Consider the following 144179-nt stretch of genomic DNA (forward strand, 5'->3'; position numbering starts at 1 on the left):
CACTGTAATTGACAATAAAACCAAAACACTTGTCAATAAATCACATCAAAGCTGTAGTAAGCAAAAACGCAAAGATGATCTATTACACAGATGATCTATATCTGAATTGATTACTATGGCCAGCCAACAGGTTTCTTATTTCTCCCATACCTGCAGTTGTGTGCGCTACGGTGAGGCAGTAGAGGGCGTCATATCCATGCTAGTCCACCGCTGTCTTGCTCTCGCTACAGCGGAGTTGTCACAAGATACAACACCAACCTATGGTGTCATAAGACACAAGAAAACATAGGTTTTTCATCATGAATACAAGAAAACATCATGAACACTCAACTACCCTGGTCAACACACTATGCATGCTGATTTTTGTGTGAGAAATACTTACAATCCAATATTCGGTAATGCTTTACAATAACTTTCACGAATTAGCCATTATAGGCCACAGTTAAAATACATGTTACTAATGCTTATGAAATGTAATGCTTTCTATGCTTCTAAAAACGTATACATGTTTATAAATGTTTACAAATAATGAAATACTTATTTACTAATAGATTATAAATAGTTTATTAATGCGTAGTCATGAAAGTTGTTATAACATGTTACACTATATTTATTCTTCATTTTTCATATACAATTAGTGTTTATATTTTTGTATTAGTATTAGTATTGAACAATTGATTAAATCTACAATTGATTAAATCCTAGCCTAAATATGTTTGTATCAGTTTCCATGCACAAGATGCCCAAACAATAAAGAGATGCTACCAATTCTAGGAGTCGTAATTACAGTAATTACAGCATGATTCGGCAGAGAGAAAAAGAGAGAGAGAGGGAGAGAGAGAATATACAGAGCATATACCTTTTGGTGTCCTTCAGTCCTTCAGTCGTTACATTTTTTTTTACATCTAGCTTCTAATTGCTATCTGCTATTGAATAACATTGAATAGTGTGCTACTCATACCCAAATCAAGTAGGTAACTGCATAAGTTGTGTTCTCTTTTTTTTAATCACAAAACCCTAAAAGACATGCAAGCAAAATAAAACTGCTATTCCAGTTGTAAACGTTCAAATATTTATTTAATATTCAGTCATATATACTTAAGTACATTTCTTCATACAGTAAGTGTTCTTCAAAATATGTTCAAGTTGCTGTGAAAAGGGTAATTATCTCAGTCGACAGCATGGTCATACAAATCCATATCTGACTTAACCACAATACCCCTTTATATATCTAACACAAAATACAGCCATGGCTGACAACAACTGACGTATTATTATGACACAGAGAAAGGCAGGTGAAATAGGACTGAGTCGTGCCACAGCGTTTACGCGGCCTCAAACATCTTCATCTGCCGTCCATGCCTGCCTTGTCATCAATGTTCTTACGCCAGTCACCAACTGCATCTTTGTCCTGCAAGGGTAGAGTGGGTGTTACAGCAGAGAGATCAGTTCAAGAGAGAATCTAAGCTATTTGTTTAGGTTATTTAAAATTTGAGCTTTAAGGGTTTTGTAAAAAGGAAAGAAAGTACATTCATAGAGTGATATTAGTCAATATGGAGTGATATTAGTCAACAAAATAATATAATATGACTAAAATTATTGACTTCAAATGCAATGTGCTGTACAGTTGTGGCCAGAAGTTTTGAGAATGACACAAATATACATTTTCACAAAGTCTGCTGCCTCAGTTTGTATGATGGCAATTTGCATATACTCCAGAATGTTATGAAGAGTGATCAAATGAATTGCAATTAATTGCAAAGTAACATCATGTCAGTGATTCTCTCGTTAACACAGATGTGAGTGTTGATGAGGACAAGGCTGGAGATCACTCTGTCATGCTGATTGAGTTCGAATAACAGACTGGAATCTTCAAAAGGAGGATGGTGCTTGGAATCATTGTTCTCCTCTGTCAACCGTGGTTACCTGCAAGGAAACAAGTGCTGTCCTCATTGCTTTGCACAAAAAGGGCTTCACAGGCAAGGATATTGCTGCCAGTATGATTGCACCTAAATCAACCATTTATCGGCTCATCAAGAACTTCAAGGAGAGCGGTTAAATTGTTGTGAAGAAGGCTTCAGGGCGCCCAAGAATGTCCAGAAAGCGCCAGGACCGTCTCCTAAAGTTGATTCAGCTGCGGGATCGGGGCACCACCAGTACAGAGCTTGCTCAGGAATGGGAGCAGGCAGGTGTGAGTGCATCTGCACGCACAGTGAGGCGAAGACTTTTGGAGGATGGCCTGGTGTCAAGAAGGGCAGCGAAGAAGCCACTTCTCTCCAGGAAAAACATCAGGGACAGACTGATATTCTGCAAAAGGTACAGGGATTGGACTGCTGAGGACTGGGGTAAAGTCATTTTCTCTGATGAATCCCCTTTCCGATTGTTTGGGGCATCCGGAAAAAAAGCTTGTCCAGAGAAGACAAGGTGAGCGCTACCATCAGTCCTGTGTCATGCCAACAGTAACGCATCCTGAGACCATTCATGTGTGGGGTTGCTTCTCAGCCAAGGGAGTGGGCTCACTCACAATTTTGCCTAAGAACAGAGCCATGAATAAAGAATGGTACCAACACATCCTCTGAGAGCAACTTCTCCCAACCATCCAGGAACAGTTTGGTGACGAACAATGCCTTTTCCAGCATGATGGAGCACCTTGCCGTAAGGCAAAAATGATAACTAAGTGGCTCGGGGAACAAAACATCGATATTTTGGGTCCATGGCCAGGAAACTCCCCAGACCTTAATTCCATTGAGAACTTGTGGTCAATCCTCAAGAGGCGGGTGGACAAACAAAAAAAAACACAAATTCTGACAAACTCCAAGCATTGATTACACTGCAAATATTGACTCTTTGCATCAACTTCATGTAATTGTCAATAAAAGCCTTTGACACTTATGAAATGCTTGTAATTATACTTCAGTATTCCATAGTAACATCTGACAAAAAATATCTAAAGACACTGAAGCAGCAAACTTTGTGGAAATTAATATTTGTAGGCACTGATACATAGCCTCGTGAAGTATCAAATCAAATGTAGTCATATAGCCCTTCTTACATCAGCTGATATCTCAAAGTGCTGTACAGAAACCCAGCTTAAAACCCCAAACAGAAAGCAATGCAGGTGTAGAAGCACGGCAGCTAGGAAAAACTCCCTAGAAAGGTCCTAACCTATGAAGAAACCTAGAGAGGACCAGGCTATGAGTGGAGGCCAGTCCTCTTCTGGCTGTGCCGGGTGGAGATTATAACAGAACATGGCCAAGATGTTCAAATGTTCATAAATGACCAGCAGGGTCACATAATAATAATCACAGTAGTTGTCGAGGGGGCAACAGGTCAGCACCTCAGGAGTAAATGTCAGTTGGCTTTTCATAGCCGATCATTGAGAGTTTCTCTACCGCTCCTGATGTCTCTAGAAGTAGGGGTGCTGGAGCACCCTCTGATACATTTAAATACATTTGCCAAAATTAAAGGAAATTATAGGTTCCTGTCTGTACAAAAATAAATGAAATCATTCAAATGAATGTACCAGAGAGCTTAATTTAGCCACAGAGGATCAATAGCTTCTTTAGCTGTGGATTGTGTGTAATCACAAGCGCATACAGTCAGGACGCCTGCTGCAATTTGGGCAGCACTTGTGGCAAATATCATACAGCTGATTGTTGAGTCGCCACTGTGAACAGTGAGCAGCTAAAATAGCCTGGTCTTTCGCAATATTTCAAAATACAGTCATGGGAAAAACCGTTTGGAAAGCAAACATGCTGTTGTGCAAATGGAATAGACAACAGGTGGAAATTATAGGCAATTAGCAAGACACCCCAATAAAGGAGTGGTTCTGCAGGTGGGGACCACAGACCACTTCTCAGTTCCTATGCTTCCTGGCTGATGTTTTGGTCACTTTTGAATGCTGGCGGTGCTTTCACTCTAGTGGTAGCATGAGACGGAGTCTACAACCCACACAAGTGGCTCAGGTAGTGCAGCTCATCCAGGAAGGCACATCAATGCGAGCTGTGGCAAGAAGGTTTGCTGTGTCTGTCAGCGTAGTGTCCAGAGCATGGAGGCGCTACCAGGAGACAGGCCAGTACATCAGGAGATGTGGAGGAGGCCGTAGGAGGGCAACAACCCAGCAGCAGGACCACTACCTCCGCCTTTGTGCAAGGAAGAGCAGTAGAAGCACTGCCAGAGCCCTGCAAAATGACCTCCAGCAGGAAACCAATGTGCATGTGTCTGCTCAAATGGTCAGAAACAGACTCCATGAGGGTGGTATGAGGGCCCGACGTCCACAGGTGGGGGTTGTGCTTACAGCCCAACACCGTGCAGGACGTTTGGCATTTGCCAGAGAACACCAAGATTGGCAAATTCACCACTGGCGCCCTGTGCTCTTCACAGATGAAAGCAGGTTCACACTGAGCACATGTGACAGACGTGACAGAGTCTGGAGACGCCGTGGAGAACGTTCTGCTGCCTGCAACATCCTCCAGCATGACCGGTTTGGCGGGGGGTCAGTCATGGTGTGGGGTGGCATTTCTTTGGAGGGCCGCACAGCCCTCCATGTGCTCGCCAGAGGTAGCCTGACTGCCATTAGTTACCGAGATGAGATCCTCAGACCCCTTGTGAGACCATATGCTGGTGCGGTTGGCCCTGGGTTCCTCCTAATGCAAGACAATGCTAGACCTCATGTGGCTGTAGTGTGTCAGCAGTTCCTGCAAGAGGAAGGCATTGATGCTATGGGCTGGCCCGCCGTTCCCCAGACCTGAATCCAATTCCGCACATCTGGGATATCATGTCTCGCTCCATCCACCAACGCCACGTTGCACCACAGACTGTCCAGGAGTTGGCGGATGCTTTAGTCCATTTCTGGGAGGAGATCCCTCAGGAGACCATCCGCCACCTCATCAGGAGCATGCCCAGGCGTTGTAGGGAGGTCATACAGGCACGTGGAGGCCACACACACTACTGAGCCTCATTTTGACTTGTTTTAAGGACATTACATCAAAGTTGGATCAGCCTGTAGTGTGGTTTTCCATTTTAATTTTGAGTGTGACTCCAAATCCAGACCTCCATGCGTTGATAAATTGGATTTCCATTGATTCTTTTTGTGTGATTTTGTTGTCAGCACATTCAACTATGTAAAGAAAAAAGTATTTAATAAGATTATTTCTTTCATTCAGATCTAGGATGTGTTGTTTAAGTGTTCCCTTTATTTTTTTGAGCAGTATATATTTAAAACCAAATACTTTTAGACTTTTACTGGGTGACTTTCACTTTTACTTGAGTCATTTTCTATTAAGGTATCTTTACTTTTACTCAAGTTTGACAATTCGGTACTTTTTCCACTACTGATATTTGATCAACTCCCAATATTGAGCGAACAGCATTGTTTTACAAAGTATGTTTGAGGGATAGGTTATTGGCACGAGTGCATCTGCCATCACCGCTGAGCGCACATACAGTGCCTTTCGAAAGCATTCAGACCCTTTGACTTCTTCCACATTTTGTTACATTACAGCCTTATTCTAAAATATATTAAACAAAATACAATCCTCAGCAATCTACACACAATACCCAATAATGACAAAGCGAAAACTGATTTTTTGATTTTTTTAAATGTATTAAAAATAGAAAACAGAAATACCTTATTTACATAAGTATTCAGACCCTTTGCTATGAGACTCAAAATTGGGCTCAGGTGCATCCTGTTTCCATTGATCATCCTTGAGATGTTTCTACAACTTGATTGGAGTCCACCTGTGGTAAATTCAATTGATTGGACATGATGTGGAAAGAAAGGTACACACCTGTCTATATAAGGTCCCACAGTTCACACCCCTTGAAGTTTGCCAAAAGGCACCTAAAGACTCTCAGACCATGAGAAACAAGATTCTCTGGTCAGATGAAACCAAGATTGAACTCTTTGGCCTGAATGCCAAGCGTCACGTTTGGAGTAAATCTGGCACCAACCCAACAGTGAAGCATGGTGGTGGCAGAATCATGCTGTGGGGATATTTTTCAGCGGCAGGGACTGAGAGACTTTTTATAGTCCCATACCCCTTTAAACATTCAACCTCCAGCTGCGTACCCCCTCTAGCACCAGGGTTTACACACTCTCAAATGTTTTTTTTTTGCCATCGTTGTAAGCCTGCCACACACTGTCACGTCCTGACCCTAGTAAGATGTCATTTTCTATAGTAGAGTAGGTCAGGGAGTGACAGGGGGTGTTTTGTGTTTTTCTATGTTTCCTATTTCTATGTTTGTGTTCTAGGTTTTGTATTTCTATGTTGTTGTTTTTTGGGTTGATCTCCAATTGGAGGCAGCTATTTAAGTAGGGGTTTTTCTTCCTGGGTTTTTGTGGGTAGTTGTTTTCTGTTTTGTCAAGTGTACCTGACGGAACTGTTGGCTGTCGTTTTGTTGTTTTGTTTAAGTGTCTTCATTAAAATCAAGTATGAGCACTCTACACGCCAAGCCTCGGTCCCCTTTATACAACCCGCGTTACAGAACTACCCACCATGATTGGATCAAGCGGCGTTCCCAGGCAGAAATGGACACCTGGTCTCATAAGGAGTGGACGGAGAGGAGAAACTGGACTTGGGGACAGGTAATCGAGCGATATCGGAGCCTACCTGGGAAGAACGAGAGGCAGCCCCATTGTTTCGGGGGGGGGCACACGGGTAGTTTGGCTGGGCCAGGGGTGAGGCCTGAGTCAACTCCCCGTGCTTAGTGTGGTGAGCATGTGCCTGCCTCTCGCACTCTCCCTCCAGTGCGCCTCCATAATCCAGTACGTCCTGTGCCTGTTCTTCGCACTCTCCCTCCAGTTCGCATCCATAGCCCAGTACGGCCGGTGCCTGCTTTGAGCACTCGGTCCTCAGTGCGTCTCCCCAGTCCGGTGAGACCGGTTCCAGCTCCACGTACAAAGCCTCCAGTGATAATCGATGGTCCGACGCCTGTAGAGATGATCCATGGCACTAAACCTCTAGTGATGATCCATGGCCCGGAGCCTGTAGGGATGTTCCATGGCACGAAGCCTGCAGAGGTAATCCATGGCCCGGAACCTGTAGAGATAATCCTTGGCAAAAAGCCTGGAGGATTTATAAATGGTCCGGAGCCTGTAGGGATAAACCATGGCACGAAGCCTGTAGGAATAATCCATGGCCCGGCACCTGTAGAGATAATCCATGGTAAGAAGCCTCCAGTGATGATCCAGGGCACGGAACCTGTAGAGATGATCCATGGCATGGAGCCAGCAGCAACGGTCACTAGTCCGGAACCTAGTATGACGCCTCCCAGTCCGGAACCTCCGGCGACGTTTCTCCGTCCGCAGCCTCCAGCGACGCTCCTCAGTCCGGAGCCTCCAGCGACGCTCCCCAGTCCGGAGCCTCCAGCGACGCTCCCCAGTCCGGAGCCTCCAGCGACGCTCCCCAGTCCGGAGCCTCCAGCGACGCTCCCCAGTCAGGAGCCTCCAGCGACGCTCCCCAGTCCGGAGCCTCCAGCGACGCTCCGCAGCCCAGAGTCTTCAACGGCGGTCTGCAGCCCAGAGTCTTCAACGGCGGCCTGCAGCCCAGAGTCTTCAACGGCGGTCTGCAGCCCAGAGTCTTCAACGGCGGCCTGCAGCCCAGAGTCTTCAACGGCGGCCTGCAGCCCAGAGTCTTCAACGGCGGCCTGCAGCCCAGAGTCTTCAACGGCGGCCTGCAGCCCAGAACCTCCAGCGGCGGCCTGCAGCCCAGAACCTCCAGCGGGCGGCCTGCAGCCCAGAACCTCCAGCGGCGGCCTGCAGCCCAGAACCTCCAGCGGGCGGCCTGCAGCCCAGAACCTCCAGCGGGCGGCCTGCAGCCCAGAACCTCCAGCGGCAGCCTGCAGTCCAGAACCTCCAGCAATGATCTACAGTCCGGTTCCTTTGACGATGATCCACGGTCAGGTGGTAATAAAGCAGAAGGATCAGCGGGTGGATCGGGGAGTACGCCCAGAACCAGAGCCGCCTCCTATGCTGGAGGTTAAGGTTATGTGGACTGCATTTGAGCCGCCATAGACAATTATCACCCTTCCTACCCTCCCTTTTGTTTTGTGTTTTTTTTGTTGGTTTGTTGCATTCGGAGTCTGCACCTTTGGGGGGGGTACTGTCACGTCCTGACCCTAGTAAGATGTAATTTTCTATAGTAGAGTAGGTCAGGGCGTGACAGGGGGTGTTTTGTGTTTTTCTATGTTTTCTATTTCTATGTTTGTGTTCTAGGTTTTCTATTTCTATGTTGGTTTTTGTTGGGGTTGATCTCCAATTGGAGGCAGCTGGTCCTTGTTGCCTCTGATTGGAGATCATATTTAAGTAGGGGTTTTTCTTCCTGGGTTTTTGTGGGTAGTTGTTTTCCGCTTTGTCAAGTGTACCTGACGGAACTGTTGGCTGTCGTTTTGTTGTTTTGTTTAAGTGTCTTCATTAAAATCAAGTATGAGCACTCTACACGCCGCGCCTTGGTCCCCTTTATACGACCCGCGTTACATACACACACACTATACAATACATTTATTAAACATTTGTCACAACCCGTCTCATGGGAAGTGACAAAGAGCTCTTATGGGACCAGGGAACAAATAACAAAATAATAATAATCAATCATTTTGCTCTTTATTTAGCCATCTTACATATAAAACCTTGTTTGTTCATCAAAAAATTGTGAATAACTCACCATAGGTTAATGAGAAGGGTATGCTTGAAAGGATGCACATAACTCTGCAATGTTGGGTTGTATTGGAGAGAGTCTCAGTCTTTTTCTACACACAGTCTGTCCCTGTATTTAGTTGTCATGCTAGTGGGGGCCAAGAATCCACTCTCACATAGGTACATGTTTGCAAAGGGCATCAGTGTCTTAACAGAGCAATTTGCCAAGGCAGGATACTCTGAGCGCAGCCCAATCCAAAATCTGGCAGTGGCTTCTGATTAAATTACATTTTCACAGAACCGCTTGTTGCAATTTTGATGAGACTCTCTTGTTCAGATATCAGTAAGTGGACTGGAGGCAGGGCAAGAAAGGGACAACGAATCCAGTTGTTTGAGTCATACGTTTCGAGAAAGTACCTGCGTAATTGCGCACCCAACTCACTCAGGTGCTTCGCTATATCACATTTGACATGGTCCGTAAGCTTGAGTTAATTTGCACAAAAAAAAATCATACAATGATGGAAAGACCTGTGAGTTGTCCTTGTTAATGCAGACAGAGAAGAGCTCCAACTTCTTAATCATAGCCTCAATTTTGTCCCGCACATTGAATATAGTTGCGAAGAGTCCCAGTAATCCTAGATTCAGATCATTCAGGCGAGAAAAAAACATCACCCAGATAGGCCAGTCGTGTGAGAAACTCGTCACCATGCAAGCGGTCAGACAAATGAAAATTACGGTCAGTAAAGAAAACTTTAAGATCATCTCTCAATTCAAGAAACGTGTCAGTACTTTGCCCCTTGAAAACCAGCGCACTTCTGTATGTTGTAAAAGTGTTACATGGTCGCTGCCCATATCATTGCATAGTGCAGAAAATACACAAGTTCAGTGTACCCAAGTGGGGTCAGGAGCAACTGCTTGCACTCACATTACCACTCCACTATGTCTCCCTGTCTCCCTTAATTATTTGTCATGGCTTTTGCACCAATCAGTACAGATACCAGCACATCTTGACCACCAAAGTCCATTTGATGTCACAAAGCTGTCCAGTACCTTAAATATATCCTCTCCTGTTGTCCTGGTTTCCAAAAGAGGATGTCTTCCTTAATGACCCCTTATAAACGTAACTGATATTTATCAGGAGCTGTGCCAGGTCCGCCACATTTGTTGACTCATCCAGCTGTAATGCATAGAATTCATTGGCTTGTATGCGAAGCAGTAATTGTTTCAAGACATCTCCTGCCATGTCACTGATGTGTCGCGAAACAGTGTTGTTTGATGAAGTCATTGTCTGTATAGTTTTTTTGTTGGCCTTTTTCCCCAGCATTGTCCCAGCCCTATCCACAGCAGCAGGAAGAATTAAGTCCTCCTCAATAGCATGGGGCTTGCCTGTCCTAGCCACTCGGTAGCTCACCATATAAGACACTTCTAGGCTGTTCTTATTAATGGAACTATTGCTTTTATACATGTCTTACTACTCAAAAGTCATCTTAATTCTCGCTCAAAAAACTCCTGTGGCTTATTTTTCAAATTGGCATGTTTTGTTTCTAAATGTCTGCACAAGAGTGAAGGATTCATCGAGTTGTGAGATAGTACTTTTGCACATACAACACACTGCGGCTGAGGAAAGGCACTACTCCCAATATAAGTGAACTCCAAATAAATTTAGTTCTCATCATATTTGCACATCTTCGATGGTCCATGGACCCTGTCTGTTGTTCGGTGCTTTCCCAGGTAAGGGGGCAGTAGCTCTTCAGCTGCATCAGATTCACAACTGTCAGTGTCCATGCTAGCTGGGCTAACAACAAATGTAGAATTACTGATGATAGCATTGGATGAATTGAACAACTTGTGTCGTCGACAGGTGTAGGTGTAGTACTGCTGGTTGTAGCAATACTACCAGTAGAGCTGGTATGTGTCTCTATGGATGCGGTCCTTACTTTTTTTAACCATTTATCAATTTTAGAGCAAACGGAATGAGCAGCAGCTACATTTGACTACATACGGACCGCTAGTGGAATTCCATCAAGAGAGTAACGGTTAATGTGATTGGATGTTAATTATTTGACTAGGCTACCTGTATTTGACATTGTGTTGTTATTATGCTGAACACTAGATGGTTTAATTTCATTTTTGCCAGTGAAACAAGGCTACTCAGGCGAGAAAAAAACCTCTATAAATGGACTGTTTGAAAATGTGAAGGAAAAAAATATATATTTAGATTTTTTGGAATGTTTTATTTGACGTACCCTCGACGGTATTTTGCGTACCCCAGTTTGGGAATACTTGGCCTAGGCTATTGGTTGCATACAAGACTAGGTTGTTTCTATTGATCTCAGTTTTTCAGGGTCAGAGTACACTGTCATTACGGTTGTTTCATGGTCAGAGTACCCTGTCATTACGGTTGTTTCATGGTCAGAGTACCCTGTCATTACGGTTGTTTCATGGTCAGAGTACCCTGTCATTATGGTTGTTTCATGGTCAGAGTACCCTGTCATTACGGTTGTTTCAGGGTCAGAGTACCCTGTCATTACGGTTGTTTCAGGGTCAGAGTACCCTGTCATTACGGTTGTTTCAGGGTCAGAGTACCCTGTCATTACAGTTGTTTCAGGGTCAGAGTACCCTGTCATTACAGTTGTTTCAGGGTCAGAGTACCCTGTCATTACGGTTGTTTCATGGTCAGAGTACCCTGTAGTTACGGTTATTTCAGAGTCAGAGGACCCTGTAATTATGGTTATTTGTTTGGTATTAAAAAATATTTTGCAAATGTCTCCCTTCATGTAAAATTATATAGAATTGCATGAAATGCATTTTGCTAAATCATAGAATGTTTTCTGCTTCTGTCTTCTGCGCCACTATACGAAATTCGATGATAGAGACAGGCAAAGCTTTATTATAAAGGTGACCCCCCCAACTCAAAACATCTTACATCTTCCCATGGGTATGCACTGATATCCTTCCATAGTATTATACCAATTCTCTGCTTTGTAGGTTTCCACACAAATACCCACCTCCTCTTTGACTTCCTTCTTCACTTCTTTCAGGTTGGCTCTAAAATCCATAGACACCTTGTGCTTGGAGCCCAGCAGAGCCTGGAGCATAGCATCAGCAGACATATGTACTTTCTTCAGAGCTGGCTTCTTCATGCCTTGGACTCAATCACTTTAATCCTCAATCTGTGAAGAGAGGAAGTCAGGAAAAAGACTAGATCTGCACTCTTAACAAAAGGAACCTTGAACAACTAAAGATTGAAATTAAGAACTGAATGTAATAAAAACAACCCACATGCACTGTGGGGCAACGAAAGTGAATTTCCTGACAGTGTAGATTGAAAATGTAGTTTAAGCATTTGATACTGTACCTACAGTTCCGCCAATGACCCAGGCATGTCCAATGACCCAGGCATGACCAATGACCCAGGCATGTCCAATGCAGCGCAGATCTCATCCATGTAAAAAAAATTCTCTTCCACTGCCTCTATGGCCTCTGCATCTGGCAAGCCCTTAGCAATCTGGAACATCAAGCTCTGGAGAAGGAGAGAGAAGCAGGAATAGTGACACAACTGGATGAAGGTTAACAGTGGAATACACATCACAACACAAAGACTTTCATTATAATGTAATATTATAATATATTGTGCTCAAGATAAAGTTTAATTACAAAAAATTGAATTCAATTTGACTTGTGACAAATTACCTTCAGATGATGCTTGCGACTCGATGCCATTTTTTTCCTAAAAGAGTTGATCAAAAGATGTGTAAATTTCCTAGAAATGTTTACATTTCTGATTTAAAAAAAAATGGGACATGGGGCACTGGAGAGGTAAAGATGAGTTTCCAACCATTAATAAAAAAAGGCAATTTATTGATACTGTATACATGGATATCCAAGATCATGAAGTATACATCATAGAGTGAATGTTATATTTATTTTTCCACATTGAGCATATATAAAATGTCCCATCTTACCCCACTTGCCCCTAATGGGAGGCTATTCCATTGATGAACACCAATATAGTAGTGAAGTTAATATTATTCACACAGGGCAGACAAATATAGTCACTGATATCATCAGAACATATTGGAACTTACTCAGACATCTTGGCCTCTTGTTTGCTTCAGACCCCTTTGGAAAGAAACGACAATAGAACAATGTAATAAACTCAACACAGAGAATATACAATACACTTGCAAATATTTATGCACTCTTGACAACTTTCTTTTCATTTGAATAGCATTTGAATACCAATAGCAATACTTTACCAAACAGAATTGACTTCGATGAATGAGAGGTAACATTGTGCTTCCTCATGTAACAATTAAGAATGTACCGTAAGCACACTCCACAGCTAGCTTGAAATGGCGCCAATGGCGCCATCGAATTGGATCCTTTTCTACAGCACAACTGGTTTGGCGGTCACGTGTGTTTGCGACCAGAGGACCACTAGCTCAAGCCCAGCAAGGGGACAGGGTCGGCACTGTTAGCAGCACACTGACGCCAGTTTCACTCAAGATGGTTAGGATAGTTATTTCCCTGCTGTGTTCAGGGAAAGGAGCTAATTTCTAAAATTGTGTCTAAGGAAGGAGCCAGCTGTCTTCTTGGGATTCTCTTCTGATACTGTCAGTTGTCATCAGCAGGTCAATTATAACCTAACACTTTCTCATGTGCCTTCAAACCGTACTGTAGCACAGGACACCACTGAGACAGCCAAGGACGATTTGAAGGAGCTTCACCCCCAACATACAGAATAATCAATAGATTTACAACCACGCAGCCTTCGCCCCCTAAAAAAAAATGATTGGACAAAATGATGAAGCATGCTACATGTACTTTACAATATTTGTAAGCATCTGCCAGTGACTGAGGATGTGGTCTTGAAGGACAGAGGTGATTAACTGTGATGTATGTGACGACCCAAGACATATTCGCATTCCAAATTAAAACGATTTCAAACTAATCTTTAAAGATCCAACAACAATCAAAATGGAAATGCTAGTAATTATAAACTTACAAAAAATCCTTAAATTTGTAAACAAAACCAAATGTACTTTGGCATGATGCACATGACATAAATACATGACAACTGACAAAATCGAATTAGATGTATGTCCACTGACGTCAAAGGAGACTGACGGGTATAGCTTTCTAAGTGAATTTCTCATGTAGGAGTCTGGTTTCAAAATATCAAGTAGCTGGCAATGTTCCCAAGAATTGGCTACACCTCATTGAACAGCGATGTTCGCCAGAATTTGCCAAGTCTGATTCGGTCACGTCAGTTACAAAATTAGATATATTTAACACTACATTCCAGACAAAAATTGAACTCAAACCAACCTATTAAACAAGATAAACATGTTTTCCCTGCACATTGTTATTTCTTGTGAGATTAATTTTATGACAAGTGAGCAAAGTTGTTAAATAAGTGATAATGCTCGAGAAGCCGGTGTTTGCGCTTTTAACCCATCAGCATTCAGGATTAGACCCAACCGTTGTACAATGCTCTATAATATGGGTGTTTTGACAGGACTATATCCCTCCTCAACATTAAAGGTTTATCACTAGTTTCTTTATCATCAAAGCTTTATCTAAACCAATTTAAACAGTACTTTTGCACACAGAGAGACACCTGGTCTGATCTCACGTGTGCAGCTGATTGCAAGGTTTCCAAACCGAAGGTGGAGTGCTAATCCAGAACAGTAAAGCCAGTGGAGTTGCTGAAATCCTGTGATGCTTAACCAAGCTGAAAACAGGGAGCAGATAAAGAGTCAGGATAGACAGGTGAGAGGTTCTCACCTGTTAAAGAGAGCTGGCGATCGAGCAGTACACACATTTGGGACTGTGACAGGCAACTGAAATGTTATGAGGGTTTTAATGGGATACTGTGATGGGTCAGCAGAACTCTCCGCTCCAGACCAATGGTTCAGCAAGCTGCTGTAACTCTAGCCACAACCCAACCTCCCTGCTGCCTTCATATACATAAGCAACCCTTCAAGATTGTTATTCTAGTTGTATTGCTTATTTATTTAACCGCCTGTCAATTGCAAGATGAGTTACAAACGTACAGTGAAGACCAAGCAGAATCTTTCAGCCTATTTGTTCTTGCGTTGATGCTGGATAATTAGTTCTGGTTTCGGAGGACTCTGCAAGTACTGTCTCCCCTTCTCTGTGGTAGGAGATTATGTAGAGATGTAGGATCTTAGGGTGTAGGATTCCTGCTGTAGGAAAAATCTTGCAGCAAGCAACAGGAAATTTGAAGTATTGTGTGTATTATAATTCATGGACATATTTGTAGGGATTGATACATTTTTCGTAAGGGAAAATCAAGTCTGAAATTTCAAAGTGGGAATTACAAACTTCAGAAGCCCTTTTAAACCTCAAATACACTAGAAGTTTTACATTTCATGCATTACAAGAAAGTTCTCCTGCAACAGGGTGAAGAGTCAGTGGGATGTCTCTATTTTTTTGTTATCATCTTGCTTGTCCTTTGCTGTACCCTGTCCAGTGCAGCTTTCTGCTTCTTTGTGCAGCCCACCCGCAACACACTGGCATACTCAAGGCATGGTGGGATCAGTGTGGTGTAGATTTCCACAAGGTCCTCAGTGGGAAGAATGTTTCTTGCCATCACAGTCAGGAAGGGTAGATGCTTTGAAGCCCTTTTCACTGCCTGGTCAATATGTTGGTTACCACTGAGTTGGTTGTCCAAGTGGAAGCCAAGGTATTTTGTTCCAACTGGAACAGCCTGTCTACCCAGGATCATTGCAGCCTGCTGGGGAGGATTTCTAGAGAAACAAATTCTTAGTTGGACAGAAGTATGTTGTTGTCTGCCGCCCATTCATCCAGTTACTTCACCTCCTCTTCCATTGACGTGTCATTTTCAATGTTTTCTAGCCTTAAAGAACAGGACAAATCAAAGATGACTCTCCGAGTGCACATGTGGAGCAGAAAGAGGTAAGGCGAGACAACCCCACCCTGTGGGACCCCAGATGTTACCTCTGTCCATGAGCTGTACATTCCATTTGCCATCCCCCTCTGTGTTCTCCCTGTTGTGTAGCTGTGAAGCCAGGTGAGTAGCCTTGGACACAGACCCAGACTGGTCAGATGCTGGAGGAGTTTAGCATGGTCGACACGATCAAAAGCTTTTGACATATCCACCAGCAGAACCTGAACCACCGTGGATTGCTTTAAGTCTGTCTCTGTAAGCCAGGTGTGTGTGACTCTGACCAGCACATTTGTTGTGTTGTGTTTAGCCAAGTATGCATACTGGCTTTTGCATTCCTGAAGAGCAACTAGGTAGAAGCTCTTCACAATGAACCTTTCCTGGAATTTGCCCAGACAGGATGGGGGAGAGATTGGTCTCCAGTCACTTTTCTTTGCAGGACTGGGGACCACACTGAAAGTACATAACCCAATAGGTGTTTACTAAGTGTGTGACCACCAGAGATTGCCCCCCCCCAATCCTCCCTGATACATGTGTATATACTGGACTATAAATTGGGCCTTCATATATTATGCTTATGCTGAAATGCCATTTACTTTATGTTCTTATCTTTTATTATTTTTATTGTTTTGCATTGTTGAGAAGGAACCTGCAAGTAAGCATTTTGTTGGACTTTGTATACTACGTGTTCTTTACATACGAATAATAAAACTTGAAACTAAACTGAAACTAGCTAGATCCTCTGCAAATTCCTTTATTAACCGGGGGGGACATCTGGACAAAATGCTTTCTATATAATAAGAATAATTTGGTGGGTGCTTACATTTGTCCTATAGTGTACAAAACATTAAGGACACTTGCTATTTCCATGACACAGACTGACCAGGTGAATCAAGGTGAAATCTATGATCCCTTATTGATGTCACTTGTTAAATCCACTTCAATCAGTGTAGATGAAGGGGAGGAGACAGGTTAAAGAAGGATTTTTAAGACTTCAGACAATTGAGACATGGATTATGTATGTGTGCCATTCAGAGGGTGAATTGGCAAGACAACATATTTAAGTGCCTTAGAAAGAGGTATGTTAGTAGGTGCCAGGCAGACCGGTTTGTGTCAAGAATTACAATGCTGCTGGGTTTTACATTCTCATATCCCGCTGCTGTTTTTTTTGCATATCCCAACACCCCCTTTCACGGCCACTGTGTCTTAAAATAACTTGTTACATTTGTCAGAATATAATATGCATGTAAACTGTGCTACTGGACGAATAAATACATATCCTCAATATACAGTGCTTTCAGAAAGTATTCAGAGCCCTTGACTTTTTCCACATTGCTACCTTATAGCCTTATTCTAAAATTGTTAAATTGTTTTTTCCCCTCGTCAATCTACAGACATTACCCTATAATGATAATGACAAAGCAAAAACACGTTTTTAGAAATGTTTGCAAATGTATGCAAAATTCTTTTGAAATATCTTATTTACATAAGTATTCAGACCCTTTACTCAGTACTTTGTTGAAGCACATTTGGCAGCGATTACAGCCTTGAGTCTTCTTGGGTATGACGCTACAAGCTTGGCACCTGTATTTGGGGAGTTTCTCTCTTTCTTCTCTGCAGATCCTCTCAAGCTCTGTCAGTTTGGATGGGTTGCTGACCAGCTATTTTCAGGTCTCTCCAGAGATGTTCGATCGGGTTCAAGTCCAGGCTCTGGCTGGGCCACTCAAGGACATTCAGAGACTTGTCCCGAAGCCAATCCTGCGTTATCTTGGCTGTGTGTGTAACAGTGTAGGTTCCGTCCCTCTCTTCGCCCCAACCTGGGCTCGAACCAGGGACCCTTGCACACATCAACAACTGACACCCCACGAAGCATCGTTACCCATCACGCCACAAAAGCCACGGCCCTTGCAACGCAAGGGGAAACCCTACTTCAAGTCTCAGAGCGAGTGACGTCACTGATTGAAATGCTATTAGCGCGCACCACCGCTAACTAAATAGCCATTTCACATCGGTTACACTCACCCCCCTTTTGACCTCCTCCTTTTCCGCAGCAACCAATGATCCGGGTCAACAGCATCAATGTAACAGTGTAGGTTCAGTCCCTCTCTTCGCCCCAACCCGGGCTCGAACCAGGGACCCTTGCACACATCAACAACTGACACCCCACGAAGCATCGTTACCCATCACGCCACAAAAGCCACGGCCCTTGCAACGCAAGGGGAAACCCTACTTCAAGTCTCAGAGCGAGTGACGTCACTGATTGAAATGCTATTAGCGCGCACCATCGCTAACTACTAGCCATTTCACATCGGTTACATGTGCTTAGAGTAATTTTCTTGTTGGAAGGTGAACCTTCACCCCATTCTGAGGTCCTGAGCGCTCTGAAGCAGGTTTTCATCAAGGATCTCTCTCTACTTTGCTCATCTTTCCCTCGAACCTGACTAGTCTCCCAGTTCCTGCCGCTGAAAAACATCCCCACAGCATGATGCTGCCACCACCATGCTTCACTGTAGGGATGGTGCTAGGTTTCGTCAAGACGTGACGCTTGGCATTCAGGCCAAAGAGTTCAATCCCTGTTTCATCAGATTAGAGAATCTTGTTTCTCATGGTCTGAGAGTCCTTTAGGAGCCTTTTGGCAAACTCCAAGCGGGCTGTCATGTGCCTCTTACTGAAGAGTGGCTCCCGTCTGGCCACTCTACCATAAAGGCCTGATTGGTGGAGTGCTGCAGAGATGGTTGTCCTTCTAGAAGGTTCTCCCATCTCCACAGAGGAATTCTGGAGCTCTGTCAGAGTGACCATCGGGTTCTTGGTCACCTCCCTGACCAAGGCCCTTCTCCCGCCGATTGCTTAGTTTGGTCGCGCGGCCAGCTCTAGGAAGAGTCTTGGTGGATTCAAACTTCTCCCATTTAAGAATGATGGAAGCGACTGTGTTCTTCGGGACCTTCAATGGTGCAGACATTTTTTGGTACCCTTCCCCAGATCTGTGACTTGACACAATCCTGTCTCGAGCTCTATGGTCAATTCCTTCGACCTCATGGCTTGGTTTTTGCTCTGACATGCACTGTCAACTGTGGGACCTTATATAGACAGGAGTGTGCCTTTCCAAATCATGTCCAATCAAAGGAAACAAGATAAACCTGAGCTAGATTTTGAGTCTCATAACTAAGGGTCTGATTACTTATGTAAATAAGGTATTTCTGTTTTTTTTTATTTGATAAATTTGCACAAAAAAAATCTGTTTTCACTTTGTCATTAAGGGGTATTGTGTGTAGATTGATGAGGGAAAAAATATATTTCATCCATTTTAGAATAAGGCTGTAACATAACAAAATATGGAAAACGTCAAGGGGTCTGAATACTTTCCGAATGCACTGTAAAGACACTTACCACTGAAGCATCAATAAGATTCCATCTGATGTTTAAGTGAGTATTTATCTGTTGAGAGTAGGAAAGTAATAAATTACAGTAAATGCAAATTGTAGACAGGAAACAGTTAACTACAATTTTGAAAACATAAAATTGCTTAGTCAATTTGTTTCAATTGTAAGAAGCGAACAATGAAATAATTTACTTGCTTTTACTTTGTAATACAAAAGGGAAAAATGCAAAATAATGAAGTAACTCACCTTAATTTCAGTGACAATGACAAAGACCTCAAAAAGACTGCAGAAAAAATTGCTGAGCCCAATTGTTGACGTTTTTTTCTTCTCACATTAGCCTGAACTGTTGAATGAATAACTCTTAAAAACAAATATAAAATCTATAAAACAAATCTCATGATTTTACTTAACATTAAGTTTTTTTTATCCAACAGTAACTGAATAATGTTCCAGATAACGTGGTACAACATGACAGAAAGCATTGATTTCAAAACCTCTAGAAACGTGTTACTGTACATGCTGCTCAAATTAGACTAGAAAATCGGAGACGAGTATTAAAGAGATTGAACGGGATTTTAAGGTGATTCATTTTTTTTTTAATTTGGAGGATGTAACGTATCATACAAAATGGGTGACGTTGCATACAATTGTGCACAATTTTCAGGAGCCCGTTTTGACTTTTGAGCACTACTTTCAAAACTACTGTCTGAAATTAATCCAAACCTTTATAACGCATCTTTAACTATAGGAGTGATCTGCATATATGACTTTTGAAAAGAAAGAGATATGGGCAACTCAGCACTCCAGTCTAGAACATTACCAGGGAACCACTATAGTGGTTGCAAGATTTAGCATTTTAGTTCTCTTAGTGTATCAGAATGACAAAATATAAGTAATATAAATTTTGAATGATTTCCTTAAGATCATTTATTTGAAAAGTTTGTCACTGTACAGTAGACTACTCTACTACAGGGAGTAAAGCAGTAATCCAACAGACAGACCATTACACACATCTTCCTAAGACTTTCTTACTCTCTGTTTCTGTTTCCTTCTATTTATTTTGTGTCTTCAAAAGAAACAAAGATGTGTCATATAGTTACAGTACTGGTTGTAATGGGTATCAATCAGTATGTGGTTGACAGTAAGACATTACAGGACAGTAGTCAGTCACATCATACAAACACAGCCCAATGATCTAATTATCTCCCTGAAACATCTTCTTCCTGCCGTCCATACCGGCCTTGTCGTCAATGTTCTTACGCCAGTCACCAACGTCACGCAATTCCTTATCCTGTAATGGTAGAAAGGGTCAGAAGACAATGAAGTGTAGAATATCAAGGCCTAAAGTTCGTTCAACATTGACAATGTCTCCCGATGCGATATCCAACCTAATAGACCCACCTCTTTCTTCTCATCTTTCTTCACTTGTTTCAGGTTGGATCTCAAATCCATGGTCACCTTGTGCTTGGAGCCCAGCAGAGCCTGGAGCATAGCATCAGCAGACATACGCACTTTCTTCAGAGCTGGCTTCTTGAACTTTCCCCTCAGGTCAACTATTTTGATGTTTAGGTCTAAAACCTAGTGGGTGGAATTTTGGAACAGGAAAATCTGTGATTCAGGTGGGCTCAACAGAGGAACTGTATACATATAAAATATATTTATCATATATATATATATATATATATATATATATATATATATAAATATATTTATCATATACTATATATATATATATATATATATATATATATATTGTATATACAGTGCCTTCAGAAAGTATTCACACCCCTTGACTTTTTCAAAATGTTATTTTGTTACAGCCTGAATTTAACATTCATAAACTTTTTTCTACACACCATACCCCATAATGTTAAAGTGGAATTATTTTTTGACATTTTTCAAGTCAATTACAAAATGAAAAGCTAAAATGACTCGAGTCAATAAGTATTCAACCCCTTGGTTATGGCAAGCCTTAACAAGTCACATAATAAGTTGCATGGATTCACTCTGTGTGCAGTAATAGTGTTTAATATGATTTGTGAATGACTACCTCATCTCTATAGCCCACACATACAATTATCTGTAAGGTCCCTCTGTCGAGCAGTGAATTTCAAACACAGATTCAGCCACAAAGACCAGGGAGGTTTTCCAATGCCTCGCAAAGAAGGGCACCTATTCGTAGATGGGTAAAAAAATAAAACAGACATTGAATATCTCTTTGATCCAGGTGATGTTATTAATTAAACTTTGCCAGAGAGGAAGAAAACCGCTCAGGGATTTTAAGGACTGGGCAAATTTTCAGGATAAAAATGGAACGAAATGGCGCTAAGCACAGGCAAAAACCTAGAGGAAAATCTGGTTCAGTCTGCTTTCCACCAGACACTGGGAGATTGATTCACCTTTCAGCAGGACAATAACCTAAAACACAAGGCCAAATCAATACTGGAGATGCTTACCAAGAAGACAGTGAATATTACTGAGTGGTCGAGTTACAGTTTAGACTTAAATCTACATTAAAATCAATGGCAAGACCTGAAAATGGTTGTCGAGCAATGATCAACCAATTTGACAGAGAATGAAGAATTTTGAAAAGAATAATAGGCAAATGTTTCACAATACAGGTGTGGAAAGCTCTTAGAGAATTATCCAGAAAGACTCACAGCTGTCATCACAGCCAAAGGTGATTTTACTCAGCGATGTCTCTGTATTTCATTTTCAATACATTTGCAAAAATGTCTAAAAACATGTTTTCAATTTGTCATGGTGGGGTATTGTGTGTAGATAGGTGAGAATCAAAATCTATTTAATCCATTTTTAATTTAAGCTGTAACACAACAAAATGTGGAATAAGTCTTTCTGAAGGCACTGTATATTTATATTGAAGCATTAAAAAAAAGGAACAGACAAGACAGTTGCTTACCTCATTGCAAACCATGATCACTTTATATTCTAAGTTGTATCTCTCTTCATCAATCACATTAATTTTGTCGTACATCTTCTTGCAAAGCTCCTAATGAAAGAATGCAACAAAGGAAAATGTAACTGTCTTCATATAATACCTATTTTTATGCTTGAACTTAGTACAGCTGAATCGGATAGAAGCACAATTCATACAACACACTGAATCAAGCAGGTATGATATGTTTTCATATTGTCTGTCTTTGAATATCTGAATATCATACCATCAAATCTTCCTTGGAGTGGGACATCTCCAGAGGAGGGCAGTTCTCTGCCATGTATCTCTCCCTCTCTTTAACTTTCTCTAATGCTTCAGCTTCAAGCCAATCCTTAGCAAGTGCCAGCATACAACTCTGGAGACAAATTATGACAGTTGACAGATAATTGACCTATATCTCCCTTTGTTTTACTACTTTTTAAAAGTATGTTATATTGTGATTTTTATACATTATTAAATGTTTTATTCTACGTAAAACATTAAAGGAATGGCTGTGTGGGATTCCTTACCTTCAGAGTGTGCTTACGACTTGAGGACACGTTGCCTTTCTTGCTATTGGACCAAGGAAAGAAAGTCAGATTAAGTACAACTACCTAAACACTTGAAACACAACATGTAGACAATGTATTGGTCTATACTTACTCAGCCATCTTGGCTGTTTTGTGTCTTCACTTCCTAGAAATGCAAAACAATAGTAATCATGAATTATGTACTCATAACAGCCAACATTTTACCAACAATACTGGTATATCCTCAACTATACCAATTACACAACTACACCAGTAAGATTACTGATTCTATTATATAGGATAAGGTACATGGAGAATGCTGGACCGGTCAATACAAAAAAGTAGTCAAAGTCTGAAAAAAGTATATATTTTTTAAGCGCATTGAATGAGAGTACTCTAGGCTATTTCTAATTTGTGTAATTGTGTCTGTCCCTTTTTACAATTATCCCTGTTCTGCCCTACTTCCAACGGGGGCCATGGCATGCAGCTATGATTTACAACGGTCTTCTTACTTGCTTTTGTAATTGAGACAAGTGATAAGAATACATTCCGAATTCCTTAAACTCAGTCGACTCCAAATCTTTGGTCTAGGCTCTGGGTATTATTTCCCTGGAGATGGGGAAGTTATCTTGTGTTGAGGAGATCTAAATTGGGCCCAGATCTAGTCTAAAATGGCTCTGTGTTATTGTAGGCTTGTCTCCGAGAGGTCACAGTAACCCAACACCGCAGCTGGTGGTGCCAGCCCTGCCAGCAGCTCTGCCATTGCCTTCTAGAACATCCCTTAGATGACCAAGACGTTAGGCCTTGTCTCAAAAATAACTGCTGCTGCTCCATCAGGTCAGTTCATTGTACTCACTCACTGTCTCCATTCTCCATGATTAACTACACTGAATATACACTACCGTTCAAAAGTTTGGGGTCACTTGGAAATGTCCTTGTTTTTGAAAGAAAAGCAAATTTCCATTAAAATAACATCAAATTCATCAGAAATACAGTGTAGACATTGATAATGTTGTAAATTACTATTGTAGCTGGAAATGGCTGATTTCTTTATGGAATATCTACATAGGCGTACAGAGGCCCATTATCAGCAACCATCACTCCTGTGTTCCAATGGCACGTTGTGTTAACTAATCCAAGTTTATCATTTAAAAGGATAATTGATCATTGGAAAACCCTTTTGCAATTATGTTAGCACAGCTGAAAACTGTTGTTCTGATTAAAGAAGCAACAAAACTGGCCTTCTTTAGACTAGTTGAGTATCTGGCGCATCGGCATTTGTGGGTTCGATTACATAGCCAGAAACAAAGCAGTTTCTTCTGAAACTCGTCAGTCTATTCTTGTTCTGAGAAATGAAGGCTATTCCATGTGAGAAATTGCCAAGAAGCTGAAGATCTCGTACAACACTGTGTACTACTCCCTTCACAGAACAGCGCAAACTGGCTCTAACCAGAATAGAAAGAGGAGTGGGAGGCCCCGGTGCACTTTCCATTCTGCTTAGAGCAAGTTTGCGCTGTTCTGTGAAGGGAGTAGTACACAGCTTTTCTTTCAAAAACAAGGACACTTCTAAGTGACCCCAAACTTTAGAACGATAGTGTATGTATTATAAAAATGTGTTTAATAGCATCTCTTTTTCTATCCGGGGTGATTATTTTTCAGACTCAAATTCAGATGAGTTTATTGTGCAATAAACCAAAGCCATGAATGTCCAATAATACTGTTTAAAGCAGTACAGTTCTGAAAAACTCTCGTCCTTCATACCTGCAGAAGAGAGGGAACTTCACAGAGCTGAACATTACTTTTAAAATGTTTAATTGAAATAGTATCACTCCAGCTTCAATAAGCTCAACTAAACAGGCATAGATGTATTTACAGTACAGCAACTCTTGTGAGCTGACATGCAGGGATAGAAATTATGGTTGACGATGGCTAGAACTTTTCACACCGGGTTAGTTGAAAATGTACCCAACTAGTCCGCCGGCTAGTGAAATGTTGTCTTTTCAAACATCACATAGCACAGATTTTGGACCGGGTCTCGTAAAAATGTCAGTCTATTGTAGATGTAGAAAATATTACAAATAATTTTTAGTATTTTCTACACTGTAGAATAATAGTGAAGACATCAAAACTATGAAATAACACATATGGAATCATACAGTTACGAAAAAAGTGTTAAACAAATCAAAATATATTTTATATTTGAGATGCTTCAAAGTAGCCACCCTTTGCCTTGATGACAGCTTTGCACACTCTTGGCATTCTCTCAACCAGCTTCATGAGGTAGTCACCTGGAATGCATTTCAATTAACAGGTGTGCCTAGTTGAAAGTTAAATAGTGGAATTTATTTCCTTCTTAATGCATTTGAACCAAACAGTTGTGTTGTGATAAGGTATAGGTGATAGCCTATTTGGTAAAAGACCAAGTCCATATTATGGCAAGAACAGCTCAAATAAGCAAAGAGAAACGACAGTCCATCATTACTTTAAGACATTAAGGTCAGTCAATACTGAACATTTCAAGAACTTTGAAAGTTTCTTCAAGTGCAGTTGCAAAAACCATCAAGCTCTATGATTAAACTAGCTCTCATGAGGACTGCCACAGGAAAGGAAGACCCAGAGTTAGCTTTGCTGCAGAGGATAAGTTCATTAGAGTTAACTGCACCTCAGATTGCATCCCAAATAAATGCTTCACAGAGTTCAAGTAACAGACACATCTCAACATCAACTGTTCAGAGGAGACTGCGTGAATCAGGCATTCATGGTCGAATTGCTGCAAAGAAACCACGACTAAAGGACACCAATAATAATAAGAGACATGCTTGGGCCAAGAAACATGAGCAATGGGCATTAGACCGGTGGAAATCTGTCCTTTGGTCTGATCAGTCCAAATTTGAGATTTTTGCCTTCAACCGCTATGTCTTTGTGAGAGGCAGAGTTGGTTAACGGATGATCTGTGTGGCTCCACCGTGAAGCATGGAGGAGGAGGTGTGATGGTGTGGGTGTGCTTTGCTGGTGACACTTATTTAGAATTCAAGGCACACTTAACCAGCATGGCTACCACAGCATTCTGCAGTGATACACCATCCCATCTGGTTTGCGTTTAGTGGGACTATCATTTGTTTTTCCACAGGACAATGACCCAACACACATCCAGGCTGTGTAAGGGCTATTTGGCCAAGAAGGAGAGTGATGGAGTGCTGCATCAGATGACCTGGCCTCCACAGTCACCCCACCTCAACTTAATTGAGATGGTTTGGGATGAGCTGGACTGCAGAGTGAAGGATAAGCAGACAAGTGCTCAGCATATGTGGGAACTCCTTCCAGACTGTTGGAAAAGCATTCCAAGTGAAGCTGGTTGAGAGAATGCCAAGAGTGTGCAAAGCTGTCATCAAGGCAAAGGGTGGCTACTTTGAAGAATCTAAAATATAACATATATTTTGATATGTTTAACACTTTTTTGGTTACTACATGATTCCATATGTGTTATTCCATAGTTTTGATGTCTTCACTACTTTTATACAATGTAAATAGTCAAAATAAATAAAAACACTTGAATGAGTAGGTGTGTCTGAACTTTTCACTGGTACTGTATGTGTAATATATATATATATATATATATATATATACACACACCACCACAAGACATAAATCTGAAAGCGATTGTCAAATGTTTTCCTTCCTCTCAACACTATATTTTAGACATACATACACAGCCTGTTACAACGTTATAGACATCTCTGATACATCACCTAATTGGCAATCTGGACAAATATATATATATATATATATATATATATATATATATATATATAGATACATATGTCTATAATGTTGTAACAGGTTGTGTAGGTATGTCTAAAATATAGTGTTGAGAGGAAGGAAAACATTTGACAATCGCTTTCAGATTTATGTCTTGTGGTGGTGTACCCTTTCTGCATGTCACATCATCACTCCATTTACATCTATCATTTATCACCCCATAGATAATTACACGGTCTGCTCACTAAAACACATTCAATACACTACTGGTACCTGAGAACATTTTCTTATGCAAATACTACTATTGAAAGTTTACAAATTAAGATACACCGACAAAATAAATCATGAAATACTGTACAAAACAAATAAAATATCTATAAAATGTATTGAAATAAGCCAAGTAATTGAGTAATTGAGTTATGATTTCTAAAACTTTGGTGTCAATATTTTTCTAATTATATATCATTTGAGTCATTTAAACATTAGTGACAGACATTAAATATATTTGAATAAGGATAAGATGTCATATAAAAAGAGCATTACTACATAAAGCAACAATCCAAACACATCAGTTTATGACTACAGGAAAGACATTTAACACTCTTGGACTAGAGCCAACAATAACAACCAAATACAAATGAATAATTAGCTACAGTGCAATACAATTGCAATACACAATACAATTCACATTCATTTCACAAACTAAAATGCATTTCACATGCTAAAATCTTTATAAAAAAATCTTATTTTCCTCAACCAACAGCCAAGTATTGACATTAAATAGGCATATCATTATAATTCTGCAATTTCTCATGAATAATTTAGCGCAAAGACCACAATGCTTCTGTATATCATAGCTAGAAAAATGTAGTTTCTCCGAAAACTAAAACCTGAGTAAAATCTTAATAAATCTTCTCTCCTTCAGATAGTGTCTAACTAGTTAGAAGTACAAAACAGACAGAGAGTGACATACTGTAAGCGTTGGTTCTCACCTCGGGACTAAAGACAGCAGCACAGGCTTGTTAAGGGATCCCCAACTGACTGACTGACTGATCGCAGGCAGCTCAAGTGTTAAGAAGGTATATATTGCATTTTCTGATCCCTCGCTATAATCCTCCATTTCTCTTTATGGAAGCGGATTACAGACCAAACCAATGGGCTGACAAGGTCATGAAATACAGTATGGTGTTTCTCTGTTCCCTCCCCTCCCCCAGCGGCTCTAGTATAAATAACACGTCCTTCAAGATGGTTGTTCTTATTTCATCATCTTTTATTTAGCATATGCCATCACCCATAAGGAGCATGCATGGCCAGTACTCAGAACTTTAAAGGCCACTCACACCAACAGTAATAGAGAATGCTATAATTCACACATTTTCAGAAGGCCAGACGTGCAACTGGCAGCCATGATGTTTATCGTAAAAGGATGCCAAACTATTGAACTGGTCGTACCTCGGAGGCATCATGTGTCTGAGATTTATGCCCGTGGCTTCTGAGGCGCCCAAAGGACCTGATGACAGTTCTGTCACTTTCAGATCTCCCACTGAAAGACAAGTAAGATGGACAAGGATGGTTCATGGATATCTTTTTCCTCTACTAACTCAATGTTTCACTATGGATGGAAGAATGAAACTGGAAACATCTTGAGTGCTACTTGAAACCATCCATCAATGCTACCTAATTACTAACATTTGTAATCAGTTCTCACATATTTAATCAATTAACAGAGCCATGGCCAGGCAGTAGGCCTGCCTCGTGGCTCACCTCACTTACCCCACTTCCCAAGAAGAGTTCTTCTCCTCTTCACTCACACACTCCACAGCTGCACCACCTGACAACATCTTTATATCCAATAAGTGGTTACCCAGACAACGACCAATAGTGCTCTGCTTGTTTCTTAACTACTGTTTACTATCAACTGATACTGTACCTCTAGCAAACCAGAACATACAATTAGCCAAACCTCTACCCACTGGGCACACACTGGTTGAATCAACAATGTTTCAATGAAATTACATTGAACCAATGTGGAATAGACGTTGAATTGACGTCCATGCCCAGTGGGTAAGGTCAGAATGTGCTATTACTGAGGGCTTAATGTGGTCAGGTCACATTATATCTGTCAGTCAGGTTGTAAATCACTGGCTGGCAATTCCTCTAGAGGACTTGTGAATATGATTCTAGAGGGATAGACATTGGTGGCACTTCACTCCATGGCACTTCACTCCATATCACGTGATACCACTGTGCCTATCATACTGCACAGTCTAGTCAGGCTTACATGTACTGTAAGGCAATTGTGTCTATTGTTACAATAGATGTTACATCAGGAATAACAAAAGAAGATAAAAACTGGCAGAAAATATGTTTGTCATATATATTTGAACTAACAAACATAACACATGTTTTAGACTAGAGGTACATTTAGACAAGACAGAGAAAACAGATCTGATCACATAGGTACTTGAAATTGTGGCAAACTGAAAAGCATTTATTAACGCACGCTTCTGTTCCACTCAAAACATTTAATTGTCCTTTCATTTTACCGACACATACACTGGTTCAAATGATACCATAGCGCTCAATAAGAGAAATGTTCAAAAAAGTGAGAGTTTTGTGTTGCTTAGCGGGATCTATACAGGGAAATTATAGACTAAATTAACCCTCGGACTCAAACATCTTCTTCCTCCCGTCCATTCCGGACTTGTCTTCAATGTTCTGACGCCAGTCTCCAACATTACGCAGTTCCTTATCCTGCAATAGCAACATAGTCAAAAGTTCAGGGTTATAAATTCAGTAAATTATAACCTTGAGATATTTGAGTGCTGAAGCCAAACAACATGTCGTCATGTCGGAGTGGAGCAGTTGTATAGCTGTAGATGACCCATGAACCAAATGCTATGAAAATATATCTGACCCTGTTTCAGTGGTTTGGCAACTCTATACAACATCAAATCAAACAGCCTTATAACATGGGTGCGCTCTGCTGAGCTTATCTATGTGTGAACTCATTTCAGTGATGAACCTCAGAGTAGATTAACAAGGCCTCAGGTTGGACAATAATGTCTGCCAATGGCTAATCTCAGACACTCAGAACAAAAATCTTGATTAAGTCCTGGGGGGAGACGTGTTATAAAATGTACTTTGTACTAACGAGACTTGTGAAGTCTCTACCCCTCTAAACGGAAACTCTCAGCCAGTTTTGTACAAGTCTATGGGCCAAATGTCCCCTCCCCTTCTGAAATATGGGAGCACCTGCGAAATTGTGATTTGTCCAAATGATCAGTGATGAAAAATCTGAGTCTCGCAACAAAGTTGTTAGTCGTCTCATCCCAGTCTGTCACCAGATTCTACCACCATTTATGTTACGTGCATCTATCCACGAGAGATTACCCAAAGTGACATCTCTACAATATTCTGTTACCTTACTGAACAGTTACCCACCTCCTCTTTGACCTCCTTCTTTACTTGTTTCAGGTTGGATCTCAGATCCATAGACACCTTGTGCTTGGAGCCCAGCAGAGCCTGGAGCATAGCATCAGCAGACATACGTACTTTCCTCAAAGTTGGCTTCTTGAACTTGCCCTTCAAGTCAATAACTTTAATGTTCAAATCTTCAATCTGACCAATGGAAGAAGAGGAGAACAACATTGATCTAACCGGCACCACATAATTACTCATGGAATGCATTCCAAGTTTTAGTAGGTGTGAGGTAAAGTGAATACAGTATACCTCCTTAGTGGCTTTGTTCACTTTGCTCTCCAGGTCATATCTCTCCTCATCTATCACGTCAATCTTATGATGCAGCTCTTTCAAGAACTCCTGAGGTGATATCAACAAAAATCAAGCATTAATAATAATCATCATTATACTAATAAAATGATTATATACTACCATCACTGCTGCTGCTACTACTACTACTAATCATAATAGTGAACACTTTATTCAATACAGTAACTAATTATGTAATCATCTTATATATGAAGGCATATATTTTACATTGATTTGGGGTTTGACCAAATTTTGATTGTTGAGTGAACTACCACTTTAAATTGTGGGATTATATAGTATTGCCTTGATTGATTGTTTGGTTTACCTGTAACTGTTGAGTACCCCCTGGCAGGGACAGGGGAGGGCAGTTCTCCGCCATCCATCTTATTCTCTCTTGCTCTTTCTCCTTTGCCTCGTCTTCCAGTAAGCCTTTAGCAATGGAGAGCATCAAGCTCTGGGAGACATGAGGCATGCAGGTTACACGTATGAAAAGCCCAACCATACCAGATTTAGGAAATTTCGTGTAAAACATGAACCTTGAGATATTGTATACTTGTGTTCCCCTCTATTCTCCTTGTATTGATAGTTGTTGACAAGTATCAAATTAAGATCAGATATTTGAAAGTGTTTACCTTCAGGTAATGCCTCCGACTCGAAGACATCTTTTTCCTGAAGAGATAAAAGTATGAAAAGGTGAGAGAAAATATCATGTTAATTTTCATGTATTATACATCAACATCCAAAAATATGAGATGTGGTCAATGTATAAGCTACTCACTCCGACATCTTGGCGTTTGTTTGATTTCACACCCTGTAAAAAAAAGGTCATTATTTCATATAAATTTCAAGCTAATTAAAAGAAATACAATTACTGCATTGCCAATCGCCTGTCATGTCAGTTAAATATTTTCTTAACTTCTATGGGCTAGATGGAACGCTAGTGTCCCACCTGCGGGACACAGCCAGTGAAATATCAGGGCGGAAAATTAAAACAACAAAATGTCATAATTCAACTTTCTCAAACATACACTTCTCCTTGATGTAACAACATTGTCCGATTTCAAAAAGGCTTTACAGCGAAAGCAAAACATTAGATTATGTTAGGAGAGTACATACACAAAAATAATCACAGCCATTTTCCAAGCAAGGACATGTGTCAATAAAACCCAAAACACAGCTAAATGAAGCACTAACCTTTGACGATCTTCATCAGATGACACTCCTAGGACATTATGTTACACAATACATGTATGTTTTGTTCGATAAAGTTCATATTTATATCCAAAAACAGCATTTTACATTGGCGCGTGATGTTCAGAAAATGTATTCCCACCAAAACACCGGTGAATGTGCACATCAATTTACAAAAATACTTATCATAAACGTTGACAAAATATATAGCAATTATTTTAACCTCTAGGGGACCCCTTCCCGTTCTTATCCCGTTAACGGGATTGATTTTGACAACAGCCAGTGGAAAATCAGAGCGCCAAATTCAAAACAGCTAAAATCTCATAATTCCATTTTCTCAAACTGTCACGGGTGTCATAAGGATTAGACCAAAACGCAGCAGGAATGTGTATACTCATCTTCTTTATAATAGGCAGAAAGAAGGGAAAAAAAACACACGTATACAAAACAATGACTATAACAGTCTTGTCAGGCACAGAACTAAACAAGAAACAACTACCCACAAAATCCCATCGCGAAACACCCCTCTTAAATAGGACCTTCAATTAGAAGCAACTAGGAGCAGCTGCTTCCAATTGAAGGTCAACCCAACAAACACCACATAGAAATAGACATACTAGAACATAACCCAACAAACCCCTAAACACTAAACAAACACCCTTCTTAAAACAGAACATAGCCCAACAAACCCCGAAACACTCTAAACAAACACACCCCTGCCACGTCCTGACCAAACTACAACAACAAATAACCCCTTATACTGGTCAGGATGTGACACAAACAATCAACTATTTTACACCATTTTAAAGATAAACTTCTCGTAAATCCAACCACATTGTCCGATTTCAAAAAGGCTTTACGGCGAAAGCATAAAATTAGATTATGTTAGGAGAGTACATTGACAAAAATAATCACACAGCCTTTTTCCAAGCAACTAGATGCATCACAAAAACCCAAAACACAGCTAAATGATGCACTAACCTTTGACGATCTTCATCAGATGACACTCCTAGGACATTATGTTACACAATACATGTATGTTTTGCTCGATAAAGTTCATATTTATATCCAAAAACAGCATTTTACTTTGGCGAGTAATGTTGAGAAATGTTTTCCCTCCAACCCTCCGGTGAATGAGCACAATGAGCACACATATTACAGAAATACTCATCAGAAGTGTTATGCACATATAGAAGTGTTATGCACAGGATTATAGATACACTTCTCCTGAATGTAACCGCTTTGTCAGATTTCAAAAAAGGTTCACGGCAAAAGCACAATTTGCAATTATCTGAGTACAGCCCAGAAGACACCAACAAGCAAACAGAAACCCGCCATCTTGGAGTCAATAAAACTAAGAAATGACATTATAAATATTCACTTACCTTTGATTATCTTCATCAGAAGGCACTCCCAGGCACCCCAGCTCCACAATAAATGTTCAATAAAGTTCATATATATGTCCAAATAATCAATTTTGTTCGTGCGTTAGGTTCACTATCCAAATCCACAACGCGCATGCTTACTTAGTCCAGACGAAAAGTCAAAAAAGTTATACTACAGTTTGTAGAAACATGTCAAACAATATATAGAATCAATCTTTAGGTTGTTTTTATCATATATCTTGAATAAAATTCCAACCTGACCTATACGTTCTCTTTAGCAGTGAATATGAACTCAAGTCAAGTCATTGCGCATGACTGAGCCCATGCCTTATAATGGGACACCTACTTCCTTGTGCTGTAATTCCCATCAAATTCACTATAGAATCTTCAAACATCGTTCTAAAGACTGCTGACATCTAGTGGAAGATTTAGGAAGTGCAAAATGAACCCTAAGTCACTGTATACAGTTAAGGCAATCACTTGAAAAAAACTACAACCTCAGATTTTCAACTTCCTGCTTGACTTTTTCTCAGGTTTTTGCCTGCCATATGAGTTCTGTTATACTCACAGACACCATTCAAACAGTTGTAGAAACGTCAGAGTGTTTTCGATCCAAATCTACTAAAAATATGCATATTCTAGTTTCTGGGCCAGCGTAGTAACCTGTTCAGATTGGGTACGTTTTTCATCCGGCCGTGAAAATACTGCCCCCTAGCCCCAACAGGCTTTAGGCTGCAAAACATTTTCAGATTTACAAATTGCAAGTGGGAAACATATTTATTTTTATGTGTACTTTCTGTTATCAGCTGCATGGCTTTGTTTTACAGAATACAACTATGTACATTTATGTGATATATACTGTAACTACAATGGTCAAATGTCCTAACTTTTGACATGTTCTAATGTTGAGTATGTTGATTATCAAACTACCAAATTGTTGATGTATTTTCAATTTATTTTTCAGACGAACATTTATGGAATTTAGGTGGAGATAATTAGATATTATTTTGTTCACCTAATCTAAACAGATGTACCAATTAATCTCTCCAGCAATCTCTCAAGGAGGATCAATCAGAAGTTATGCTGAGTTTAATCACCATGGAAGTTCCTTCTACAGGGCAGTCATGCATAATTGTTCCACTGAGGGGAAACACTATAGCCTACCAACACAAGTGAGGGCTGAGGGGAAACACTATAGTCTCCCAACACAAGTGAGGGCCATTTGGCCCTGGAAAAGCAGCAGGGTCTAAATTAGTCTAAGAATATGAAGGCCAGCTGTTCTCCTTGAGTAGCTCCATAATGGAAGGCTGGGAGATTATCAACAACCTGATACCACCTCTGTTGATGCCCAGCCTACCCTCTAGAATATCCCTGAGATGGCAGAGATGTTACATCATCACATCTGAAATAAGGGCTCACCTGCCTGTAAAAGTCCACTTGATCCAGCACTTCAATAGAGCTTTGACTGTTTAAAGGGGCAATCGGGGATTCAAACATTAATAAAGTGGCCACCCTAACACTGTTTTGGTAAACAGCGGTGGGATGGGGCTGGAGAAATGTAATCACTTTCAAATTCAAAAACAGCTATATATATTTAATTTAAAAGTAAAAAAATGGATGTACCAATCACAGATTGCCCTTTTATGGTTAGAAGACCTGTCAAACACCAAAATAAAAGCCTCTGGATAAATCTGCTGAACCTAAATCTCTTGTAAAAAATGTATTGTAAATTGATAATCCCAGTGCTTTCATAAAGGATGAGATGTGGCTTTGAATCTTTATCTTTGGCAGATGGTACCATGGACACTGACTATCCTCAGTAAAAAAAATCACAGTGTTAAATTGAACACCTTCTTAGTCATTATACGTGGCCCACCAAAATAGTGTTAAACTAACACTTTTGAAAGTGTTGATAAACTAACACCTCAAGAGTTTAGGGTCCCTAACACTATGGGTATTGCAAATTCCAACTTAAATGAACACTTTATTACAGTTGATGCTTTCTCAGTGTTAGGGAATTAGCACCTGTGGTGTTACAGTAACTGGTTTTTGAGTGTTGTTTTAACACTGTAGGCAGGGTGTAAAGTCTTATTTGCATATGTGTTTCCCAGGGTGCCTTTCGAGTGAATTTTAGAGGTACCACCCATGACTATGTTTGCTAGTGACATTTCTGTTAAATCTCTGATTGAAAAGCAGGTAGAAGGGGTACTTGTTATCATATTTCCTAACAAGCTTTGTTCCAGATTGATTGTTAGAAATAGTTGTAATATCTCTGTCTGCATGCACATTGATTAATTTATCTTAAACTATATCAAAGGTAAATTACTTACATTTTCTAAACCAATCTAATCTGTAAAGGGTTGGATTTATTGCACCCGTTACTGAGATGGTTATTCCAGTTTACATGGTTTAGGTAGTGTTGTTTGTCAAGTCGTTCACCATAGCAATCATTCTGAATGCAGGTTGTGAGTGATAAAATATTCAAATTGTTGGATTTCCTCCATCTGGCTGGATTCTGATAGGAATTACTAATCACTTCACAAACCAGTGTATTGTGACTTGCAGGTCTGATGTGCAAGGATTTTCATACCACAATGTCGAGGATAACTAGGCCATAACTAAAGGCCTTATGAAATGTATAATATATGGTCATAAAGGGTTTACTTTAAATGTAAACACATTCACTTAGGAGGTCATTTCAGGGCTAAATGTTATTGAATGCAACTACCATGTCTCTGTCACTTACAAACACAGTCATGGGTAGGTATTGCTTACATTTAATTGAAATCAGTAGTTTATGTGTTGGGGGGCTAGGGTCAGCCTGTTATATCTGGAGTATTTCTCCTGTCTTATTCGGTGTCCTGTGTGAACTTAAGTATGCTCTCTCTAATTCTTTCTTTCTTTCACTCTCTCGGAGGACCTGAGCCCTAGGACCATGCCTCAGGACTACTTGGCCTGATGACTCCTTGCTGTCCCCAGTCCACCTGGCCGTGCTGCTGCTCCAGCTTCAATTGTTCTGCCTGCGGCTATGGAACCCTGACCTGTTCACCGGACGTGCTACCTGTCCCAGACCTGCTGTTTTCAACTCTCTAGAGACAGCAGGAGCGGTAGAGATACTCTGAATGATCGGCTATGAAAATCCAACTGACATTTACTCCTGAGGTGCTGACCTTTTGCACCCTCGACAACCACTGTGATTATTATTATTTGACCCTGCTGGTCATCTATGAACATTTGAACATCTTGGCCATGTTCTGTTATAATCTCCACCCGGCACAACCAGAAGAGGACTGGCCACCCCTCATAGCCTGGTTTCTCTCTAGGTTTCTTCCTAGGTTCTGGCCTTTCTAGGGAGTTTTTCCTCGCCACCGTGCTTCTACACCTGCATTGCCTGCTGTTTGGGGTTTTAGGCTGGGTTTCTGTACAGCACTTTGAGATATCAGCTGATTTAAGAAGGGCTTTATAAATACATTTGATTTGAAAGGCATGCTGGAAAATATGCAAACATGGCTTTACACCCTACAGTGTTAAAACAACCCCCTCCCCCAAATACTGTAACACTACATGTGTTATTCCCTAACATGGAGAAAGTATAACAGCATCGACTCTAATAAATGGTGTTAGGGAACCAATTGTTAGTTTTACACTATTTTGGTGGGTCACATATCATTTATAAGTGTTACATTTAACACTGTGGGTATTAAATTCTGATCTAAAATTTGATGTGTAATGCCACACTTCATTAAACATTGATATAAAATGCAGGATTACCTTCAACACACAAAGAAAGACACGTTTAGAATGTGACAATCACTTCATCACATTACCCTTGCAGGACGAAGGTAACAACTGATATTACCTCAGTGATAACCTGGTATAATCCTCTATGATCTACTTTATTATCCAATTTGGCAACCTGCGTTAGCTTCTTTATGCCTTCCCATCTCCACAACCAACATAACATCCTCCGTGTTTGAGATTATATTCCAGCCAAATCCTCATCTGTGTTATATAGTGAAAAATTGTTTGCGTTGACACCAAGATAATCACTGGGGGTATCGCATTTCACATCCATCAGTTAAAGGTGTCTAGTAATGTCAAACAGCCCACATAAACAGCATCTAGGTCTAGAACAACCTAGATTGTCCTCGTGTAATGTAGAAAGTGCTGGATAATGTCTCCTTCACAAATGTTTGCATTGTACTTCCATAAAAACCTACACTAATCATCAACGGATTGACAATATCTCATTGAAACTGCATGAAACCAGGCAAAATGCTTTAATAGGCAACACCCACCACAGAAACCACCACATCCAAACAAAGAAGCAATAAGTCCCAAAGCCTTAAAATAGAACCCGTACATAAACCGGCACAAACTCACTTGAAACCAGATGGACCACTGAATAAATCCAAACAATTCACCAGTAGCACAGAGCAGTCAAGCTAGAGACGGCTTAAAGAAGAGCAGTTCTCACCTAGGAGCTGAGCAGGAAGAGGAGCGTGACAGATTTTGGAGGAGGGATGGGTGAGACCGGCTAGTGGCTACGGCAGCAGATGGAATCATAAGATGGTATATATTGCAATTCCCAATGGCCAAGGAAATCCCATCTTTCTGTTTATGGAAGTAGATTCATCCACAGACCAATAGGCAAGCACCTGAAATACTATATCTGACTCCCACCTCCTCCGTTATAAATAACCTTACTCTGATGATATTGTGATTGTTAAGTGATAATTCCTTTAGACAACAGCCTTATTTAGTACAGAAGAAAGTGGTGGTCTGATGCTTCCTTTCTGATTAGTTGTGGGTAGCTTGGTTTACTGCTGCGAGTCAGATAGTCACTTTAGCTTCAGAAAGTGTGAAGAATTGAGAGACAGGGCTAGGGTTGTTAGTGCGTTTGATAGGGAGATGACCATTCAGAAAGAGTTCAACAGAGAAGTGGCAGTGTGATACCACCACCACCAGTTTGAGCAGGCTGAAGAAAAGAAGGAGGGAATGCTCAGTGATGAAAGTTAAGGAGACAGCAGGTGTGAGAATGGTCCAGGGAATTTGTTTTGGCTGCACAGTGAAGACTATTCAGGAAGCTGTACATGAAATGACCAATAGACTTGTATAATTAACCAGAAGTAACAACAGCACAGTACAAACTACTTTAGAGAAAGTGAGCAGTTAATGGTGATGTGTTAGAGGAGAATCAATATATACCAGCATCATGCTTGGGCATTTCTTCCAGAACATACCAGGTTGAAGTGGCGGTCACCATAGCACTGAGAAAAAGTGTTTATACTAAACAGAAGAACGTTTGTTTTAGTAATAATATATGTAATATCTGCCATTGAATATGAATGTTTAATTTAGTGCCATATTCAGTATGGTATGATGTTAGCTGAAGAGCTGTTTCTTCCAGACAGCCGGACTACATTGAATCTAACACTGTGTTACAATGGGCAAAGGGTTGGAATGATATCAAATGCCCGATCGCATGTAAAAAGGCTCTTTGCAGACGTCACATCACTAATGGGTTGGACAGGTGGGTAAGTGAATACAGCAGCCTCAACATGCAGCCTGGGAATGGGGAGATGGGAGGGGAGGAGAGAGGCAAACTGTGGAGATATGTAGCACTTAAGGACCAGTGAGAGCCAGAAGAGGGGCAAGGCGATGGAATAAAGGAAGGGAAAGCTGAAGTCGTGCAGGTCATAGAAGTCATGGAGGCTGGTGACAGACAGGCCACAGCAGCAGAGAGTGTGTTAGCCCTGTGTGTGGGATAAGGCTAATAATACTGTGATGGGGTCAGGGTCAGCAAGCCCCCCCCTCACCCTCTGCAGGAATGTCTGATGTCGTCAAGATGCAATTTCTTCACGAATGTGAATGTTTAAAGCTGATTATTTTAAAACTGGTGCCTGGCTCCTTATTCTGCAGAGGGTATTTTGTGTGTGTGTCTCCTCTTCAGAGAGAAGAATAATAGTTTCCTGATGCTCGACCTCAAACCTTGAAGCCCGCATTTTCCTATGATTCTCTAACCTTTCCGCCCTCCCCGAGTGTGCACTTGTTCACATCACGAATGATATTGATGGGGGGAATCCAAGATTAGCCTTGTGTAAATTCACTAGACATCAAACGGAAGGAAACGGACAGAAATGGGGATGGACTACCTGAACCTGAACTGATAAGAAACAAGTCTTTGATTAAAAAAACGTTTTGCAACATTTGCTATGGTATACACTAATGAATAGAACCCTGAGAACACTAAGACTCAACTTTGTTTACGTTTCTACACAGAATAATCCGGTCAAACAATATACATATGGCAATGATGTAACGTCTTTTTTTAATATGTACACCTACCAAAAACTCGACACAGGAAATGCATTGCTTCACATATTCTGGTTTCATATACAGTTCAGTCAGAACATTCTGGGCCATTATACAGTTCACCTGAGAACAAGTTGTAAAACCAAACCAAAGTTGAGAGACGATCCAAAGACACCATCACAAGGGTCAAATAAACCTTATATAACCGTTTATTTTTAAATATAGTATATTCACCTTGAAAATGTTAAAACATCCGTCTATGGCCTAAATTGTATGGCGTGCAGTATTGCACAAAATGTTGAATCATCACATCTAGGGTTGCAAAATTCCCAGGTTTTCCAGAAATCCCAGTTGGTAGATTCCAGGAATCAGGTGGAAATACACAGACAATCCTGAATCCTCCGACCAGGATTTCTGGAACACCTGGGAATTTTGGGAAAGTTAGGGTCATTCTGTAACCCTGATCACATCCACATTTCGCATAGTACATAAGACTGTGCACCCACTGACCACCAAAACATGTTACAGCAATAACCAATTCACATAACTGTATTCTTTCATAAAATCCTTACCTCATGTATTCCAATTAAAAACATTGAGAGCATCAATAGGCAACATTTTAAAGTAGAAAAATGTTTATCAACGCTCAACAACTGCATACAAAGTGTGCAAGTGTCACTGTACAGTCGCACAAGACAAATTCAAGCAAAGGCACCATACTCATATAGTGAAGCTTCCATTCCACCCATACTGGTCACAGAACAACAAAAATGTACTACAACCACTGCTGACAAAAATAAGCAACTCTAATATTAAATCTGTCAGATAAAAGAATAGTGGTTTATGATCATAACCATACTACAATAACATTGGATCAGTGGCATTTTATGAATATGATAAATTACTGTAGCAAGACATTTCTTTTTTTTTTTTTACAGAAATGTAACTATTTTCTAAATCATATGAGCCTCTACACAACTCCCTGGAGAGAAAGTTTTGCTTTCCAATGTTATGTTAATTTGAGTTGATTTTGCAATTCAGACAGTTCTAAAGTGGGCAACATTCAACCCTTGTGTTGAGGTAGAGAATGCTAACATTTAGCCTGTTGTGGCTGAAGCAAAGTAATGAAACCCTAATCCTAGACGTAGTCACTACTGGTCTATGACTACTTCCAAGATAAGTAAAATAATGGAAATATTACTTTTGAACAAACTGTCCCTTTAAGGGAATAATATTGGGACCAAATTAACTGAATCGAACACTAGAGCACAAAGTCTTCAAAACAATAATTTTACAAAGACATTTCCATACCACAGAACAATGATAATAAAAAAGTTGTGTTTAAATTCATGTCAGCTTACTAATATCCATCAAACTGTGCATTTCTGGAGAACCTTTTTAGGTAGTGCAATAGAATTTCTCGCAGTACAACATTGAATCACCATTCAGTCTGATTTATAATATACTAATACTGACATTCCAGAGAGATAGATACTGACCATCCATTTTCATTGCATACACAACAGCTGAAATTACAAAGCCACAGTTTCCAAGAAGTACCACAGCAAATGTTTACAACGGTGAGTTAAAGTGATAGGGAACGTCATGTAAGTTAGTTTTCCTCATAGAGGACGATCTATGATAATTCATTGTCTTCCACCTGGTCTTCTGAACCATAATGGAAAATGTCTGAGGAGGATACCACATTGTCATGTCTGTCTGTGGCAGGAGGGTCACAGACCAATTGAGGTGTGAGGGAGGGATTTACAACAACAAATCGGCAACCATGTGCAAAGTCCCCTGCATGTCGCTGATATAGTACAGTAATGATCTGCTCCTGTGATTGGCCGATGTAGATCCAAGAGAGCAGTGACGTCCTCCATTATTCACACAGAGCTTTCAGATTAGATCAGCAGTGTTTGCAGCTATATTGGAATGACATCATCATTAGTTCTCCTGAGAACTCCCATTCAAATTCCCCTGAAATAAAAACACAGCCACAATAAAACCAGCGTGGCAAAGGGCTTATTCAGCCTGAAGTCACAGTCTAGAATGAAACATTTTCCATATCTAGCAGATGTAAAGAGTAAAACATCTAATCGCTTATGGAGAAACATCAAAGTCAAATTCACGGGCTCAGAAGAGGACAAATACATCAACTTGCATTTACATTTTCACAAGCATTTTGATGCGTCGCAAGTACAGTGAGCTTCAAAAGTATTGGGACTGACATGTTGTTTTGGCTCTGTACTCCAGCACTTTGGATTTGAAATGATACAATGACTGAGGTTAAAGTGCTGACTGTCAGCTTTAATTTTAGGGTATTTTCATCCATATCTGGTGAACTGTTAAGAAAGTACAGCACTTTTTGCACATACCAAAAGTATTGGGACAAATTCACTTATATTTGTATTAAACTGGTCAAAAGTTTAGTATTTGGTCCCATATTCCTAGCACGCAAAGATTACATCAAGCTTGTGAGACTACAAACTTGTTGAAGGCATTTGCTGTTTGTTCTGGTGGTGTTTCAGATAATTTTGTGCCCAATAGAAATTAATGGTAAATAACATATAGTGTCATTTTGGAGTCACTTTTATTGTAAATAAAATATGCTTCTAAACACTTCTACAATGGTTCACCAGATATGGATGAAAATACCCTAAAATTAAAGCTGACAGTCTGCACTTTAACCTCCAAAGTGCTGGAGTACAGAGCCAAAACAACAACAAATGTCAGTCCAAATATGTTTGAAGCTCACTGTTAGTGGCAACATCTCCATATCCAGTTGACTATGACAGAAAGTAAAGCTGCCTTTCAAAAATTGTCCATAGAAAAATATCCATTGAATGCCACGGTTAGATTAGAAAAATAAAGAGGGCCAAACTACAGGGAGAGTGGAGTGGAGGGGGAGGAGCCAGGTCAGGTCCAGGCCACTTTCCTTGAGATGGCCTGCTTGAAGCACTCTGGGTCCACGTTGCCTCCAGGCCGCAGAGCTCTCTCCAGGCTCACCAGGACATTCTGGTGACACTCCCTGATGTTAACAGGGTACTTGGCCCTCAGCAGCTCGTAGGCCGAGATCAGCCGCATATTCTGCTTCACCATGAGGTACTGGATGATACAGGTCGGAGCCAGGGAGTACCCGTCACGGCAGTGGACCAGCACTCGTTTCCTTTTTTCCGTGGAAGCCTCGATGCACTCGTTGATGTCCTCGAAGCAGTGCTGCTTCAGGGCGGGGCTTCCCTCGCCCAGCGCGTCTGGGACATCGCAGATGTCCACCTTGAGGCGGGACCAGCTGTGGCGGGCGCCTCGGGAGCAGGTGCAAGGGATAAGGCTGAGGCTTGGGCCGGGGTCCCCCGGCATGCTGCTCATGTCGATGATGCTGTCAATGTTGTTGCGACACAGCGTGCGCCCGTTGTACGCTGCGTTCAGGTTGCCCACGAAGATGTAGTCCGTCACCTTGGAGATGACGGGCTCAGAGTACTGGAAGTGTTCCGGGACGTTCAGTTTGGGTGTGTCTGGGGTGTCTGGTGGACCCGTCCTACCCACTGCCCCCACCCCGGCCGGACCTGTGGCAGCCCTCATGCTGTAGTTACGCAGCTTCTTGGAGCCGGAGCGGGAGGGGGGGTTGGAGTCGGACTCTGAGCTGCTGTTCCAGGGAGGGGAAAATAGGGAGAAGCGGCTGGAGGACTTGCTCTTGGTGAGGTTCTCCACGGGGCTGGATAGGCCAGAGCTGGAGGCCGTGGTGGAACCAGAGGCACAAAACAACGAGGCCCTCTCCAGGGAGCCTGTGCTGCTGGCTGCTCCTGCACTGTGGGCCTGCTCCATCTGCAGGGAGACACAAACGACATCAAACACACACACAAAGCATACTGAAGTAGGGCACCATACCAAAAGATAGGACACCGATATTTTCTAAGAAATTCATTTTGGGATGCCAGCAATACATTCAAATACTAGTAACAATCAGGGGCTGGAACCGAAAAGGTATTTTTTTGGGGGGAGGAACAGAACCAGAACCGACAACGAATGTGATCTAAACTGTTCTGGAACAGAGCCATTATTTTAAAAAGCATGGCAACCGGTTAACGTTATTTTACATTCCGGACATTTTTTCCCAGTCCCACAAAAAAAAACAATAAAGCACCTATGCAGAGCCCTCACTGTCAACTCAGAAACTAATTCCAGTGTCTGCCTGCCAGCAGGAAATCTTTGTCAGTGTGTGTGTGTGTTGGCTACCTGCCCCTCCCCCCCGAGCAGGCTACTTACTGTTGCTACTGACGTTACAGGCATCATTCAGAAATTAGGGAGAGATTTTACACTGAACAATAACATAAAACGCAACAATTTCAAAGATTTTACTGAGTTACAGTACATAAGGAAATCAGTCAATTTAAATAAATTCATTAGGCCCTAATCTAAGGATTTCACATGACTGGAATACAGGCACTCTGCCACCATGGGGCACTCTGTTCACAACGTTGTCATCAGCAAACCGCTCGCCAACACGATGCTATATAGACGCTGTCTGCCATCTTCCCAGTACAGTTGAAACCGGAATTTATCTGTGAAGAGCACACTTCTTTAGTGTGCCAGTGGCCATTGAGGGTGAGCATTTGCCCACTGAATTCGGTTATGACGCCCAACTGCAGTCTTGTCAAGAACTTGGTGAGGACAGCGAGCACACAGATGAGTTTCCCTAAGACGGTTTCAGACCGTTTGTGCAGAAATTATTTGGTTGTGCAAACCCACAGTTTCATCAGCTGCCCGGATGGCTGGTTTCAGATGATCCTGCAGGTGAAGAAGCCTGATGTGGCGGTCCACGGCTGGCATGGTTACACGTGGGTTGTGAGGCCGGTTGGACGTACTGACAAATTCTCTAAAACGACATTATGGTAGAGAAATGAACATTTTATTCTCTGGCAACAGCTCTGGTGGACCTTCCTGCAGTCAGCATGCCAATTACACACTCCCTTAAAACTTGAGACATCTGAGGCATTGTGTTGTGTGACAAAACAGCACATTTTAGAGTGGTCTTTTAATGTCCCCAGCACAAGGTGCACCTGTGTAATGATCGTGCTGTTTAATCCGCTTCTTGATATGCCACACCTGTCAGGTGGATGGACTACCTTGGCAAAGGAGAAATGCTCACTAACATGGATGTAAACAAATTTGTGCACAAAATTTGATAGAAATAAGCGCTGTGTGTATGGAACATTTCTGGGACCTTTTATTTCAGCCCATGAAACATGGGACCAACACTTTTCATGTTGGATTTATATTTTTGTTTAGTGTAATTAGAGAACAATGGATTACCTTTCTTAACGCTAGTTAAGGACAATATAGATTTCATGTTTCACATTGGATTTATTAGCTACAAAAAGGTAAGACGTGTTTTTATTTTAATTCTGGTGCCGCTCTGCACACAGAAGCTTGTTAGCTACAGTGCATTCGGGAAGTATTCAGACCCCTTGACTTTTTCCATCTTGTTACATTACAGCTTTACTCTAAAATGTATTAAATAATAGTTTTTCCTCATCAATCTACACACAATACCCCATAAATACAAAGCGAAACAGGTTTGTGGAAATGATTGTAAATGTATTACAAATAAAAAACAGAAATAACTTATTTAAAAATTGTAAGACCCTTTGCTATGACACTCAAAATTGAGCTCAGGTCCATCCTGTTTCTACTGATCATCCTTGAGGTGTTTCTACAACTTGGAGTCCACCTGTGGTAAATTCAATTGATTTGATACAATTTGGAAAGGCACACCTGTGAATATAAGGTCCATCAGTTGACAGTGCATGTCAGAGCAAAAACCAAGCCATGAGGTTGAAGGAATTGTCCGTAGAGCTCCGAGACAGGATTGTGTCGAGGCACAGATCTGGGGAAGGGTACCAAAAAATGTCCCCAAGAACACAGTGGCCTCCATCATTCTTAAATGGAAGAAGTTTGGAACCACCAAGACTCTTCTTAGAGCTGGCCGCCAAACTGTGCAATCGGGGGAGAAGGGCCTTGGTCAGGGAGGTGACCAACAACCCGATGGTCACTAACAGAGCTCTAGAGTTCCTCTGTGGAGATGGTTGTCCTTCTGGAAGGTTCTCTCATCTCTGCAGCACTCCACCAATCAGGCCTTTATCGTATAGTCGCCAGACAGAAGCCACTCCTCAGTAAAAGGCAGGACAGTCCGCTTGGAGTTTGTCAAAAGGCAACGAAATGACTCAAGATGCTCTGGTCCCAGATGGAACTCTTTGGCCTGAATGCCAAGCTTCACGTCTGGAGGAAACTTTGCACTCTCCCTACAGTGAAGCATGGTGGTGGCAGCATCATGCTGTGGGGGTGTTTTTCAGTGGCAGGAACTGGGAGACTAGTCATGATCGAGGGAAAGATGAACAGAGCAAAGTACAGAGAGATCCTTGATGAAAACCTGCCCCAGAGTGCTCAGGACCTCAGATTTTGCTTTGTCATTATGGTGTATTGTGTGTAGATTGATAAAGGGGGGGAAAAATGTTTACTTATTTTTAGAATAAGGCTGTAACGTAACAAAATGTGGAAAAAGTCAAGGGGTCTGAATACTTTCCCGAATGCACTATAGCTAGCTTTTTAGCTTGCTCTGGTCTAGCTCTCAAAAAACTCATAATCAAGGGCTAGCTCTGGTCCAACGTTAGTTAAGCCAACTCTATGAAGTTCAAAGACATTCCAATGTCAGTCACATGTCACACCCTTCGCTACATTTGTCTGTCCAATGCATGTACATAGCTTGCCAGCTCCATAGCAAGCTGCTCTTTCATTGGTGAAGTAATTTGATTTCAGAGGTTTAAAAGGGAACAAAAAGGAATGATAAACAGTTTCTTTTTTGGTGTTCGAACCAGTTCAGAACTGTATTTTGCTGGTTGGAACAGTGGAACGGAAAGAAAGAAATTGTGGCTCTGGGCAAATAATTTCAGTTCCAATCCCTGGTTAAAATGCAAGTACTACAGCCACCCACATAGCTAACAGTACTCACTGATGGGGAAACCCATCAGTATAGGCCTAGTAGACAGACATACCTGGGCTTTGAGATTGTTTTTCCACTCTTGGGTCTCCAGAGCTTTGAAGCGGCCATTGCTATCTGAGGAGACGGAGAGGCAGAGGGGCCGATGGGCCCTTGGGACAAGCTGGGGGGTGAGGGCAACAGGGACAGGCCGAGGCTCGTGGTGCTCATTCCTACTCATCATCAAATTTGGACAGGAGCCTGAATCACATATACAAGTAGGAAAACATCCAGTGATTAGGCCTTGCCAAGTTCTGTAACTTTGCAGTTCTAATGTTTCTTAAACTACGAGAAAGGCCTCAACAGCATAGTGCCTCATACAAGCAAAAGGATAGTCACAGTGCCACATCTGTGGTTTTATAAATAGCTCAACCACTCTGTGAATGTTGCCAGTTCTGTTCTACTAGTACAGGGTTTCCCAAACTCGTACAGGGTTTCCCCTCTCCAGGTAAACATTTTGGTTTTTGCACTAGCACTGCACAGCTGATTCAAATAACCAACTCATCATCAAGCTTTGATTATTTTAAGCAGCTGTGTAGTGCTCGGGCAAAAACCAAAATGTTTACCCGGGGAAGGGGCCAGGATAGAGTTTGGGAAACCCTGTACTAGACAATGGAGCCTTTTATATTAGACCAATTGTTGCTTGCTGAGGGGCTAAACATTAACATTGAGATATCCCTGATTGACAAAGGCATTGTGAATATTTAACTGTGTTACAATGTGATTAGTTATGATAAGAATGAACCCTCTGTATATGCTGTAGCTAATGCAGTGTTAAAACAGATTCTAATCAAAAACCCAACCCCAACATTTAGGATGCAGCGCTCCAAAAATATTTAAATATTACCAGGATAAAAAAAGGACACTGGGTTTTAGGACAAATATTTTCTTACCAGTGGCACATTCTGAGCGACTGATGGACTGTATCTGCAAACTATGTTGAAGTCTGAATGTGTTGTGAAGATGCTTCACAATCATGCCTGTGAATGAAAGAACATTGATATTTTCAGTTCTGTATTTTCATTTACCATTCATTCATACACAATGACTTAAGCAACATTGTTTTATGTGTACCCATGAAGAACAAGTACCTGTCTCGCCATTATGTTTGGGAAATACTTTTCTATCCAACAACTTAGGTGATATTAGGCATTTGTTCCATTTTTCCACGGTTTCCATTTTCTGCCTCCTGATGAGCAAGACAAACAGATTAATTGAGGATTCTGATGATCAACATTGGTTTCAACATTTTCCAAAGCCATCCGATATCAGTGTTGATAATGGCTGCTGACAATCTGTAACTATCAATCAACACTGCCTAGGTAACTAAATATACCAATTGTCATAGTAGAGAATCTCCCTCCGCCGCCGTAAAACTGAAATGAAAGATGAGCAGCATCATCATCAGTAGCAGAGAGAGTATTCAAAGAGCGCGACATCTAACGTTAATCTGACTCATGTTGTGGTGGTGGCCGTCGGCTCGCTGCTGTTTTTACCAGCCAGTTAATCAGCTAGCGGTAGGATTCCTGGGGACGTGTGCCAAGCCGTGCATTGACTAACCGAGCCTAATCAAATCATTTTTAGCATAGCATATTTCTTCTAAATTAATGTATTGCATTATAACATTGCTGCCTGCTATGGTATGCCGTATGCACACAGCTTGCTAACGTTAGCTAGCTACTGTTAGCAAATTTAGCTAGCTAGAACAGGTTGGTGCAGTGTCGCTGTTTAATGAATGCTCGCCAATCAGCAAGAGACACACACACAAATGCGCATTCGAAATAATGTAGACAAACAGTACACTATTGCATAGATGTCCATACAACAAGAATGAAATTGATAGAAATTCCAGTTAGCACAAACCCCCCATCCACTCGCTCTTTGCAGCTCTCAGCTGAATGAACAGTACGGAAGCTCACGTGGACAAATCACCTCAATGACGAGACTAGGAATTCTACTGAGGTGTAATCATTACGCCGATTCTGTTGCAAAACGTTTCGTCTGTTATTTTTTGTTGTTGCAAAAACCGTCCATTCCAAGAGGAAAAAGCAATCGAGAGTTCCTATTGGACAAAATCAGGTAGGTCCCGCCCCATTTCGTTCAATTTTCTCTGTTGCTTCCGTTTGGTTGTTAAACGGTAAACGGTTTCCGTAATAAATACACCCCCGGTAAATGTGGTCCGTTGTGGCCCCTGTGTTGACAACTCTGTCAAGGAAAAATTGTATTGAATATACAAATAACAAAATTGAACAAATATTGCCTGCATTAGACGTATCAAATGTCATCAATTGATTTTATGGAATATTAAAATATAAATCTTGACATCTTGGTCTGATAGTGATCCAGTCCCATTGGTTTGGTATAAATGGGCTGGAGAAATGCTACTCTCAAATTCGTCTGGGCAATCGATTCAAGGGACTGACAGTCCATGACAGTTTTTTTTTTTTTAAGAATTCAGATAACAAAAAAAATGTAGAAAACAACCTTAATGTTGTGTAATGATCGAGTAGGCTCATAGAATTATTATATTCTTCAATAATCAAATGGTTATATCATTAGATTAAATTACCATATAACATAATATTATCTATCCCACATTGTTAGCCTACAAATGATTAAGGAACAATCTGGGATACTAAGCTGCCTATGCCTAATTCACATTCAAAAAGGTTTAAACACTCACCTTGTGTAGTGATAGCCTATGATTTTATTGGATTTTCTCTCGTCGTCTCTCAATTGATAAATAATCCTTCTTATCATGCCCTGGTTGCAATCTGCATGAAGCAAACCCTCATTGAGAGCAATCACTTAAACTGTATGAGGCAATGGTTTTCAAGGCGAGCTTTAATTGGGCAGCTTAGCCGCACTCCAGGTATCCTGGAAACGCTAGTCACATGATGTCACCCTGCTGCATACAGAGCAGCTGAGCACATAGTCCATAGAGAGAGAATAGTTTTATCTCTATGACATAGGCCCATAGGGATAGAATAGTTTTATCTCTATGACATAGGCCCATAGGGATATAATAGTTTTATCTCTATGACATAGGCCCATAGGGATAGAATAGTTTTATCTCTATGACATAGGGCCATAGTGATAGAATAGTTTTATCTCCATGACATAGGCCCATAGTGATAGAATAGTTTTATCTCCATGACATAGGCCCATAGTGATAGAATAGTTTTATCTCCATGACATAGGCCCATAGTGATAGAATAGTTTTATCTCTATGACATAGGCCCATAGTGATAGAATAGTTGTATCTTTATGACATAGGCCCATAGAGATAAAATAGTTGAATCTCAATGACATAGCCCATCTGACTATGGAGGACATATGGAACTCACTAGATAGGGTGGTGTATAGGGAGATAGCAGGCCAGATGTTGTAACTGTGTCCTTGAAAACCTTACTATAGCAATTTCTATATCAGCATTGTAAGCTGCACAAGCCTCTTTCTATTTAATATGCATCACGCAATAGGTAACATCAAAAGGTTTATAATTTAAGGTGAATATCTCATAGTCATGATGACAGAGGAGTCAGTCCAGCAGTGTGTCATACTGCACATTTACTGACAAACATCATGACTGAGGTGCCATTGTGAAATGTCCAGGGCATTTGTGGTGTCGGTGTGAATGAAGTGTTGGTATAGTGTTGGACACTTACGAATGCATGGATATACAAACACACAACGTCCAGAGAGTGGGTGGGTAGGTGAGTAGGTGGGGGGTAGGTGTGTAGGTGGGGGAGTAGGTGTGTAGGTGGGTGGGCGTCATTTACATTTCAAAGAACCCCTCAAGCTTCTCAGATCTTAATTTTCAGGTGCAAGATATGCGTCGATAAGAACTCCGCGAGATGGCAAGGGAAGGCCCTGCCTGTTGCCAAGACACCTGCCTCTCCGAGGCCTTTCTCTCTCCTCTGTGCCTATTATTCAACACCTGCTTGTGACGTTTGGGTCTTTACGCAAACAATGACTCCAGAAGCACTTCAAACAATATGCTTAGAGAGAACTAACAACCACATTATGAATTAGATGGAGCCCCGTTGACAGATCATCTGCTTGTTTTCTGCCCATTTGCCTCATGCTAAATGACTCTTGGTGTCATGTGATGTGTCTGGTACCATGGTGTCACGGTTGTCTTTGGTTAAGGAGGACCAAAACGCAGCAGGTATATGTAAGCTCATCTTGAGGTTTATTAACTCCAAAATGAACACCAAAATAACAAAAGAGACCGAACGATCAACACACAGTCTGACAAGGCTAAACTCAGAACAATCTCCCACAATTAAACAGACAAACACACCCAACTAATATAGGACTTCCAATCAAAGGCAACACCACACAGCTGCCTTCAATTGGAAGTCCACCCCAATTAACCAAACATAGACATACAACTAACTAGATCAACATAGAAATACGTGAATTTCAAACAGTGCTAAATCAAATGCCCTTACTACAAAAACACCACCCTGAACCACATAAAACAAATACCCTCTGCCACGTCCTGACCAAACTACAATACCAATTAACCCTTATACTGGCCAGGACGTGACACATGGAGTGGGCTTATTAACTCTACCAGGGAGTGGGCTTACTAACTCTACCAGGGAGTGGGCTTACTAACTCTAACAGGGACTGGGCTTACTTACTCTACCAGGGAGTGGGCTTACTAACTCTACCAGGGAGTGAGCTTACTACTCTACCAGGGAGTGAACTTACTAACTCTACCAGGGAGTGGGCTTACTTACTCTACCAGGGAGTGGGCTTACTAACTCTACCAGGGAGTGAGCTTACTAACTACCAGGGAGTGAGCTTACTACTCTACCAGGGAGTGAACTTACTAACTCTACCAGGGAGTGGGCTTACTAACTCTACCAGGGAGTGGGCTTACTAACTCTACCAGGGAGTGAGCTTACTACTCTACCAGGGAGTGAACTTACTAACTCTACCAGGGAGTGGGCTTACTTACTCTACCAGGGAGTGGGCTTACTAACTCTACCAGGGAGTGAGCTTACTAACTACCAGGGAGTGAGCTTACTACTCTACCAGGGAGTGAACTTACTAACTCTACCAGGGAGTGGGCTTACTAACTCTACCAGGGAGTGAGCTTACTACTCTACCAGGGAGTGGGCTTACTAACTCTACCAGGGAGTGGGCTTACTAACTCTAACAGGGAGTGGGCTTACTTACTCTACCAGGGAGTGGGCTTACTAACTCTACCAGGGAGTGAGCTTACTACTCTACCAGGGAGTGGGCTTACTAACTCTACCAGGGAGTGAACTTACTAACTCTACCAGGGAGTGGGCTTACTAACTCTACCAGGGAGTGGGCTTACTAACTCTACCAGGGAGTGGGCTTACTTACTCTACCAGGGAGTGGGCTTACTAACTCTACCAGGGAGTGGGCTTACTAACTCTACCAGGGAGTGGGCTTACTAACTCTACCAGGGAGTGGGCTTACTAACTCTACCAGGGAGTGGGCTTACTAATTCTACCAGGGAGTGAGCTTACTAACTCTACCAGGGAGTGGGCTTACTAACTCTACCAGGGAGTGGGCTTATTAACTCTACCAGGGAGTGGGCTTACTAACTCTACCAGGGAGTGGTCATATTAACTCTACCAGGGAGTGGGCTTACTAACTCTACCAGGGAGTGGGCTTACTAACTCTACCAGGGAGTGGGCTTACTAATTCTACCAGGGAGTGGGCTTATTAACTCTACCAGGGAGTGGGCTTACTAATTCTACCAGGGAGTGAGCTTACTAACTCTACCAGGGAGTGGGCTTACTAACTCTACCAGGGAGTGAGCTTACTAACTCTACCAGGGAGTGGGCTTATTAACTCTACCAGGGAGTGGGCTTACTAATTCTACCAGGGAGCGAGCTTACTAATTCTACCAGGGAGTGAACTTACTAACTCTACCAGGGAGTGGGCTTATTAACTCTACCAGGGAGTGGGCATATTAACTCTACCAGGGAGTGAGCTTACTAACTCTACCAGGGAGTGGGCTTACTAACTCTACCAGGGAGTGAGTTTACTACTCTACCAGGGAGTGGGCTTATTAACTCTACCAGTGAGTGAGCTTACTAACTCTACCAGGGAGTGGGCTTACTAACTCTACCAGGGAGCGGGCTTACTAATTCTACCAGGGAGTGAGCTTACTAACTCTACCAGGGAGTGGGCTTATTAACTCTACCAGGGAGTGGGCATATTAACTCTACCAGGGAGTGAGCTTACTAACTCTACCAGGGAGTGGGCTTATTAACTCTACCAGGGAGTGGGCATATTAACTCTACCAGGGAGTATGCTATCCATGGTTTATTGATCAGGCCTGTAGTCAGGATCAGAACAGGCATGTTCCAAGGTTCCCAGGGGCTCTTTGATGTTACTGTGCCCAGCGTTGGGAGGTTCACCACAGGCCAGGTCACCCAGCGGGAGAGCCTGTGTCACAGGACAGAGTGGGCGGAAAACACAGCCATGACCTTTGGTTTGGCACTGCTGCTGGATCATCACTCAGATCCTTATGTTCTGGTAACATGTGCAGTTCTGCTCTCACACACACTGGTCATCCATTCATCTCTTTCCAGGAAGTAACAATTCACCGGAATAATGAAGAGGGTTCTGAGAAAATCTATTTGATTTCCATTGAAACATTATAAATGGAAATGAGAGAAGGTCTATTTAATTTCCAATACAACCATAATTGTTGAAATTCTTTATTGGAGATTGAAGACATTTTCTTTGAATCCTTCTAATTTCCTCTTATAGGCATAACCCCTTCTTTGAATTTCACTCTATGGTAACTGACCTAGCATGGTTAGAACCCAGTTCAATCACAGTGTCATGATTTAAAGTCTAAGCCTTTCCAAGTTATACTCAAACTTCCATATTTGTTGCAATATTGCTACATGTGTTGCAATACTATTGTATTAAGGCTATGTTTGACAACATGCACTCAAGCTATGAAAAAAACTCCTTTACTTATTTCATACCATTCAATATGTTACACCTGACCACCTGTGAGAGCAGTAAGCAACATCCCCTCTTGTAGTGGCCTCAGTGCTTCCAGTGCTCTGTCCAAAACATAGCTCCTCATTAGGTAGCTGTAATGAGCATGTGTACAGTAGGTGCTGACTACGCTGGCTCAGACTCCAAGCCCTGCTTCTGTTTTTATCCCTCCCATAGGGATCCATGTTAATCTAAAAGTATTATAGGCTGACACTGCTGTGGCTCCCTGATTTCCCACTGTACCAACCCTGTGTCTATTGGGAGAGAGGAGGCTGCTGAACTCAGGTTAATTGACCCAAGGTAGGACACATGATATTATCATCTGAGATTCAATCAGACACATTCAATCAGATGCTTTGGGGAAATTAGAAGCCATAAATGGATTTATTGCATATTTCCATCAAGTAAGAGTTTTATAATATTTCCATATGGGGCATTGTTTGTTGAATAACTTGAGGTAGACACTATGACAATTGTTCTTCAACTGAGACAAATTGTAATGACGTTTTTATGAACATGCCAGTCATATGTGCAGCGTTCAAGTTTGCCTATAAGGCTATTCAACCTGAGGATAAAACCAATAAACAATGAACTACATAGAAAATAGTTGAGCTTCTATAATTGTATTATTCCTAAATTATCATGTGTTTATTATGAAATGTCTATAAAAATGGCAGCATAAACAGTGCCTTCAGAAAGTATCCATACCCCTTGACTTATTCCACAGTTTGTTCTGTTACAGCCTAAATTCAAAATGGATTAAATAGATTTTTTCGCAACCATCTACACAAAAACCTTAAAATAACAAAGTGAAAACATGTTTTTAGAACATTTATTGAAAATGATTTACATAAGTATTCACACCATTTACATAAGTATTCACACCCCTGAGTCAATACATGTTATAATCACATTTGGCTGAGATTACAAATGTGAGTCTTTCTGGGAAAATCTCTAAGAGCTTTTCACACCTGGATTTTACGATATTTGCACATTATTCTTTTTAAAATTCTTCAAGCTTTGTCAAGTTTGTTGTTGATCATTGCTAGACAGCCATTACTTAGATTTTCAAGCCTGATTTAAGTCAAAACTGTAACTAGACCACTCAGGAACATTCAATGTTGGCTTGGTAAGCAACTGTGTTTTAGGTTATTGTCCTGCTGAAAGGTGAATTTGTCTCCCAGTGTCTGTTGGAAAGCAGACTGAACCAGGTTTTCGCCTAGGCTTTTGCCTGTGCTTAGCTCTATTCCATTTCTTTTTAATCCCCCAAAAAACTCCCTAGTCCTTGCCGATGACAAGCATACCCATAACATGATAGAGCCAACACCATGCTTGAAAATATGAAGAGTGGTACTCAGTGATGTGTTATGTTGGATTTGCCCTAAAATGTAACACTTTGTATTCAGGACATTAAGTTCATTTCTTTGCCACATTTTTTGCAGTTTTACTTTAGTGCCTTATTGCCTTATTTTGTACAGGTTTGCTTCTTTTCACTCTGTCATTTAGGTTAGTATTGGGGAGTAACTACAATGTTGTTGATCCATCCTCAGTTTTCTCCTATCACAGCCATTGAACTCTGTAACTGTTTTAAAATCACCATTGTCCTCATGGTGAAATCCCAGAGTGTTTTTCTTCCTTAGTTAGGAAGGACGCCTGTATCTTTAAAGTGACTGGGTGTATTAATACACCATCCAAAGTGTAATTTCACCATGCTCAAAAGGATATTCAATGTCTGCTTAAAAAAAAAGAAGGTTTTACTCATCTACAAATAGGTGCCCTTCTTTGAGAAGCATTGGAAAACCTCCCTGGTCTTTGTGGTTAAATCTGTGTTTGAAATTCACAAATCGACTGAGGGACCTTACAGATAATTGTATGTGTGGGCTATAGAGATGAGGTAGTCATTCACAAATCATGTTAAACACTATAATTGCACACAGAGTTCATGCAACTTATTATGTGACTTCTTAAGCACATTTTTACTCCTGAACTTATTTAGGCGTGTCATAGCAAAGGGGTTCAATACTTATTGACTCAAAACATTTCAGCTTTTCATAAAAATATTTTTTGTAAATATTTCTAAAAACATAATTCCACTTTGAAATTATAGGGTATCGTGTGTAGGACAGTGACATAAAAATCTCAATATAATCAATTTTAAATTCAGGCTGTAACACAACAAAATGTTGAAAAGTCAAGGGATGTGAATACTTTCTGAAGGCACTGTATTTTGCAGCGTTTAAAAGTGCTAGGGCCTCCAAGCTGCTATTAGCTTAGTGAAGTAGAAGGAGGAATCTGGTTATGTCGGGCCATGGAGGAGGATTTCCTCTAACCTCTTCCCACAGCCACTTGAGTGCCATGAGTCTGGCAAGCGAGTCTAAGATTTCTCAAAAGTTCTTATTGATGAAGGGGATCCTAACTGTGTGTTTGAGGTCGAGGGTGGAGTCCACTTGTTCGTTGGAAAGCAGGTTGTGCCACTGAGCCACAGGCCTACGGGGATTGGACAGCATGTCTGCCCAGTGCCTCAGCTGGTTCCCTGCAGCATCACAACCCAGGAAAATCTTCCCTATGGCGTCGTTCCTGGTCAACTTGTCATGGTCCCACACGGAAATCATCAGGTGAACCCTCTGGAGGGAGCAACAGCAGAGAACAGTCACTGCAAACTGTGCTTCTAAAGAGAATGTCCCATAATCTTTTTGTTTAAATAATTTGCCAACAAAATAACATTAGAATGTAAAGAGATGGCCTCTTTTCTGGACCTCCATAGCATGCAGGCAGATGAGCTTGTAACTGGCCTCATCTTAGCCACATTCTGAGAAAAGATCATACTTACTTGAATTTGTTCAAACGACACATCAAACGTAAAGGATTCGTTGAAGTAGGGATTCAGTGTGGACTTTTTAACAGACGTCTTCTTTCTCTTCCACTTCTTCTTGTCCAGAGCTAGCTGCACTTTTACATAGGGATCTACAGTGTACATGAATACAGTAAAGAGTAGTTTGAGCGTCCACTGCCTCACAAATAATGCAGTATTATTTGTGATAATCGAAACTGGCCTCAATAATAACGGAATATTATTTGTTTAATTAATAGGCTGGAATCCAGACCTGTTTTGTGGTAACATTCGACTCTTTGTTTCTCCATGTTACATGTTTGTCGCATGACACTGACTGAGAACAAGGAGTGGAATGTCAGCACAAAACAGGTCTGGATTCCAGGCTAATCATAACTAGCCTCTTCAGCAAAACAACCGCTCAGTCTTCCTCTCAGAGAGCCAGGCACCTACCTGATGAGCCCCCTTTGTCCATACTCTTTAAGTTCTTGGCTTCCAGGATGACAACAGTCAGCTTGTTAGTGGTGGGGACGTAGCGCAATGAGAAGCAGATCTCCCCCAGAATTTCATCCTGTAATCACATGTGGAAATTCAGTATGTGGGCCTATAGATGTCAAGGCAAAGTAGGCCTATGGCTAGATTTGAGAACTTTGTGATATTCAAATGCTGTTTGAAAAAAAACTTTTGACCTGCACTATTTGGTTCCAGAAATCAAGTAAATCTCCTGACCTCAAACTTGGAGGGTTCTCTCAGGTCTTCCCACTCTTCGATCACATGGTTCCAGTCGATGATTCCGAGCTGCAGCCTCAGTTCTCCGATGATGTCGTGTTTGGAGAATCTATCGAAGTCGAACACTTTCATGACTATGGTGGACTCATTGAGCTCAGCCTTGTCAATCTGGACACAAGATAGTCAGGCACGAGTCAAGAGTGGTGCAGAAACACAGACTCACACTGTGTATAGTATGTGAAACAGTTTAAAAACCTCTCAAATTGGTATACTGTCTGATAATACTGCTATAATAACATGTGTATAATACCCCTCAAATACCTTAAATGTGAAGTGTTCATTGAACACAGGGTTGAGGGTTTTCCTGTAGACCTTAGTCTCGAATGTCTTTGACTTGTTGGGAGTGATGTAGACTTTAACATAGGGGTCAGAGGTGCCACTCCGGTCCATGGCTGTCAGAGCTGCAGCCTCTTTGAGCCCCACTGTCAACTGCAGGGTATGAGAGATGGCAGGATAGTCAAAGATAGTAGGGGAAGATAAGGGTGCCAGGAAAACGCTATATCACTGTATGGTAGAAAAAGAAATACACACTGAATTCTACTTCAGTGATATTTTGAAAAAGCAGACATTTCTCTTTATATGTGTGATAATTAATATCTTGTTTAATCTGTGATCAAAGGGGACCTCTGGTTGTATGGCTTGTGGTGGCTACAGTATTTTGATCAAGTTACAAGTTCAAAAGACTAATTCAGTTAATTCTAACCTCTTGTGCCTTGTATTCCAGAGAATAGAGCAGTCTTCCCCGGTTTTTAGCTGAGCCGTAGCCTGCATCATCCGAGCCATGTTGGACCTGCCCATCAAGAACACTGTCATAGCTTGAACCAGCCAATCACATTCATCGGCCAGCCAACCAATCCTTCAATCAGCGGCCCATCCTAACAGACATAAGGAGCTAAAGCTGCACCTCTACCTCACTCCTTCTTCACAACGGCGACCAGTCTAAACAAAAATAAATGGATAGAATGGAGCAGACGCTCTGCGCTATCCCACCAAGATCTAGCTACGACGACTACTACTCCCAGTACTTACTAGTGATGTAGTCGAGGAACCATTCACCGCTTGTAGATTGATTTGATTGTCCGGCTTCTTTTTTGTCTTTTTCTTGCTCTTGCAGCAGCATTTCGCACAGATGCAGATAATACACACCAAAAACATCAAGACAATGACAGCAAAGATGGTGTAAATGGCCCATCGTGGCACTGAGTAAGACAAAAAAAAAGACAGCCGTTTGTCTCATTGTGACACACATCTGAAGCATGAGGCAAGAGCACAGCCAGCAGGATTAAGGAGAGATGAACTTGTAACAAGGAGAAATGGAGAGCTATTCAAAAAGACATTTGCCTTGTATTTATGTGAGTGCAGCAGCCCCTAGCTGCCAAGTCTTGAGAGAGTCAGTGTAGTCAACTTGTCTCACTATGACACACATCTGAAGCATGCAGCAAGAGCACAGCCAGCAAGATTCAGGAGATATAAACTTGTATAATAAGTGAAAATGGAGAGCTAAGAAATGTGTGTTGGGAGTGGAATTAGATATGACACATGGAAACAGGTGCCAAGGCAGGCAGCTCTCCCCTGCCATGGGGGGGGGGTCAGGGGGGGGGATTTAGGGGGTTACTCACAGGGAATCTTGTTCAGTAGTTGGTCTATAAACCCGGGAGCGGCGGTGGTGTGGCTGGCTGTAGTGTTAGGGGTTACGGTGCCCTTAGCTAATATGGTTGTAGGAAACATGGTGTAGCTGTGACCTAGAATCGAGCGCAAACAGCAAACACAGGCAATGAGGAAAAGCAATTTGGTTAGTTCATAGCTCAGGTTGCTACTGTGTTTATTGACACCAACTTCTACTTTAACACAGTTACTGTACTGTTGCTCCTCAGCAGTCTCCTCTGGTAAGATAAAGCACTAATCATTTTCTTTGCCTTAAACCATTTTTGTTAGGTTTACAGATAATTGTTTGGAGATCATAGCTTTGATGTTGAAATTTAAACCAGTGGTGGAAAAAGTACCAAATTGTCATACTTGAGTAAAAGTAAAGATACCTTAATAGAAAATTAGTCAAGTAAAAGTGAAAGTCACCTAGCAAAATACTACTTGAGTAAAAGTCTAAAAGTATTTGGTTTTAAATATACTTAAGTATATTAAAAGTATAAATCATTTCACATTCTTTATATTAATCAAACCAGATTAAATGATTTTCTTGTTTTTTTTTAATTTACGGATAGCCAGGGGCACACTCCAACACTCAGACATAATTTACAAATTAAGCATTTGTGTTTAGTGAGTCCGCCAGATCAGAGGCAGCAGGGATGACCAGGGATGTTCTCTTAAAAAGTGTGTGAATTGGACCATAAAAATGTTACGAGTACTTTTGGATGTCAGAGAAAATGTAAGGAGTAAAAAGTACATTATTTACTTCAGGAATGTAGTGGAGGAAAAGTAAAACTTGTCAATATTTTTTTATAGTAAAGTACAGATACCTAAAGAACAACTTAAGTAGTACTTGAAAGTATTTTTACTTAAGTACTTTACACCACTGGTTTAAACTCAAGTTGTAGCCAACACCCATTCTTTCTTACACACAAAATATTGTGCCTCTGCTTGCAAAAACTTGGTTGCAATGACAGAGGAGAGTGGATACTTAGCCACCACCATTGTTAAACAACTGCATGGTTGAGTGATGACAGCTCCACACAGGCAAATTAAAGCAGGGTGTGCTGCACTCTGATAACATCACTTTCTAAATGACCACAGCACGGCGGATTACTTTTCTTTACTTTACATGACGTAAATACATTCATACAGGTGCTTTCCAATTGGAATGTGTCAAAAATAAGGAACAGTCAATACAAAGAAATTCACACCCATTGGACATTGTCCCTAAAACCCAATACAAGGTGTTTTATACAGTAGCTGCTAGTTCAAAGACATAGTATTTGAGAGTTAGAACAAAGGTAATTAAAAAACAGAGTACCTCAAGAGCTTGTATCACAAGAGCTTGAGTCTTTGTTCACATGAACACAACCAACAGTCAAAACATTTTTTTATTAATAGATACCTATATTCTGAGAGAATCAGGTTCTACTTACAATATAGGGAAACGTATATGTAAAAACTATAGTACTCACTGTTTCAGTACCAGCGTAGTTTGTATCCTTATTACTGTAGCCTACTTGAAGACTGTATTACTTTATCATTCACCCATGCAGTTCTCCAGCAAAAGGGAGTTACAGGATTATAACAAATGAGGGGAAGGAAGTCACTTGGCCCGGAAAGCCTGAAAGTGGCGGGATTGGCCCATAAACATTTTGTATAAAGTGTTTGATCAAGAAGTGGTCTCATGTGGAAGATAAATAGCTATTCTTCTGCTAGACCAATACATGCATTTCACATAGTTCATTGCTAAGCAAAGAAAGGTAATCTTAGTTAGGGCGTAGCCTTCAATATTGTCCTGCAGTATCACACTTTCATTTACAATAAAATGTTTGAGTAAATTATATTACCGATGCTTTTTACTAGTATTAAACAGCTCAATAAACTGTGTATTCTGGTTTACAAAAATCTTTCTGTAATGGTGATTGAGTGGGTTACTTCTAAATGTGTAAATATCACACTGGTAAATTGATTTACTCACCTTTTCTCCAATGATAATTGACACGTTTGTTTCCAGAAATGTGAAATCCAATGATGTGTCTAGTCTACTTCTTGATCCCAATCATCCCTTCCCTCCATTTTGTTAGAACTTGTAAATGATAGGGAGCTTTAATGTATTTCCTCAACACACTATCACGCCTCATGCACACACAGTGACACCACCCTGTGTGTGTGTGTGTGTGTGTGTGTGTGTGTGTGTGTGTGTGTGTGTGTGTGTGTGTGTGTGTGTGTGTGTGTGTGTGTGTGTGTGTGTGTGTGTGTGTGTGTGTGCGTGTGTGCGTGTGTGCGTGTCAGGGAACACGTACAGCATTGGAATGTTTGGTTCCACCTCAGGATTAGAGAAGAGAACAGTAGAACAGTAGTCTGGATATGTTGTATAAACATGGGATGAACCAATGCTCAGGATTAGAGAAGAGAACAGTAGAACAGTAGTCTGGATATGTTGTATAAACATGGGATGAACCAATGCTCAGGATTAGAGAAGAGAACAGTAGAACAGTAGAACAGTAGTCTGGATATGTTGTATGAACATGGGATGAACCAATACTACAGTAAGGTATCATATTCCATCTTGAAATGAAACCAAGGTTAAAAACACAAACATTTGCATTGACATAGAAAGATGCCTAGACTAAACCGGTTCAGTTACAACAAAGTAACATCGGTCCCTCCATGAGTCAATAGTCAACCCCTCCATCGTCTGATAATTGAGCAAATAACTATTGATATTTATCTAATTTATCTCCAATCAGGTTCAATCTACATGTGCTCTATAGATGGAGCTCTCTGACTTATATTCATGTTGAAAGTTGTCATGCATTTATAAAAATACATATTTAAATAGTTGCTAATAATAATCATAGCTTCTGCTGAGGCTATATGGTTTCCATAACAAATCCAATCAAATATTAGGACTCTTATCAATAAGGTTTAGCTGTAGTTTTTCTTAATATTCATTTTGGAGTACAAATATGACCTTGATTATAATAATATTCGTTTTTAGGGGATAACTTGTGTAGTTTTGCTTGTCCTACTACTCCTGTGCAGCAGATGGCAGTATTGGTTCAGTACGGAAAAACACTGTAGCACGGCAAACAAGGTATGGCAATCTGATGTGGGATATACAGTATATAAAGGCGATCCAAGCACCGTTGCAAATGATTCCTTATTCTGCATAATTTGTTCCTCACATGTTGAAGTTTGTCATTATAGCCTATTCAAAAAGACCATTGTGCACAAATGCCTATTAGTGAGTCTATTGACATTTTACTTTTGTTTACATAAAAAAAACTTGGAGTATGAGATTGTTTGGGTTATTATTATTATTTTTTCACTCTCTTCCGTATTATCAAGATGGATGGTTTCAATGGTGTGCAATCCCGATTAGGGTTGAAGGGCAGGAACCCAGTTACCGAGATTTATCGCCCAAAACCACTCCCTTTTCCCAATATAAATAACTGCGAGAAACCGGTAAATTATCATAAATTATTCATATGAACAGCATGACGTGAAACGAAACTGTTAAATTATATGTGATGCCTAAATCTGGATTCTCGTTGACCAGACTTTCAACTTCACCTGGAAAAATCGTACACATAATATTAGGAAATATGTCGTTATGAACACATGGAAATAGTGGTCTCAATTTTTGGGGGGATTTTTCTACATTGAATAAGACTTTTAAGATACATTGGGCTAAACATTTCTTAAAGAATCCAACTTCAAGTTGGAATATCATCCCTCATTATATCTTCTTCCGTTTTGGTGGCTTCAAATTTATGTTATTTTGTAACTATAACATTGATAAGATTCCTACAAAAGAATCTGCTTTTCATAGACAAGTATTCTTAATGTGGTCATTAATATATGAACATAATTTTTCCTCGCATAGATATTTCATTTGGAACAATAAAGATATTTTGTACAGAATCAAGTCTTCATTTTTTAAGAACTGGTTTAATAATCATATCCTACTGGTGAGTCAACTTTTTAATGCAGAAGGATTGTTACTCAATTATGAGGAATTTTTTTTCTCGTTACAATATCCCTGTTACACCTACTGTTGAGAGTTCGCCATAGTCTTTGATGCTATTCCATCATGTTGTTTAGAGTTGTAACCAGACCTCACCTTCTTGAGCTACCCTCGCTTAATCCAGTTGACTCTCCAATAGGAAACGTGTGTTTCTCCTTGCTCCCTCAGAACAACATATCCATAGTGCTTTATTTCAAAGGGATATTGTATCTATTCCTTATGTCACAATTTACTGGAATACATTTGTCTATAATGCTACACTACAGGACTGTTTTGCTAGCACAGACTGGAATATGTTCCGGGATTCATCCAATGGCATTGAGGAATACACCACGTCAGTCATCAGCTTCATCAATAAGTGCATCGATGACGTCGTCCCCACAGTGACTGTACGAACATATCCCAACCAGAAGCCATGGATTACACGCAACATCCGCATCAAGCTAAAAGCTAGAGCTGCCACTTTCAAGGAGCGGGAGACTAATCCGGACACTTATAAGAAATCCCGCTATGCCCTCAGACGAACCATCAAACAAGCAAAGCGTCAATACAGGATTAAGATTGAATCCTACTACACCGGCTCTGACGCTCGTCGGATGTGGCAGGACTTGAAAACTATTACAGACTGCAAAGGGAAACCCAGCCATGAGCTGCCCAGTGACACAAGCCTACCAGACAAGCTTAATGCCTTTTATGATCACTTCGAGGCAAGCAACACTGAAGCATGCACGAGAGCACCAGCTGCTCTGGATGACTATGTGATAATGCTCTCGGTAGCTGATGTGAACAAAACCTTTAAACAGGTCAACATTCACAAAGCCGCTGGGCCAGATGGATTACCAGGATGGGTACTCAAAGCATATGCGGACCAACTGTCAAGTGTCTTCACTGACATTTTCAACCTCTCCCTGACCGAGTCTGTAATACCTACATGTTTCAAGCAGACCACCATTGTCCCTGTGCCCAAGGAAGCAAAGGTAACCTGCCTAAATGATTACCGCCCCGTGGCACTCATGTCGGTAGCCATGAAGTGCTTTGGAAGGCTGGTCATGGATCATATCAACAGCATCCTCCCAGACACCCTAGACCTACTCCAATTCGCATACCGCACCAACAGATCCACAGATGACGCAATCTCAATCGCACTCCACACTGCCCTTTCTCACCTGTTCAAAAGGAACACCTATGTGAGAATGCTGTTCATTGACTACAGCTCAGCGTTCAACACTATAGTGCCCACAAAGCTCATCAATAAGCTAAGGAATCTGGGACTAAACACCTCCCTCTGTAACTGGATCTTGGACTTCCTGATGGGCCGCCCCCAGGTGGTAAGAGTAGGCAACAACTGATCCTTAACACTGGGACCCCTAAGGGGTGTGTACTTAGTCCCCTCCTGTATTCCCTGTTCACCCACGACTGCGTGGCCAAACACGACTCCAACACCATCATTAAGTTTGCTGACGACACAACAGTGGTAGGCCTGATCACCGACAATGATGAGACGGCCTATAGGGAGGAGATCAGAGAACTGGTAGTGTGGTGCCAGGACAACAACCTCTCGCTCAATGTGAGCAAGACAAAGGAGCTGATCGTGGACTACAGGAAAAGGCGGGCCGAACAGGCCCCCATTAACATTGACGGGGCTGTAGTAGAGCGGGTCGAGAGTTTCAAGCTCCTTGGTGTCCACATCACCAACGAACTATCATGGTCCAAACATACCAAGACAGTCGTGAAGAGGGCACGACAAAACCTTTTCCCCCTCAGGAGACTGAAAAGATTTGGCATGGGTCTCAAAAGGTTCTACAGCGGCACCATCGAGAGCATCCTGACCGGTTGCATCACCGCCTGGTATGGCAACTGCTCGGCATCTGACCGTAAGGCGCTATAGAGGGTAGTGCGAACGGCCCAGTACATCACTGGGGCCAAGCTTCCTGCCATCCAGGACCTATATAACAGGCGGTGTCAGAGGAAAGCCCAGAAAATTGTCAGAGACTGCACACTGACTCGGTACCAGTGCCCCCTGTATATAGCCTCGTTATTGTTATTCTTATTGTGTTACTTTTTATTATTACTTTTTATTTTAGCCTACTTGGCAAATATTTATTCTTCTTGAACTGTACTGTTGGTTGAGAACACGTAATTAAGCATATCACTGTAAAGTCTACACTTGTATTTGGCGCATGTGGCAAATAAAGTTTGATTTGATTTTGATTTGATAATATCTGTTGGAAAAAAGTATGGTTATTACCAAACAAATACCTGCTTGGTCAAAGAGGTCTCTTTCAGAATGATCCATAAGTATTATCCTGCAAATCATTACCTGAAGAAATTTAAAAAATACATTAACATTAACAATACTTTTTGTGTTGAGCATCCAGAAAGAGTTTAGCATTTATTTTGGCATTGTCTACATGTAAAGAAATTATGGCAAGATAATTATATTTGTTTTATAATTGTTAATATTGTTGATGACTTTTGTTTATTATGGGAGAAAGTGCTGGTCGGTTTCCTTACCTATAATAAGGATAAAGAAAAACAATTTGACCTCATACATCTAATAGTGGTAAATTCACTAATTGAGCAGTACATTGGGACCATTCTACAATATTTTAATAAGAAAGCTGTTAAAACAATCAATATGTGTGTATCATTTAAGTTCTTTGTATAATCTGTAATTTGTTGTACCCCTTAGCACATGTTATCATTGTCTGTGTAAGGGTCGACGCTGGTAGAGACAGGTAGCAGGTACATGGAGGGAACATTTAATGGCGACGGACATGGAAGTAAACACATAACATTAATGCAGACACGGGGAACAAACGTGGGAGCAGACAGTTATAGACGCGGCAATCAACAAAGGGAAGGAGTCCAGGTGAGTCCAATGAGCTTTCCTGCGCGTAATGATGGTGACAGGTGTGCATGATGAAGGGCAGCCCTCGAGCGCCAGAGAGGGAGCAGGCGTGACAGTCTGTTTTTTTATACTTATTGTATGTATGTGTACTGGTGTTTCTCCAATAATAAAACAATAAAATAATAATTCTCTCTGCTCCCTGTATGGTCAATCATCCAAAATAGATTATCCCGTTTAAGATGGATATTGGCATATACTGTATATAGATGTCCTTGCCTACCTCTTTCAGGAAATACATTCAATGCCGTATTAGCCTTATATTTAGGTAATGAATGATGGGCTATGCACAATAAGCTTCTAACTTATAGCCTCTGTATCTTGTGCAATACACACACCACCTGTGCCCCGCTGACCTCTCTCCTTAAAAAAAAGCTCCTTAGCTCTTTGATTCCCATGCAAGATAAGCTAGACTAGAATAGCTTGCTGGTCATTTTTTTTGTGCATTTCTTATACCAATAGACTATTCAAAGAGGGATGCAAGCTCTTGTTTGCTGAATGTTAAATACAGCAGCCAATAGATCTCACGGGTAGTTTGAAAGAAGGGCGAACGCGCGATGGCCCGTAGGCTACAGCATTTATTTATTCAGACCCATAACCATTCAATCTTCGTGAAGAGAAGTGGAAGCTGTCTGCATCTAATTCTAGTCTTATATTATGCAAGCATGTCGTTAGAATTATGAAGATAAGGATAACGAAACTTATTTAATTGAACTGTTGAAAGCGAGGAACGAATGAAGCAACAATAGAGAGAGAAAGAGGATGTAGGCTATAATATTAGGGGAAATATTGTAAAAGATATATATATATATTACTACGCCTACTAATTATAGAAATAGGCCCTATTCTAATTCGAAATTTAAATCAAGTTCGCATGTGCTGCACCAGAATTGCATGTTCTCTCCCAACTTGCTCATGGTTTGAACGAGGAGCGTAATTCCAGTCCATATAATACAATATAAAACAATACACTAGGCCTACAGTAATACAGTTCACACTCAGAAAGATTAGCCTACTGGAGTTTGTGACATTTATTTACCCAAGAGAGCATATACAGATGAAGTCGGAAGTTTACATACAATGAGGTTGGAGTCATTAAAACTCGTTTTTGAACCTCTCCACAAATTTCTTCGGTTAGGACATCTACTTTGTGCATGACACAAGTCATTTTTCCAACAGTTGTTTACAGACAGATTATTTCACTTATAATTCACTGTATCACAATTCCAGTGGGTCAGAAGTTTACGTACTCTAAGTTGACTGTGCCTTTAAACAGCTTGGAAAATTCCAGAAAGTGATGTCATGGCTTTAGAAGCTTCTGATAGGCTCATTTACATAATTTGAGTCAATTGGAGGTGTACCTGCAGATGTATTTCAAGGCCTGCCTTGAAACTCAGTGCCTCTTTGCTTGACATTATGGGAAAATCAAAATAAATCAGCCAAGACTTCAGAAAATAAATTGAAGACCTCCACAAGTCTGGTTCATCCTTGGGAGCAATTTCCAAACACCTGAAGGTACCACGTTCATCTGTACAAACAATAGTACGCAAGTATAAACACCATGGGACCACGAAGCCATCATACCGCTCAGGAAGGAGACGTGTTCTGTCTCCTAGAGATGAACGTACTTTGGTGCGAAAAGTGCAAATCAATCCCAGAACAATGGCAAAGGACCTTGTGAAGATGCTGGAGGAAACAGGTACAAAAGTATCTATAGCCACAGTAAAACGAGTCCTATTTCGACATAACCCGAAAGACCGCTCAGCAAGGAAGAAGACACTTCTCCAAAACCGCCTTAACTTCTTTGGGATAGGGGGCAGTATTTTCACGGCCGGATAAAAAACGTACCCGATTTAATCTGGTTACTACTCCTGCCCAGAAACTAGAATATGCATATAATTAGTAGATTTGGATGGAAAACACTCAAAAGTTTCTAAAACTGTTTGAATGGTGTCTGTGAGTATAACATAACTCATATGGCAGGCCAAAACCGGAGAAGATTCCATGCAGGAAGTGCCCTGTCTGACAATTTGTTGTCCTTCTGTTACATCTCTATCGAAATTACAGCATCTGTGCTGTAACGTGACACTTTCTAAGGCTTCCATTGGCTCTCTAAAGCCGCCAGGAAGTGGAATGGGGTGTCTGCTGTCTCTGTCTGCTGTCTCAAAGTATAGGAGCAGAGTTTGTAAGTGGTCAGCCTGGGGACAGTGAGACTGGAGATGCGCTGTCACGAGAACTCGCCATGTTTTTCTTTCTCTCTTTGAATGAATACAACGTTGCCCGGTTGGAATATTATCGCTATTTTACGAGAAAAATATCATAAAAATTGATTTTAAACAGCGTTTGACATGCTTCTAAGTACGGTAATGGAATATTTTGAATTTTTTTGTCACGAAATGCACTCGCGCGTTACCCTTCGGATATTGACCTGAACGCACGAACAGAACGGAGGTATTTGGATATAACTATGGATTATTTGGAACCAAAACAACTTTTGTTATTGAAGTAGAAGTCCTGGGAGTGCATTCTGACGAAGAACAGCAAAGGTAATCTAATTTTTCTAATAGTAATTCTGAGTTTAGGTGACCCCGAAGTTGGCGGATGTCAAAATAGCTAGCCGTGATGGCTGAGCTATGTACTCAGAATATTGCAAAATGTGCTTTGGCCGAAAAGCTATTTTAAAATGGGACATAGCGATTGCATAAAGGAGTTCTGTATCTATAATTCTTAAAATAATTGTTATGTATTTTGTCAACGGTTATCATGAGTAATTTAGTAAATTCACCGGAAGTTTTTGGTGGGTATGCTAGTTCTGAACTTCACATGCTTATTTAAAAAGCAGTTTTTTGATATAAATATGAACTTGATTGAACAAAACATGCATGTATTGTATAACATAATGTCCTAGGAGTGTCATCTGTGTTTTGGGTTTTATTGACACATGTCCTTGCTTGGAAAATGGCTGTGTGATTATTTTTGTTTATGTACTCTCCTAACATAATCTAATGTTTTGCTTTCGCTGTAAAGCCTTTTTGAAATCGGACAATGTGGTTACATCAAGGAGAAGTGTATCTTTAAAATGGTGTAAAATAGTTGTATGTTTGAGAAAGTTGAATTATGACATTTTGTTGTTTTTGAATTTGCCGCCCCAATATTTCATGCTAGCGTCCCACGTAGCCCATAGAAGTTAATGATAATGCAGATGATTTTCCCAAGGTTGCTGTTAACCCCCGGTAGTTATTGGGGTCAAATTTGTCTCCACTTTTGTGGATTGGGGTGATCAGTCTTTGGTTCCGAATATTGGAGAAGATGCCAGAGCTGAGGATGATGTTAAAGAGTTTAAGTATAGCCAATTGGAATTTGTGGTCTTTATACCTTATCATTTAGGATACCATCAACCCCACAGGCCTTTTTGGGATGGAGGGTTTGTATTTTGTCCTGTAGTTCATTGAATGTAATTGGAGAATCCAGTGGGTTATGGTAGTCTTTAATAGTTGATTCTAATATTTGTATTTGATCGTGTATATGTTTTTAATTGTTTGTTATAGAGCCAAAAATATTGGAGAAGTGGTTTATCCATACATCTCCGTTTTGGATAGATAACTCTTTGTGTTGTTGTTTGTTTAGAGTTTAAATTTTTCGACGTCCTGTATCACATGGAGGGGGTCACCACGATGTCATGATTGATGGCAGACCGATGGGGAGAAGATATTGCATATTTTGGGATATTTTTCTGTTAGATTTTCAGATCAACTTTTTTTTGCAAGCTTTTTGGCTCCAGTTTTACATATTTCACTGGCACGTTTATCATTCATCATTCATACAACAGCTGCCACCTTCAGTATATCATTTAAGCAACTGCTTAAACAGATTGTACAAATTAAACAATAAAGATTAACATAATATTTCAATATTCATTTACACAACGAAGTAAAAATATTGAATAAACTCCAAGAGCAGAAGCACAAAATGCATTCTGAATGACACATATTCTTCCTCAGGTGGAGCGGTGCATGATAATAATTAGGTGGGTGCTTATATTTGTCCAGTTTCACACAAGTGTGTTTTATATGTATCCGTGAATTGGAAATGTGATTTTTGCATATCCCAACTGTCAGGTGCGTCGTAAAAAGTGGACCAAAACGCAGCGGGTGCAGTGGTCATCTTCTTCTTTTATTTTAATAAACATGAACACTTAACAAAAATAACAAACAACGACGAAAAACAGTCCTGTAAGGCTACACAGCTATACATGGAACAACTACCCACAAAACCCATGAAAAACACCCCTACTAAATAGGACCTTCAATTAGAGGCAACGAGGAACAGCTGCCTCCAATTGAAGGTCAACCCAATAAACTAAACATAGAAATAGAAGAACTAGAACAAACATAGAAATATATTAACGTAGAACATAACCCCGAAACACACAAAACAAACACACCCCTGCCACATCCTGACCAACTACAATAACAAACTGACCCCTTTACTGGTCAGGACATGACAGTACCCCCCCCAAAGGTGCAGACCCCCGAATGCACCTGAAACAAAAAATTACCAAAACAATAAACCCAAACTAAAGGGAGGGAAGGGAGGGTGGCCACCGTCACCGACGGTTCCTGTGCAAACACCCCCCCTTCCCCAAACACCCCCCTATGGAGGTGGCTCTGGTTCTGGCCCTAGTCCCCATCCTAACCTGTCCGCTGAAGGCTCTGGGCTGAGGAGCGACTCTGGAAGCTCCGGACTGACAGGCGACTCTGGCTGTGCCGGACTGGCGGGGCGACTCTGACTGCGCCGGACTGTCGGGGCGACTCTGGCTGCGCCGGACTGTCGGGGCGACTCTGGCTGTGCCGGACTGTCGGGGCGACTCTGGCTGCGCCGGACTGGCGGGGCAACTCTGTCTGCGCCGGATTGGCGGGAAGCCTCTGGCTGCGCCGGACTGCGGGACGCCTCTGGCTGCGTCGGACTGGCGGGACGCCTCTGGCTGCGCCGGACTGTGGGACGCCTCTGTCGGTTCCGGACTGTGGGACGCCTCTGTCGGTTCCGGACTGTGGGACGCCTCTGTCGGTTCCGGACTGTGGGACGTCGCCGGAAGCTCTAGACTGGGCACTGTCGCCGGAAGCTCTAGATGGGGCACTGTCGCCGGAAGCTCTAGACGGGGCACTGTCGCCGGAAGCTCTAGACGGGGGGCACTGTTGCCGGAAGCTCTAGACGGGGACTGCGCACTAAAGGCCTTGTGCGTGGGGCTGGCTTTGGAGGTGCCAGACTGGTGACACGCACCTCAAGGCTAGTGCGAGGAGCAGGAACAAGGTAAACTGGACCCTGGAGATGCACTGGAGGTCTGGAGCATACGGCCTGCACAACCCTTGGCTGAGTGCTCACCATAGCCTGGCCATACTGAGGAGCTTTCACCGTTTGCACCGGCCTTTGAATGCTTCTGGGCAATACAGTGTGCATTTCCGCATAGCTCGGTGCTTTCTCGATCTGTCGCTCTCCGTAATAAGCACGGGGAGTTGGCTCAGATCTACGACTTAGCCATACTACCCGCTGCCTCTCGCACTTGCCAATCCTTGCGTATAACGCCTCGTAATGGCGCCGCTCCACCTTGGCTGCCTCCAGCTCCTCCTTAGGGCGCCGGTGCTCCCCCGCCTGGTGCCATGGTCCTGCCCCATCCAGGATCTCCTCCCAGGTCCATGACTCTTCATAGCTCCTCTGCTGCTCCTTCCTCCGCTGCTTGGTAGTTTCTTGGTGGGTAGTTCTGTCAGGTGCGTCGTAAAAGGTGGACCAAAACGCAGCGGGTACGTGAATGCTCATCTTCATTATTTATTTGGAAAAACGTGAACACTTAACAAAAATAACAAACAACGACGAAAAACAGTCCTGTAAGGCTACACAGCTTTACATGGAACAACTACCCACAAAACCCATGGAAAAACACCCCTACTAAATAGGACCTTCAATTAGAGGCAATGAGGAATAGCTGCCTCCAATTGAAGGTCAACCCAATAAACTAAACATAGAAATAGAAGAACTAGAACAAACATAGAAATATAATAACATAGAACATAACCCAAAAAACCCCGAAACACACAAAACAAACACACCCCTGCCACGTCCTGACCAACTACAATAACAAAATGACCACTTTACTGGTCAGGACGTGACACCAACTCCCCCTGAGAGACCCTCTGGGAGTGAGGTCACAGCGAGAGATCAGCCATTATTGATGGCGACTCTGGAGCAATTAGGGTTTAATGCCTTGCTCAAGGGCACATTGACAAATTTTTCACCTAGTCGGCTTGGGGATTTGAACCAGCAACATTTTGGTTGATGTCCCAACACTCTTAACTGCTAGGTTGCCTGCCGCCGGCATAGTCTACATCAATAAGAATTAGCTTAGCTTCAATATTTTAACCTGTGAATTAGCCTCAGGTAGGTAATGTGTTGGATGACAGGAGTGACAAGTACACAGAAACAAGCAAACAATGATTTGTATAAACTTCTCTCAGGAGAGACGCTATCCAGTGTATGGATCCTTACTCTACTGTCCAACGCCACTGCAGTGGTAGAGAAGCCATCAGAATTTGCATTGACAACAACCACAAGAAAGACTCAAAATGAAGATTTTATATCTCTGTGTGTTAGCAGCATGTGCGTGGACGTCCGAGTCACTCATACGGTATGATACACAGAATATGTGTTTTTAATAGCATTTTTAGTTCATTTATAAAACTTCATTATTAACTGCATTATTAACTGCATTAGTAATGTGTGGTTTGCAACTGGACATTACCTAAATTATGCAGTAATTCTATATGAATTATGTAGTGATAAAAATAGATTGCTGCAGATCTATATAAAAGTATACTGCTTAAAACATTATTACTAGTCTAGAGACCTTTTTCGTTCATACTTAGTGAAGGCTCGACAAAGGTCCTAGAGGCACTGAGAAGATCCTTATGTCCTGTGTACCTTTTTTGTTTATTTTGCTATCCAGTATACCCCTCACAAAGTGTAACTCCTTGAGACAATCTATGTCTGACTCAGAGAGGGATTTCAGTCGTCTATTCCATGATTCCTACTCCGACAACTTTGACGACGATGACGCCAGTGGGTCCAGCAAAGTGGCTCTGAGGAACTATGTTGATGTAAGGGTCTGCTCGCCTTATAAGTCCTATAAGTCGTATAAGTCCTAGAAAACTATTTTTTAATTTGCACAGTAAGTGGCCTTATGCACAGTAACTCAAGTCATACTTCACCCATTATGCATTACTCATTATGCATTGGTTTTGATATATCTTCTTCATCGTTGATGTGATTGTGTCTTCAGGCTCAGTTCTATGGAGAGATTAGTTTAGGAACCCCACCTCAAATGTTCAGGGTGACCTTTGACACTGGATCCAACAATCTCTGGGTGCCCTCTTCCAAGTGCTCCGTCGCTGACATCACATGCTGTAAGTCTCTCATCATGCACTGTGCACATGGGTAGCATTTTCTCAGACTATTCCCTGTAGCATATACACTTAAAGTACAAAACATTTTTACTGTAGGAATATCATGTATATTAAATGTTACTGCAATGTAATGTTAGCACAGTCAGAGTATAGGAAAGTTGAAGGTGTATGGAAATATACACTGAGTGTACAAAACATTAAGAACACTGCTCTTTCCATGACAGACTGACCAGGTGAATCCAGGTGAAAACTATGATCCCTTATTGATGTCATATTTTAAAACCACTTCAATCAGTGCAGATGAAGGGGAGGAGACAGGCTAAAGAAGGACTTTTAAGCCTTGAGACAATTTAGATATAGGTTGTGTATGTGTGCCATTCAGAGGGTGAATGGGCAAGACAAAAGATTTAAGTGCCTTTGAACAGGGCATGGTAGTAGGTGCCAGGCACATCGGTTTGAGTGTGTCAAGAACTGCAATGCTGCTGGGTTTTTCATGCTCAACAGTTTCCTGTGTGTATCAAGAATGGTCCAGCACCCAAAGGACATCCAGCCAACTTGACTTAACTATGAGAAGCATTGGAGTCAACATGGGCCAGCATCCCTGTGGAATGCTTTCAACACCTTGTAGAGTCCATGCCCTGATGAATTGAGGCTGTTCTGAGGGCAAAAGGGGGTGCAACTCAATAATAGGAAGGTGTTTCTAATGTTTTGTACACTCAGTGTAAATTTGAAGTAAATGGATATAAGGTTTAAAAATAAAGATAGAGAGAGTTAAGAGTTGAAACCCAAGGCTGATCATTTATGTCAATACTAGGAATAAACATGAGAATTGTGACTTCCTGTCTTAGCTAGTTTTTTGTTCAGAAAACACCATATCAAACTGATGATGTATGTTTAGCGTTGTATTGCAGTGATTCACCGGAAATACAATGATACCAAGTCCAGCACATATGTCAAGGGTGGAAGAAAGTTTTCAATGCATTATGAACTGGGAAGTGTAACTGGGTATCTCAGCCAGGATACGTGCACAGTAAGTTTGGAAAGGAGGAGAAATGAATGGCTGCCACTGACAGATTATATAGTTTTAAATCATCTGCTTGCTCTTCTGTCAGATTGGAAGTGTATCCGTAAAAGATCAGGTGTTTGGTGAGGCCGTCAAGATATATGGAGCGAACTTCGTTGGTGCTAAATTCGATGGAGTTCTGGGAATGTCTTACCCAACGGATGATGCCATGAGCCCTGTCTTTGACAACATAATGAAAGAGAAGCTGTTGGCGGAGAATGTTTTCTCCTTCTACCTCAACCACAAGTGAGTGGCGATAGTGAAGTGGAACGCAGATCATTATTGTATTTTATACCTATTTATCCAGAAAGTCCCATTGAGAAGAACTCTTTCCCAAGGGAGATCTGAATGAGCTGTAGTAAACATGGCAGTTTTAGAATCTACTTGTGCCACTGGAAATGTACTGCAGATGCTGTCTTCTGATGGGCGCTACTGTTCTCTGACAGGATCTCCTCCAACCAGCCAGGGGGACAGCTAGTGCTGGGAGGGACTGACCCTGCATACTACACTGGGGACTTCCACTATGTCAACATCACCACAAAGGACCTCTGGAACATCCACATGGACGGGTCAGTGCTGCTAACCAGTGTATTTATTATAACCAGTGTATTTATTACAGCCAGTGTATTTATTACAGCCAGTGTATTTATTACAACCAGTGTATTTTATTTTAAAGTAACTGTCCATTGTTTTCAGATTTATGAAATTACAATATGTGTGAAATAGTTTTTTCCCCAAAAATGTTTTAATTAAGTATGTTGAAAATACATTTTTCTGTTTTGGAAGGGTATCGGCATATCCCAGAATAATGTGGGTGTATACCGGTCTTGTCACGGTTGTCGTATGAAGGAGACCAAGGCGCCGCGTGCGTATCGTTCCACATCTTTATTTCTATGTGAAACTATGCAAGACATACAATAAACTATAAACAAAAAACAATAAACCGTGACGAAGAGGGGCAACATGCACAAACTCAAAGTAATCTCCCACAAACACTAGTGGGAAAAACAACAACTTAAATATGATCCCCAATTAGAGACAACGATGACCAGCTGCCTCTAATTGGGAATCATACGAAAACCCCAACCTAGAACACAACATATAAAATGTAAACTAGACAAAAACCCCAACATAGAAAAAATAAACTCGAACCAAACATAGAAATAAATAAACTAGACAAAAACCCCCAGTCACGCCCTGACCTACTCTACCATAGAGAAATACGAGCTCTCTATGGTCAGGACGTGACAGTACCCCCCCCCCCCCAAAGGTGCGGACTCCGGACGCAAAACCTGAAACCAAAAGGGAGGGTTAGGGGGCATGTCTAGTGTTGGTGGCGGCTTTGGTGCAGGACGAAGAACCTACTCATCCCGTGGATCCTCCCGCATCGGAGGTGGATCTGGTGCGGGACGAAGAACCCTCTCATCCCGCGAACCCACTAGCATAGGAGGCGGCTCTGGTGCGAGACGAAGAACCCTCTCATCCTGCGAACCCGCCAGCATCGGTGGAGGCTCTGGGCTGCCGACCGTCGCTGGAGGCTCCGGGCTGCGGGCCGTCGCTGGAGGTTCCGGGCTGCGGGCCGTCGCTGGAGGTTCCGGGCTGCGGGCCGTCGCTGGAGGTTCCGGGCTGCGGGCCATCTCAGGAGGCTCCGGGCTGCGGGCCGTCTCAGGAGGCTCCGGGCTGCGGGCCGTCTCAGGAAAAAAAAAGCGAGCTCTTTATGGTCAGGACGTGACAGGTCTGTTGTGTTCAGTAATTTGTGTCGTAGCTCAGTTGTGTATTGAATACTGTTGCTTCAAGAATGTATCAGGGAAATTGTGCGGAGGTGAGAGGATAGCATGGGTGAGTTGGTTCGAGTTGTTTACATGTTGATCTGAAGTAAAGACGTTCAGTTTAATTGCACAACAAGCCTCCGCATTTGTAACATTTGGTGACGAGGATGGCCGAGTTTAGCTTACCTCCAACATCTCTATTTCTCCTGGTCCTTGGAGATCCACCTGTTCCATGGAATCACTGGTTTCAATCCTTTCAGTTGTATATGGTAGCGATAAATCTGCATGGAGCTGCCAACGCACACAACGGGCGATTCTACTCCGCTACCTCGAGGGACAATGTGTCTTCTCCACTCTGCAGCCAGTGGAGTTTACATCGGCTGCCCAAGCTCTCATGGAACACTACAGTAGCTCAAGCAGTGTGATCATGCATTGTTTTCTCTTCAGACAACGAGCCCAACTGCCGGGTGAGTCCCGTAGCACAGTACCTAGTGGGACCATGCAGATTGGGACCACTAGAAAACAAATTTGTACATGATCAGATCATTGAAAAAACGTCATGTTCTCCACTGAGGGAGCAATTGTTGTTAAAGACTGATGATCTGACACTGGAGAAAGCACTTACTGTTGGAAAACAAATGTAATTTGTTCTCACTGACCTACAGAGCGCATCTCAAGGGGCAGGGCTTCACACACTGGCTGAGGCACCAGTCCAAATGTGCAGGAAACCACTGGGGGGGCAACGTTGTTCTAATTGTGGAACAGTCTACATGTCCAGCAAAAGAGCAACGCTGCAAGAACTGCAAAAATACAATAATTTTGCCCGTTGTTGTCATTCACCATCGGCAGGACAGCATCGAGCAGATCAATCAATCAAATGAATTCATAAAGCCCTTTTTACATCAGCAAATATCACAAAGTGCTATAGAGAAACCCAGCCTAAAACCCCAAACAGTAAGCAATGCAGACGTCAAAGTTCACCAATCTCCATTAAGTCTGTTGTTGAATCTTGTTATGTTCATACAAATATTTACACATGTTAAGCTTGCTGAAAATAAAAGCAGTTGACAGTGAGAGTTTATTTTTTGCTGAGTTTATCATTAACATTATATCCTAAAGTCAGATTCCGTAACCTAATACATCCAATAACAATCTCACCAAACTTTACACTTCGTGGTCGTCGTCTTCCAAGTTGTTTCCGCGGGAAGCAAATGGGTAAATTAGCATGACACGAGCTGAATTAAATAGAACTAAAAGGCTTTGAAAATAAAAGCTTGCAGTACGCTCAGTGCGCCGTTCTTTGAATAATGTTGTGTCTATATGTATGTATTACAATTAATAAACTTCAACAGTATTTACCACTCCTACTACTGGGACATCAATGATTGCACATTGTAATTATGCAATAGACTAGAAACATGATTGAAGTAAAGGCTGATTTGTAATTCATATATACAGAAAATAAAACATGTGAATATCTAACTCCCTTCATCTGATGTCACAGGATAGTATTTCAATGAGATACTTAATTTCAACCAGTTGAGAATGTGAAAAGCTTTATTGAAAGTTAATTATCCAGGTGTTATAAATACATAATACATGCATTATAATGATGATAATTGTAATATTATAAATGCAAGTTCAATCTGTACTTCAATGCACATATGGTGTGCATCATAAAACGAGGAAGAAAGACGAGGTGGGAGAGATGTGTAGAAGACAGAAAGGGAAAGCGGTAAGAACAGAGGCAGACAGCATATGATTAATGAATTACAGTGCTACCCTAATATTCTCTCAGTTCATCACAATTAGTGTCTCTAGTGGTGTCTCCTAACCAGTCTTGGGCCCCCAGTTGGCCTGAAGGTTATCTTAAGAGTGGGTGAGGTGGCGATGACGGGACTGGCTTCCTCTCTCACATCAAAACATACCTGCAGACGAGATACAGATGGATAGAGAGAGAGCATGATTAAGCCTTGTTTTTTTATTCTAACACAGTCAGTCATCATAATCATCAGGAGGTGAAATGCAAAACTGACCATGGATCATTAACTCTGGGACTACTACATCTCTATCTGTATTTCAATGTAAAGCATCTCTTTAATAATACTTCCTGTTGACTCGACCAGGTGACCTCTCACCTATGATCATGCTGTGCCCTCTGTCAGCCAGTTTAGATGCGGGAGGGGTTCACCAACAGCTGATATAACCAAGAGGATTTAGAAAAAGGGGGAGAGGCATGAAGTGAAGGATAGCGACTGTTATTGTGTGTGGTCTCACCTGGTGTCCACACTAAGTGGCTACAGTACTTTATACTGAAAAACAGACACATGAGGACAAACAATAGAAGATAGTCATTATTAGACAAATACCACTTGAAGCTTGATGATGACTTGATTATTTGAATCAGCTGTGTAGTGCTAAGGCAAAAACAATAATGTGCACATGTCTTTGGAGCATTCTGATATGCCACAGCTGGTGAGGTATCAGGTTCGCCTCTGTACTTAAAGGGTGATTATTCCAACTCTCTGAAATGCTGCAGATCTGCCCACAGACGTGGTAGGAACACATATCCCACACAGAAGAGGTGGATAGAATTCAACAGGTCAAGGTACCCTTCTTCCTCCAAACTGTGCATGTGAGACAGGTTCCATGTACAACAAGACAGGCAGAGAGGAAGAGAGAAAAAGAACACGGAACCGTTTAATTACCTCTGGTTATGGACACTTGCCAGCAATAAAGCTTCCACGGCCTGTTCCTCGGACAGTGAACATCTAGCAATATCTACATTTTCGACCCATTGATCAACTCGCACTCTGAAAGTAAAGAAAACAGCTTATTTTTTGTATATATGAAAACAATAACTGAGACATGACCGTTCAATCTAAAGCAGCAGATGTCATTTTCAGGATACGTCAATACAGCACAGAAAGCTTAACACCAGACTGGTATTGTGGTTGTTCATTAGGTGATGGGAAATATGCAATTTGTATACACAATAATATACTTACCTTCTTTGAAAATCCATCTATACCGCCAAAGATGACAATGTTGTATCTTGAAAAAAAGCATTGGAATTAAAAGTGAAATGTTTGACCTATTAACCTGCTTCATTATTACCAGTTGATGAAGAACTCCAATTTCATACATCAGTGAAAATGTGTCTACGAATAAGTAAGAATAAAAAAAGTTAAAATAACTTCTTAGATTTGATGGAGACATTATACATCTTAGTACCTTATCAATTTATGATTTGTATCAATGTGGACGAGAGACAGGGGAGCAGAAACAGTATTTTCTCTGAGCAATGCTACGAAGCTGGATCATTCTGGCAATGATACCTGCACCATCTACACGCTGTAAAGACTCCCTAACTCTTCGCCATTGTACACGACAGCCCATTGCTCTGAGTCTTCCTTTGACCATTCTAAAGCCGGCATGGGGCATCCTTCACTTAATGGCGCTGACTTTCTGGTCTAACTCTTCATCTGACATATCAGAATAGCATTCCCTGACAGACATATTGTGTTCTTTCATTCTTCTGTAAAAAAAGCTAACTGTTACACTGTCATGAAATATGATTATATATCGACTATGAAACAAATAGGACATGGCCTGCTTATGAGGTGCCATGAAAGAAAGTTAAATTAATTCAACTAAAAATGGTGAGAATAGGTGTTCGGAGCTAAATGCTTTTGGTTAGCTTGATAATAATAATTGCATGATTTATCATTCTACGTTATGTAATATAATAAGTACAATGTTATGAACCGACACTGAATTGTAGGAGCTAACTACTAGCTATGTAAAAGTTGGATGGAAGAACGCCCAGTGCTGCTTACCTGAGATGCCATCATCACACAGTCCTTCGTAGGTGTCCGCTATGACTTCCTTTGTGTCGGAAAGAAAGGCTGAACAGTATTGGTTGTAGCCAAACTGACACTAAAACAATTGCCAAAATGGAGGCTGGTTGATAGCGAAATTAAATTGGAGTTTTGTTTTCAAATACATTTTTTGTTCTCTAAATATTTTGGGGGAATAAAATGCATGAAGTTTTGCTCCATTACAAAATATTTGATTGCAAAAAATTTTTTTACTTTGAAGCCTCGTTTTTGCTTTCAGAACAATCATTTTTTATTGAAAATAAAAGTTATGCTCTTGACAAAGACATCCGTTTGTTGCAAGTTGGGGAGGAGGGCTAATAGCTGAACAATAGACTATTCAACCTTTACTAAATAATAATCTAATATCTGAGCTAGGTGTGACCCCCCCCCCCTCCCCCCATCACAGACCAGATTTGCCCTGACGACCAAGGGGGAGTTAGAGCACTGATTATGCTTTTGGGTCCCAATGCACTACTGTGTCTCTGACAATGAATGGGCAATATAAACCAAATAATAAACTGATAAATGTGCACGACTTCAGATGAAACAAGCAGGAAGCAGGTTTCGAACACTCAATCTTCTTGCCCGAAGTCCAGCGCGCTATCGACTGTGCACCAAAAGCATGGTCAAGCCGCAGAGTCGATAGAGCGCGTCCTCGCTGTAGCTTGCTACTCAATGTAATAAAGTAATGACTTTTCAAATAAGATACCTTACACGTTATGTTGGCTGACAATTTCTTAGCTACGCTGTCCTTACGAACCACATAACATATCATTACAGCAGTATGTACCTGTATGTTAGCTAGCTACCTAACGTTTGTAGTTATACATCAAACTTGACAGTATATTAATGATAGGCTATCTAACTACCCAACGTTTATTGACTTGATTATTCCAGTCATTCTTAGCTAAATGGTATAGTCGTTGTGTGTTCACAATGGACATTCGGGTGCTTTCGTAAATTCGCTCTGGCTATCTACTCCAATTTCAGAGCACTCTCGTCTGAGTGTACCAGAGCACAGAATAATGAATTTACTAGCACTCAACACCTGTTGCATATGGCCGGTGTCAGTAAACGTCGGCAAAAAAAAGCATAATTAAATAGTTTCCAGCAGCACAGTTAGTCACCAACGCTCTGGTTAACACGAAAACTGCCTAACCAGCTCTGCTAGGGCGAGTAAAATGGTCAGAGTGGTCTCATTTGTGTCTGGAAGTAGCTAGCTATTCTACGTTGTAGAATAATAGTGAAGACATCACAACTTTAAAATAACATATGGAATCAGTTAAGAACAAATTACTATTTACAAAGACAGCCTACTCCTTCCTCATGGTCGGGGAATTGAACCCCGGTGTCCCACGCTGTCACGATCATCATAATAACATTCGGACCAAAGTGCAGCGTGATATGGGTTCCACATGTTTATTGAATGAAACGCACAAAAACAATAAAGAACGAACGAAACGTGAAGCAAATGACGTGTCCACAGGCAACTACACATAAACAAGATCCCACAAAACACAGTGGGGAAATGGCTGCCTAAATATGATCCCCAATCAGAGACAACGAAAAACAGCTGCCTCTGATTGGGAACCATACCAGGCCAACATAGAAATAAACAACCTAGATTACCCACCCTAGTCACACCCCGACCTAACCAAAATAGAGAATAAAAAGGCTCTCTATGGTCAGGGCGTGACACACGTGCCTGCAATATGGAAGATTATCGAACGTATTTTACGTCATTTTATAGAATTTGGCAGTATGTACAACTGGCCTCACAACCACAGACCACGTGTAACAATGTCAGCCTAGGACCTCCACATCCGGCTTCTTCACCTGCGGCATCGTCTGAGACCAGCCACCCGGACAGCTGATAAAACTGAGGAGTATTTCTGTCTGTAATAAAGCCCTTTTGTGGGGAAAAACTTATTCTGATTGGCTGGGCCTGGCTCCCCTGTGGGTGGGCCTATGCCCTCCCAGGCCCACCCATGGCTGCGCTCCTGTTCAGTCATGTGAAATCCATAGATTAAGGCCTAATTCATTTATTTCAATTGACTGATTTCCTTATATGAACTGTAACTCAGTAAAACTGTTGAAATTGTTGCATGTTGCGTTTATATTTTTGTTCAGTATATTTCTCTAAATATTTGGGTGTCTTTGGCAGTTTGAGCGTTGGAGAGGATGTCAAGCTGTGTAAAGGTGGCTGTGAGGCCGTGGTGGACACTGGCACCTCCCTGATCCTAGGTCCCTATGATGAGATCAGTGCTCTGCAGAAGGCTGTAGGAGCTGTGCCCTGGAACCGTGGAAAGGTAGAACATGACAGATGTCAGAAACTAGAATCACCTATTATTTTCTATCTCTTCTCTCTACAGTATCTCCCTAATCCTTTTCTTTAGAAAATGCATACCAACCGACGAGTATATCCTCCTGGTATCTACCAAACCAAAGAGGGTGAATATAATTGTAATCATGAAGCTAAATAGGTCCTCGAATAGCCATTTCACAACTCTAGAGATTCTGTTGACATTGAAGCATGTTAGCTATGAGAGGGTGGTTTTACTGTCTTTACACGCTATCTGTTACTTGTTTCACAGTACACGGTTGACTGTGAGAAAGTGTCCTCCCTCCCCAATGTCTCCTTCACTGTCAGTGGAAAGGTCTACCCTCTGACTGGAGAACAGTATATTCTCAGGGTATGTACAGTACATAGCATATCAGGCAGTTTGTAAAGAACTAAATGCACTATAAATTTACTGTATATATATCATGTATATCTTATGATACTGCAATGTAATGTTAGCATAGTCAGAGTCTAGGAAAGTAAAAGGCATATGGAAATATACAGTGTAATAATGTGGCATCATTATACAGGCTGTTAGAATAGAAACCTTGTTAATATATCTGTAGATGTCACTGGTGCTCCTTCTTACCTGTGTGTGTGTGTGTGTGTGTGTGTGTGTGTGTGTGTGTGTGTGTGTGTGTGTGTGTGTGTGTGTGTGTGTGTGTGTGTGTGTGTGTGTGTGTGTGTGTGTGCATGATTGAACAGTGGACTACGAAGGGCAAGAAAGTCTGCCTTTTAGGTTTTTCCCCCTCAGGCTTCCCTGGCTGGACCCTGGGAGATATCTTCATTGGAGCTTACTACACAGTCTTTGACCGGGACAACGATAGGGTGGGATTTGCCAAAGCAATATAAGAGGAAGGGAAAGTGGATACCTCGTCAGTTGCACAACTGAATACATTCAACCGAAATGTGTCTTCTGCATCCGCATTTAATCCAAACCTTCTAGATAGCCCTGCCCAGTGAAATAATGTTGAAAAGAGTGTAATGCTAAAACACCTGATGGTATAAAATACAGTATATACATATGGGAGGAGTAATGCTAAAACACCTGATGGTATAAAATACTGTATATACATATGGGAGGAGTAATGCTAAAACACATGATGGTATAAAATACAGTATATACATATGGGATAAGTAATGCAAGATATGTAAACATCATTAAAGTGGCATCATTAATGTGACTAGTGATCCATGATTTCAAGTATGTATGTTGGCAGCAGCCTCTCTATGTTACTGATCTCTGTTTAACAGTCTGATGTCCTTGAGATAGAAGCTATTTTTCAGTCTCTCGTGCTTTCATAGATTTAAAATGATTATTTTAGAATAACAAACTTTGTAAAATTATATTTGTTCTTGAAAAGGAGGATAAGCAGACGATTAACTTCTCTCACACTGATAGCATTTGTATCATAAATAATTTTCACAGCATTCAAAGTTTTGTTTGTTTTATGAGTAAGTGGGTGCATTTTCCTGTGTTCATTTCCCTGGTTAATCTCCCTATTTAAACATGACCTCTATTTGACATTTTTGTGTGTAAAGAGATGAATGAATCAAATAAAGACTTAACTCCCAGTTATTTGGCATTTGTGTGTATGTCGTGTTATTTCAGAGTAATTGCAGCTGATTGGGTGTAGTTGTGAAGTTGCACCAACAGCGATGTTTATCACAATTTGTTATGGTTTTGCTGTTGCCATGAGGAAATGAATGTGATTTCCTTTGAATTTTGAATCACTTCAGCACATCCCCATCTATATGGACTCAGCATGCCCACTACATGCTTTTCGTCCTGCATACATTTATACATGTGTATTATTCAATGTTATGAGGATATTACTTCCTATTCAGATTTGGAATTTGACATTAGGTATTAAGATAATAGTGATATTGCTGATACATGAATGCGTGTGGGGTCGTTAGGCACAACGTTATTTTGGTAATTCGACACAAGTACTGCAGTGACAAATAGCTAACATTTTTATTCAGTCCCTGTGATGGATTGGATTGAGAAGTGGACTTGTTCTCCCCAGGTATGTCATGGGTTAAGATGTTCTATGTTTGTGAGAATGAGTACATCTATGATTATTGTACATGGATTATTATTTTATTAGAGTACAAAGTGCACTTGTTTGCATCAGTATATTGCTCTTTACAGCCCCTGGCTGCTGGTAACCAGGGCCTTATCATAAACAAGCACTAACAATGGAGGACTTGTTGCTATCAGCATCTGTACTGCCACGTTTTTACATTCAGGTGTCTGTATTATCAAACTCATGTGAGACATGATCATTCGATATTTGGTTTGTCAAATCATACTTGAGTTCTTTATTATTACATAAATAATTTTATTTTTAACATCCATTATTTACAAAGATACAAGAAAGTTGAAGCTTAAGTTCAAGCCATGAATGATCTTACCCGAACAATGGGAAAACAAAATGAGTAAACATTGCACTTAATGTTATTTTTTTCTGTTTGTTTTTGTGTATGATAACACATTTTCTAATAGTACTGTATCAAGCAATAAAGTGAGTTACTGATTAGTGAACAGCAGAGTTTCGGTAAGCAACAAGGAAGCATGACTCCGATGTGTACCAGGGTCAAAGCTCCACATGATTAGTAATGGCTTCTACTGTAGAGCAAGTATGGCAGGACTAAATGTTTCCAGTATTGATGAGAAAGCAGCAGAAGTTCTAACATGTTGTCCAATATAATAGTAGTCTAAAACCTCGTTCCTGCAGTCAAATGACCAAATCGCCCTCTAGTGGCCTCATGGGTGAAATGTTATTCATATTTTTCAAAATGTCATAATTAATAAACATAATTTAAAAAAATCTGTTGAAAATCCAGTGTTTCTATGTCAACTGGTTTTGTTATATTTCAATCTGCTGTGATGTATATAAAGTGTAATATTGGTATGCTCAAAATTGAATACATTTCAACTCAATATCTGACATGATGCAGGTGTCTTCTTTTTTTAAGCCCATAACCATGTGTGTGAAGTGTATACTTTGTTTCAAAGTAGATTTGTTTAAAACTACCAAGAAACACTCTGTGTGACCCTGATTTAGCCCACTGCAGTAAAAGGTTGATGTGATGCTTCAGACAGGTGGGATCCTGGTGCAGAAAAAAGCATTTCTTTCTTTCACATACAATACAGTACTTCAGAGGCCTCATTTATAAATGTTGCGTACATACAAAATATACCCCGAAACAGTTTTGGGGCATTTATCAAAATTTAACTTGGTGTGCGGTGAGAATGTCCCTCCAAGGAAACTTTACACCATGCGCACACACATTGTCTAGTGGTTGAAGTATTGTATTGCAAGCAGGCCAGTAATGCCGTGTTCACGTGCTCATCGGAACTAGGAAACTCAGAAATGTCTGACTTGCTAACAGGTTGAACGCGACACGTGTATAACTACAACTAGTTGGCAAGTCAAAAATGTGCTAGTTTTCTAGCTCCGACTAGCATGTGAACGCGGCATAAGTATTTTGTGCCAATGGTTGCTATTATGATACGCTTATTCATAAAAACATAATAACAACATAATAACAACATTTCTATTTAATTTTTTTGAATGATTAGACAGGAATCTATTCCTATTTATTTTATTTTCCTAACCATTTTCCTAACCTGTGGCTCAGTTGGTAGAGCATGGTGTTTTCAACGCCAGCATGGTGTGTGCAACACCAGGGTTGTGGGTTCGATTCCCACGGGGGGCCAGTACCAAAAAAAGAAAATGCATGAAATGAAATGTATGCATTCACTACTGTAAGTCGCTCTTGATAAGAGCGTCTGCTAAATGACTAAAATGTAAATGCCTCGCCTTTTCTGGCCGTAATAGGTTATGCCGAGTTCATGTGCTATCGGAGTTATCGGAAGCTCCTAGTTCAGCGGGAATTTTCAGTTGAGCGATTCTCCACCTCGGAATCACAAGTGGGAAATTGAGTTGCTGAGTTGTGACGTTTCACCACTGACCTTTTACCTTTTCAACCAAAAGATGACAACAAATCAGTTTTTGACAACTAAAGCCTTACCAATATGGAGAATGTGGCTAGTTTGACCATATGTCAATGTTAAGGAAGCTAGCTAACCTTATTATTATCAATGTTAGCTAGCTTATCAAACTAGTTAAAATATTTTTGGTTGATGAATTGTTCCAACTTCAAAGGCATGTGAACACATTCATGTTGGACTTATGACTTCACACTTTCCAGTTTACAATTTCCAATGAGCACATGAAGCCACTCTGTGTTTTTCCGAAGAAGCCATACAAAAAAATGTGCCTCCCATGTACATCTCTCATTTAATTGGGCCTAGTAGCCTAATAAATAGATAGACTATGATTTCCAAGTTTTGCTTTATGCAATCTCATAGGAAGCCAGTTTATAGCCAGCCTACAGTCAAATTTAACAGGTGAACATGCAGACAGTTAATATCTTACTTTGAAATATGTATGCTACTACTGTTAAAAGCCTAGAATTCGTGGGCAGTCCAGCATATTAGGTTGGGGGGAAAGTCAATGTAAAACATTGTTGAAGTCAAATGTTCGGCTGACAGGTCCACAACAATTTACCATCGTTTTCTCGTTCAGAAATTGTCACAGTCCTTTGCTAAATACAGCATAAGTTACTGCAAAAGATTAAAACAGTCTGCCAACACAGTAAATAGACCAGTAGTTTTTAAGTAAAATGCTACAGCTCTCAGTTTTATGCAAAAGACAAATTGTTGTTCAATATTTTGTGTATCAATCGATTATTGTGTTTCTATCTCCTGTCTTGGTATAGGCTTAAATAGGCTATGATGTCACGCTCCTGTTGCTCAGCAATACTGTAGCCTATACCCATACTGTCAAAGTAAAATTGTTTTGAATATACAATCATTAAAGTGTTTGGCACTCACTATAGGCAGCATGAATGTTAAGTTTGAAAAAGTCACTGTAAAAGACAAACATTCTGCTCACACCTCTACAAAATGTGATCACATGTCCCATTGCTCTTTCTTTCAGAAACCTACGTGGCCTAATTCCAATAGTTCCAAATTATACAGCAAATAAAGGGCATTATTGTCACTATAAAAGGTGAATGGAGGGACTTTTTCTGACAGAGTTAGAATGCTTGTTCATGTGTGCACAGTTTTACGACAGGTCTGAATTATAACGGCAAAAATGTGTATGTAGAAAATGTGCCAAATTTAGAAATCTCAATATTTTTAGACGTACGTATTATTTTCAGAAATGGCGCACACGGATATTTAGTGTAGAATTTACACAACAATTATAAATGGGGCCCCAGTTGCGCAAGATTTAGCTTACCCGGTACAACTGAACGAAAAAAAGCAAACCTCACCCACCCAAACAGACAAGGCAAGCTAAATCCAGTGCAGGCCTACCCCTCTACTCCTCACAGGTCAGACGTCTGGATTTTTTCCTTCTCAGAATTCTCAAACCTCACCCCACGGCCATCATCCATATCAGCATCAGAGAACAACACCTTTGGGGTCTGTGGTGACGAGTTGTCATATTCTTCTTCCTCCTCTCTAAACCCCTCCTCTTCCTCATCATCATCATCGTCGTCACCTTCCCGCTCCCCATTGTCAGGTATGATGACCACTTCCTCCTTGGCATTGGGGTCGATGTCCTCTTTGAACCAGACTGACTTGTAGCCCTCCTCCACGCGCCTCTCTTTGGTCAGAATGGGCTTCACCTCCTTCTCGCTGTCGGCCTTATCAGACCCTGCCAGGCTGCTGGTGTCAAGCAGGAGGTTGGAGTACAGTGGAGCCGAGACCTTCATGACAGTCTCCTCCACAGCTTTGGAGGTCACTCCATTCCCGATGGATCGCTTCCCATCCATCTCCTCTGGGCCTTTGGATCCCACGCTGCCAGTGTCCCCGTCATTCTGGAAGCCCTCGTTGGTGTATTGCACCCCGTCCTTGAGTCCGCCGGGACCTTTCCCAAGCTGCAAACAAGCAATGTACCAGTCAGAAAATACTGAATTTAGGGAGGCAGAGCAAAAATCTTTAACACAAATATATATTTTTTGCCATCAATTGATTACTACACTTCAAAATTATTTTTAGCTGTCCACAGAGGATAACCCTTTTTGTTTCCAGGTAGAACCATTTTTGTTTCCAGGTAGAACCCTTTTAGGTTCCATGTAGAACCCTCTGTGGGGTTCTAAATGGAACTCAAAAGAGTTCTACCTGGACCCAAAAGGTGTTCTTCAAAGGGTTATCATATGGGGACAGTCGAATAACCCTTTAAGGTTCAAGATAGCACCTTTTGTTCTGAGTGTTGCTTTTAAAAGCTTTGCATTGCTATTTCTTCTTGCAGTGTAGAATGAACTCACAGAGCTACGGAAGATGCTGGCCTCTGACAGCTTCCTCCAATCTGTCTTGCCCTTCTGGATGCGGAAGACGAGCAGGCCGATGACGACCATAGAGATGACCAGTAACACAGCCAGGCTAGCACCCAGGGCAGCCATGTCCCCAGGACCATATCCACCTGGGGCCCCAAGAACCCCTTCTGCAGGGCCGAGGTCAAACACAATGTTTAAAACATGCCGCCCCTCACAGAAGTAAATACAACACAAGAATGGACATTGGCATCCAGCCAACATGTCTACAGGACAGCCATCTTGGTCAGGGAAAACGTTCTTTCTAGAGACTAATCAAATATGGTAAAATATTGTATAATATTGTATATATGCATCTCTATGGCCCACTCCCCCCTAAAACACCTACAAAAGGTGGATTAGGGAAGGGGTTTAACAATAACCAGAGGAATGTCCAAAGAAATACCTCTAATGTTATGTGTGAGTATAATTTCAGCAAGTTTGGGTAAGCTCAGGTTTGCAACCTTTGAACATTGGTTTTACAATCAGTGAATGGCTTTTGGGAGAGGTTGACAAGCCATGCGAAAGGACTGTATATGACCTTGTGTAAGAAGCATAGGCAGCAGCAATAGGCATTATCAGTGCGGTTGTGTTTGGAGTCTCCTGAGAGAAAAAGAAGGGTGGTTAGGGGATACCCACATGAAAAAATACTATAGTATACTATGGTATAAATACTGTAGTATTGCTATATTTATATACTATAGTATTCACTGTAGTAATTACTGTAGTGTTTCTGCAGACATGATTGTAGTATACTGTAATAATTACTGTAGTGTTCTTGAGGACATTTCTGTAGTATTTACTACAGCGTTTTTATTTGATTATCTTTGACATAGAAGTGGGGGCTTTCTCCTTGAGGAAACCTACTGGACAAATACAAAAATAGCAGTTTTCCATTACCTGTAGGTAGGTAGGACTGGAGGAGTCTGAACAGATAGTTCAGAGCTTCTGCTCTTCTCTATAACCAGTAGGTAGGCAGGGAGTACTGGAGCCTGATTGGATAGTTCAGATTCTAGTATTTTCTATCCATGCCATTTCATGGGATGAGAGGGGGAGGCAAGGCAGTCAGAGGGCAAGGAGGGAGGATGTGTTTAACTCAAGGCTTGTTATTAAGGGTGCAGTGGATGGGTGGGGGGAGTTCATTAGGTACACCAATTTAGTTCTGGGTCAGACCCACCTTTGCCTCCAGAACAGCTTGAAATGGAATCGTTACTCAATTGGTATCAAGGGACCTAACGTGTACCGTTGACACCAGGTAGGGTGGGGCCGTGGACTCATGCTTCTTACGCTAAATCCTGACTCTCAAAATTAAATTAAATACAATTTTCTTTGTCACATGCGCCGAATACCTTACTATGAAATGCTTACTTACAAGCCGTTAACCAACAATGCAGTTTTAAGAAAAATACGAGTTAAGAAAAATATTTACTAAATAAACTGAAGTAAAAAATAAAAGAGCAACAATAAATAGGGCTCCCGAGTGGCGCAGCGGTCTAAGGCTAGAGGCGTCATTACAGACACCCTGGTTCGATTCCTGGCTGTGATTGGGAGTCCCATAGGGCGATGCACAATTGGCCCAGCGTCTTCCGGGTTTGGCCGGTGTAGGCCGTCATTGTTAATAACAATTTGTTCTTAACTGACTTGGTAAGTTAAATAAAGGTTAATATTTTTTATATATATTTAAAAATAACAATAACGAGGCTGTATTCAGGGGTTACCAGTACCGAGTCAATGTGTGGGGGTACAGGTTTGTCGAGGTTATTAAGGTAATATATACATATAGGTAGGGGTAAAATGACTATGCATAGATAATAGATAATAAAGAATGAGTAGCAGCTGTGTAAAAAAAGAGGGGGGGGGTCAATGCAAATAGTCCAGGTAGCCATTTGATTAGCTGTTCAGCAGTCTTATGGCTTGGTGGTAGAAGCTGTTAAGAAGGCTTTTGGACCTTGACTTTGCGCTCTGGTACCACTTGCTATGCGGTAGCAGAAAGAACAGTCCATGAGTAGGGTGGCTGGAGTCTTTGGCAATTTTCAGGGCCTTCCTCTGACACCGCCTGGTATTGAAGTCCTGGATGGCAGGAAGCTTGGCCTCAGGATATACTGGGCCGTACTCACTACGCTCTATAGCGCCTTGCGGTCATAGGCCGAGCAGTTGCCATACCAGGCGGTGCAACCAGTCAGGATGCTCTCGATGGTGCAGCTGTATAACTTTTTGAGGATTTGAGGACCCATGCCAAATATTTTCAGTCAGGAATAGGCTGATGACTCTGCCATAATCATGCCACAACAGGAACCAGGATTTGTCGGACCAGGCAAAGTTTTTCCACTCTTCAGTTGTCCAGTGTTGGTGATCACGTGTCCACTGGAGCCGCTTCTTCTTGTTTTTAGCTGATGGAAGTGAAACCCGGTGTGGTCGTCTGCTGCAGTAGCCCATCTGTGACAAGGACGGACGAGTTGTGCATTCCCGAGATGCCGTTCTGCACACCCCTGTTGTACTGCGCCGTTATTTGCTAGTTTGTGACCCGCCTGTTAGCTTGTATAATTTATGCCATTCTCCTTTGACCTCTCATCAACTAGCTGTTTTTTCGCCCACAAGACTGCCGCTGATTGGATGTTTTTTGTTTGTCGCACCATTCTTGGTAAATCCTAGACACTGTCGTGTGTGAAAAGCCCAGGAGGCCGGACGTTTCTTAGATACTGGAACTGGCGTGCTTGGCACTGACGATCATACCAAGCTCAAAGTTGCTTAGGTCACTAGTTTTTCCCATTCTAACTTTCAATCAAACAGTAACTGAATGCCTCGATGCCTGTCTGCCACATAACTCGCTGTCTGTAGGAGTGAACCAAATGGAGGTGTACCTAATAAATGCATATCGTTTTGCAAAAAAACATTTTAATTAATATCTAAATTCAATTTTTTTAAATTGTATTTATATTTTATATATTTCTTTATTTTTGTTAATAAAGGAAAGAAGAGTGCCAACGAGATGAGTTAAAAGTAGTTTGTGGGAGAAGAGTTAAAATAGCAGCAGAGTTTAGAAAGGTAAAAGTGTAAAGAACTGTTTGTAGATGCCAATAATGTTTAGTAAGTGGGAGGGGAGGGGGAGGATCCGAACCCGGATTAGGGTAAGGGTTGGGGATAGTGTGGCACAAATTGGGATATGGTGGATAGGAATGGGTGGGGTGTATGCAAATTAAATCCTGTAGTATTACTATAGTTAAAAACTATAGTGTTTTTGCAGACACTGTAGTGTTTTTGCATTATTTACTTGACTTTAGTACTACAGTGTTTAAATGTGGATAATACTGTAGTATTTACTATCGTATCCTCCAATATACTACAAAATTATAAAGTAAGCTCAACACAATCAAGGGGATACTACAGTGTGTAGTATAATATTCTACAGTATACTACAAGATTCTAAAGTAAGTACTAGACATGATAGAGGGATACTACAGTATGGAGTATAGTATTCTACAGTATACTACCATTTACTACAGTTTACTAGAGAATTCTATAGTAAATACTATAATATTCTATAGTAAACTGTAGTATTTTTCCATGTGGGTACCTGTTGTGAAGTTGATGGCAGCATGGGTGGCAGTAGCCATGTCAGTGGTGGCCATGTCAGTGGTGGCCATATCAGTGGTGGCCATGTCAGTGGTGGCCATGTCAGTAGTGGCCATGTCAGTGGTGGCCATAACAGTGGTGGTCATGTCAGTGGTAGTTGGGGCCATGGTTGTAATCCCTGGGAGGAGAGCAGTGTCAGCAGCTGTTCAGCATGGACCCCCTCCCTGTCCCTCACCAGGGTTATTAATAGCATAGCATGGAGAATGACATAGGGCGGCAATAGCACGTGATTTGCGTGTAATTAATGGAGAGCAGGGATGGTAATGGACAACCAGCATTATTTATAACTATGTAAGTATATTAGCTACATTAATGGGTTTTACCTGGCATGACCTCCACCTTGAGAGATGCTGTAGTTGATTCTGCATTGGATGAGTCGATGGCATGCAACTGAGCAAACAAACAAAAAGTTAAACATTGAAAGTCTAAGTACAAGATCGTTTTTTTTACGTCTTACTCAAACACCTACAGTAGACTTTACTCCAGTTTATTTGTAGGTTGTTGTTTTGGCTTAAAAGGAACAGAACACACTCACATTCAAGGAAACAGTGCCTGGCATAACGTTTTTAGTCATGAGGATGAAGCCTTGCGGGGTAATGGAGAATTCATCATGGCTTCCCTGAACCTCATATCTCACATCAGGGTTGAAGCCCTGTAGAGAAGGATTGGTTAGCCATAATGTTAGATAGGGGAACCATGCAATAAGGTCCCTGAAATGGGAAATGTAAGATCACTAAAGATCATATTTAGAGTTAGTGTGATCAATATCATCTGTAGCATATTTGAGGTCTCAATAAAAAGTAAAATATCTCCAATAAATATCAAAGTCACACATTAATTGCAACCTTTTGTCAGAGATCTGTACTTTACATGTGCAATGTGTTTTCACTGCTACCGACACAAGGGAATATCATTTTACATTTTAGTCATTTAGCAGACACTCTTATCCAGAGCAACTTACAGTAGTGAATGCATACATTTCATTTCATGCATTTTTTTTTTTTTTTTTGTACTGGCCCCCCGTGGGAATCGAACCCACAACCCTGGCGTTGTAAACACCATGCTCTACTAACTGAGCCACAGGAATAGACCGATAGACCTTACATCAGCATAGTCTGTGTCCTTGGCCTGGACCCTGAGTGGCCTGTTTGTGGCTTTGCTTTCCAGAACCATGCTGTCTATGCCCGCGTCTGCAGAGATGAAGCCCTCATACTCCGTCTTCTCAAACTGCGGCGGGTTCACACTCTTTTTGACAACATCAATCGTGACCGTTGTGGTCGCGAACTGGTCGCCGTTGGTCGTCTGTAAAGCCTGAGAATAAAAACGTGTTAACATTTTCTATCAATGATTGTATCTGTGCCACAAAAACATAATCCTGTGATGTCAACTGCATAATTATATTAATTGCAATAAGAGGTTATTAACTATACACTTAGAAAAAAAGGGTTCCAAAAGGGTTCTGCTTCTGTCCCCATAGGAGAACCCTTTTTGGTTCGAGGTAGAACTATTTTGGGTTCCATATAGAACCCTCTGTGAAATGGCTTCTACAGGGAACCCAAAAGGGTTCCACCTGTAACCAAAAGGGTTCTACCTGGAACCAAAAGGAGTTCTTCAAAGGGTTCTCCTATGGGGACAACCGAAAAACCCTTTTCAATTCTAGATGGCACCTTTTTTTCTAAGCGTGTATAGACTATATGGTTGGCAGAGGTCTATATGGACATTATGGATTCATGAACTATTTCAGAAAAACTTTTATTACCAGAACTGTTAAGGTCAGTGGACCCGCTACATCCGCCGCTTTCAACATGGTGATGTCCCCAGTGTTTTGATTGATCTGAAAAATGCCAGATTCAGACCCTTAAAAATAGAAAAAAAGAAACGTGAGAGCCCTGTTAGTAGAGGTATTTTCATTGGAGAAGAAATGTGTTGTTGGCCAGGACTATAGGTGAGATAGTTGCTCTGTGAATGATAGCCGAGTCTGTCAGTATCAATGATCGTGATATTTCTGAGAGTATTTACATGTAAATGTTGAATATTCATGTTGCTTACCAGTTGGAAATCTGTACATTATCGGCACATTTAAGCCTTTGTCACCATCAATGGCACGCACCGGACCTGGCTGCAATGGCAATGCACCAACCTGGGATGTAAATGAGACTTTGCATGACTTACTGTGGCTACTGTTACTACTATTTCAATCCAACAATGTCATGGGCTAAGCTAAACACATAATGATGGCTAGCTGTACTGAGTGGATTGTGAATATTAGTCAAATGTATTATAAGATTATAACAACGTTGCTGTTTTTAGAGGAGGGAGGATGGTGGACGCACCTCTTGCTCTGTTAGGTTGACTTTTCCTGTATATCCAGAGCTGAGGCAAATTTTGGAAATGTCAACTATGGTTTCTGTGCAGGGCTGGAACCATGGTGGACGGTTGTCAATGTCCAAGATGTTGACTTGGATAGTGGTTGTGGCAGTGAATGAAGGTGGTGTGGATGTGGGGGTATCCTAAAAAAAACACAACAAAGGACTCGGTGAAGATCTAAAGCTTGGATGCCGTCAAAGAGATGATGGTTTCAACCAATACAGTTTATTATTCCACGGCCCCAAACAATCAATCACTTTCATTATAACAACTATAAAAACAGAACCAGCACTCACCTGAGCAGATAATATAAGTGTCACACTTGTCCCTGCGTCATAGTCAAGAACTTGTTGCACTAGTATATTTGGGCTGTTTTCTTGCAGTATAAAACCCTCCTGTGAGAATTTAAAAGGACGTTATTTTATTTAAGATAAGTTATGTATGGCTGGGAGGAGCATTCGCTCTCATATTTAGACAGGATGAGGATGGAGACTTACTGTATCTGGCACTAGGCTGTAATAGAGTCGATCCTTATCTGCATCTGTTGCTACAATTGCACCGACACTTTTGCCTACAGGTGACAACTGGTCCAAAGAAAATAACACAAACAGTATTTATTTCTGTCACTGTCCTATGAGTAGTTTTTAAATATTTTTTTAATATATAGAATAGAGTAAATGGAATCAGACATTCTACCATGAAACCTTAACCGGATTCTAGAAATATGGTAAAGTACTCATGGCTAGTATATCAAGATAAAAACGTGATCTTTCTTCCCTATGACTGATAATGAAGTACACTAACTGAGAAAGAAATATGCACTCACCTCATCAACATTAAGAGTGTACTGGCTTTCTGCAAATACTGGCGGGTTGTCATTCACATTCTCAATAAGTACCACTACTATTAGAGTGAGCTGGAATGAAGATCACATTTGAATTACTGACTCCATAGAGGTATATAAGTAAAATGAGGTTTAACTTAGGTTTAATATTGCATGCCATCTGTTATAAATCTAACGATATTTAAGGGTTTTGCCTCAAAAAAGGTCACAGTAGCTTTGAATAAATCTTTTTTAAGTAATTTTGGTCTTCAGGAGTGTTGTCCCTTGAGCACTACAGGTATACTGTATAATAGAAATCATGTGCTATTTGCACGTGAAAATGTCATGGAATGCAGTCTGGAATATTTCTCCATTTACACTTTGATAGTAAACTAAATGTACAGTGGATCTGTATGTGTATTCCATAAAATTACCATACACAAGTGTGTAGACTGAATGAATCTCAAATCCAAATAATTTTTATTATAAAGTCGATCATTGTATTATGGGCATTACTTTTTTATTGTAATGACTTTTTAAATGATTTATTTATTGGTCCAGCTTGCCCATACTGTAGCCACTCCCATTACATATCGATGATTAAAAGTACAAGAAAGTGCACTTACAAATTGATCACCTTTTCTACAAAGCAGGTCAACGGTGAAAGACGTGCTAGTCTGTGAAATAAACAAAATTACACATCAACGTCTCATCTGCATTATACAATTGACTATATTCATAATCAACTGCAAGAAAAGGGCTAATTAATGTGGAAAAGGCACCAGCAGAGCCAAGGGAATTAAGTGTACCCAACAACGCATGTGCCTTTCGTAGCTTAATCTAGATCCAAGATGAACACATATTCATGCTAAATAGTGATAACATACCTCATAGTCCAAAACCTTTATCGCTGTAAGATCATTGCCACTCAGACCGAAAGAGTCTGCAGGATTACTGGCAATAGTTAGGCTCACTTCTTCTTCTGTGGTGATTGTGGTCACAACAGCACCAATAACGTTGTTCTCTCTAATAGTGGGAGGCGCAGCCGTAGGCATGGAGCATACTGCAATGAAAGAGAGAAAAGACGTATAACAATGAATGAACAGTACCCAAATTATGTAACATAAAATAATTGTCTGTTTTCAATGAAAGTATCATTCAAGCAAAATGTGTTTGAACTCTATGGATATTATCCCACTGGGCAAACAACGTCATTTAAACATGGAGAATTGGGTAATATTTGGTGGATACAGTATGCTGATGAATGAGATTCCACAGACCTGCGACCCTGAACAAGCATGCTTTCTATGATTACATAAAAAGACATTTATAGTTACATTAGGGTAACCTCAACATGTGGCCATGGATGTGTTACTCATTTTATGGTTGAATAAAAATTGTTACATTCGTTTTCAAGATATCCTTAACATTAGGCTATTTACTGCCTTACAAAAGAAATATTGAATTGTGTTTGGTTGACAACGCAACCAAAAATCAACATTTAAAGGAGATGTATCTGCTGCTTGGATAGTTAGATCTGAGCCACTGGCTCAATCCTATTATTTTATGTATTTAACTTTTATTTTAGGTTGAGATGGAGACATGAATCCAACATATAATTTGTTAACCTGTAGAAAAGTTAAAAGGCTATTTAATGTATTGCAAAAATCCTGAATCCAAGATGGCGTAATTTTCTTCGACTCTTTTTTATATTTTTTTCTAAACCTCAACTTCAAAACACTCTCCTGCAACCCGCCTCACCCAATGTGGTGCGGAGCTGTTTTTTTCTAAAGTATTTTTATTCACCTCGAACTTGGAATCCCCCAACAGCAGCTAGCCAGCTCACTAGCTACTAGCTAGTAGCCACTGCTAGCGGTCATCAGCTAACCTTTAGCTCGGAAAGGTCTCGCCAGTTTGTACAATGAGACTCAAACCAGAGCATACCGGACCTATTTTCTCTCCATTTCCCCAGATTCCTACCGCAAACTCTGGACATTTTCACCTGGATCATCGCAGCTAGCTAGCTCCTATCCAAGTGACTACTGGCTAACGTCGGTCCCGGAACAAGCACCAATTAGCCTGGAGCTAGCCCACGCTAGGCCTTTTTCCCGGCTAGCTAAAGAGGCCCATCAGCCACTCCTGGGCTACAATACCCGGACCCCTTCTACTGCTGTTATGGTGCACGGAACCCCGCCGATCCTTCACGACTGGACTACGATGTAATCTGCTCGAGGGGGCATCGCGATGTCCCCTGAATGCCCATCTGCTAGCTACGGCCCACTAGCTGCTATCTGCGGCCCGCTAGCTGTCTAGAGCATATTGGACTGTTAGCTGTATAGATACATCGGCCAATTTCTTGGGCCACTATACCTATTTTGTCAATTGGACTTGGACCCCTCTGCTACTCGGAAGCCTACTAATTCATCACAACTGATCTATCGACGTCACCGCACGCGGAGGCTAAAACAGACTTTCCTCCATCGAGATGTCCCTCTAAGGCCCTTCTGCTAGCTTGCTAGCCCCGGTCTGCTAGCTGTCTGTATCGCCGTGTCTCCAACCAGCCCAACCACTCACTGGACCCCTATTGATCACCCGGCTACGCATGCCTCTCCCTAATATCAATATGCCTTGTCCATTACTGTCCTGGTTAGTGATTATTGCCTTATTTCACTGTAGAGACTCTAGCCCTGCTCAATATGCCTTAACCTACCATTTAGTTCCACCTCCCACATTTGCGGAGACATCACCTGGTTTAAATGTCTCTAGAGACAATATCTCTCTCATCATTACTCAATGCCTAGGTTTACCTCCAATGTACTCACATCCTACCATACCTCTGTCTGTACATTATGCCTTGAATCTATTCTCTCATGCCCAGAAACCTGCTCCTTTTACTCTCTGCTCTGAACGCACTAGACGACCAGTCCTGATAGCCTTTAGCCGTACCCTCATCCAACTCCTCCTCTGGTGATATAGAGGTTAATCCAGGCCCTGCAGTGCCTAGCTCCACACCTACTCCCCAGGTGTTCTCATTTGTTGACTTCTGTAACCGTAAAAGCCTTGGTTTCATGCATGTTAACATTAGAAGCCTCCTCCCTAAGTTTGTTTGATTCACTGCTTTAGCACACTCTGCCAACCTGGATGTCCTAGCCGTGTCTGAATCTTGGCTTAGGAAGTCCACCAAAAACCCGGAAATCTCCATCCCTAACTATAACATTTTCCGACAAGATAGAACTGACCAAAGGGGGCGGTGTTGCAATCTACTGCAGAGATAGCCTGCAGGGTTCTGTCTTACTATCCAGGTCTGTCCCGAAACAATTCGAACTTCTACTTTTAAAAATCCATCCTTCCAGAAACAAGTCTCTCAACGTTGCCGCTTGCTATAGACCACCAACTGCCCCCAGCTGTGCCCTGGACACCATATGTGAATTGATTGCCCCCCATCTATCTTCAGAGCTCATGCTGCTAGGTGACCTAAACTGGGACATGCTTAACACCCCGGCCATCCTACAATCTAAACTTGATGCCCTCAATCACACACAAATTATCAATGAACCCACCAGGTACAACCCCATATCCGTAAACTCGGGCACCCTCATAGATATCATCCTAACCAACTTGCCCTCCAAATACACCTCTGCTGTTTTCTACCAAGATCTCAGCGATCACTGCCTCATTGCCTGCATCCGTAATGGGTCTACGGTCAAACGACCACCACTCATCACTGTCAAACGCTCCCTAAAACACTTCAGCGAGCAGGCCTTTCTAATCGACCTGGCCCGGGTATCCTGGAAGGATATTGACCTCATCCCGTCAGTAGAGGATGCCTGGTTATTCTTTAAAAGTGCCTTCCTCACCATCTTAAATAAGCATGCCCCATTAAAAAAAATTGAACCAGGAATAGATATAGCCTTTGGTTCTCTCCAGACCTGACTGCCCTTGACCAGCACAAAAACATCCTGTGGCGTTCTGCTTTAGCATCGAACAGCCCCCGTGATATGCAACTTTTCAGGGAAGTTAGGAACAAATATGCACAGGCAGTTAGGAAAGCTAAGGCTAGCTTTTTCAAGCAGAAATTTGCATCCTGTAGTGTCCCATAACTCCAAAAAGTTATCCAGTGTCCCATAATTCCAAAAAGTTATGGGACACTGTAAAGTCCATGGAGAATAAGAGCACCTCCTCCCAGCTGCCCACTGCACTGAGGCTAGGAAACACTGTCACCACCGATAAATCCACTATAATTGAGAATTTCAATAAGCATTTTTCTACGGCTAGCCATGCTTTCCACCTGGCTACCCCTACCCCGATCAACTGCCCTCCTCCTGTCACAAATAATGTCGTTGTGTTGAAGGGAGGACCAATACGCAGCGGGAATGTGGATACTCATCTTTTTAATAAAACACGAGCAAAGCATCCACAGGAAAAAACAACAAACAATACTCACGACAAGAACAGTGTGGCAGGCTAAACAAAAGCAGTGCTCACAAACAACTACCCACAACCACAAAGAAAAACACACACCTGTTTATAGGACTCCCAATTAGAGGCAACTAGAAACACCTGCCTCCAATTGAGAGTCCAGCACCCAACCTACACATAGTAAACCTATCTAGAACCTACACACAACACAAACCCTCTGCCACGTCCTGACCAAAACTAATACAATTACTCCCTCTGCTGGTCAGGACGTGACAGTACCCCCCCCCCCCCCCCCAAAGGTGCAGACCCCGATTGCACCTAAAAGAAAAGACAAAAAACCCCAAACAACAAAAAAATATCCCCCTAAACTAAAGGGAGGGAAGGGAGGGTGGCTGCCGTCAACGATGGCACTGTGCTACACCCCCCCTCCCCAACCCACCTATATAGGAGGCGGCTCAGGTGCGGGACGTGGACCTCGCTCCACCTTCGGCATCGCCCACTTAGGCGGCGATGGCTGCGCCGGGCAGACGGGCCACTCTGGCTGGGCCGGAGGACAGGCGGGCCACTCTGGCTGGGCCTGAGGACAGGCGGGCCACTCTGGCTGGGCCGGAGGACAGGCGGGCCACTCTGGCTGGGCCGGAGGACAGGCGGGCCACTCTGGCTGGGCCGGAGGACAGGCGGGCCACTCTGGCTGGGCCGGAGGACAGGCGGGCCACTCTGGCTGGGCCGGAGGACAGGCGGGCAGCTCTGGCTGGGCCGGAGGACAGGCGGGCAGCTCTGGCGACTCCTGACTGGCGGGCAGCTCTGGTGGCTCCAGACTGGCGAGGCTGGGCTGACGCACTAGATGCCTGATGCATGGGGCTGGTACAGGACGTGCCAGCCTGGAGACACGCACCTCAAGGCTAGTGCGTGTAGCGGGAAACACTGGACCGTAGAGGCGCACTGGCGGTCTCGAGCGCAGGGTTGGCATCACCCCTTCAGGCTGGATGCCCACTCTCCCCTGGCACATGCGGGGCGCTGGTACTGCGCGCACCGGCCTGAAAATACCAGGCCTCACCACAGCACCTACCCCAAAGCACGGGACCTGTCCAGTCTGTTTCTGTCCAAAAAGGGTACGGGGAGCTGGCCTGGGTCTCCAATCTCGCCCCGCCAAACAGCCCTTGTGCCCCCCCCCAATTGTTTTTATTGGGGCTGCCTCTCGGGCTCCCTTACCCACCGTCTTCCCCAGTCCTCGCCAGAATTCCTCCGCTGCTTGGTCCTGGTATGGTGGGTATTTCTGTCACAACTAATGTCGTTGTGTTGAAGGGAGGACCAATACGCAGCGGGAATGTGGATACTCATCTTTTTAATAAAACACGAGCAAAGCATCCACAGGAAAAAACAATAAACAATACTCACGACAACAACAGTGTGGCAGGCTAAACAAAAACACACACCTGTTTATAGGACAACTAGAAACACCTGAGAGGCAACTAGAAACACCTGCCTCCAATTGAGAGTCCAGCACCCAACCTACACATAGAAAACCTACCTAGAACCTACACACAACACAAACCCTCTGCCACGTCCTGACCAAAACTAATACAATTACTCCCTCTGCTGGTCAGGACGTGACACCTCCCCCCACAGCAACTCGCCCAAACTCCCCCCCCCCCCACTTCTCCTTCACCCAAATCCAGATAGCTGATGTTCTGAAAGAGCTGCAAAATCTGGACCCCTACAAATCAGCCGGGCTAGACAATCTGGACACTCTCTTTCTAAAATTATGTGCCAAAATTGTTGCAACCCATATTACTAGCCTGTTCAACCTCTCTTTCGTATCGTCTGAGATTCCCATAGATTGGAAAGCTGTCGCGGTCATCCCCCTCTTCAAAGGGGGAGAAACTCTAGACCCAAACTGCTACAGATCTATATCTATTCTACCCTGCCTTTCTAAGGTCTTCGAAAGCCAAGATAACTAACAGATTACCGACCATTTTGAATCCCACCGTACCTTCTCCGCTATGCAATCTGGTTTCAGAGCTGGTCATGGGTGCACCTCAGCCACGCTCAAGGTCCTAAACAATATCATAACCGCCATCGATAAGAGACATTACTGTGCAGCCGTATTCATCGACCTGGCTAAGGCTTTTGACTCTGTCAATCACAACATTCTTATTGGCAGACTCAACAGCCTTGGTTTCTCAAATGATTGCCTCGCCTGGTTCACCAATTACCTCTCTGATAGAGTTCAGTGTGTCAAATCGGAGGGCCTGTTGTCCGGACCTCTGGCAGTCTCTATGGGGGTGCCACAGGGTTCAATTCTCGGGCCACCTCTCTTCTCTGTATACATCAATGATGTCGCTCTTCCTGCTGGTGATTCTTTGATGCACCTCTACGCAGATGACACCATTCTGTATACCTCTGGCCCGTCTTTGGACACTGTGTTATCTAACCTCCAGACGAGCATCAATGCCATACAACTCTCCTTCCGTGGCCTCCAACTGCTCTTAAACGCAAGTAAAACTAAATGCATGCTCTTCAACCGATCGCTACCCGCACTTGCCCGCTCATCCAGCATCACTACTCTGGACGGTTCTGACTTAGAATATGTGGACAACTACAAATACCTGGGTGTCTGGTTAGACTGTAAACTCTCCTTCCAGACTCACATTCAACACTTCCAATCCAAAATTAAATCTAGAATCGGCTTCCTATTTCGCATCCTTCACTCATGCTGCCAAACATACCCTCGTAAAACTGACTACCCTACCGATCCTCGACTTCGGCGATGTAATTTACAAAATAGCCTCCAAAACTCTACTCAAGAAATTGGATGCAGTCTATCACAGTGCCATCCGTTTTGTCACCAAAGCCCCATATACTACCCACCACTGCGACCTGTACTCTCTCGTTGGCTGGCCCTCGCTTCATATTCATCACCAAACCCACTGGCTCCAGGTCATCTACAAGTCTCTGCTAGGTAAAGCCCTGCCTTATCTCAGCTCACTGGTCACCATAGCAGCACCCACACGTAGCACGCGCTCCAGCAGGTATATCTCACTGGTCACCCCCAAAGCCAATTCTTTCCTTGGCCGCCTCTCCTTCCAGGTCTCTGCTACCAATGATTGGAACAAACTGCAAAAATCACTGAAGCTGGAGACTCTTAACATCCTCACTAGCACCAGCTGTCAGAGCAGCTCACAGATCACTGCACCTGTTCATAGCTCATCTGTAAATAGCCCATCCAATCTACCGCATCCCCATACTGTATTTATTTATTTATCTTGCTCCTTTTCACCCCAGTAATTCTACTTGCACATTCATCTTCTGCACATTCTACCATTCCAGTGTTTAATTGCTATATTGTAATTACTTCACCACCATGGCCTATTTATTGCCTTGCCTCTCTTATCCTACCTCATTTGCACATGCTGTATATAGACTTTTCTACTGTACTATTGATTGTATGTTTGTTTATTCCATGTGTAACTCTGTGTTGTTTTTATGTGTCGAACTGCTGTGCTTTATCTTGGCCAGGTCGCAGTTGCAAATGAAAACTTGTTCTCAACTAGCCTACCTGGTTAAATAAAGATGAAATAAAAAATAAAATAAAAAAAAGTGATACTGAATTGTGTTTGGTTGTCAATGCAACTGTCACGTCCTGACCATAGTAAGTTGTTATTTTCTATGGTAGAGTAGGTCAGGGCGTGACAGGGGGTGTTTGTCTGTTTTGTATTTCTATGTTCAGTTTCTAGTTTTGTATTTCTATGTTTTTTTTTTGTTGGTATGATCTCCAATTAGAGGCAGCTGGTTGTCGTTGTCTCTAATTGGAGGTCATATTTAAGCTGATGTTTGTCCCATCTGTTTTTGTGGGTGATTATTTTTGAGTAGTGTGTTTTCTCTCTGCGTCATGGTTTGTTGTTTTGTTATTTCAAGTATTTGGTGTATTGCATTTCGTTTCACGGATTAATAAAGATGTGGAACTACAAACACGCTGCGCCTTGGTCCAATCCTTTAGACAACCGTTACAGCAAACAAATATCAACATTTGAAGGAGATGCTTCTTCTGCTTGGATAGCTCCATCTGTGACACTGAGTCAATCTTTAATTCTAGTTTGTCTACAAATTAATAATTGAAATGTTGGATTCACATCTTAATTTTAACCAAAAATCTAAGTTAAAGAATAGGACTACATCAAATCAAACATTATATGCACATTAAATACGGTTGGATTTGATTTAATAAAAATTTTTAACATACATTTTTGGTTGAGATGGAGATCCAACATATTTATAATGAAATCAATCAAAGCTTGAAACCAATATCTATTGTCTATTTTTAGTTTAATCCTGGGCTGAATTTAAACAATAGCTGTTGATGACTTCCCAAATACTGTATGTGATTTATAAAGTATGGTTACACTTCATCTGCTCTGTTCAAAATCAAATGCGCCGAAAATGACAATGTTTTTATTTTACCAGACAAGTCAGTTAAGAACAAATTCTTATTTTCTTTGACGGCCTAGGAACAGTGGGTTAACTGCCTTGTTCAGGGGCAGAACGACAGATTTGTACCATGTCAGCTCGGGGATTCAAACTTGCAACCTTTCGGTTATTAGCCCAACGCTCTAACCACTAGGCTACGCTGCCCCCCCCAAAAAAAGTGTAGACTTTTCTGTGAAATGCTTACTTACAAGCCCTTTCCCAACAATGCAGTTAAAAAATTGAAAACGTACAAACAGATAAAAAGAAAATAGTAACACAATAAAATAACAATAACGAGGCTATATACAGGCTATATACAAGGTGTATCGGTACTGAGTCAGTGTACTGGGGTACGAGGTAGTTGGGGTGATTCATTCAAGTTAAAATGTACATGTAGGTTTGGTTAAGTGATTGAAGTACTATGTACACGTAGGTAGGGGTGAAAAGCAGATAGTCTGGGTAGCCGTTTAATTAACTGTTCAGAAGTCTTATAGCTTTGGGGTAGAAGCTGTTCAGAAGCCTTTTGGTCCCAGACTTGGTGCTCCATTACTGCTTGCCGTGCGATAGCAGAGAGAACAGACTGTGACTTGGGTGATGGAGTATTTGACAATTTTTTGGGCCTTCCTCTGACACCACCTGGTATACAGGTCCTGGATGGCATGGAGCTCGGTCCCTCTGTTGAGTCTAGCCTTTGGAATGACTTCGATAGCAATAGTGAATCTATTAAGTTAAGATTTCTCAACAATCATTCTCATGATAGCACGTTGGTTAAAGTCAGTGACAAATATCAAAGCTAAGCCGGGCTTGGTTACAACTCTGGATGGGTTAAAACTTGGTTAAAACTCGGGATAGCTGTAGATATATCAACTACAGTGGATATTACGTTGAAGATCAGATGTTATTTCAAATGTACAAATTCAACATATTTTATACAAGGTTTGTCTATGTTGAAAATTCGTTACCGGGATGACATAATCCTGTGGTTGAAATTTTACCCTCAAAACAACAGTTTACGTTGATAACTTTTTTCAAATCCAATGTATTTCCCACGTAGATTCCATGTCACAATAAGTTGGTAAATTACATTGAAACAACCAGTTTGTGCCAAGTGGGTAGCTTTACGGTTTGTGTAATTAAATAAGAAAATACAGGTAATACATATATAGCCTTAGTTTCATTGGTGATTAAAGGACTGAGAAAATGCTATATTTTTTTTATCAGAACTGTTTATTTGGGACAAATTCCAATTCCAAAATTAGAATTCCGAATTCAAAGTGTAAAAAAGTAATTGGACAACCAATCTGCAACATCTTTCAAAAGCTGCAGACCCTGAAGCTGTGTCCCTGTCAATGTCCAATAATAATTTCAGTTTAGAAATACTTACTCTGTTGTGCTTGAGTTGATCTGAGAAGCAAAAACACAAGCAGAAAGCTCAACACGGTCCTCAAAGTAAAGTGTGGATATTTCTTCTCCATTGCCCTGTTCAATTGTCCGATCAATCCTAATGAAATAAGGTAGGAATAGCAGGGCTTTTGTACCGACTTGTACTTGTCCGCATAAAGCAGTGACTATATTGCCTGAGGAGAGAGGACTGACTTTAGTCTCCACCTTTGTGACTATAAGGCTTATCTGCTGTTTTATGATCAGAGGAGAGGAGCATGTCTATGGTGGACTTTCCCCCCTCATAAAGATACACATCTGTTGTGGAGAAATCATACAATAATAAGAGCCACACGACTCATGTTTCACTCCTACGTGAAAGCGGATCTGTTTTTGAGGTTGAGATGAGATCTATTTGTCTGATCATTGTATGAGAAATTGCAAGTTATCTGTTTTGAGGGCAGTATGGGAGAAAGCGATGGACCTTTTTGTCCTATAAACTATAGTGTCCAGAGAATAGAACAAACCTGTAAAGTATAGTGAATAACCTGTAAGAAGAAATCATTTGAGGCATGATGACCTCCCTAAACTTGGAGGATTAAGCCCATGTAAAAATGATTTGATATATTTGTCATATTTTCTATTATGGAACTACTAGGCCACCGGGTCTGAATGACAATGAAAACAGGAATGTGTGGTGGCCTTTGGTCAGTAGCAACAAACTTCATGACTGTGTGCAGTAAATGTACAGCAACCATCCACACGAGGACAACAAATATCAGGAGTTACAAAGGCCTATATTACTGACTATCCAAATATCAACGTTACCTACTGCAGACACTACTTTAATGATTTGGGGAGAATTAGATCCATATGACAGGACATGACATGACAGGACAGGACAGGACAGGACAGGACAGGACAGGACAGGACAGGACAGGACAGGAGCTGAGAAAACGCTGGTTGGCTTGAACAAACAAGACGAACTGGCACAGACAGACAGAAAACACAGGTATAAATACCCAGGGGTTAAGTGGGGAAGATGGGCAACACCTGGAGGGGGGTGGAGGCAAGCACAAGGACAGGTGAAACATATCAGGGCGTGACATTAATAAGGAAACGATTAGTAGAAGATTGTTTCATCGTTTCGATGAAAGATGCTGGAGGACCTTTGAATGGGTGGAACACAAGGGCGTATACTATAGGATATAACCTAGTTTCAGAGATCATTTTACTCCTGTTCAGTCTCACTGCGTTCATCTGTGACTTTACACCACAAGACTATTCAACTCCACCCACCAAGTGCCACTGTCATACTATGATGATTTTCATTATTTGTTTTTATGTAGTTTTACGTAGTTATGTAGGCCAGGTGTGTGGACTGACTCTCTGACCAGATAGTGGCAAAAATAAACCCACTAAGCCTATACCAGTGGCGGTCAGTGCCGTTTAAGATGAGGAAGGACAATTTTTTTTCTTCTCATGAGCATTGCCTTTTTTCTAATTACTGTCACGTTATCCAAGATAGCAGGAAAGGGGTAAGTCCGGCGCAGGAGACTGAGGTCTGTTGAACAGATGTTTAATACAGCCAAAAGCAAACACAGCAACAAGGCAGGGTGCACAATCAACAAAAGGAAGGAGAACAGCTCCAAAATCCAAATAGACGGGGCGCAGCCCGGCAACCCTAATGCCTAACAAAATACGTTGCACAATCCAATACATACAGTAAACCTGCCACTACAATAAACGTAACAAGCAACAATCCCGCACGAATACCAAACAAAACAGACAAACTAAATACCCCCCACTAATGACAAACAAGGAACAGGTGCAGACTAAAACAGACATAACCAACAGACACTGAAACATGGATCGGTGGCAGCTAGTAGGCCGGCGACGACGACCGCCGAGCGCCACCCGACCGGGGATAGGCGCCACCTTCTGTGGACGTTGTGACAATTACAGCATATTGGATGACTGTCATTCATATTCCATTCGCCCATTTCAATGTAACAGCGACAGATTTAGGCTACTACATGATAGTAAAATTTTCCCAATACCCATCATGAGGTTGCTACAGCCTATAAATGAAAGATTACACAGTAGGTGCACGCAGCTTGAGGAAAATTTTGAGGTGATGGACAGTAACACATGGTCAGACAGTGACACATTCAATACCACCTTTCTCACTCTTGCCTGCATCTAGCTGATCTTAGGTGTAATAATTAGTCCGACAGTTGCAAACAAGAGTTTCTATTGGACAAATTCAAGTATGTTTATCCCCATTTCTTTTTCAATTGAAGCGGCATAATGAATACACCCCTGATCACACGTAAACACAGTTCACATTCATAGCAGCCACGTTGTATTCCTTCTCGCATCTACGTGCTGTCCTCCTCTTACCTTTTCCCTTCTCTTGTGGACTTCAATGCACAAAACATCAGCTGTATGTGACCAGGTCAAAAAAATCTTTCCATGCCAAACCATAACATAACTGCTACACACAGCCTACATTGTTGTCACAATACTAGGTAAAAAGAGTTCCAGTGTTGTGTTGGATAATCATAGCCAGCTAGCTAACATAGCATACCTCTGTTTGAGCCGGGTGTTTGAGTAGGCTGAACTAGATAGCTGCATTTGCTAGATAAGTGAAATAAAAAGTTTTAAAAAGTATCTCCTCTCTCTTGCTTCTCCTTAATTTTGAAGAAATTAATTTGTTCAAAACTGTTCAACTATTGTCTGTCTCTCTCTTTGAGTCAACTACTCACCACATTTTATGCATTGCAGTGCTAGCTAACTGAAGCTTTTGCTTTCAGTACTAGATTCATTCTCTGATCCTCTGATTGGATGGACAACAAGTCAGTTCATGCTGCAATAGCTCTGATAGGTTGGATGACATCCTCCAGAAGTTGTCATAATTACTGTGTAAGTCTATGGAAGGGGGTGAGAACCATGAGCCTCCTAGGTTTTGTATTGAAGTCAATGTACCCAAGGGAGGACGGAAGCTAGCTGTTGTCTGGCTACACCATGATGCAACCCTACAGAGTGCTGTTGAGGCAACTGTAGACCTTAATTTCAAAACTGTGTTTTAATCAATTATTTGGTGACGTGAATATATTTAGTATAGTTTTATCAAAAAAAGGATAACTTTTGAAATGTTTCAGTATTTTGATTTTTTTGAAATTCACTGAGCAGGATAGTCCTCCCCTTCCTCCTCTGAGGAGTCTCCACTGGACTATACGCAAAGTACTCAAAGCTGAAGCCTCAGAGTACAGGTGAGACCTCTGATAACCAACTCTGTGTTATGCATGTCAGGATGTCTGTATGTGTATTGCTTCAAGTACACATTTAATTCAAAATTCCTTTAACAGTTCCGCGCATTATGTTGATGTTCATTATATGCATGGTACAGATTAGTTGACCCTGGTCATTTGGCCTGAGGAAGACTGTTGTCACCAAGCACATCGATTCACAACAATAAAAAAAAACCTGCAGCTCATTGATGGATGACTGGAAAAATCACCATTGAGACACTTTAAACCAACACTTAAAGCAGGGAACTTGTTATCAGATCAATGTGCAAAGAAAAGGGGTTAGCCCGTGATAGTCTTTATATAGTATCAGGTATCAGTCTGTGACAGTCTTTATGTAGTGTCTGGTATCAGTCCATGACAGTCTTTATATCTTATATGGGCTACGTGGGACGCTAGCGGGTCCCACCTGCAGGACACAGCCAGTGAAATATCAGGGCGGCAAATTCAAAAACAACAAAATGTCATAATTCAACTTTCTCAAACATACAACTATTTTACACCATTTGAAAGATACACTTCTCCTTGATGTAACCACATTGTCCGATTTCAAAAAGGCTTTACAGCGAAAGCAAAACATTAGATTATGTTAGGAGAGTACATAGACAAAAATAATCACACAGCCATTTTCCAAGCAAGGACATGTGTCAATAAAACCCAAAACACAGCTAAATGAAGCACTAACCTTTGACGATCTTCATCAGATGACACTCCTAGGACATTATGTTACACAATACATGTATGTTTTGTTCGATAAAGTTCATATTTATATCCAAAAACAGCATTTTACATTGGCGCGTGATGTTCAGAAAATGTATTCCCACCAAAACCTTCAGTGAATGTGCACATCAATTTACAAAAATACTCATCATAAACGTTGACAAAATATGTAACAATTATTTAAAGAATTATAGATAGACTACCCCTGGATGCAACCGCTGTGTCAGATTTTAAAATAGCTTTACGGAGAAAGCACATTTTTCAATATTCTGAGTACATAGCTCAGCCATCATGGTGAGCACGCGCCAAGTTCGGGGCAACCTATACTCAGAATTAGTATTAGAAATATTTTCTTAACTTTGCTGATCTTCGTCAGAATGCACTCCCAGGACTGCTACTTCCACAAGAAATGTTGTTTTTGTTCCAAATAATCCATATTTATGTCCAAATACCTCCGTTTTGTTCGTGCGTACAGATCCCTTATCCAAAGGCGAGCACGGAACCAGAGACGAAAAGTCAAAATGTTCCATTACCACTACTTAGAAGCATGTCAAACGCTGTTTAAAATCAATCTTTATGGTATTTTTTACGTAAAATTGCAATAATATTCCAACCGGACAATAGCGTATTCATTCAAGGAGAAAAAGAAGGAACAGTGTGCTCGCGTGACCGCACATATCCAATCCCTTTGTTGCCAGGCAGTCCACTCAGAAACTGAGCTCCTATTATCTGCCCAGTGACAGGAGAATGCTCAAACCACTTTCTGAAGGCTTTAGACAGCCAGTGGAAGCCTTAGGAAGTGCAACGTAACCCCACGGATACTGTAGTTTCGAAAGGGACTAGAAAGAAGAACTACAATTCTCAGATCCTCCACTTCCTGGTTGACTTTTTCTCAGGTTTTTGCCTGCCATATGAGTTCTGTTATACACACAGACACCATTCAAACAGTTTTAGAAACTTCAGAGTGTTTTCTATCCAAATCTACTAATAATATGCATATTCTAGTTTCTGGGCCAGAGTAGTAACCTGTTTAAATTGGGTACGTTTTTCATCCGGTCGTGAAAATACTGCCCCCTAGCCCAGACAGGATATAGTATCAGGTATCAGTCCATGACAGTCTTTATATGGTATCAGCTATCACTCCATAACAGTCTTTATATAGTATCAGGTATCATTTTACATACCCAGTCTACAGATACTCAGTGGTGTAAAAAGTACTCAATTCTCATACTTGAGTAAAAGTAAAGATACCTTAATAGAAAATTACTCAAGTAAAAGTGAAAGTCACCCAGTGAAATACTACTTGAGTAAAAGTCTAAAAGTATTTGGTTTTAAATACACTTAAGTATCAAAAGAAAATGTAATCGCTAAAATATACTAAGGTATCAAATGTAAAAATAAAAGATTGAATAATTTTAAATTCCTTACATTAAGCAAACCAGACAGCACAATTTCCTTGTTTGTTTTATTGACAGATAGCTAACAATGCATTTGTGTTTAGGCGGTCCACCAGATCAGAGGCAGTTGAGATGACCAGGGATGTTCTCTTGATAAGTGTGCGAATTGAACCCTTTTCTCTCCTGCTAAGCATTCAAAATAACGAGTACTTCTGCGTGTCAGGGAAAATGTATGCAGTAAAAAGTACATAATTTTCTTTAGGAATGTAGTGAAGTAAAAGTAATAGTTTTCAAAAATATGAATAGTAATATAAAGTACAGATACCCCAAAAAACTACTTAAGTAGTACTTTAAAGTATTTTTACTTAAGTACTTTACACCACTGCAGATACTTGGGTAACACTTTATAATAACGTTAATAAACTAGCCATTACTTTAGATTTTATAAATGCTCATTACTTGTAATGTTTATAAATGTTTTTAAATGTACATATTGATAAATAGTTTGTTAATCATGAAAGTTACTGTGTTACTGTAAAGTGGTACAGACACTGGTGATACAGGTGGGAAACTAGATATCTAAATCACTATGACAACTTATAAATAACTACAGATTAGCCTAATTCACACTCACAAAATATATTTATTACACCCTGAGACCTCTAAATAGCATATAGTTCCATGACTGATTAAACATTACATCTAATAGAATAGAATCTTAAAATGTCTAAACAATCCATTGTTTACTACTGTAACATTAGGTAGTCAGTCTTCCATGGTAGTCCAGTTGGAGAGACGTCAGTCGTTTCCCGCATTTCCATCCCTGTTGTCCTCCAGTTACAACTCAGTTATAACTCAGTCTGCCCAGTGGTAGACACTGGGACACATGTACTGCTTTAACAGCAGGTTGACCTCTGTATCTGCTCCTAACCCACTGTGGACAAGCATGCAGTGATACATTGATATATGAAATTATTATGAGTTTTGACACGTACAGCAGGAAACACCAACACATATGGTAATGAATATGTTTGTTTACTCTGTTCATGTTCTGTTACAGAGAGAGAGAGAGCGAGAGAGAGAGAGAGAGAGAGAGAGAGAGAGAGAGAGAGAGAGAGAGAATATGATGACCCTGGTGATGTCATAAAAAATAGATCTGTATAAAACAGACATCCACATTCAAGTCAAGGTTACGTGATAGTAATTAGATTTCTATGAGTGACATTACCTTTTCTTAACACTCTGCATGCGTTGGAGGAAGGCGCAGATTGAGCTGTGCTTTGCTTTGGACCTCAGGTACTCAGCGTATCGGTTGGAGAACTCGATGTCCCCCAACTGTCTCGTCTGTGGGCCCGATCTTCTAGATTGACTAGAATAGTAGGCAGATCAATGAAGTGGTAGAAACATTAGTACTAGTGCTTATCTTGCCGATATGGTCTCATTAGAATATTTAACCAATGCGGTTACAGTGGCTTGCAAAAGTATTCACCCCCTTGGCATTTTTCCTATTTTGTTGCCTTACAACCTGGAATTAAAATAGATTTTTGGGGGGTTTGTATCATTTGATTTACACAACATGCCTATCACTTTGAAGATGCAAAATATGATTTATTGTGAAACAAACAAGAAATAAGACAAAAAACATAACTATTCACCCCCTAAGTCAATACTTTGTAGAGCCACCTTTTGCAGCAATTACAGCTGCAAGTCTCTTGGGGTATGTCTCTATAAGCTTGGCACATCTAGCAACTGGGGTTTTTGCCCATTCTTCAAGGCAAAACTGCTCTAGCTCCTTCAAGTTGGATGGGTTCCGCTGGTGTACAGCAATCTTTAAGTCATACCACAGATTCTCAATTGGATTGGGGTCTGGGCTTTGACTAGGCCATTCCAAGACATTTAAATGTTTCCCCTTAAACCCCTCGAGTGTTGCTTTAGCAGTATGCTTAGGGTCATTGTCCTGCTGGAAAGTGATCTCAAATCTCCGGAAGACTGAAACAGGTTTCCCTCAAGAATTTCCCTGTATTTAGCACCATACATCATTCCTTCAATTCTGACCAGTTTCCCAGTCCCTGCTGATGAAAAACATCCCCACAGCATGATGCTGCCACCACCATGCTTCACTGTGGGGATGGTGATCTCGGGGTGATGTGAGGTGTTGGGTTTGCGCCAGACATAGCGTTTTCCTTGAAAGCCAAAAAGCAACATTTTTGTCTCATCTGACCAGAGTTCCTTCTTCCATATGTTTGGGGAGTCTCCCACATGCCTTTTGGCGAACACCAAACGTGTTTGCACATTGTTTTCTTTAAGCAATGGCTTTTTTCTAGCCACTCTTTCATAAAGCCCAGCTCTGTGGAGTATACGGCTTAAAGTGGTCCTATGGACAGATACTCCAATCTCCACTGTGGAGCTTTGCAGCTCCTTCAGGGTTATCTTTGGTCTCTTTGTTGCCTCTCTATTTAATGCCCTCCTTGCCTGGTCCGTGAGTTTTGGTGGATGGCTGTCTCTTGGCAGGTTTGTTGTGATGCCATATTTTTTTATAATGGATTTAAAGGTGCTCCGTGGGATGTTCAATGTTTTGGACATTTTTTTATAACCCAACCCTGATCTGTACTTTGTCCCTGACCTGTTTGGAGAGCTCCTTGGTCTTCATGGTGCCGCTTGCTTGGTGTTTGCCCCTTGCTTAGTGGTGTTGCAGACTCTGGGGCCTTTCAGAACAGGTGTATATATACTGAGATCATGTGACAGATCATGTGACACTTAGATTGCACACAGGTGGACATTATTTAACTAATTATGTGACTTCTGAAGGTAATTGGTTGCACCAGATCTTATTTAGGGGCTTCATAGCTATTTTGTGTATGTCCATTACATGAAATCCAAATAAAAATCTATTTAAATTACAGGTTGTATTGCAACAACAATAGGAAAAACGCAAAGGGGATGTATACTTTTGCAAGGCACTGTGTATGTCACATATGAAGCCTTCATAGTGAGAGAAATTGGTTTATAAGAGGAGCATGGACGGGGCCACTGTGTAACCTATCTCAGTCTGGCTTCAACTAGGGCATCCACATATTTCCTGGCGAACAGGGACTGGGTTTTTAAATGACTGATCTCACTCCTGATGATCCCCTCCAGATCCCCCTGGTTACTGTGGTGATGACATGATATGATATTAAGTTGCAGGGGCCCAAAGGTATTGAAATCCAGATCAGGCAAGGTGAGTTATAAATGAGTGGACAAGAAAATCTTACCTCTCCCACAGAGGAAGGGATGCTGTATGGTGGAAGAATATGGTTGTGAGCAGTAGCATCTGTCCCATACTGATGAGAAAGGCCATGATGTTAACCTGGAAAAATACTTCAATAGTTTGGAACTAACAAGACAAATGTTCTACAGTAGGTCTAGTCTTCAAGTCACATAATCTGACCACCCAAAAAATATATTTTAAATAATCATACTGTACATGATAAATGTTCCCAGATCTGAGCACAAACACAACAGTGATACACTAACAATGCTAGCAGTAGCAGCAACTCAACCACTTAGCTTGTGTTTAGACAGGCAGCCCAAATATTATATGTTTTCCAATAATTGGTATTTTTTGACCAATCACATCAGCTCTGAAAAAGATCTGATGTGAAAAGGTCTGATGTGATTTTTCAAAAGACCAATTAGTGGAAATATTATCAGAACTGGGCTGGCTGTCTAAATGCAGCCTTAGAAGCCCCTTCAATTGCTCCATTTAGCTGAAATGGTGGTGGCTCCTCAGATCTAATAGAGAGGAACAAGGAAAGTACTCACCTTGGTCTGGAGTGGCACGAATCAGAAGAGTGACCGACACCTCAGAGAGAATGTAGGGTCCCTCTGTGCGGTCGCCTTATGTAGCCCTGGACATTATTGACCCCCTTCACAGAACCGACGCCAGTGATGTCAACCGCCCACTTCACATTCAGACTGACCCCCTTTGCCCGTCTGACACATACTATTTATTGTCATTCATATTTGCTGATGTAATTAAACCTCTGTTATTCGTGTTTTAATCAGGGCATGATGGTCCGGTTTGTGTACTTTGTTTAATAGAGATCAATCACATTGCCGGTCTTCACTTCCTTAATTGGTTTGAACTGCTGCAGATTGCTACTATTGGGCATGTCACATGGGTGTTTTCACATGATGAAATCAGAGAAAAAAAATCAATGTCAGAGAACTGATTGCTTGACATACATTAGACACCTAGGAGTGAATCCTAGATTAACACGTATTTGGTTTGCCTCATTGGCAATGAAAACGGACACGTCCATGTGGCAGATGTATCAATTACAAGTACTGTGTAAGAGTCTCTGACCAGTCAAGTCAGTTTTGACAGCCATCATTTAAGATTCAACAGCAAATGCCTCTATGAGTGTGATGGTGTGTGATTGCCTACATATATCTGGAGGTCCATCAGTCCACAATCTGTTCATGCTGGATCTGTTGCATTATTTCTATATTGTATCTGGCAACAATGTAATACTGTTGGGAACGAAAGCAACCGTAGATGGCAGCACGGAGCCACCATAGCCAGAATCATCCATGCAGGCTGAGCATATACAGTACCAGTCAAAAATGTTGGCAAACCAACTCAATCAAGGGTTTAACTTTATTTTTACTAATTTCTACATTGTAGAATAATAGTGAAGACATCTAAACTATGAAATAACACATACGGAATCATACAGTAACCAAAAAAGTGTGAAACAAATCAAAATAGATTTTATATTTGAGATTCTACAAAGTAGCCACCCTTTGCCTTGATGACAGCTTTGCACACTCTTGGCATTCTCTCAAACAGCTTCATGAGGTAGTCACCTGGAATGCTTTTCCAACAGTCTTGAAGGAGTTCCCACATATGCTAAGCACTTGTTGGCTGCTTTTACTTCACTCTGCGGTCCAACTCATCCCAAACCATCTCAATTGGGTTGAGGTCTGGTGATTGTGGAGGCCAGGGCATCTGATGCAGCACTCCATCACTCTCCTTCTTGGTCAAATAGCTCTTACACAGCCTGGAGGTGTGTTTTGGCTCATTGTCCTGTTGAAAAACAAATGATAGTCCCACTAAGCGCAAACCAGATGGGATGGCGTATTGCTGCAGAATGCTGTTGTAGCCATGCTGGTTAAGTGTGCCTTGAATTCTAAATAAATCACAGTCAGTGTCACCAGCCAAGCAAATGGTCTGGGAAGCCATTTGATTAGATGTTCAGGAGTCTTTTGGCTTGGGGGTAGAAGCTGTTTAGAAGCCTCTTAAACATAGACTTGGCACTCCGGTACCGCTTGCCGTGCGGTAGCAGAGAGAACAGTCTATGACTAGGGTGGCTGGAGTCTTTGAAAAATTTCAGGGACTTCCTCTGACACCACCTGGTATAGAGGTCCTGGAAGGCAGGAAGCTTGGCCACAGTGATGTCCTGGGCTATACGCACTACCCTTTGTAGTGCCTTGCTGTCAGAGGCCTAGCAATTGCCATACAAGGCAGTGATGCAACCAGTCAGGATGCTCTCGATGGTGCAGATGTAGAACCTTTTGAGGATCTGAGGACCCATGCCAAATCTTTTCAGTGTCCTGAGAGGGAATAGATTTTGTCTTGCCCTCTTCACAAATTTCTTGGTGTGCTTGGACCATGTTAGTTTGTTGGTGATGTGGACACCAAGGAACTTTAAACTCTCAATATATGGCCGATCTAGACGTTATTGCCTCTGTAACCATTCAAGACAGACAGAGTAATTATAAGGTATTTAGAGCTGCTTCCAGTAACATCTATCTCTCTCTCTCGCTGTCTCTCTGTGTATGTACACTACCGTTCAAAAGTTTGGTGTCATTTAGAAATGTCCTTGTTTTCCATGAAAGCATACATGAAATGATTTACAAAATGAATAGGAAATATAGGCAAGACATTTGACAAGGTTATAAATAATGATTTTTAATTGAAATAATAATTGTGTCCTTTAAACTTCGCTTTCGTCAAAGAATCCTCCATTTGCCGCAATTACAGCCTTGCAGACATTTGGCATTCCAGATGTCAATTTATTGAGGTAATCTGAAGAGATTTCACATCATGCTTCCTGAAGCACCTACCACAAATTGGATTGACTTGATGGGCACTTCTTACGTACCGTACGGTCAAGCTGCTCCCACAACAGCTCAATAGGGTTGAGATCCGGTGACTGTGTTGGCCACTCCATTATAGACAGAATACCAGCTGACTGCTTCTTCCCTAAATAGATCTTGCATAGTTTGGAGCTGTGCTTTGGGTCATTGTCCTGTTGTAGGAGGAAATTGGCTCCAATTAAGCGCCATCTACAGGGTATGGCATGGCATTGCAAAATGGAGTGATAGCCTTGCTTCTTCAGGATCCCTTTTACCCTGTACAAATCTCCCACTTTACCACCACCAAAGCCCCCCCCAGACCATCACATTGCCTCTACCATGCTTGACAGATGGCGTTAAGCACTCCTCCAGCATCTTTAAAATGTTTCTACGTCTTACGAATGTTCTTCTTTGTGATCCGAACACCTCAAACTTAGATTCGTCTGTCCATAAGACTTTTTTCCAATCTTCCTCTGTCCAGTGTCTGTGTTCTTTTGCCCATATTAATCTTTTCTTTTTATTGGCCAGTCTGAGATATGGCTTTTTCTTTGCAACTCTGCCAAGAAGGCCAGCCTCCCGGAGTTGCCTCTTCACTGTTGATGTTGAGACTGGTGTTTTGTAGGTACTATTTAATGAAGCTGCCAGTGGAGGACTTGTGAGGTGGCTGTTTCTCAAACTAGACACTCTAATGTACTTTTCCTCTTGCTCAGTTGTACACAGGGGCCTCCCACTCCTCTTTCTATTCAGGTTAGAGCTAGTTTGCGCTGTTCTGTGAAGGGAGTAGCACACAGCGTTGTACGAGATCTTCAGTTTCTTGGCAATTTCTCGCATGGAATAGCCTTCATTTCTCAGAACAAGAATAGACTGATGAGTTTCAGAAGAAAGTTCTTTGTTTCTGGCCATTTTTAGCCTGTAATCGAACCCACAAATGCTGATGCTCCAGATACTCAACTAGTCTAAAGAAGGCCAGTTTTATTGCTTCTTTAACTAGAACAACAGTTTTCTGCTGTGCTAACATAATTGCAAAAGGGTTTTCTAATGATCAAGTCGCCTTTTAAAATTATAAACTTGGATTAGATAACACAACGTGCCATTGGAACACAGGAGTGATGGTTGCTGATAATGGGCCTATGTACGCCTACTGTCACGGTTGTCGTCGGTGAAGGAGGACCAAAACGCAGCAGGTAAGTGCAGGCTCATCTTGACGTTTATTTATTTTCAAAATGAATACCAAAATAACAAACACTAGAACGAACGAACGAACAACAACAAACAGTCTGGCAAAGCATAAGGCTCAACACAGAACAATCACCCACAAATCACAAACACAAACACACCCTAATATATGGGACTCTCAATCAAAGGCAGATAGACAACACCTGCCTTCAACTGAGAGTCCCAACCCCAATTAACCAAACAGAGAAACAGACATACTAGACTAAACATAGAATACCTGAAAACCAAACAGTGCCCAAAAACCCCGGAATACTTAAACCAAATGCCCCTTCAACAAAACACACCACCCCAAACAACATAAAACGAATACCCTCTGCCACGTCCTAACCAAACTACAATACCAATTAACCTTATACTGGTCAGGACGTGACAGTACCCCCCCCCTTAAAGGTGCTAACCCCGGAAGCACCTTAACAAAAATAACCCCAAGCAACACCAAAAGAAAAATTCCCCCTTACTAAAGGGAGGGAAGGGAGGGTGGCTGCCGTCAACGACGGCACTGTGCTACACCCCCCCTCCCCAACCCACCTATCTCTGGAGGTGGCTCCGGCTCAGGCCGTTCCAGGCTGTCGGGGCAGTCTGGCAACTCGGGACAGTCGGGGCAGTCTGGCAACTCGGGACAGTCGGGGCAGTCTGGCAACTCGGGACAGTCTGGGCAGTCTGGCAACTCGGGACAGTCTGGGCAGTCTGGCAACTCGGGACAGTCTGGGCAGTCTGGCAACTCGGGACAGTCTGGGCAGTCTGGCAACTGCGGCAGTTCAGGGCAGTCTGGCCACTCCGGCAGTTCAGCGCAGTCTGGCCACTCCGGCAGTTCAGGGCAGTCTGGCCACTCCGGCAGTTCAGGGCAGTCTGGCCACTCCGGCAGTTCAGGGCAGTCTGGCCACTCCGGCAGTTGAGGGCAGTCTGGCCACTCCGGCAGTTCAGGGCAGTCTGGCCACTCCGGCAGTTCAGGGCAGTCTGGCCACTCCGGCAGTTCAGGGCAGTCTGGCCACTCCGGCAGTTCAGGGCAATCTGGCCACTCCGGCAGTTCAGGGCAGTCTGGCCACTCCGGCAGTTCAGCGCAGTCTGGCCACTCCGGCAGTTCAGCGCAGTCTGGCCACTCCGGCAGTTCAGTGCAGTCTGACCTCTCTGGCGACTGTTGACTGGCGGGCAGCTCTGACGACTGTTGACTGGCGGGCAGCTCTGACGACTGTTGACTGGCGGGCAGCTCTGACGACTGTTGACTGGCGGGAAGCTCCGACGACTGTTGACTGGCGGGCAGCTCCGACGACTGTTGACTGGCGGGCAACTCCGACGACTGTTGACTGGCGGGCAGCACTGATGATGACTGTTGACTGGCGGGCAGCTCTGATGACGACTGTTGACTGGCGGGCAGCTCTGATGACGACTGTTGACTGGCGGGTAGCTCTGATGACGACTGTTGACTGGCGGGCAGCTCTGATGACGACTGTTGACTGGCGGGCAGCTCTGATGACGACTGTTGACTGGCGGGCAGCTCTGATGACGACTGTTGACTGGCGGGCAGCTCTGATGACGACTGTTGACTGGCGGGCAGCTCCGGTGACTGTTGACTGGCGTGGCTGGGTTTACGCACTTGAAGGCTAGTGCGGGGCGCGGGAACAGGACGAGTCGGACTGGGTTCCGGGTCCGCACAAGAGACAGGAGCTGGAAACCCAGGGCTATGGAGGCGCACAGTCGGTCTTGATCTTACCTCCTGCACAACCCGTCTTGGCTGGATGGAACTAGTAGCCCTGTACGAGCGGGGTGCTGGTACAGGGCAGACTGGGCTGTGCAGGGGCCTGATGGTAGCCGTGCGTAGAGCGGGAGTTGGGTAGCCTGGTCCTCGGAGGCGTACCGGCGACCAGATGCGCTGCGCAGGCATCCTCCTACCAGGCTGGATGCCCGCTCTAGCACGGCACCTGCGAGGGGCTGGAATAACGCGCACCGGACTGTGCGTGCGTATGGGTGAGATAGTGCGCTCCTCAGCGAAACATAGCGCTCTCCACCCAATACGCTCCTCCATATAACCACGGGTAGCTGGCTTCCGGCTCTTCCTACGCCTAGCCAAACTACCCGTGTGCCCCCCCCAAAAAAATTATTGGGGGTGCCTCTCGTGCTTCACCCTCAGCGCGTACATGGCCTCGTACCTCCGCCTCTCTGCCTTGGCTGCCTCAATTTCCCACTGCGGGCGGCGATAATCCCCAGCCTGGTGCCAAGGTCCGGCCCCGTCCAGAACTTCCTCCCAGGTCCACTTCTCCCGCCAGTCCAACTCGAAGTCCCTCTGCTCCTTCTTCTGCTGCTTGGTCCATAGTTGGTGGGTGATTCTGTCACACTTGTCGTTGGAAATGGAGGACCAAAACGCAGCAGGTAAGTGCAGGCTCATCTTGACGTTTATTTATTTTCAAAATGAATACCAAAATAACAAACACTAGAACGAACGAACAACAACAACAACAACAACAACAACAACAACAACAACAACAACAACAACAACAACAACAAACAGTCTGGCAAAGCATAAGGCTCAACACAGAACAATCACCCACAAATCACAAACACAAACACACCCTAATATATGGGACTCTCAATCAAAGGCAGATAGACAACACCTGCCTTCAACTGAGAGTCCCAACCCCAATTAACCAAACAGAGAAACAGACATACTAGACTAAACATAGAATACCTGAAAACCAAACAGTGCCCAAAAACCCCGGAATACTTAAACCAAATGCCCCTTCAACAAAACACACCACCCCGAACCACATAAAACGAATACCCTCTGCCACGTCCTGACCAAACTACAATACCAATTAACCTTATACTGGTCAGGACGTGACACCTACGTAGATATTCCATAAAGAAATCAGCCATTTCCAGCTACAATAGTCATTTACAACAATAACAATGTCTACACTGTATTTCTGATCAATTTGATGTTATTTTAATGGACAAAAAATGTGCTTTTCTTTCAAAAACAAGGACATTACTAAGTGATCTCAAACTTTTGAACAGTAGTGTATTGTAACGCCCTGGCCATAGAGAGGGGGTTTGTTCTTTATTTTGGTTAGGCCAGGGTGTTACATTGGGTGGGCGTTCTATGTTCATTTTTCTATGTTTTTGTATTTCTTTGTTTTGGGTCGTGTGTGGCTCCCAATCAGGCACAGCTGTAGTTCGTTGTTGCTGATTGGGAGTCACACGTAAGGAGCCTGTTTTTCCTTTGGGTTTTGTGGGGGATTGTTTCTGTTTAGTGTTTTGCACCTGACAGGACTGTTTGGCTGTCGGTTTCCTTGTTTTGTGTTGTAGCGTGTTCGTTCGTTAATTAAAATTCAAAGATGAACACTAACTCCGCTGCACCTTGGTCTACTTCCACAGACAGCCGTTACATGTATGCATATACAGTTGAAGTCGGAAGTTTACATACACCTTAGCCAAATACATTTAGATTCAGTTTTTCACAATTCCTGACATTTAATCCTAGTAAATTTTCACTGTTTTAGGTCAGTTAGGATAAAAACTTTATTTTAAGAATGTGAAATGTCAGAATAATAGTAGAGAATTATTTATTTCAGCTTTTATTTCTTTCATCACATTCCCGGTGGTCAGAAGTTTACACACACTCAATTAGTATTTGCCTTTAAATAGTTTAACTTGGGTCAAATGTTTCGGGTAGCCTTCCACAAGCTTCCCACAATAAGTTGGGTGAATTTTGGCCCATTCCTCCTGACAGAGCTGGTGTACCTGAGTCAGGTTTATAGGCCTCCTTGCTCTCACACGCTTTATCAGTTCTGCCAACAAACTTTCAATAGGATTGAGGTCAGGGCTTTGTGATGGCCACTCCAATACCTTGACTTTGTTCTGTTAAGCCATTTTGTCACAACTTTGGAAGTATGCTTGGGGTCACTGTCCACTTGGAAGACCTATTTGCGACCAAGCTTTAACTTCCTGACTGATGTCTTGAGATGTTGCTTTAATATATCCACATAATTTTCCTCCCTCATGATGCCATCTATTCTGTGAAGTGCACCAGTCCCCCCTGCAGCAAAGCACCCCCACAACATGATGCTGCCACCCCCGTGTTTCACGGTTGGGATGGCATTCTTCGGCTTGCAAGCATCCCCCTTTTTCCTCCTTTTTCCTCGATGGTCATTATGGCCAAACAGTTATGTTTTTGTTTTATCAGACCAGGGGATATTTCTCCAAAAACGATGATCTTTGTCCCCATGTGCAGTTGTAAACTGTAGTCTGGCTTTTTTATGGAGGTTTTGGAGCAGTGGCTTCTTCCTTGCTGAGTGGCCTTTCAGGTTATGTCGATATAGGACTTGTATTACTGTTGATATAGATACTTTTGTTCCTGTTTCCTCCAGCATCTTCACAATCTGGGATTGATTTGCACTTTTCGCACCAAAGTATGTTCATCTCTAGGAGACAGAACACGTCTCCTTCTTGAGCGGTATGACGGCTGCGTGGTCCCATGGTGTTTAAACTTGCGTACTATTGTTTGTACAGATGAACGTGGTACCTTCAGGCATTTGGAAATGGTTCATCCTTGGGAGCAAGACTTGAAGTCTTGGCTGATTTCTTTTTATTTTCCCATGATGTCAAGCAAAGATGCACTGAGTTTGAAGGTAGGCCTTGAAATGCATCCACAGGTACACCTCCAATTGACTCAGATGATGTCAATTAGACGCACTGAGTTTGAAGGTAGACCTTTAAATGCATCCACAGGTATACCTCTAATTGACTCAAATGATGTCAATTAGCCTATCAGAAGCTTCTAAAGCCAAGACATCATTTTCTGGAATTTTCTAAGCTGTTTAAAAGCACTGTCACTTTAGTGTATTGTGATACAGTGAATTATAAGTGAAATAATCTGTCCGTAAACAATTGTTGGAAAAATTACTTGTGTCATGCACAAAGTAGATGTCCTAACCGAAGAAATTTGTGGAGAGGTTGAAAAACGAGTTTTATTGACTCCAACCTAAGTTTATGTAAACTTCCGACTTCAACTGTATCAGGATAAATATATATATATATACACAGTGCCTTCGGAAAGTATTCAGACCCCATTACTTTTTCCATATTTTGTTACATTATTCTTATAAATTGACTTATTCTAAAATCGATTAAATTGATTTTTTTTCTCATCAATCTACACACAATATGCCATAAAGACAAAACATTTGTGAAAATGTATTACAAATAAAAAACAGAAATACGTTATTTACATAAGTATTCAGACCCTTCAGACTCGAAATTGAGCTCAGATGCATCCTGTTTCCATTGATCATCCTTGAGATGTATCTACAACTTGATTGGAGTCCACCTGTGGTAAATTCAAATGATTGGACATGATGTGGAAAGGCACACACCTGTCTCTATAAGGTCCCACAGTTGACGGTGCATGTCAGAGCAAAAACCAAGCCATGAGGTCAAATGAATTGTCCGTCGAGCGCCGAGACAGGATTGTGTCGAGGATCAGATCTCGGGAAGTTTACCAAAACATTTCTGCAGCATTGTAGGTCCCCAAGAACACAGTGGCCTCCATCATTCTTAAATGGAAGAAATTTGTAACCACCAAAACTCTTCCTAGAGCTGGCCGCCCGGTCAAACTAAGCAATCGTTGGAGAAGGGCCTTGGTCAGGGAGGTGATCAAGAACACGATGGTCACTCTGACAGCGCTCCAGAGTTCTTCTGTGGAGATGGGAGAACCTTCCAGATGGACAACAAAATTACTCAGACCATGAGAAACAAGATTCTCTGGTCCGATGAAAGCAAGATTGAACTCTATGGCCTGAATGCCAAGCATCACGTCTGGAGGAAACCTGGCACAATCCCTAAAGTTAAGCATGGTGGTGGCAGCATCATGCTGTGGAGATGTTTTACAGCGGTAGGGACAGGCAGACTAGCCAGGATCGAGGGAAAGATGAACAGAACAAATCACATAGAGGTCCTTTGATGAAAACCTGTTCCAGAGCGGTCAGGACCTCAGACTGGGGCAAAGGTTCACCTTCCAACAGGTCAATGACACTAAAAACACAGCCAAGACAGCATAGGAGTGACTTCGGGACAAGTCTCTGAATTTCCTTGAAAAAAGCCAGGACTTGTCCTCAGCCAAAGCCAGGACTTGAACCTGATCAAGCATCACTGGAGAGACCTGAAAATAGCTGTTTAGCAATGCTCCCCATCCAACCTGACAGTGCTTGAGACTATCTGCAGAGAAGAATGGGAGAAACCCCCCAAATACAGGTGTGCCAAGCTTGTAGCGTCATACCCAAGAAGACTCGAGGCTGTAATCACTGACAAAGGTGCTTCAACAAAGTACTGAGTAAATGGTCTGAATACTTATGTAAATGTAATACTTCAGCACTGAGTGCAGTTGATGCCCTGAAGGGCAGGCAGTTTTCCCCCGTTGATGTGTTGTGTTGACTGCACCACCCTCTGGAGAGCCCTGTGGTTGCTGCAATTGCCATACCAGGGGGTGATACAGCACAAAAGAAAGCTCTCAATAATGCATCTGTAGAAGTTTGTGAGGGTCTTAGGGGGCAAGACACATTTCTTCAGCCTCCTGAGGTTGAAGAGGCGCTGTTGCTCCTTCTTCACCACACTGTCTGTATGAATGGTCCATTTCAGGTCGTCAGTGATATACACGCCGAGGAACTTGAAGCTTTTGACCCTCTCCACTGCAACCCCCGTTGATGTAGATGGGGCCGTGCTCTCACTGCTGTCTCCTATTGTCACGTCCTGACCAGTAAAGGGGTTATTTGTTATTATAGTTTGGTCAGGACGTGGCAGGGGGTATTTGTTTTATATGGTTTTGAGTGTGTGTTTATGTAGAGGGGCGTTTTATTTATGTTTCCGGGGTTTTTGGTTTAGTTCTATGTTGTACAGTACTATGTCTGTTTCTATGGTGTTTATTTCTATGTTTACTATTTGGTATTGGGGCCTTCAATTGGAGGCAGCTGGTTATCGTTGCCTCTGATTGAAGGTCCTATAATTAGGAGTTTGTTTGTTTTGGGGATTGTGGGAGATTGTTCTTAGCATAGCTGTGTGTTGCCTGCAAGACTGTTGGTTGTCCGTTTATCGTTTTCGTGTTTTGTTTTGGTGAATAAAAATGAGCATTCACATACCCGCTGCGCCTTGGTCCAATTCATACGACGGCCGTGACACCTATACTCCACAATCAGCTAATTCGTTATGTCGTGTCTTTGGCTATGCCTGATTAAGTGATATGACATGCTAACCTATAAAATCCTTTCTCTGTAATTAATATTACCTGATTAAGCTAATCATGTAAATGTAATTAACTAGAAAGTCGGGGCACCACGGAAGAACGTTTATAGAGCCGTTATCTTCCGAATAAACTCTTAAAATACTTAGTCATATTTTACATCGATAGCAGTCAATATTAACCCTTATCTTATTTTCAGTCTCATAATGAAAGTTGTAAATTCTTGGCTATCTTCACGAACCCTGGCTAACAAGTTGAATCAGCAATACAATATTGGGTTTAATTATTTATTTACTAAATACCTAAACTAATCACACAGAATTACAAATACACCGAATACAAATGATGTCATACATGATGGCTGGTTACACAAAGGAAAGGGGGTTGGGCTTGAATGAAAGAGCGGGAAGACTTAGGAACAAAGAAACAGCAGCTATGCTATCGTAAATACATTATCTTATGCATTCTAAATTACCGCCCATTTGGAAAAGGAAAATGCAATAAATATTTACTCTGAGCTGTGCTTTGGTATATTGGTCGTAGATGCTGGCCGGGTTGGCCAACAGATCTTCCTGTCCTCGGAAGAATGTCTCTGGTGGTAAATTGGATACGTGGTGGTATCTTCGTCTGTTCGTTGTTAGACTGGATCCGTCGTCCGTCCTTTCCTAGCCCACGTCTACAGCGGCCGCTGCTAACTCAACGGCTAGGAAGTGTCACTTCTGTAGTGAATAAGCTCAAAGTTCATACCATTCGCCACCAAAGCTCACGCCGAGGTTGGCTTAGTTCTGTACTTGACGTGTGTCCTTCTAACGTAGAGGCTGCAGACCTCACGTACTGGAACAATGGTTATCTTTTCGTCAAAGGCTTATATAGTGGAGAGGGGGAAGGATGTGTTTCATCGTTTATAACCCCTGTCTCTTCACAGGGGTGGGCCACTGATCAAGCAGGGCACTTTCCTTATGAAAACCCAATTCTCTCATTTGGGAGCTAAAATTACATTTAATCTAACAAACAATTTCAATATCAAACATTTCAATTACATAACAATTCCATGTTACTCTGATAACTAGAGGGTGTATACTTTCTCAGGTACAGTTTATTTCGTCCTGTCATCAGTCGTAATGTCTCAGATGACAACCGAACTGACATCCATACTCATTACGTTCCCAAGCATATTTCCAACTGGTTTTATTACCAAAATATGGTTCCTTTTCCCCATTTGTTTGATGTTCCCAGACTCTCTATATTTAACACAGGCTATTCAAGTCCTTCAGTAGGGTCAGAAAGAGAGGGGAAGGGAGAAAGGTATTTATGGGGGGGTCATAAACCTTACCCACAGGCCAACGTCATGACAGTTATGTTGACGTTGAGGGAGAGATTATTTTCCTGATACCACTACGCCAGTGTTCTCACCTCCTCCCTGTTGGCTGTCTCATCATTGTTGGTAATCAGCCCTATCACTGTTGAGGATCAGCGTGGTGGAAGTGTTGTTGCTACGTTCACTACTTGGGGTCAGCCCATCCAGGATCCAGTTGTACAGGAAAGTATTATCTAGCAAAATAACCATGTTTTACCAATTGAAAGAGCAAAGCACATCCTTGCTCACAACTCCAGCTACGGGCGGGACATTCCTACAACGTACTGGTGACTCCATTTGGTTCCCACTGCCCACAAGGCTGAAAGTGATTAAAACTGGACCTGATGTCCTGATTGTAATTGAATGACTTTTATTATCATGTTTGGATTATAAAGAGCTGAATATTCTGACATGTTTTACTGAATTGTAAACTACATGGCCAAAAGTATGGGAACACCTGCTCGTCAAACATCTCATTCCAAAATCATGGGCATTAATATGGAGTTGGTCCCCCCTTTGCAGCTTTACCTCCACTCTTCTCGGAAGGCTTTCCACTAGATGTTGGAACATTGCTGCGGTGACTTGCTTCCATTACCCCACAAGAACATTAGTGATGTCAGGCACTGATGTTGGGCGATTAGGCCTGGCTCGCAGTCGACGTTCCAATTCATCCCAAAGCTGTTCGATGGGGTTGAAGTCAGGGCTCTGTGCAGGCCAGTCAAGTCCTTCCACACCAATCTCAACAAACCATTTCTGTATGGACCTTGCTTTGTGCACAGGGCCATTGTCATGCGGAAACAGAAAAGGGCCTTCCCCAAACTGTTGCAACAAAGTTGGAAGCACAGAATGGTCTAGAATGTCATTGTATGCTTTAGCGTTAAGATTTCCGTTCACTGGAACTAACAGCCCAAGACCATTATTCCTCCTTCACCAAACATTACAGTTGGTACTATGCATTGGGACAGGTAGCGTTCTCCTGGCTTCCGCCAAACCCAGATTCGTCTGTCAGACTACCAGATGGTGAAGCGTGATTCCAGAGAACACATTTCCACTGCTCCAGAGTCCAATGGCTGCAAACTTTACACCACTCCAGCCGACGCTTGGCATTGAGCATGGTGATCTTAGGTTTGTGTGCGGCTGCTCGGCCATGGAAACCCATTTCATGAAGCTCCCGACAAACAGTTCTTGTGCTTATGTTGCTTCCAGAGACATATTATGCGCTTCAGCACTCGGCAGTCCCGTTCTGTAAGCTTGTGTGCTAGCATTTCGTGGCTGAGCCGTTGTTGCTCCTAGACGTTTCCACATCACAATAACAGCACTTACAGTTGGCGGGGGCAGCTATAGCAGGGCAGAAACTTTACAAACTGACTTGTTGGAAAGGTGGCACCCTATGACGTTTCCACATTGAAAATCACTGAGCTCTTCAGTACGAGCAATTCTACTGCCAATGTTTGTCTATGGAGATTGCATGGCTGTGTGCTCGATTTTATACACCTGTCATTAACAGTTGTGGCTGAAATAGCCAAATCAAGTCATTTAAAGGTATGTCCACATACTTTTGGCCATGTAGTGTGTGTATTCCGGTTGATGTATTTTCAGACAGAGAGGGTCGAAGTTGTCTGTTGGGCTGTTCGCTTATCAGATGGGAAAAGTCCTAGGAACGTGATAATTAGATTAGTATCCACGTGTGATGTCCTTCCTTTTGTTTCTATCAGGAAAGTGCAAAGTAAAGTTAATTCGGGATGGGGTTTTTGCGCCCTGCCTCCTGAGAGTTTAAATAATCGATAACCTCTCAATGGAACACGAATCAAATCAAATCAAATCAAATGTTATTTGTAACATGCGCCAAATACAACAGGTGTAGACCTTAACATGAAATTCTTACTTACAAGCCCTTACCCAACAACGCAGTTCAAGAAATAGAGTTGAGAAAATGTTTACTATATAAACTAAAGTAACACAATAAAATAACAATACCAAGGCTATATACCGGGGTACCCGTACCCGTACCGAGTCAATGTGCAGGAGTACAAGTTAGTTAAGGTAATTTGTACATGTACAGTCGCAAGAAAAAATATGTGAATCCTTTGTAATTACCTGGATTTCTGCATAAATTGGTCATAAAATTCGATCTGATCTAAGTCACAACAATAGACAAACACAGTCTGCTTAAACTAATAACACACAAACAATTATACATTTTCATGTCTTTATTGAACACACCGTGTAAACATTCACAGTGCAGGGTGGGAAAAGTATGTGAACCCTTGGATTTAATAACTGGTTGACCCTCCTATGGCAGCAATAACCTCAACCAAACGTTTTCTGTAGTTGCGGATCAGACTTGCACAACGGTCAGGAGGAATTTTGAACCATTCCTCTTTACAAAACTGTTTCAGTTCAGCAGTATTCTTGCGATGTCTGGTGTGAACAGCTCTCGAGGTCATGCCACAGCATCTCAATCAGGTTGAGGTCCGGACTCTGACTGGGCCACTCCAGAAGGCGTATTTTCTTCTGTTGAAGCCATTCTGTTGTTGATTTACTTCTGTGTTTTGGGTCGTTGTCCTGTTGCATCCCCCAACTTCTGTTGAGCTTCAATTGGCGGACAGATAGCCTAACATGCTTCTGCAAAATGTCTTGATAAACATGGGAATTCATTTTTCAGTCTATGATAGCAAGCTGTCCAGGCCCAAACCATGATGCTCCCTCCACCATATTTTACAGTTGGGGTGAGGTTTTGATGTTGGTTTGCTGTGCCTTTTTTTCTCCACACGTAGTGTTGTGTGTTCCTTCCAAACAACTTAACTTTAGTTTAATCTGTCCACAGAATATTTTGCCAGTACTGTTGTGGAACATCCAGGTGCTCTTTTGCGAACTTCAGATGTCCAGCAATGTTTTTTTGGACAGAAGTGGCTTCTTCCGTGGTGTCCTTCCATGAACACCATTCTCGTTTAGTGTTTTACGAATCGTAGACTCGTCAACAGAGATGTTAGCATCTTCCAGAGATTTCTGTAAGTCTTTAGCTGACACTCTAGGATTCTTCTTAACCTCCTTGAGCATTCTGCGCTGTGCTCTTGCAGTTATTTGCAGGATGGCCACTCCTAGGGAGAGTAGCAATAGTACTGAACTTTCTCCATTTATAGACAATTTGTCTTACCGTGGACTGATGAACGTCAAGGCTTTTAGAGATACATTTGTAACCCTTTCCGGCTTTATGCAAGTCAACAATTCTTAATCTTAGGTCTTAGGTCTTACATCATCAAATGCTTCATGTGAACAGCAAACTCACATTCTGTGAGTGTTTTTTATATTGCATGGCAGCTTTAACCAACATCTCCAATCTCGTCTCATTGATTGGACGCCAGATTAGTCCTGACTCCAATTAGCTTTTGGAGAAGTCATTAGCCTAGGGGTTCACATACTTTTCCCAGCCTACACTGTGAATGATTACTCAATATAGACAAGAAAAATACAATAATTTGTGTGTTATTAGCTTAAGCACACTGTGTTTGTCTATTGTTGTGACTTAGAGGAAGATCAGATCCCATCTTCTGACCATTTTATGTGGAAATCCAGGTAATTCCAAAAGGTTCACATACTTTTTCTTGAAACTGTAGGTAGGGGTAAAGTGATTATGCATAGATAATAAACAGTGAGTAGCAGCAGTGTCTAGTCACTTTGATGTGTACATACTGTTTTATTAATTTCATATGTATATACTGTATTCTACTGTATTCTAGTCAATGCCACTCTGACATTGCTCGTCCTAATATTTATATATCTCTTAATTCCATTCTTTTACTTTTAGATTTGTGTGTGTTGTTGTGAATTGTTAGATACTACAGCACTGTTGGAGCTAGAAACAGAAGCATTTTACTACACCTGAAATTACATCTGCTAAATATTTGTGTGACCAATAACATTTAATTTGATATAAAGGGACTGAGTATTCTCTGGTCCGTTGAGCAATTGCTAACCAATCTCCTAATGTACATGTTGTATGTCATAGACTTAGATCACTTTGTATCTTTTTACATGAAAGACTTCTGGTATGTACTTCTTGATAATTGTATTCTTATTGCATAACTGTAATAAACCTGATTACTTTTAAATGGTTACGTATGGGAGTCCTCATATTACAGATAAATATTCATTGAATTATTCTTCAAAGTAATAGTGTAGTGGTAAACATTATTACACTATATATCGCATATGTGTTGGGTTCTAACTGTGCATCCCTGCGATAAGACTAACTCAATTAAACAATACTGGAACTCTGATTGCAAGGATTACTGTAGCTCAAATATCTGCATATTCTTACTTGAGTAATGGTTTTCTTAGACATGTAATTTATAGTATTCCGAGACTGTGATGCAAAGACTTACTATCTTGCTAGAACTAGTCGGATACGTTTAACTTCAGGCCTATAGAATTTTATTCACGTGGTTGTTGGAGTCAGATTGATGAATGTAGATCATCACTGCAGTTGCAATTTGCCCTCTCTGCCTATAAGCACATAGCCTGGCTGACACAACTCACGTGGTACACAGCGGAAGTCAGGAGGACTTGGTATCAGCCAGACTAATAGTACCTGATTACAAATCATTAATACTGCACTGTCATCATGATAGTGTGGCTATGAATAAGGAGAATAGGGGATTATCTCCTCATTTGTAATTTGATGGTTCAATAAGCTACATCTTCATCTGACGACAAAGTAATGAGAGAATAAAAACCTCTGTCGTGTTGGAGTTTATTACAGTATATACTCCACACAGTTATGAGCTAGAAGACAAATTGACCTAGACTCACATCCATATGCGCAAGTATTACTAGGGCCGGCAGTCGGAGATGGAGCTGTGTGTGTGTGTGTGTGTGTGTGTGTTCGGGGCTTAGCAAAGTCATAAAGTCTGGCTAGATGGACTAACCACCCAAAACTGCATAAACTACATACGTAGAATTTCTTTATTATCACTGATTTAAGTATCAGTGTAAAAGTGTGAAAAAGATAGATACATAAATCAAATCAAATTTTATTGGTCGCATACACACATTTTGCAGATGTTATCGCTGGTGCAGCGAAATGCTTAGCTCCAATAGTGCAGAAATACCTAACAATACAAAACAATACACACAAATCACAAAAATTCTAAGAAAGAAATGTCAGAGTCCAGAATGTAAATCTATATGTATATGATGGTGTGTATAGACAGTGTGGACAGTATATGAATAGAAACGGTGTATACAGCAGTAGTTATATAAGATGAGCCTTACTAGAAAACATTATATAAATACGAAGTGGCTAAAACAGTATGTAAACATTATTAAAGTGTCCAGTGTTCAATGACTATGTACATTGGGCAGCAGTTTCTAAGGTGCAGGTTAGAGTACCGGGTAGTAGGGATAAACAAACTTTTTACCCTAATAATGAATGGAACGTGATATGGCCTGGATTATGTTTGCATCACCTGCAGGTTCCTCTCTGCTGTCTAAACTGCAGTATTATTTTTTCTAACATATGAGCTATATGAATGTCAACACAGGAGAGCAGGGCGTCCATGAAAGGATCCCCTCCAGGTCATCGATGCTGCACTCCCTCATCAGCTCAGAGGCTTCACTTCCATCCAGAGCATACCTGCACCCAGCATAGGTGACCTGTAAATGCGTTGGCCATTTCTACTACGGTGCACTGTGAAAGTATTCAGACCCTTTGACTTTTACCACATCTTGTAACGTTACAGCCTTATTCTAAAATTGATTACATAGTTTTTTCCCCCTCATCAAACTACACACAATACCCCACAATGACAATGCAAAACAGGTTTTAGACATTTTAACAAATGTATTAACATTTTTACAAATGAAATATCGCATTTACATAAGTATTCAGACCCTTTACTCAGTACTTTGTTGAAGCACCTTGGCAGCGATTAAAACCTCAAGCCTTCTTGGGTATTACGCTACAAGCTTGGCACACCTGTATTTGGGGAGTTTCTCCCATTCTTCTCTGCAGATCCTCTCAAGCTCTGTCAGGTTGGATGGGGAGCTTCGCTGCACAGCTATTTTCAGGTCTCTCCAGAGATGTTCGATCGGGTTCAAGTCCGGGCTTTGGCTGGGCCTCTCAAGGACATTCAGAGACTTGTCACAAAGCCACTCATATGTTGTATTGGATGTGTGCTTAAGGTCGTTGTCCTGTTGGAAGGTGAACCTTCGCTCCAGTCTAGGTTTTCATCAAGGATCTCGCTGTAATCTGATCCGTTCATCTTAGCCTCAATCCTGACAAGTCTTCCAGTCTCTGCAGCTGAAAAACATCCCCTAGCATAATGTTGCCACCGTAGGGATAGTGCCAGGTTTCCTCCAGATGTGACGCTTGGCATTCAGGCCAAAGAGTTCAATTTTGTTTTCATCAAATTGATTTTTATTTGTCACATGCGCCGAATACAACAGGTGTAGACCTTGCCATACAATGCTTACTTACAAGCCCTTAAACAACAATGCAGTTCAAGAAATAGAGTTGACTAAATATTTACTAAATTAACTAAAGTAAAAAAAATCTAATCAAATTAAAAAGTAACACAAGATATTTACATAACGGGGGTACCGGTACAGAGTCAATGTGCGGAGGTACAGGTTAGTCGAGGTAATTTGTAAAGTGACTATGCATAGATAATAAACAGCGAGGAGCAACAGTGTAAAAACAAAGGGGGGGGGGGGGGTGAGACAATGTAAATAGTCTGGGTGGCCATTTGATTAACTGTCCAGCAGTCTTATGGCTTGGGGGTAGAAGTTGTTAACCTCTATGGGCTAGGTGGGACGCTAGCGTGCCACCCGTGGTGCACTCCATCAACAGCAGGTGCATTTCAAGAGCGGCAAATTTGAATCCAAATAAATGTCAAAATTCAAATTTTTCAAAAATACAACTATTTTACACCATTTGAAAGATAAACATCTCCTTAATCTAACCACGTTTTACGATTTCAAAAAGGTTTTACGGCGAAAGCATAAATTTAGAGTATGTTAGGACAGTACATTTACAAGAGTTGTGTGTAATGTTTTGTCAAGTCAAAGACAGGGTCACCAAAACCATAAAACCAGCTAAAATGATGCACTAACCTTTTACAATCTCCATCAGATGACACTCCTAGGACATTATGTTAGACAATGCATGCATTTTTAGTTCTATCAAGTTCATATTTATATCCAAAAACAGCGTTTTACTATGGCATTGATGTTGAGGAAATCGTTTCCCTCCAATAACCGGCAGTCAAGTCAGCGTCACAAATTAAATAATTAAAATTAGAAAACATTGGTAAAATATTATATTGTCATTTAAAGAATTATAGATTTACATCTCTTGAACGCAATCAACTTGCCAGATTTAAAAATAACCTTACTGGGAAATCACACTTTGCAATAATCTGAGCACTGCGCCCAGAAAAATACGCGTTGCGATACAGACTAGACGTCATGTTGGGGAGATCTAAAATCGAAAATACTATGTAAATAATCCATTACCTTTGATTCTCTTCATCAGATGTCACTTCCAGGTATCACAGGTCCATAACGAATGTAGTTTTGTTCAAAAAAGCTCATCATTTATGTCCAAAAATCTCCGTCTTGTTAGCACATGATCTAAGCCAGCCGGACTTCTCGTCATGAACGAGGGGAAAAAATATATTTACGTTCGTTCAAACATGTCAAACGTTGTATAGCATAAATCATTAGGGCCTTTTTTAACCAGAACATGAATAATATTCAAGGTGGACGAATGCATACTCTTTTATAACGTATTGGAACGAGGGTACCCAACATGAACTCGCGCGCCAGGTGTCTAATGGGACATCATCGTTCCATGGCTCTTGTTCGGTCAGATCTCCCTCCAGAAGACTCAAAACACTTTGTAAAGGCTGGTGACATCTAGTGGAAGCAATAGGAAGTGCCAAAATATTCCTCAGCCCCTGTGTTTTTCAATGGGATAGGTTTAAAGTCAATACAACACATCAGGTATCCACTTCCTGTCAGAAAATGTCTCAGGGTTTTGCCTGCCAAATGAGTTCTGTTATACTCACAGACACCATTCAAACAGTTTTAGAAACTTTAGAGTGTTTTCTATCCATATATAATAAGTATATGCATATTCTAGTTACTGGGTAGGATTAGTAACCAGATTAAATCGGGTACATTTTTTTATCCAGACGTGCAAATGCTGCCCCCTAGCCCTAACAGGTGGAGCCTTTTGGTCCTAGACTCGGCGCTCTGGTACAGCTTGCTGTGAGGTAGCAGAGAGAACAACTTGGGTGATTGTAGTATTTGACAATTTTTTGGTCCTCCTCGTACACCGTCCTGGATGTCAGGAAGCTTGGCCCCAGTGATGTACTGGGCCGTACGCACTACCCTCTGTAGCGCCTTACGATCAGATGCTCTCGATGGTGCCGCTGTAGAACTTTTTGAGGATCTGGGGACCCATGCCAAATCTTTTCAGTCTCCTGAGGGGGAAAAGGTGTTGTCGTGCCCTATTAACAACTATCTTTGTGTGTTTGGACCATGATAGTTCATTGGTGATGTGGACACCAAGGAACTTGAAACTCTCAACCCACTCCTCTTCAGCCCCATCAATATTAATGGGGGCCTGTTCGGCCGTCCTTTTCCTATAGTCCACGATCAGCTCCTATGTCTTGCTCACATTGAGGGAGAGGTTGTTGTCTTGGCACCACTCTGCCAGGTCTCTGACCTCCTCCCTATAGGATGTCTCATCGTTGTCGGTGATCAGATCTACCACTGTTGTGTCGTCAGCAAACTTAATGATGGTGTTGGAGTCGTGCTTGTCCACGCAGTCATGGGTGAACAGGGAGTACAGGAGGGGACAAAGCACGCACCCATGAGGGGCCCCCGTGTTGAGAATCAGCGGGGCAGATGTGTTGTTGCCTACCCTTACCACCTCGGGGTGGCCCATCAGGAAGTCCCGGATCCAGTTGCAGAGGGAGGTGTTTAGTCCCAGGGTCCTTAGCTTACTGATGAGCTTCGTGGGCACTATGGTGTTGAATGCTGAGCTGTAGTCTACGAACAGAATTCTCCCATAGGTGTTCCTTTTGTCCAGGTGAGAAAGGGCAGTGTGAGTGCGATTGAGATCGCTTCATCTGTTGGGGCGTATGCGAATTGGAGTGGTCTAGGGTTTGAGTGTTACGGGGTGGTAATCATTTAGGCAGGTTACCTTCACTTTCTTGAGCACAAAGACTATGGTCATCCGTTTGAAACATGTAGGTATTACGGACTCGGTAAAGGAGAGGTTGAAAATGTCAATGAAGACACTTGCCAGTTGGTCCGCGCATGCCTTGAGTACACGTCCTTGTAATCCGTCTGACCCCGCGGCTTTGTGAATGTTGTCCTGTTTAAAGGTCTTGCTCACATCGGCTACGGAGAGCGTGATCACACAGTTGTCCAGAACAGCTGGTGCTCTTATGCATGCTTCAGTGTTGCTTGCCTTTGAAGCGAGCATAAAAGGCATTTAGCTCGTCTGGTAGGCTCGGGTCACTGGGCATTTCATGGCTGGGTTTCCCTTTGCAGTCTGTAATAGTTTTCAAGCTCTGCCCTGCCGAGCGTCAGAGCTGGTGTAGTAGGATTCAATCTTAGTCCTGTATTGACGCTTTACTTGTTTGATGGTTTGTCTGAGGGCATAGCGGGACTTCTTATAAGCATCCGGATTAGTGTCCCGCTCCATAAAAAGCGTCAACTCTAGCCTTGAGATCGGTGCGGATGTTGCCTGTAATCCATGGCTTCTGGTTGGGAAATAGCCTCCAAAACTCTACTCAGCAAATTAGATGCAGTCTATCACAGTGCCATCCATTTTGTCAACAAAGCCCCATATACTACCCACCACTGCGACCTGTATGCTCTCGTTGGCTGGCCCTCACTTCATATTCGTCGCCAAACCCACTGGCTCCTGGTCATCTATAAGTCTTTGCTAGGTAAAGCCCTGCCTTATCTCAGCTCACTGGTCACCATAGCAGCACCCACCCGTAGCACGCGCTCCAGCAGGTATATTTCACTGGTCACCCCCAAAGCCAATTCTTCCTTCGGTCGCCTTTCCTTCCAGGTCTCTGCTGCCAATGACTGGAACGAACTGCAAAAATCACTGACTCAAATCTTAAATCGCAGTTGTAAATGAGAACTTGTTCTCAACTAGCCTACCTGGTTAAATAAAGGTGAAATAAAATACTTTAAAAAAAAAATCCAGTCTATGCTAGCAAAACAGTCCTGTAGCTTAGAATCCGCGTCATCTGACAACTTCCGTATTGAGTGAGTCCCTGGTACATCCTGCTTTAGTTTTTGCTTGTAAGCAGGAATCAGGAGGATAGAATTATGGTCAGATTTGCCAAATAGAGGGCAAGGGAGAGCTTTGTATGCATCTCTGTGTGTGGAGTAAAGGTGGTCTTTAGTTTTTTTCCTGTGGTTGCACATGTGACATGCTGGTAGAAATGAGGAAAAACAAATTTAAGTTTGCCTGCATTAAATCCACAGCCACAAAGAGCGTCACTTCTGGATGAGCATTTTCTTGTTTACTTATGGCCTTATACCGCTTCTTGACTGCGGTCTTAGTGCCAGCATCGGTTTGTTGTAATAAATAGACAACTAGGAATAATATAGATGGTATATAGTGTAGTCTACAGCTTATCGTGAGGTATTCTACCTCAGGCGAGCAATGCCTCGAGACTTCTTTAATATTAGACATCGCGTACCAGCAGTTATTGACAAATAGACACACACCCCTGCCCCTCGTCTTACCAGACAGCTGCTCTGTCCTGTCGATACACAGAGAAGCCAGACAACTCTATATTATCCGTGTCATAGTTAAGCCACATCCCGCTGGTAGGATAGTCTTAATCGTACAGTAGATGGTCCAGTTTGTTTTCCAATGATTGCACGTTGGCCAATAATACAGAGGGTAGTGGTGGTTTACCTACTCGTCAGCAAATTCTTACAAGGCACCTTGCCCTCCTCCCCCTTTTTCTCCATCTTTTCTTCATGCTGATGACGGGGATTTGGGCCTTGTCTCAACAAAGCAGTATATACTTCGCGTCGGACTCATTAAAGAAAAAATCTTCATCCAGTTTCAGGTGAATAATTGCTGTTCTGATGTCCAGAAGGTATTTTCGGTAATAAGAGACGGTAGCAGCAACATTATTTACAAAATGAGTTACAAACAATGCAAAAAAAATTAATAAAATAGCAGTTGGTTAGGAGCCCTTAAAACGGCAGTCATCCCCTCCGGCGCCATTATATACTAACCAGAGAATATCGTTTCTCATGGTCTGAGAGTCTTTAGGTGCCTTTTGGTAAACTCCAGCGGGCTGTCATTTGCCTTTTACTGAAGAGTGGCTTTCGTCTGGCCACTCTACCATAAAGGCCTGATTGGTGGAGAGCTGCAGAGATGGTTGTCCTGGAAGTTTTTCCGATCTCCACAGAGGAACTCTGGGTTCTTGGCCACCTCCCTGACCATGGCCCTTCTCCCTCAATTGCTAAGTTTGGCCGGGCGACCAGCTCTAGGAAGAGTCTTGGTGGTTCCAAACTTCTTCTATTTAAGAATGGGGACCTTCAATGCTGCAGAAATGTTTTGGTACCCTTCTCCAGATCTGTGCCTTGACACAATCCTGTCTACGGATAATTCCTTCAACCTCATGGCTTGGTTTTTGCTCTGACATGCACTGTAAACTGATGGACCTTATATAGACAGGTGTGTGCCTTTCCAAATTATGTCCAATCAATTGAATTTACCACAGGTGGACTCCAATCAAGTTGTAGAAACATCAAGGATGATCAATGAAAAAAGGATGCACCCGATTTCAATTTCGAGTCTCATAGCAAAGGGTCTGAATACTTATGTAAATAAAGTATTTATGTTTTTATATTTAATAAATTAGCAAACATTTCTGAAAACCTGCTTTCACTTTGTCATTTTGGGGTATTGTGTGTAGATTAATGAGGATTTTTAAAAATCAATTTTAGAAGGCTGCAACATAACAAAATGTGGAAAAACGTCAAGGGGTGTGAATACTTTCTGAAGGCACTGTATAATCAAATTTAAATTCAGGCTGTAACACATCTCAACATTATACATTTTAAATGCAGGCTGTAAAACAACTAATTGTGGAAAAAGTCAGAGGTGTGAATACTAAGTATTCAGACCCCTTTACTTTTTCAACATTTTGTTGTGTTACAGCTTGAATTTAAAATTGATTATGATGAGATGTTTTGTCACTGGCCTAAACACAATAACCCATAATGTCAAAGTGAATTTTTAGAAATGAAAAAAAAGAAAAGCTTTAATGTCTTGAGTCAACAAGTATTCAACCCCTTTGTTATGACAAGCATAAATAAGTTCAGGAGTGAACATTTGCTTAACACTTGTTTGGGATAGGGGGCAGTATTTTCACGTTCCAATGAAAAGTGTGCCCAAAGTAAACTGCCTGCTACTCAGGCCCAGAAGCTAGGATATGCATATAATTGGTAGATGTGGATAGAAAGCACTCAAAAGGTTCTAAAACTGTTAAAATAATGTCTGTGAGTATAACAGAACTTATTTGGCAGGCGAAACCCCGAGGACAAACCATCCAGGATTTTTTGTTGTTGTTGAGGTGACTGTTTTCCATTAGTTTTCTATGGGAACCTAGATTTCTGTGGGACTTGGTTCCAGTTCCTATTGCTTCCACGAGATGTCAACAGTCTTTAGAAATTGGTTGATGTTTTTCTTTAGAGAAATGAAGAAGTACGGCTTTTCAGAACGAGGGTCCAGCCGAGTGGACTCTACTGTTTTGATGCTCGCTCCAGGTCACGCGCTTTACGTTGTTTTTATCCTGTATTGAACACAGTTTATCCCGTCTTAAATTTTATCGATTATTTCCGTTTTAAAATACCTAAAGTTGGATTAGGAAAGTTGTTTGAAATGTTTGGACAGTGTTTAGAGGTAACTTATTAGATAACAATGGAATTAATTGAACAAAAGGACCATTTGTGATGTTTATGGGACATATTGGAGTGCCAACAGAAGAAGTTCGTCAAAGGTAAGGCATGAATTATATCGTTATTTCTGAGTTTTGTGTCATGCCTGGTGGGTTGAAATGTGATTGTCATGTGTTTGTTTGATGGGGTACTGTCCTCAGATAAATCGCATGGTTTGCTTTCACCGTAAAGCCTTTTTGAAATCGGACACGGTGGCTAGATTAACAAGTTCAGCTTTAATTTGGTGTATTGCACTTGTGAATGTATGAAAGTTAAATATTTTTTATAATTTATTTTGAATTTCGCGCTCTGCAGTTTCACCGGATGTTGTCGAAACGTTCCGCTAGCGGAACCCCTATCCCAAACAGGTTTTAACAAGTTACATAATAAATTGGATGGACTCACTCTCTGTGCAATAATAGTTTCTAACATGATTTTTGAATAACTACCTCATCGTTTTGAATGACTATAATTCGTGTATCTGTAAGGTCCCTCAGTTGAGCAGTGAATTTCAAACAGATTCAAACACAAAGACCAGGGAGGTTTTCCAAAGACTCGCAAAGGGCACCTATTGGTAGATGGGTAAAAATCTAAAACCTAAACATTGAATATTTCTTTGAGCATGGTGAAGTTATTAATTACACTTTGGATGGTGTATCAATACACCCAGTCAATACAAAGAAACAGGTATCCTTCCTAACTCAGTTGCCAGAGAGGAAGGAAACAGTTCAGGAATTTCAACATGAGGCCAATTGTGACTTTAAAACAGTTACAGAGTTTAATTGCTATGATATGAGAAAATTGAGGATATCAACAACATTGAAGTTACTTCACAATACTAACCTAACTGACAGAGTGAAAAGAAGGAAGGCTGTACACATAAAAAATATTCCAAAATATGCATCCTGTTTGCAACAAGGCACTAAAGTGATACTGCAAAAAATGTGACAAAGCAGTTCGCTTTTTGCCCTGAATACAAAGTGTTACGTTTGGGGCAAATCCAATACAAAACATTACTGAGTACCACTTTCCATATTTTCCATCATAGAGGTGGCTGCATCATGTTATGGGTATGCTTACAGACTGAGGAGTTTTTCAGGATAAAAAAGAAACAGAATGGAGGTAAGCACAGGCAAAATCCTAGAGAAAAACCTGGTTCAGTCTGATTTCCACCAGACACTGGGAGATGAATTCTCCTTTCAGAAGGACAATAGCTTAAAACACAAAGCCAAATCTAAACTTGAGTTGCTTGACAAGAAGACAGTGAATGTTCCTGAGTGGCTGAGTTTTGGCTTAAATCTGCTTGAAAACCTATGGTAAGACCTGAAAATGGTTATCTAGGGATGATCGACAAACAATTTGACAGAGCTTGAAGAATTTTGAAAAGAATGATAGGCAAATGTCGTACCATCCAGGTGAGGAAAGCTCTGAGAGACTTACCCAGAAAGACACAGCTGTAATCACTGCCAAAGGTGCTTCTACAATGTATTGACTCAGAGGTGTGAATACTTATGTAAATTAGATATTTCTGTATTTCATTTCCAATACATTTGCAAAAAATTCTAAAAACATGTTTTCACTTTGTCATTATGGGGTATTGTGTACTTTCAGAAGGTACTCTAGATTGTCTTTTGACTCAAGAGCTCAAAATTCCTGAATAAGGAATAAAATGAACTGAACTAAACTGAAAAATACTAAAGGAAAACTCCTCAAACTATATATATATATTTTTTTCATTAATGTTAATATAGTCCCACAATGTTTGCATGACAGCAGTCAAGTTTTCAAGATATTGGACTTTCAAGAAGCAAAGTGTCACTTGCCACATCATCATGATGAAGCAAAATTCATCATATGAAGCACAACGCATCATCCTGATGATGTTGAAGCAAAATGCATCATATGAAGCATAATGCATCATCCTGATGTTGAAGCAAAATGCATCATATGAAGCATAATGCATCATCCTGATGATGTTGAAGCAAAATGCATCATAATGATGTGGCAAGTGACACTTTGGACTCCTGAAAAAGTATCAGAAGATTATTTATAGTGGTTGCTCTATATAAAAGGAAAAATCCACTCAAAAACAATCTGTAAACTATGAAATACGACTGATTGTGTTTTCACAATGAGATACATCTTCTAAACATGGAAAAGAGGATGGCAGCATAACCCAAAGAGGATGTATGACCCACTGTATTTAACACTCCAACGGCCCCACCTCTAACAGCACTGACAGTTCCTAGCTAGCAGGTTGGCACTAGATAGCACTAACAGTTCCTAACTAGTAGGCAGTGGCGTTTCTAGATCATTTCAACTGGGGGGGCCAAGCTGGGGCCAGTTGTACTGTTAGAGGGGCCAGTTACATTAGATGTTGTTGTCATATCGGTTTGCATGTGGTACGATACTTTTGTGTTCCGCCTAAAGCCGTCCCTCTAAAAAATGTGTGGGTTAAATTAGTGTTCCGCGTTGCCACTGTCTAATAACGGATGTAAAAAAAAGAACGATAGCAAAAATTTGTTATGTAAAAATTATTTCACACTCCACATTTGGGGGGCCACAAAATTGTTGTCACATTGTTGCCACAAAACTGCCCCCCCCCCACCACAGAACCGCTAGTGCTAGTAGGGTGTCACCAGACCAGTTAACAGCACTAAGGCTGTCCCTCGCCCTCGCTTTGGCAAATCTGACCATAACTCTATCCTCCTGATTCCTGCTTATAAGTGTCATGGAAATTCTTACACAGGGACACTCAAAGTCAATCTTATGTGAGCGGACCGAGTACTTTTAGGTTGCTCCAAAACAGAAAGGTGGAATAAATGAGTCGAGAGCAGGTTTTCTTACATTAAACAAAGTTCTCTATTGAGGTATTTTCTCTTCTCAAACACTCACACACGATCTCACAAGGATAACACAAATCATCTTCTTTACAGGAATAAGTAACACAAGGTGAGTAACTTTTAACTATAAACATAAATCTCGGGTGTGTCACCGCCTAAACTATCAGTTCGATGAGAGCTCCTTTCAGGTGGTGGTGCGGATCCGTGGTTGCCATTCCCAAGAGGTAGTTTGTCCTCTTCCTCTCCAAATCATCAGGTAAATCCTCCCCTTTGGAGAATCAATCACTCTTTTTTTCCTCCAGTCTCCCCTACTGCCAGTTCCCTCCTCTCTCTTGTAGGGGGAAGAAAATAGGTGATTAGTACCGTCAGCTGTGCTTAACTGCCTCTGATCATCTTTACTCACATGCAGTGCTGGGCTACTATCCGTGGAATCAGCCTGCCCCCTGGTGGTCCTTCCACACTTAAATTAAGCATTGTTTATTTGTCAGCACGTTGGAGAGGTTCCAACCAACTCAATGCACCATAGTACACGTCAATCAGAAGCTCTTCCTGGGTAGTCCCAGCAGTTGTCTTATATATGACTATACAGAGACAAGTAATATTCACATGATTTAGCATAATTCATTCATCATTACTGTTTTGTTTCATCCATGAGGCCGACCAATACTGGTTCATAACATGTGACAGACCAATACCTCACACGGCTTCTTCTCTCTAAGCTGAGACCTTGAAACTGAGATATCTTTCATTTCTCAAAACAAGGTCCGGGCGTACTGCCCAATTGCAGCTACTGATAGTAAGGATTTGTTCAGTCAGACACCTGTTTGAACACAGAAATTGGTTTATAGAACAGCACATGAATAAAACACAGAAATGAGTTATAAGAAAAGCACAAACATTAAAATTCATTATATAAGCAAAAACTCAAACAGGAAGTACCAGTAACACGGAAGTGGTCCGATGAAGCGGATGCTAAACTACAGGAATGTTTCGCTAGCACAGACTGGCATATGTTCCGGGATTCATCAAGGAATTTACCACATCAGTCACCGGCTTCATTAAAAAGTGCATGGACGACGTCGTCCTAATAGTACCCGTACGTGTATATCCCAACCAGAAGACATGGATTACAGGCAACATCCACACTGAGCTAAAGGCTAGAACTTCCGCTTTCAGGGAGCGAGACACTAATCCGGTCGTTGAAAAGAAATTCCGCTCCGACCTCCGACGAGCCATCAAACAGGCAAAGTGTCAATACAGGACTAAGATCGAATGCCAGCTCTGATGCTCATTGGATGTGGCAGGGCTTGCAAACTATCATTTATTACAAAGAAAGACCCAGCCGCGAGCTGCCCAGTGACGCAAGCCTACCAGATGACCTAAATGCCTTCTATGCTCGCTTTGAGGCAAGCAACACTGAACCATGCAGTCGAGCACCAGCTGTTCCTGGACGATTATGTGATCTCACTCTTCATAGCCGATGTGAGTAAGGTCTTTAAACAGGTTAACATTTAGAAGCCCCCGGGGCGGAAACGGAGGGCCGAGCACGCCCCTATTCACATCAACAGGGCTGTAGTGGAGAGAGTCGAGTGCTTTAAGTTCCTTGTTGTCCACATCCCTATGGAATTAACATGGTCCCCACATACCATTAGTTACGAAATAGGCACGATAATGCCTCTTCCCCCTCAGGAGACTTGAAAGATTTGGCATGGGCCTCAGATCCACAAAAGGTTATACAGCTGCACCATTGAGCGCATCTTGATTGGTTGCATCCGACCACAAGGCTCTACAGAGGGTAGTGCGTACGGCCCAGTACATCACTGGGGCCGAGCTCCCTGCCATCCAGGACTTCAATACCAGGCAGTGTCAGAGGAAGGCCCTAAAAA

At 41.7% G+C, this 144179-nt stretch overlaps 7 protein-coding genes, 1 long non-coding RNA gene and 1 pseudogene across 12 annotated transcripts; 2 read left to right on the forward strand and 7 right to left on the reverse strand.

Annotated features, from left to right (window-relative positions):
- Positions 1–9672: 9672 nt before the first annotated feature.
- On the reverse strand, positions 9673–16939 carry LOC123729826 (troponin I, fast skeletal muscle-like). The gene is made up of 5 exons (XM_045706189.1): positions 12727–16939; positions 12332–12368; positions 12001–12161; positions 11921–11925; positions 9673–11783 (listed from the first exon to the last, which is right to left on the reverse strand). Exons 1-5 carry the CDS (start codon positions 12732–12734, stop codon positions 11551–11553), a joined length of 444 nt encoding a protein of 147 aa, XP_045562145.1. The 5' UTR covers positions 12735–16939; the 3' UTR covers positions 9673–11550.
- Positions 16940–20055: 3116 nt separating this feature from the next.
- tnni2 (troponin I type 2 (skeletal, fast)) lies at positions 20056–27204 on the reverse strand (the record flags this gene model as incomplete). Its single annotated transcript, NM_001123660.1, is given in 7 exon segments — positions 20056–20243; positions 20354–20530; positions 21873–21962; positions 22135–22263; positions 22418–22460; positions 22551–22583; positions 27169–27204. Coding segments are annotated over 6 exon segments (543 nt in total). The 3' UTR covers positions 20056–20147.
- A 1433-nt stretch (positions 27205–28637) lies between these two features.
- LOC106584519 (troponin I, fast skeletal muscle) lies at positions 28638–37114 on the reverse strand. The gene is made up of 7 exons (XM_014169916.2): positions 37001–37114; positions 30726–30758; positions 30580–30616; positions 30273–30401; positions 29909–29998; positions 29621–29797; positions 28638–28930 (listed from the first exon to the last, which is right to left on the reverse strand). Exons 2-7 carry the CDS (start codon positions 30731–30733, stop codon positions 28835–28837), a joined length of 537 nt encoding a protein of 178 aa, XP_014025391.1. The 5' UTR covers positions 30734–30758; positions 37001–37114; the 3' UTR covers positions 28638–28834.
- A 1721-nt stretch (positions 37115–38835) lies between these two features.
- LOC106584515 (uncharacterized) lies at positions 38836–47933 on the reverse strand. Of its 3 annotated transcripts, none has more exons than XM_014169911.2 (5): positions 47807–47933; positions 46966–47063; positions 46768–46854; positions 45891–46075; positions 38836–42663 (listed from the first exon to the last, which is right to left on the reverse strand). In XM_014169911.2, the coding sequence occupies exons 2-5, from the start codon at positions 47051–47053 to the stop codon at positions 41758–41760; spliced, it is 1266 nt and encodes a 421-aa protein (XP_014025386.2). In that variant the 5' UTR covers positions 47054–47063; positions 47807–47933; the 3' UTR covers positions 38836–41757. The 3 variants fall into 3 exon arrangements, with proteins under 3 accessions (XP_014025386.2, XP_014025383.2, XP_014025385.2); XM_014169908.2 differs by having other exon boundaries at positions 47738–47918; XM_014169910.2 differs by having other exon boundaries at positions 47211–47893.
- On the forward strand, positions 47835–57669 carry LOC123729820 (uncharacterized). The gene is made up of 2 exons (XR_006761479.1): positions 47835–47953; positions 57226–57669. It is a non-coding gene; the product is annotated as an uncharacterized lncRNA (long non-coding RNA).
- LOC106584516 (synaptotagmin-1-like) lies at positions 54539–60323 on the reverse strand. Of its 2 annotated transcripts, XM_045706085.1 has the most exons (10): positions 60130–60300; positions 59624–59772; positions 58121–58243; positions 57531–57700; positions 57205–57291; positions 56763–56930; positions 56442–56609; positions 56166–56283; positions 55713–55846; positions 54539–55506 (listed from the first exon to the last, which is right to left on the reverse strand). In XM_045706085.1, the coding sequence occupies exons 3-10, from the start codon at positions 58227–58229 to the stop codon at positions 55267–55269; spliced, it is 1194 nt and encodes a 397-aa protein (XP_045562041.1). In that variant the 5' UTR covers positions 58230–58243; positions 59624–59772; positions 60130–60300; the 3' UTR covers positions 54539–55266. The 2 variants fall into 2 exon arrangements, with proteins under 2 accessions (XP_045562041.1, XP_014025387.1); XM_014169912.2 differs by lacking the exon at positions 59624–59772 and having other exon boundaries at positions 60130–60323.
- Positions 60324–71706: 11383 nt separating this feature from the next.
- Positions 71707–82776, forward strand: LOC106584518 (cathepsin D). The gene is made up of 9 exons (XM_014169915.2): positions 71707–71768; positions 72087–72237; positions 72420–72543; positions 73455–73573; positions 73656–73852; positions 74053–74175; positions 81421–81565; positions 81851–81949; positions 82303–82776. Exons 1-9 carry the CDS (start codon positions 71707–71709, stop codon positions 82447–82449), a joined length of 1167 nt encoding a protein of 388 aa, XP_014025390.2. The 3' UTR covers positions 82450–82776.
- Positions 82777–83893: 1117 nt separating this feature from the next.
- Positions 83894–105394, reverse strand: cdhr5b (cadherin-related family member 5b). Of its 2 annotated transcripts, XM_014169906.2 has the most exons (15): positions 105087–105394; positions 95704–95879; positions 95443–95493; positions 94820–94909; positions 94491–94577; positions 94290–94388; positions 93960–94136; positions 93676–93766; positions 93386–93483; positions 92731–92937; positions 92162–92278; positions 91950–92016; positions 91568–91744; positions 87949–88124; positions 83894–87558 (listed from the first exon to the last, which is right to left on the reverse strand). In XM_014169906.2, exons 1-15 carry the CDS (start codon positions 105175–105177, stop codon positions 87004–87006), a joined length of 2259 nt encoding a protein of 752 aa, XP_014025381.2. In that variant the 5' UTR covers positions 105178–105394; the 3' UTR covers positions 83894–87003. The 2 variants fall into 2 exon arrangements, with proteins under 2 accessions (XP_014025381.2, XP_014025382.2); XM_014169907.2 differs by lacking the exon at positions 91568–91744.
- On the reverse strand, positions 88834–88892 carry LOC123729956 (uncharacterized; annotated as a pseudogene).
- Positions 105395–144179: the final 38785 nt, after the last annotated feature.

This window comes from Salmo salar, chromosome ssa23 (assembly GCF_905237065.1).
Source record: "Salmo salar chromosome ssa23, Ssal_v3.1, whole genome shotgun sequence".
NCBI classification, from domain to species: domain Eukaryota; kingdom Metazoa; phylum Chordata; class Actinopteri; order Salmoniformes; family Salmonidae; genus Salmo; species Salmo salar.

Bases quoted from the DNA above. Each gene is read 5' to 3' on its own strand.
- LOC106584515 (XM_014169911.2), bottom strand. From the start codon at position 47,053: ATGGAAACCGTGGAAAAATGGAACAAATGCCTAATATCACCTAAGTTG. The intron at 46,076-46,767 runs GTAAGAAAATAT...TATGTGATTCAG, and splicing joins TCGCTCAGAATGTGCCACTG to GCTCCTGTCCAAATTTGATG. The intron at 42,664-45,890 runs GTATGTCTGTCT...GTCTCCCTGCAG, and splicing joins AAAACAATCTCAAAGCCCAG to ATGGAGCAGGCCCACAGTGC.
- LOC106584516 (XM_014169912.2), bottom strand. From the start codon at position 58,229: ATGTTTCCTACAACCATATTAGCTAAGGGCACCGTAACCCCTAACACT. The intron at 57,701-58,120 runs GTGAGTAACCCC...TGTCTTACTCAG, and splicing joins ACTACTGAACAAGATTCCCT to TGCCACGATGGGCCATTTAC. The intron at 57,292-57,530 runs GTAAGTACTGGG...CTTGATGGGCAG, and splicing joins GTTCCTCGACTACATCACTA to GTCCAACATGGCTCGGATGA.
- LOC123729826 (XM_045706189.1), bottom strand. The intron at 12,162-12,331 runs GTAATTTGTCAC...CTCCTTCTCCAG, and splicing joins GTCGCAAGCATCATCTGAAG to AGCTTGATGTTCCAGATTGC.
- cdhr5b (XM_014169906.2), bottom strand. From the start codon at position 105,177: ATGGAGAAGAAATATCCACACTTTACTTTGAGGACCGTGTTGAGCTTT. The intron at 94,137-94,289 runs GTGAGTGCTGGT...TGTTTTTTTTAG, and splicing joins CACTTATATTATCTGCTCAG to GATACCCCCACATCCACACC. The intron at 91,745-91,949 runs GTAAAACCCATT...CTCTCCTCCCAG, and splicing joins CAAGGTGGAGGTCATGCCAG to GGATTACAACCATGGCCCCA.
- LOC106584519 (XM_014169916.2), bottom strand. The intron at 30,402-30,579 runs GTAAACACTTTC...CATGTCTCCCAG, and splicing joins GTCGGAGGCATTACCTGAAG to AGCTTGATGCTCTCCATTGC. The intron at 28,931-29,620 runs GTGGGTAACTGT...TTGCTATTGCAG, and splicing joins AGAAGGAGGTCAAAGAGGAG to GATAAGGAACTGCGTAATGT.
- LOC106584518 (XM_014169915.2), top strand. From the start codon at position 71,707: ATGAAGATTTTATATCTCTGTGTGTTAGCAGCATGTGCGTGGACGTCC. The intron at 71,769-72,086 runs GTATGATACACA...TTTGCTATCCAG, and splicing joins ACGTCCGAGTCACTCATACG to TATACCCCTCACAAAGTGTA. The intron at 72,238-72,419 runs GTAAGGGTCTGC...TTGTGTCTTCAG, and splicing joins CTCTGAGGAACTATGTTGAT to GCTCAGTTCTATGGAGAGAT.